Source organism: Ricinus communis, chromosome 2 (genome assembly GCF_019578655.1).
Source record: "Ricinus communis isolate WT05 ecotype wild-type chromosome 2, ASM1957865v1, whole genome shotgun sequence".
Lineage (NCBI taxonomy): Eukaryota > Viridiplantae > Streptophyta > Magnoliopsida > Malpighiales > Euphorbiaceae > Ricinus > Ricinus communis.
Window position 1 is genome coordinate 32,666,110 of NC_063257.1, and position 144,179 is coordinate 32,810,288.

Consider the following 144,179-nt stretch of genomic DNA (forward strand, 5'->3'; position numbering starts at 1 on the left):
ACTCCTTTGACGTCCCGTCCTGCTCCTAGTAGTGTACCACTAGTAATTGTTTGTGGCCATCTCCTCAATCAAGCTTTGGGCTTGCTCTGGTGTCTTGCTGCTCAAAGAACCACCTACAGCTGCATCTACCATATGCTTAATAGCCAAATTCAAACCATTACAAAAAGTTTGTACGTATAACCAGATTGGCAATCCATGGTATGGGCAGCATCGTAGTAGGTCCTTGTACCTCTCCTAATGTCGTGCATCGAATCATCGTCAAATTGCATAAAAGAAGATATATCATTTCTAAGTTTAGTAGTTTTAAAGGGAGGAAAGTACTTAAACAAAAATTTCTCTACCAAAGAATCGCAAGTAGTGATAGTGTTTAGAGGTAGTGACTGTAGCTACAGCTTTGCTTTATCCCTCAAAGAAAATGGAAACAAGCGGAGATAAATTGCATCATCTGTTGTCCCATTAATCTTGAAAGTATCACAAATCTCCAAGAAACTGGCTATATGCAAGTTAGGATCCTATTTGGCAAGCCTCTGAACTGAACCGTTTGCTGCACCATCTGAATCACATTAGGATTTATTTCAAAATTATTGGCGGGCAACAACCGGTCTCATAATGCATGTTTGCATCCCCTATAGCGATGGTTTCGCAAAATCATACATTGTTTGGTTATTTTCATTATTGTCGTTGGCGTCTACCATCTCTACTGTAATGTCTTTTGGTTCAATCTTATGTATGGCTTTTCCAACCTGAATCTCTTCCTCCTCTATGTTCAATCGCTTTCTTAACTACCTGAGTGATTGCTCTAGTTCTGGTAGAAGGTCTACTAGATCAGGATTGGACCTCCTGGTCATACACTACCTGAAATAACAAATAACCAACAACACAAATGAATAAAAGAATAAAATCAAACAAAAATAAAGAATAAAGAATAAATGGCTAAATTAACAAGAACACACAGTTCAAAATATTTCTTAAAACAAAGTCCCGAGCAACGGTGCTAAAAACTTAATGGCTGGCTAAACACGACTAGCAATCTACATGCAAGTGTACCTATCGAATGTAATCTAGCTATGGCAAGTATCAATATGGTATGCCATGGAACTAAGAAGCTACTGCTACTATGCTATTCCTAATATCTAACTAATAAAAAGGAGGTAAAGATCATTAACAAGAAATAAATGAGAATGCAAATGAAAACTAAATTTTAATAAAGAGAATGAAAGTTTGGCAAAGACAATGAGAAGAGTTAACCCAATTGGGGATCCTTTTAGCTAGCCGGCTTAAAAACCATAAGTTATGAATTGATTGATTAAGAATTGTGATATGTGGATAATTTCTTAAATGAATTGGCCTCTCTCTCAAGTTAACCAATTCCTAATCCTAAAGATCTAAAGTTGGAATCTTTTCCTAACAATTGACTTTAGAATAACATTAATTTCTAAATTACTACTAATAAGAATGTGTAGTTCTTATTCTAGTAAGTTATTAAACTTATCTTTAAGATACCAATCACTTAATCACACAAGCAGTTGTCCAAACTCAATTGAATTTCTCAATTACAAAGTAGTTCTCAAATTGATTCAACAATAAAGAAGAAACAATAGATTTTATTATACTTGAATAAAAACTATTATATTAATTCAACAATCCAATCAGTTAAGCACAAAACAAGCCTAGCTGGCTAAAGACCACCCTCGAATGGGTTTAATAGAATTAGTTACACATGTTCATGATTAAATTACTATAATAATCGAATACAAAGTCAACAAGAATTGAAAAGAACATGAACACCCTTTTCTCAAATGGTGAGATGTTATTCCCTCTTAAATAACTCTGGATCCAATCTCTACTGTCACAACCAAATTTATTTATTTATTTTTATTAATAATTAATATTCATTAGTATGTCATTAAATATGTCATTTGCATCATGATTATGTATGATCTATTTTATTATATAATGTGGTAGATAAATAAATTATTTAGTTACATATTGATTTAATTGAAAAGTAATGAGTTTGGACTAAATTGGAAAGTTAGAAAGAAAGAGGATGAAATTGTAAAATTGCCTATTTTTACACCAATTTACCACCTCTTCATTTCTTCATTTCTACACCTGCACTTCCTATTTCCTCTTCTTCTTTGTCTCTCTCATTCTTCTCCTTTTCCTCTTCAAACCTTGATTTTCTATTTAAACTCTACAAACTTTTATTAAGTGAGAATCTAATTCTTCTTTTAAGTTTGAAAGATTTGGGCTTTCTTAATCAAGGGAAACAAAGGTGAGTAATTTTAATTTCTTGGTTTTGCTGTAATTTAGGATTAATGATATGAAATTGTTGATGATTATGTGTTTTGGAATTGTTTAATCAAGAGTGAACATGCTATTACTTGTGATCTTGAACTTGTGATCTTGAAGCTGAAATTTTTGGGCAAAATTTTTCACCTCTGATTTCGTGACCTTAGAGGCTTAATATCGAAAATTTTCAAACATGAAAGTTGTAGGTATATGTTTCAGGAATATCTCTGTAAAATGGTTTTGCAGATCGTTGAGTGTGTATGAACTTATAAGGTTCGATTTGCTGCTGCTCTGTTTGTGGTTCAGCAGGTGACCTGGTTTTTGTGCTAACATTTTGAGGCATTTAGAGGCTGAACCAAGCAAAGAGTTAAACATGAAAGTTGTTCATTTATATATCTAGTATATGTCTGCAAAGGTTCATAATTTTTGATTGAGTATAACGTGAGATATATTGAACTTAATATGGCCTACTCGAAACTGTTTTAAGCAGAAATCGGACTTAGGATTCAGAAATTTGTTGCTAATTGTGTGTTTCACAAATTGAGCTAGAGAAGTCAAAATTGAGTAAAATTAGTGTCTATAGAAACTTTAGAATGTTAACTTTAGATCTGCAGAGTTTCATCAGAAAATTTATTCTTTTGACTGGTCATTTAATAGAAAACCTTTTGCTGTTCTGTTTAGATGGAAATTAGAGCAGCTGTATAGAAAATGCCATAACTATTTCTATACCAATGATTTTGAAGTGATTCTTTCTGCTATGATTTCTATAAAAATGAAAGTGTAATTCTGAAAAAGATGAGATTTTTATTAATTGTATATAAGTTTTAGTGTAATTTCTAAGTCATTACCTACAAGCTGCTTCATCAACAAATATGTTGATTTGTTGTCATTCATCTCATGCATCATATTAATATCTAGAATATATGTTATTTTGTTGAAATGTGATGTTTTATGGATAGTAAAGATATGTATATTTATGCCTTGTGATTGAATTGTATTTGTATTGAATATGTGAATAGGTTCATCCAAAGGCAAGGAAGTGGTAAGAGAAAAAGAATAGGATTACTTTCTTATCCTATAAATTTTGGTAAGTATTTAATAGACTAAACTTTGTGTATATTGAGTAGAAACTGCTGTTTGATTACTTGATAATTTCTTGGTTGACTGAGTTGATATTGGTTATGTTTTTGGCTTGTTGTAAAGTGAATTGATTGTGATGTGTTGTGAAGTGAATTGATTGTGATTAAGGATTGATAACTCTTGAATGGATATTATGTGATCGGGAAAGCTGAACCGGGTGGATAGCTACCCGAGTATGTGAGATGGCAAGACTGAGCCGGGCGGATAGTCTTGTCAAGTGGTTACTGAAATTTGAAAATGTGAGAAAATGTGAGGATGAGTCATCTGATCCTAATTTGATAGAAATAATGTGGAATTGAATTATTTGACTTGGTTGAGTTTGAGATTATTTGCATTATGTGAGATGAAATTATTTGTTTATGAGAATAATTGAAATGGTTGATTTTGTGATTGTTAGTTAAGTGTTGGTATAATTTTCTGTATTGACAAAGACTTGATAATTCTAGCCTAATATACTATAGTTTAGTAAATTAAATGCTTATTGAGTCGCTAGCTCATTCCTTAGCAATTTTTTTCAGGTTAGTGCAGTTTTAGATAGCCTTAGCTGCGCATTGCTCTCTTTGCATCAATCAATATTATCAGGTGGGCCAGAGGAATTATCTCAAGCATTGGAGCATTTTGGGTACTTGTATGAATTAAAATAATGTATAAATATTCCTTATATATCTTAAGTATGTCATGCCACTTAAATTGTATGAATGTATATTGTAACTAAGTAGTAAATTATGTTTATAAAGTTAATTATATATGTATTGCTATACAATTGGATGTTTGAGTTTGGGTGCTACATCTACAGCTCAAGGTCTCCTTCTTCTTTCCTTTGAATCTTCAATCCAATCTTTAAGAGCAACTATCTAGATGATGTTGAAGTGGAATTCGTCTCTATTTTTCTCTTCTTGATCATCTGGAAGATTGCTCTCAAAGTCTGTCTTGAATACACCAAAGTTCTCTCTATTTCTCTCTCTCTCTGCGTTCCGATCTCTTTCTTTTCCTTTTCTTTTATTTAGGTTTCGGGATCTAACACGCCCTGGATCCATGCCGTGTTGATCTAAAAGTGTATATTTTGGTCTTCTTCAACACATCTTGAATTTGGGTCGTGCTGCTCAGCATGGGCATGCTCTTAGGCCTTGTCACTTTCAAAAACCATGTTGCAAATTGCTTCTTCTCACTATAGGTGGGGCATTTCAGCACGCCCTCTGACCCTGACCTTGCTCCTCAGCACGAGCGTGTTGGCAAGACGTGTTGAACAGTCTAACGTGCTCGATTTGACCGTTTTTTATTTTTTTCTATCTTTGATGATGTACCTAGAAAAATACTTAAGACACAAAGGAAACTAAAACATGGTGATTCTAATACAAAAACACATAATTTGCTATAAAAATAACTCAAAACCAAGCATGCAAACATGTGCAATATCAAGGATAGCAAAAAGAGAGAAAAGAAGGCAATTGAGGAGGAAAAGTAAGCATAACATTAATTTAAACTTGAGACAAATGTAGAATTGCAAGAGAAATGGGATCTAAGATCAAAAGCAGCAAAAAAAAAAACAAAAAAGATTAAAAACATGAATACAAGTGAGATGAATGATGAATGGCTTCTAAAGATCCTTTGACCTACTTGATTCCTCTTCATTCTCATCCTCGTCCTCAGTAGACTCATCATCAGATAAATCCAAGAATCCGGATGATAAGAAGGGATCCCATGGTGCTTTTGCATCTCAATGAGATCTTCATGGACATGTTTGAGAAGCCTATAAAATTTCTCAATCGTTTTAGCTTGCCTAGTCATGAATATCATCATTTTTTCCCTTAGGGTAATCCTTACTTGAGGGACACCTATCTCATGTTCAGCCTTTTCCTCTTCACTCTTGGTCTTCTCTACATCTTTTTCTTCTTCCTCTTCACCCTCTTCCAAACGTAACCTAGCCATCTTCTTTTCCTTAGCTTGTTCCATATAGGAAAAAGCAGTTGCACCCAATATCATTTCCAAGGAATCATCGCCCTTTTTCTTGAGAACTTTAGATTGAAGAAAGTATTGGATGGTGATACAGTCTGTGCTCATGGGTAAAAGGTGTATTAAGAAGGCAAGGTTAGTTGGGGTCAGAAGTTTAAATTAGTTTGCAATCATAGAGACATAAGATGAAACTATGACACAACCACGAGAGGATTTTGAGAGATGCACAAGATGGTCAATGGGGAAGTAGGTGAGTTGGATTGGCTTATTGTGAACCATGTAATAAAGAATGCATAGGTCATTTTAGGTGATCTTCTCATTACCATCATACTTTCATGAATGGTTAGTATGATGATCCTGTGAAGAGTCCAATAAAGAAGGGATTTAAGGTTTTTGGCATTAGAGGTCTTTTCTAGTTTAGTTTCTATTGAGATTTCTTTCCAAAAAGTAACTAGACTTATTTGAAGGTCTCCTAGAGCAATGATGCCATGCTCTTAGAAGTTGAAGATTCTCCAAGTTCACTCCTTGTGAGTGAGAACTTTGCCCAAAAAGATTGAATATGATGCCAAAATACCAAGGTCTCCTCCTTACCTCTTATTAACTTCTAAGGAACTCATAAACTCCAAGGTGAGTTCCTTGTACCCATCTACGCTTGGATATACTATCTTCTCCATTTTCACTTTGATGATGTGCTTTAAGATATCTTCATAGATACCAAGCTTTATCAAATCCATGTTGAGAGGGGCCCTTGATGCTTCAAACTTCTTTTTTGCAAGGATCTTATACTTGTTCCTTGCTTCTTGGCTTGTTCCTTTCATCTTGGTTGGAATGTCTAGTGAAGAGGCAAGAACATCCTCGTCTAGGGCCTTAACTTTGCCTTTGTTGCCTTGAGAGATGATCTTCTTAGGAGCCATTGAGTGAGGATGAGAGAATGAGGATGTATGTAATGAGATTTTGAAAAATCTTTAAGAGAATACTTAAAAGAAGAGAAGATTGCACTTAAAAAGGAATAGAGTGAATAAAGTGTGTGTAAAAATGTTAGTAAGGTATTTATATACAAGTAACAGTAAAAAAATGGTAAAAATGCATTGAAGAGGTGTAACTCCTCGAAAATTATCTAAAAATAATGGTAAATTTTTTTGCAGAAATCATGCAATTTGTGATCGTGATCTTGGAGTGCGATCGTAATTTCAAATTTCTGTCAAAACGACTAGTTTGACTAGATTCACAATCGCGATTACTAGGATTGCGACTGCAAAGATGGGCAGAAATGTCACAAAAGCAAGGCTTCAATTTTCTCCCAATTTCACGATCGAGCCCATGCACCATGACCGTGATTTTTAAAATTTTAAAAAACTTGAAATATTTTATTATTTAATATTAAAATATTATTAATATTAATATTTTTATTTATTTGTCAATAGTTATTTAATTATTTATTTAATTTTTAATAAACTAATATTTAATTATTATAAAACACAAGTATTTTCATCTTAGTCCCATATCATATGCAATTTATATTTATATATGAATGGATGAATTAACAATAAAATCATCATATTGATCCATGTTCTAATCCATTCAACAAATTTTAAAATCAAACACAACATAATCAATCAAGACAATTTCCATCAAACATACCTAGTTCTCTTTCGATGAAATTTAATCTATCTTCACTAAGAGGTTTGGTGAATATGTCAGCAAGTTGATTACTTGTATTAATGAATTTTAACACTACATAACCATTTTGGACATAATCTTTCAAAAAGTGATGTCTAATATCTGTGTGCTCACTCCTAGAATGTTAAATGAGATTCTTAGAGAACTTTATAGAACTAGTATTATCACAGTTTATTAGAATGTGACTAAGCACTTGGCCATAATACTTGAGTTGTTACTTTATCCATAGAATTTGGGAAAGGCAACCGAGACTTACTTCTTACTAAACCAAGGTATTAAACATTCACCTAAGAAATGACAAGTTCTGGAATTGCTCTTTTTATCTAAAAGACTACCCTCATAGTCGGCATCAGAGAAGCCAACTATATCAAATGAAGGATCCTTGGGATACCAAATATCTAAATGCATGGTTCCTTGCAATTATTTTAGAATTATCTTTAAAATATGCAAATGAGACTCTTTAGTACTAGATTGAAAGCGAGCATATAAACAAACACTAAACATAATATCGGGTCTAAAATTTGGAAATAGAGTAGAGATCTGATCATACATCTGTATTTCTTCTTATCAGTAGGCTTACCCTTCTCATCTTTATCCAATTTTGTTGATGTACTCATTGGTGTCTTGGCAATCTTGCATCCCACCAGTCCAAATTTCTTAAGAAGTTCCCTTGTATATTTTGATTGATTGATGAAGATACCATCCTCGCAATGCTTGATTTGCAATCCTAGGAAGAACTTGAGTTCGCCCATCAATGCTCATCTCAAATTCCCTAGTCAGGCACTTAGAAAAATCCTCACACAAGGATTCGTTAGCAGCACCAAATATTATATCATCAATATAAATTTGAACAACTAAAATGTCATGCTTATATGTTTTTATAAAGAGTGTTATGTCAACCTTCCTTTTCGTAGAACCATTTTGCAATAATAAAGAACTAAGCCTTTCATACCAAGCTCTAAGAGCTTATTTTAATCCATATAATGCCTTAGCTAATTTGAGTACATGGTTTGGAAACTCATAATGCTCAAAACCAATAGGTTGTTCAACATACACTTCTGCTTTTATAAAACCATTTAAAAATGCACTTTTAACATCCATTTGAAAGATTAAATACTTCATGTGACATGCATACACTAGCAATATTCTAATGACTTCTAATCTTGCTATGGAAGCAAAGGTTTCATCTTCGTCAATGAATTCCTCTTGGTTATAGGATGATTTTTGGGTATAGGGACAAGTTTCTAAACTTGATTTCTCTCAAATTAGTTGAGTTCCTCTTGTATGGCAATCACCCAACACTCATCATTAAGAGCCTCACTAATGATTTTTGGCTCAATTTGAGAGACAAAAGCAAGATTATTATCTAAATTTTTAAATTGAGATCTAGTACTTATACCTTTGGTTACAACACCTATGATGAGTTCTTTTGGATGTCCCTTTGGTTCCCTCCATTCTCTAGGCAACTCTTGTTGAGCTTCCTCTTGAGGAGATAGAGAGGGTTCATCTAGATGAGGTTGAGATTGAAAATACTCTTCTTCATTCACATCATCATTGATCTCAAGCTTCTCAAAGTCACCTATAAAATTATTAAAAGAATCTTTCACAAGATCAAGTGTACTAGACTTATCAAAAACAACATTCATAGACTCCTCAACTACCATAAACTTTTGATTGAATACCATATAGGCTTTGCTAGAGTTGGAATACCCTAAAAATATACCTTCATCCATTTTGGATGAGAATTTCCTAAGATTTTTATTGGTATTTAAAATTTACCATTTGCATCCAAATACTCTTAAATATGAAATTTTGGGCTTTCTTCAATTCCATAGCTTATAAGATGTTTTACTTAAAACAAGTTTTTTGAAAACTCTATTTATTAAATAGCATGATATGTTGATGCCTTTGGCCTAAAAGTAAGTAGGTAAAATATACTCATTGAGCATTGTTTTAGGGGATGAGAAGTCATGAAAAATGTCATTTTCATTACAAAATAATTCAAATAAAATTCTATCAAATTCCTGTCCATGATCACTTCTTATTTTAGAAATACAAAAATATGTTTCGTTTTGAACTCTTTTTGAAAAACTTTTAAAAGGTTCAAAAGCATCATCCTTATGAGCTAAGAAACTAATCCATTTGAATCTGGAGTAGTCATCAATAATAGCATATACATAATGTTTTCCTCCTAAGCTAGCAACTCTAGTAGGGCCAAATAAATTCATGTGGATTAATTGAAGAGGTCTAGAAGTACTTACTACATTCTTCTCTTTGAAGGAAACTTTATGTTGTTATCCTATTTGGCAAGGTCCACATGTCTTGTCATTTGAGAATTTCACCTTGGGCAACCCAAGTACTAGCTCATCCTTTTTTAGGCTATGAAGGAGCTCCATGCTTCTATGTCCAAGCCTTTTATGCCAAAGTCAAGAATCTTCACTAATAGACACAAGACATTCAAAAGATTCATTAGCACTTTTGTGTAAGTTGATTATAGGTATTGCCAAACCTTTCTCCTTTAAAGATTTCCTTGTCATTCTGTAAGGAAGTGACTTGGTAATCCTTAGAGTCAAAAGGTGACCTTGTTACCCTTGTCACATAATTGACTTACACTCATTATCAATCCATCAACAAGAAGAACATCATCAATTAGAGGAGAATCTTTCTTACCAATTGATCCAATGCCTACAGTTTTACCTTTGTCATTGTTCCTAAAAGTTACCTTCCCTCCATCAATCTTTTTCAAGTGAGAGAAGAGGTTGGCATTCCCCATCACATGCCTAGAGCAACCATTATCCACATGCCAATCTCCTTCTTTGAAAGTTGACTTAAAGTATACCTACAAATGAAATTAAGTTTTCTTTCTTTTAGGTATCCGAACCATTTCGGCTCCTTTGGGGTTAGCCAAGAAGGTTTCTCCTAATTAGAGTTGTGCCTTCCTAGTGTAGCAAAAGACATTTATGTGCCTATTCCTCATGCAATAATGACACTTGACATTTGAATTAAATCTTCTCTTGTTCAAATGTCTTTTTGCTTGAGGCTTGGGTCCTTTATCCTTTTTAAAATTGCCATGCATACAAGAGCAAGTTTTAGATGTATGATTCTTATCCTTGTTCCTATACATGTATGCATGATTGGTTCCTTTAGGCTTAGCCTTTAGAACTTTTATAGCTTTTTCCTTCCTTCTAGGTGTAGTCTTTGTGTGTGTGTTGGCCTTTGTACCAACACCCTCGATGGAAGAGGTTTGTGGTGTTGAGGCCTTGATGAATTTAGAAGTAGAAGGAGATAAGGTAGATGATGATAATGCACCATTAAAGCCTAATCCATATTTATTAAAGGAGGTCTTTGAGATACAATTAGAGTGCCCAAAGCTTCCTTTCTCCTATGATACTTTGAGATGGAGCTTCTCAATTCTTCAAACCTCCACCCCTAAGGAATCAATCTCCTTTGAAAGAGCTTTTAGGGAGGTATTTTGAGATGAGAGCTCATTCAAGGATTTCTTAAGGTCATCATTTGAAAGAGTTAAAGGTAGAAATATTCTTTTGAATATCATTTAAATCTTGCTCCAATTTGGAGCATTTTTCTTTATAAACCTTCATCTTCAAACTATATTTTTTACATTTTAAATTCGGGACTTCAAGTAAGTCATCATCATCCATGCAATACAAATCATTTTCACACTCATGGTCATCACAAGAATGAGATGTAGAACATACCTTATTTGGTTCATCTTCTTGTGTCATAAAGCATAGGTTAACCACTTCCTCATCTTCATCTTCACTTGATGAAGTATCATCCTAAGTGGCTTTGAAGGCTTTTCTCTTCTCCTTTTCCTTCTTAAACTTCTTCTTATTTTTTCTCTTGAAAGCAATCAGCCTTGATATGCCCTTACTTCCCACATTCGTAGCAAGTGACATCACTCTTCTTCTTCTTGCTTTCTTTGAAGTTTGAGTTATTGTTGGAGCTTGAGAATGATTTCTTGAAGGGCCTCTTTTATTTTCTTCTATTCCTCATGATCTCTTTGACCCTTCTAAAAAGCATTGCAATCTCTTCATGCTCATCTTCAATTGATTCGGATCTGTTAGAGCTCTCACTCCCTTGAGGTTTTGGTGGAGCTTTTGAGAACCAAGGGTTTTCTTCTTATCTCCCTCTCTTTTTCTTACTTTTCCTCCTTCCTAAGAGTCATCTAATGAGTGAGAAGCTTTCTAATAAGTTCATCCTAGACACATTTCCTAAGTCCTCATTGGCTTCTTTTACACTTGCCACTCTAGAACTGTAGTCCTTAAGTGGAAGAGCTTTGAGGATCTTATTGTTGATGTCAACAAGCTCATAATGCTTGCCCAACTTTTAAAGATTGTTGATGATGGTGAGAAGCCGGTTTGTCATGTCGGTGATGCTTTCATTTGGTTTCATTTTGAAGAGTTCATACTCTGTCACAAGTAGTTGGGTTTCCTTGGATTTTACTTTTCTTGTTACCCTCATGGTAGTTTTCCAAGGTCTTCCATATCTTGTAGGGGTTGGAAGATGTTGAACCTTTCACATTCTTCTCTTGAGAGTGAGCTAAGGAGGAAGATCATAGCTTTTTTATTCTTCCCATTTGTCTTTCTATGAGCATCCACCCGCTCATCTCTATCAAGAGGGATGTCTATGCCATCTTTTTGTTTGGTTAGGGTTTCCACTCCTTCCTTACACATCCACCGTATCGCTATCCATGTAGATTTCCATCTTATACTTCCAATGGGTATAATTGGACTCATCAAAATATGGTCGAAGATGGTGGATACCTTCATTAGCCATCTTGATCCTTGACTCTTGCACTTAAGCTCGATGAAGAGTACCTTGCTTTGATGCCACTTGTTTGCCCTTATGAACCAAAGGGGGGGAGGGGTTGAATTGGTGAGTGGAGAAGGATGGAAAATTAAATTTGGTTTGAGGAAAGGTTGAAAGAGTATAAAGAAAGAGACATAAGAAGTTATAGTAATTTAGTTGTTAACAAACCCTACGTCCACTCACTATACTATCAATCTTTACAAAGTGGAGTTTTTCAAGCTCACTCCCAACTTGGTGTTTTATGGCTCACACTAAACCTTACACATTGTGTTTAGTGGCTAAAACACAACCATTACAAGAATAGCTCTTACAACAACCAAGAATTAAGAAATATGTTGTAAGAATGAGAAATTTTGAATGCACAATAGTACAGACTTATGGAGGTCTGTGATCAACCATAAATGACCATTTGATGTGGTTTTTATAACCTAAAAACTCTAAAGAGCTGTTACACATATATCCTAAAAGATTCACCATACTTTGCTTTAAAATAGTACACTAAATGCATTTGTCATAATGCAAAATCGTGATCGTGGTTATTGCTTCGCAGTTACAAATCTTCAACTACTACCAATGGCTATCTGATGTGGCGGTATAGCATTGGCAGCTTTCAAATGTTACCGTTGTCGGTTCCTAATGGTTACTTTGAACTTCAAGTTTCGCAATCACGCCCACTTGAGGTGCGGTCGCAAATTTGAGCTTCCAAGCCATTTCCTTCTGCCTTTTAACTTTTGCTTTTTGTGGTCGCGCCCATCTTGGTGCAGTCACGATTTTAAGATTTTGTAGACTCGAAGTTTCTGCTATGACAATATTGCTTTTCACAGTCACGCCCTCTTGCTGCGGCCGTAGTTTTGAGACAACCTTTCTTGAACTTAGCTACAACATCAACACTTGAAGAATCATTAGATCAACACTTCAATTTATTATTAAGATCAAAATAAGGGATGACAAGGTACTTAAGCTAACACATATCGAGTATCAATAAATGGATGCTAATTATTGAGGAATCTAAGCATATTATATCTTATGAATGTAACCATGATGTAATAAGAAAATGTAAAATTACATATTTAGATGAGAAGGGAACAAAAAATAGTAACGAGGAAGCAAATTTTGAAAAAAAGAAAGTAAAAGAAAAATGATTTTTACAATGATGAGGAGTCATCTGACGATGAAAAGGAAAAATCTAATATAGGTTTTGCAGATATCTCTATAAAATAGACTTTGGGTCTCCTTAAAGATTGGAGAAATCATAGAGACTATCTGGGTGACAACATATTAGACAGTCAATCACATAGAAGAATGACAAGAGCATAATACAAATGATTACATTAAAATGTGGCTTTCATCTCACAAATAGAACTAAAGTCCTAACAACCACCTGGTTTTGAAAACTATGAGATGCCTAATCATGTTTTTAAGCTTACTAAAGCATGGTATAGCTTAAAACAAGCCCTAAGGGCATGGTACAGAAGATTAAGTAAATTATTACTGGATAAAGGCTTTTCTAGAGTAAAAATAGACACCACTTGTCAGCACCCCTTTTCTGGATCCAGATATTGAGGGAAAAATGCAAAACTCTATGATGAGAGTTACTACTTTCTTGGGTCTCAGGAGGCAAAGGACAGGTGAATTCGAGGCTGGGGTTGAGGTTAATACAATTGGAATTAGCTTTTTGAAATCGATTTGGACCTAATTGTCAGAAAAAATTAAGTTTGAGGTCAAAATAGAAATTCTTATAAAATCAGGGACTAAACTACAAATCTTAAAAAATTCCTTGATAGAGCCAATTGGCTCCATATAGTGCGAATCAGCTCTATGGTAAAGTCAATTGGTTCTTTATAGAACCAATTGGATTTTGACTCCCAGACATCGTATTTTCGGATGATTTTACGTCCAGATACAAATTCAAGAAGGTTTCCTTGATGATAATCACTGTTTTTATCGATAATTATTTGAATTTTAAAAATAAAATATGATATTTATTGATATATTCCTAAGATCTATCCTTTTCTCTATGATTTTCTTTGAAACCCTAGCTTTATAAATAGTAAGAGGTGCTTAGGGTTTCAGGGGGGGGGGAGGCAAGAATTGAGATTTGATCGTAAGTAATATTAAAAGAGAAGAAAAACTGAAAAAGAAAGAAAAAAGAGAAAATCAAAAGAAAATAAAAGAAACTGCACTAACGATCATATAATCAGTATTCAAAGATTCAAGCCATTGAAGAAAGAGGATTTTAGAAAACTAGCCACTTAGGAAAGAGCACTTTTGGAAACTATTTTTAATTGACAGAAGATTTCCCAAAGTCAAATCCAGCTCTGGATTCCTACTTGGTTTTTGATTCAACTACTTCCCCATTGCCCAAGACTCGTAGATCGAATATACACAGTGACAACCTGAGGGTTTCTTCCAGCATATAACTACATTCATCATAAAACTGGTTCTTTCATTCCTTTTTTTGTCATTTATTATTTTTATTATTTGCTCTTAGAAACATGATTAGGATTTTTATCTTTGATAAACATGTTTAGATTAGGTTTTCATGACTATGCATGTCATTAGGATTTCGAACTTGATAATATGAACTAGGTTTTCTTAGATATGATATTTTGCCAATTAAGGTATTAGATTTAATTAAAAATATGTTATAGGGTTAACATTTAGGTCTTTTGTCAATATAATTTAGTGATTAAATCTAAATAAAATATGACTTTTTTGCTTTGGTAATCTACTATCAATTTATATAGGGTTTTTAGTGAATTAGGTTGTTTTAGCTTATGTAAATTTATTTTGTTATTTTTTATCTGTTTTATCTAATTCTAATTATCTTTTTAACACCTGTGCATGTGAAAATCTGCTTTGAAGTGTGAGATTAAATTAGTGAACAAAGGAGAAATTAATGGAATCTGCCCTTGGATTCTAGACCCGATCGACTCAATATAGAGCTAATTGGCTTTACATTTAACCGATCGGCTCTTCATGCTGGACCCCTTTATTTTTTGCTTTTTTAGCATTTTTTAATGTACTCTTGGCCCCTGTTCAGTTTTAGGCCTTTCCGGTTTTGTATTCATAGTTGTAGGCGTGTTGTAATAGCTAGAATTTTCTTTTCTAGTTTATTTTCTTTATTATTTTTATTGTTTATTGCATGTTAAACCAATACATGATTACATGACTGACTAATAAAAATGGCCATATAGACTTAGGGCTAACAAAAAACAGATCCAACATGAATTTGGTAATCTAAATAGTCTAATCCACCTTAATTCGGCATAAACTCTAAAATTCATTTAGACTAGTGGGCTTTGGCATGTTTAGTTAGAGCTTGAACTTAGTTAGGATTGAGATCACAACAAATGGGCCTTCTCATAACAAGTCTTCCAATAGGCTTAAAGGCTAAAATCCAAAGAGCATAACATGTAATTAGGTTAGAATAGGTAGGTCTTATACATAATTAGTTAGTAAGTTAGATTAATAACCTAAATATGGGTTGGGCTTGAATAAAATAGGCTAGACTTAAGTGTATTTTATGATGTTTTGGCATGCCTGTGTATAAAATACTTACATTTATAGGGAATATTTTGTTAAACAATAAATCTAAAAAGTAATATACACAAATAAGGAAGTTGGCTTCTAGATCCATCTCTAGACTCTCTGGCTTAAGCTTCCTTATGGAATTTGAGAAAAGCCACTCATTAGTAAAAGTGTCCTGATGATTACCTGTTGGCGACTCCCATCTCCACGTTAGTCTCAATGACTAGTTAGTGTGTTCCTGATTAGGTTGAAAAGCCTTACAATATCGTAGTCGCTAAAGACACTTGGGCGTGCGCCCGGAACCGCCGCCCATAGTGGCGACTCTATTGGAGATAAGAGAAGCTGATTCCAGTATATGTTTGTCTTTAAATTTATTATTTAACAGATTATTCTTGCATCACTACACTTTCACACATTGTACATATTGGTCCCTATAGCCTCGATGGCGTCGGCTTGTAGTTCTTTTGTTCCACTCGAATCCTAGAATTGCGACACTGGCTACTATTACTCACAAGTATTGAGTGTATTTCCTTCATCGCATGGACCCTTGAGTGGGGAGACGAGCCAAGGAAGAACATTTTTTGCTTGTGGGAGCCTTTCATCCTTACCCAAGATTCAGCTCATGGTAATGAGCGTAGTAATCTCTCCTAGGTACCCCGTTGCTTGCTATATGAGATGTTATTCCTTGTAAGTGTTCCAAGCCTAAATATTAAAAGGCCTTGGCCCAAATGTGGAACCAGGCTCTAGGCCCAAATATGCAGGTTTTTATGCTTACATTGAGAAACATCGCTTTGTTTGTTTAAATCTGCTTTGAGAGCTTATGGCATGCTCGTCGGGCCTACTATCCCTTATCGATAGAAAGCCCAAACCCAAAATCCTAGGGAAGAAAGATTCATCATAAACCATGTGCAGGAGTAATAAGTTTGGAAGGATGCTTTGTATAGTAGTATGTGTGCTAACCCTTTTTCTTTATCCTTATGCATACTATGCATTTCATGCATCATACTAACTCTTTATTTTGAAGCCTTTTTAGGTTATCGTCCTTAGTTTGGATAAAATAAGAAGGGTGTCAAGAAGACCTATTTCACCAGCAATCAAGGCAATACTAGACAAAAGTCTAAGAAGTCCACAACTTTTAAAGATGGACCATGCACAAGACATTAATGCTATCAAGACTGCAATCATGGCTGACCTAAGGATTATGATCCGAGAGGAACTCCAACAAGCTTTGGCTAAGATTTTTGGGAAATAGACTATCTAAAAGACTGCTACTTCCCCTGCAACTACTATTGTTGCTACTCATGATGTGGAAGCACATGGTGAGCACATTTGGAATCTAGATGACTACATGCTAGAACAAGCTAAGAAAGAGTTGACTCTTACTGCAAAAGCTGTTATGGAATCCGAGATTTTGTAGAGTCTAACTAAAAGGCTTGACAAGATGCAAGATATGCTGAAAGATCAAGGTTTAGATTCAACCTTTGATTTTGATGAACTGATGTTTACTGCAGAGGACAAGTTGCCTCCCAAATTTCATATGCCTGAAATGCAGAAGTTCAATAGAACTAGAGATCCAAAGGTGCACCTGAAGCCATATGCTACTATCATGAATACTACTCATTTGGCTAAGACCCAAATCATCAAGTTGTTTGTACTCTCATTAGAAGGGCTAGCTGTGAATTGGTACCATGGACTAAGAAGGCCCATCAAGTCTAATTAGAAAAAGCTTTACAATGTTGTTGTGCAATAATATGACTACAATGCTCATCTAGAAGTCTCTATAAGGGATTTGGAATCGATAAAGCAAAAGCTCAATGAGTCCTTTTCTGACTTCTTGACTGGATGGAGGAACAAAGCAGTTTTAATGAAGAACAAGCCTTCTGAAAAGGATCAAGCTCGAATGGTAATTCGAAATGTTCTTCCATCTTGGATGGAAAAGCTGCAAATGATGAATCCCAAGATCTTCACAGGCTTATAGGATAATGGCTTACAAGTAGAAGAAATTGAAAATGCTAAAGCTGGTTGGAGCATGAAAACTTTGAAGCTACAGAGATCGAAGACCTACCATCTAAAGATAATGAAGCTTCACAAGATTTAGCACTTGATTTGTTTTAATATAAAAACATGATTATGCTTTTAGGATCAGTGATATAACTCTGGTTTTGCATGTTTTATAATGTTTATCCTGATGGTATTTTGTATTACAATGATTATTACATGAGCATGTTTGACATTAATTCCATTTGAATTGATTTATTTAACTTAGGCACAAATGAAAATTCTAGGTACATTTCTATCACATATAATATAACTCTTGAAGAGAGAAAGGTGAGAGAATAAAAGAAAAAGAAAAAGGAAAGAGAAAGGAGATAGTATTTGATACAATATGGTTAAATTCAAGGTAGCAAAACACTAGGGGCAAAGCAAGAAGGCCGAGTTCATTCTTCATTACATTAATTACAACCTTGAAAAGAACAAAGACCTCCGAAGATAGAAGTGATTAAAGATTGGTGCTCTATACATGCAAGATCGATAACATCTGCTCTAAAAACAAATTTAGATCAAGCTAGAAACTTCCATATCAAAAAAGAAAAGAGATAAGAAAATTATTATGCTCGAAGATGCTAAAAGGAGTTCAAACCTCGGGGGCAATAAGTTCACAAGTTAATCTGTATTGTTTTAGATACTATCTTTTGGAAAAAAAAAGGAAAAGATAAGATCCTGGTGACTAGATGATGGGCTACTGATGCAACTACACCTAAGGCAATGAACTTATCGATATAATCTAGCACTAATGGTGAGTATCAAGGTCGTATCCCCTAGGGAACGGGTGAACCTAAAGCTACTACTGTACTAAGTCTTATCTAACCTTAAGCAAATGGTGAAAGGTCAACTAAACTGTAAACTAGAAATGATGAAATGCAAAAGTAAAATGCCAAACAAACTGAAAAGATAATGAAGCAAACACAGTAAGAAAGCAAACCCAAAGAGGACCTATTTGCAATGGAATTACTAAAGGTGATTATCTTGATTACCAAATTGATTACCCATGCTTGAATCCTAGAATGAATTCGGATCCTCTCTCGAGCTCACCGAGTTCCTAACTCTGGAAACTAAATGCTGGAATCTCTGCTTAACAATTAATCTCAGAACAGCATTAAGATTTGATTCAAGTCTATTAAGAGTTGTTAGTCCTTAATCCGGCTAGCCAATTAACCTTATCTCTAAGTGTTATTAACCAGTTCTTGCTTAATCAAGTTCCAATTGTTTAACGAATTTCTCAATATCAATTAAATAATCCAAGCAACATCCAACTCAATGTCTCAAGTAAAATGAAGCAAACTTGTATTATTGGAAAGCAAGAAGGATTAAAAATTGGTAATCTAATAATCAAAAAAAATAAAAAACAATCCATCAACAATAGGAACCCCAATGGGTTCATCAGCTCTAGCTGCTCATACACATAAAAAACATAACTAGAAGAGAAGAAAAATAGAAATGAAGTTGGAACATGTACACCCTTCTCTCGAATCAAAGTGGACAGAGCCAAAATTAGATTGAATGCTTCAGAATCGGTCTCCTCGATCTCTCAAACATGCTTGAATCTCCTCAAATCCGTCCTTCAATATGTGAAAATGGTCTCCTAAGGTCAGTCAAGAAGTTTGGAAAGTGGAAGGTCGCACGCCCGTAGAAGTCTCTGAATCAGAATGCCAAACCCTTTTCTCGAAAACTGAACTCATATATATGGTCTCGAAAATGGGCCGCGCCATGGGTCGTGCAAGTTGCAGGGGCCGTGCACCACCCCAGATCGTGCCATGGGTCGTGCCACCAGGTTGTGCACTGGCTTCAAAAAATGCAGTACTCTTGGAGCAGTGACTATGTTACCCTCGCTTGAGCATGGGCCGTGCCATGGGCCATGCTGAAGCCCTCAAATCCACTCGAAAGTCCTGTTTAGGCCTTGAAGTCCTTCGGCTTTTCTCTAGAAATGATGTTGAGAGTCCAAATAACCTAAAAACATAAATAGATACCTAATGTGGTGAATCTAGCATAAAAATGACTCCAATACATGCATAAACATGAATAAATGAAGCACAAAAACATGTATAGAATGCAACACATCACTAGAGAACATGTATAGGCTAGTCAGGCAAAAGTTAAGGAAATAAGAGGTGAGAGAAAAATATTTGACTAGAAAACCTAAATAGACTAGTTGATAATAAGAGTAGTATTATGTGAAATAGAAAATGTACCCGTTTGTGCCTAGATTAACTGAACAAAATTTAATTAGAATTTGTCTAACTTGCACATCAATTTTCATTGCTTATGCACTCCCAAAAGGATAAAACACAATAAGAAGCAAAATATATGAGATTTGAATAAAAGCAAGATCAATTTCTTTAACTTTCCTATAAAAGAAACCCAAGAATTGGCAACACTCAAGTCTCCATTAGTCTTGACATCATGCACAACGAATCAGCAGAGTCAGAGCCTTTCAACATACATTTAAAGAAGTCTAGTCTCAGGGGAAGTCCTGAAAATCAATGGAATCATCTACAAGCTTGACAAAAGAGACTGTAAGTACTTGAGCAACCAAATCTGAAAAAAGAGAAAAAAAGAAAAAAAGAAAAAATAAAGAAAGGATAAGAAAAGAATATGCTAAGTTGAAAATCTGAAAAGGCGGCTAGGTAAGAATAAAGTCTGCTAAGTTGAAAACCCGAAAGGACAACTTAGGCAAAAGTTAAGACATTAGCCTGCAAAGTTGAAAACCTGAAAGGGCGGCTTAGGCAAAAATTATAACGTAAAAGTAAGAAAAGAAAAGAGATTTGGTTGCTATTTGCATGAGATTGTCATGAAGCCAACTGTCATTGCACAAGTATTAGTACAGCCCTAAGGCAAAATGATTCAATCCTCGCATGCTTGAGTTATCTCTAGATCTGCACTTCCTGTCGTCACCATGACTTTCATATTTCTAATATGCATCATTGTATTAATCATTTTCTATTAACCATTAGGTTGCATGCCATGTGCCGAAGAGCAAGCGATTGAACTCTCGAAGTGTTCATATTGATGGGCACTAGAATGCCTCTGTCTAAACTAAAGGATGATTTATTAGGAATATATTACATGTCATACATAACATGCATATCATGCATTACTTTTTGCTTCATGTAATCTTTGCATACTTGTGTATATATCACTAACTTGTAACAGAAAAATAAAAAGAAGGAGTTTGTCGGTTTACTTCCTGAAGCGGAGATTATCAAGCTTACATTTTGAAGTTGAAGATCATAAATTTATATCTCGAAGTGGAATAATTATCATCCCAGAGTAGAACATAGTCAGGGGAAGATCATCAATTTACTTTTCGAAGTGAAAGCTTATTAGCCTATTTTCTAAAAGTAGAAAATCAGTTTAAGTTCTAAAGAATTCACACACATTTCAAAGTGAAAGTTACTCAAGAGAATAAAGCAAATATCAGATCATACATCCTGACGTAGAAATTACAACATAATTGCATCCCTAACTGGAAAGTAATCAAGAAGACAAATGGAAGTATTTACAAGTGCAAATCATCGGGTGTGGTTCCCAAATCATTGGTCATGTCTCCCAAATCAGACGGGCATGGTTCCCAAAATCAGGGGACGTGGCTCCCAGATCAGACAGGCGTGGTTCCTAAATCAACGGGCGTGGTTCCCAAATCATCGGGCACAGTTCCAATTCCATGGGCGTGGTTCCCAGTTCGAGCGGGCTAGTTCCCCGAAAAGCAGGCGAAGTCCTCCATCCAAGCAGGCAAAGTCCTCAAACACAAGCATATGAACTCCTCAATCTAAGTAGGCAAAGTCCTCAATCCAAACAGGCCAAGTCCTCAAACTCAAGCAGGTAAAGTCCTTAAATTAAAGCAAACGAAGTCCTCAAATCCCCAATGGAGTGAAATTGATAATTCCCCGTGGAGCGAAGTCCTAAACAGGCGAAGTCCTTAACCCAAGCGGGCGTGGCCCCATAGTGAATCATCAATCGAAGTTTAAGCTTATGAAGCATGGCTTATATAGCTCAAATATTCTTGTTTTTCGTATCCTTGGTGTCAAATATTTGTCTCAATTTATTTAACACATTTATGTGTTCATAAATATTGATAAATCGGGAGCAGCTGTCAGCACCCTTTTTCCGGATCCAGATATTAAAGGAAAAATAGAAAACTTTATGATGGGAGTTATTACTTTCTCAGGTCTCGGTAGGCGAAGGACAGGTGAATTGGAGACTGGGGTCGAGATTAATCAAGCTGCAATTCGCCTTTTGAAATCAATTTGGACCTAATTACTAGAAAAAATTAAATTTGAGGGTCAAAATGGCAATTTTTACAAAATTAGAGACTAAACTGTAAATTTTTAAAATTTCCTGTATAGAGCCAATCGGCTCTATGATAAAGCCAATCAGTTCTTTATAGAATCGATTAGATTTTGACTCATCGACATCATTTTCTCATATGATTTTATGTCCAGATACAAATTCTAGAAGGTTTCCTAGATGATAATCACTGTTTTTATGGATAATTATTTGAATTTTAATAATGAAATATGATATTTATCGATATACTAAAATCTCTCTTTCTCTAGAGTTTCCTTTGAAACCCTACTTATATAAATAGTAAGAGGTGTTTAGGATTTTAGAGGGGAGGCAATTAAAATTTGATCGCGAGTAATACTATGAGAGAAGGAACATTGAGAAAGAAAGAAAAAATAGAAAATCAAAAGAAAATATAAGAAGTTGCACTAACGATCATAATCAATATTCAAAGATTCAAGCCACTGAAGAAAGAGGATTTTAGGAAACTAGCCACTTAGGAAAGAGAACGTTTGTAAACTTATTTTAATGAACAGAAGATTTCCTAAAGTCAAATCTAGCTCTAGATTCTTACTTGATTTTTGATTCAACTGCTTCCTCATTGCCCGAGACTCGTAGATCCAACATACACGGTGACAACCTGAGGGTTTCTTCCACCATACATCTACATTCATCATAAAATTGGTTCTTTCATTCCTTTTCTTTTATTTTTTTTATTTGCTCTTAGAAACATGATTAGGACTTTTATCTTTGAAAAACATGATTAATTTAGGTTTTCATGAATATGCATTTTAACAAGGTTTTGAACTTGATAATATGAACTAGGTTTTTTTAGATCTGATATTTTTCCAATTAGGGTTTTAGATTTAATTAAAAACATGTTATAGGGTTAACATTTTACGTCTTTTGTTGGTATGATTTAGTGATTAAATCTAAATAAAACATGATTTTTTTTGCTTTGGTAATCTATTGTCACTTTATAGGAGTTTAGGGTTTTTACTGATTTAGGCTTTTTTAGCTTTTGCAACTTTATTTTGTTATTTTTATCTATTTTATCTAATTCTAATTAATTTCTTAACACCTGTGCATGTGAAAATCGGCTCTGGAGTGTGAGATTAAATTGGTGAACAAAGGAGAAATCAAAGCCCATCGGTGCAATATAGAGCCAATTAGCTCTATACTGAGCCAATCAGCTCTCCATGCATAGCTGATCGGCTCTTCATGCTGGACCCCTTTATTTTTTTTTTGCTTTTTTAGAATTTTAAATGTACTCTTGGCCCCTATTCAGTTTTAGGCATTTCTGATTTTTTAATCATAGTTGTAGGTGGGTTGTAATACCTAGGGTTTTCTTTGCTGCTTTATTTCCTCTATTATTTTTGTTGTTTATTGCATGTTAACCTAATACATGATTACATGACAAATAAAAATGGGCATATAGACTTAGGGCTAAAAAAATTATATCCAACATGAATTTGGTAGTCTAAATAGGCTAATCCACTTTAATTGGGCCTAAACCCTAAAGTTCAATTAGACTAGTGGGCTTTGACACGTTTAGTTAGGGTCACTTAGTTAGCGTTGAGATCACTCACAAGTAATGAGTGTATTTCCTTCGTCGCATGGACTCTTGAATGGGGAGACGAGCCAAGGAAGAACACTTTTTGCTTGTGGGAGCCTTTTATCCTTACCCAAGACTTAGCTCATGGTAATAAGCGTAGTAATCTCCCTTAGGTACCCTGTTGCTTGCTATATGAGATTTTCTTCCCTGTAAGTGTTCCAAGCCCAAGTATTGAAAGGCCTTGGCCCAAATATGGAACCATGTGCAGCCTCTAATTTTTGAATAGAAGGTCTTCGGTGACGAAGCAATGAAGTTCAAGGAATGGTTCGGGTTTTAAGGCTGGGTTCCATTCATACAAACTAAAGAGAAATTCTATGAGGATCTCACCTTAGAGTTGTACAGCTTGATCACAGAAGTGACAAATGAATTGGTACGGGTAAGCATAAATGGCGAACCAAAGGAAATTAGTCTAACCTTGCTGGGTAAAGTTCTTTACTTGCTAGTGGATGGAGCAAAAATTACTGAACATGCTTTTAGCGAAAGCATCCCTAGGTATGAAAAAAAAGATTTATTCAAGAGCTAAAAGCAAATCAACCAACTCAAAAGTATGGAATTTTTCACTGATTATGGCCTTCATGGTAGAATGCTTCACAAATTCATAGCCAGTATTTCAGCCCAAGAATGGGTAGTTTGGATTATGTCACTGAACTGGACTTGAGAATCATGTGGCATATAGCTAAGAAGCAAAAACCTAAATCTCCTTACTTTTTGTTAAATGTGATGACTAATCTGAATCCCACCAGTGGTATGCCATATAGCATGTATCTCACCCTACTATTTAAGCATTTTGGTGTCCCTCTCAAAGATGGACAAAATTTAAGTCTAGTGCTGTTTTTGGAAAGTTTACCATCAACAATAATAAGTATCGAGCTAATGATGAAGTTGAGTTGCTTGAAATAAAGTGGGAAACACTTGGGGAATTAGGAGAGGTAAGGAAGATGAAGACTAGGGAAAAAAGACATCTGAGTACGGTAGATGAAGAATCTGACAACAATAACAATAAGGAAAACAAGGAATCATATAAGGGAAAGCTCACAAGCAAGGAAGAGAAATCTGAAGAAAAGACTGAGGAATCTGAAGAAAATAGAAATGAAGAGATGATTGAACTAGATGAGGAATTTTTGGTCAAACTAGAGTGATGGGACTTGATTGGAAAAGAAATGCTAAAAAGAGTTAAAGAGGAGACTGTTAAGCAATTATCGAATGTCCAATCGGAATATAAAGAAAACAGAAGTCAGACGTCTAGTATTAATAAAAAATATGACAATGAGGAAGAGAAATCAGATGACTAAGAAAGGAGCAATGACCTTACTTAAAAAGAGAGAGAAGAAATAGAAAGGAAGAGCAAAGCTAAAGCAGACATCTATGCTGCAAATCCAAGTACCTAGAACTTAGTTGGCAATCTAATGAACATGCTCAATGATGCTTTCACTAGTCATCTGACTGCATTGTCAAACCAACAATACTGCATGGATCTCGATCCTAGCTCAGATGCCTATCTCTGACTGAAGGATATTCAAAAGAAGCAAAGTGAGTTGGAAAAGACTATTAGTACCTTTGAGAAAAACCTAAAAGAGGATTTTCAATAGTTTAAGTTTGTGGTAGCTAAAGGGTTCAAGATGAGTATGGAAAGTCAAACATCAATATGAAAGGATGAGTATGGATAGTTCAAGATGAGTGTGGAAAGTCAAGCATCAATAATTAAAGAACTTAGGCGTCTCTCATCTCAAACTAGGAAGATGTCTACTGAGGAAGCCAGTACTGTCGGAAAGAAGAAAAAAGAGAAAGCGTCTGAAAGCGAGCATCTAGTCAGCTCAATTGAGGAAGAGAAACAAGGGACGAAGATTAAGCTTGAGATGGTCAAGCTTGGAGAGGAACAGGTGGAAGAGAAGGGTGCAGGAGCACTAAGGTCTCAAAAACCACTAAATAGGGAAAGAAAGCCTAAATTTGTATAATCCTATCCTCCAAAGTCAACTTCCTCTTCTTTTCTTCTTCATATTTTTTAAAACAAAAATATCCTTTGAAAATTTGAACAGTTTATGTTTATGAATTCTAAGTATCCTTCTTTTTATTGATGACAAAAAGGGGAAGAAAAATGTGTATGGCATTAAATAAGCTCGGAGGGAGTTATCCAAATTTTCTTATATGTAGGAACCATTATAGGCATCTTCTAAGGAGGAGCATGCCTTAGAACAATTTGAACAAATTTATTTTGGTTAATTTATTGCCAACAGGATGCTAACTGTTATATGCGAATAGGCTTTCTATCATTTATGGTTATCTTGCATATTTATTGTGAATGAGATTAAATATCATTTATATACATCCTTGTTTAGGTATCTAACTTGCAGGATAAGAAGTACAACATCTAACTGAGTAGTTAGACGTTTATATGTGTAAAATCTAATTATGCTGTTATACTTCTATAATATACTCAATTTCAAATTGGGCGTTTTGTCATCATCAAAAGAGGGAGATTTTAGCCTCAAACTAATATCTGAATTTTGATGATAACAAAATTATATACTGTATGTACAGATGTCTAACAGTGCAGGTTGAATTGGATCAAATTATTGGCAAAGTAGAAGAGCATCAGACATCAATCTTAGCTAAGGAAAATCGGCAACGCGCTCTAAAAAGAATTCTATATAACAAGTAATCTCTATTATGGAATGTGTGTCTTAAATATCTTGTTAAATGGACCAGGTTGCCTTTCCAAAATAAAATTTGCACACCGTAAAATTCCAAATATACTTTCTGATCATGAAAAGATAAACTTGGATTTTCTCAAAGTAATTCAGAAAATAAAAATACTTATTTCTTTAATAAAACACATTTTTGAGAATTCTGTTTTAGATCAGATATTTATTTGATATCTTTAAGGAATCTACCTATCATCTAGTTTGACTCATTATCTTTCACACACTCATTCCTCTCACATGAGTCTAAACGACTAATTTAGATTGGGTGAAGTGAAGGCAATTTAGATCTATCAACTTTAGTTGTCTTTCACAGTGGCAAAATTTTTCTGACAACTTTCTACTGGTTGCTGACAGTGAGGTACAAAAGCTGCCAGATGTCCAAATCAGCAGCTGTAAAGAGTTTTAAAGCAAAAATTGAAAACATTTTTGTATACATCTTTAAGCATTAGATCTAACAACTAATTTTTTTTGGATTTCTCTATAAATAGGAGATTAGCTCTAAGTCAGCAGCTAGTTTTAAAGCATTTACTCTTCAGAATCCTTAACAGCCAAAAGTTGCATTTATCACTCCTCATCTACTTCATCTTTCATTCTCGAGTGTTTACATTTATTGCTTTCCAAAATCAGTTTTCCTTACATTAATCTTGCACTCGATCCATATAGAAATTCTTTATGATTTTATTTATTTGCTTTCTAAAGAGAAAGTCTCTTGTTAAGTTTATCAAGCACTTTGTATTAAAACTTGTGATTTGTAGGGTGACAAAGCCTCCCTTTCAAAGTATGTGAGAGATTCATTTTCACCTATTGAAGCAAGTGAGAGGTTGAAGGAAGCCTAAAAACTTCTATGGGATAGTTAAAGAGGGGATATCTCAGACTATATCAAGTGTCTTAGTGATAGACATTGTAAGACTTGACTCCAACCATTAATAGAGTCAAATAATGGAGATAATCTTGAGGTACCATCCTTAAGGATTGGATGTAGGTCTTTGTACTGATCCAGGATAAATACTTGTGTTGATTTTCATTTAAAATTTTGTAAGATGTCTATCTCTAAACATTGATTAGTTGTTTGTTTGATGTTAAGTTCAATATTTGTTGATTCAGACATCTAACAGTCTTTAAATAAACGTTCGACATCATTTCCATCTAATCTCTCTCACTTATTCAAAAGGACAAAGCATATAGGCTACTACAGTTGAGGTATGTTGAAGTAGCTGGTTTACTGTTATAGGTATTTAATAGTCAGCTTCCAAGCTTAGTTAGATATATGTGCAGTGAGCATCATGCTCACATTAGAACTCTTACAAAGTTTTATCATACAAGTAACATATCATTTAATTTAGATTTTGAGTCATAAATTTTTGAGAAGTCCAATTCACCCCCCACTTAGACGTCTATTTTGCACTTTCAGTATCAATCGAGGGTATGTATGGAATGCACAATTTTAAACCTTCGATGAATGAGTGAACATATGCATGGGGTTGCCTAGCTTTATAGTTAGAAATAGCAGTTGACAATATGCGCGAGGATGCCTAGCTTCACATTTGATGATTGGGTGAGCGTATGCCTAAGGGCTATCCAACTTTATAGCTCGAGATAGCAGTTGAGGGTGTGGGAGGATGCCCAACTTCTTGCTTTGATGATTGGGTGAGTGTATGCCTAAAGGCTATCCAGCTTCATAGCTCGAGATAACAATTGAGACTTAATGGGTGCACCTTTCATGGAAAGTCATAAAGAATTTATGATGCAATCCCGAGAGGGACCATAAGTTTACATGGAAAGGTATTGGACCGTTGCTACGCGTCTTGGTATTCCTTAGAAAGCATAAAGAGCGTCACATGGTGATTGATATTCTATCGTTATAAAAGGACTTGGTAGGTGCACCTCCCATGCAAGATCCTAGAGAATTATAGTGCAACCTCTTCGAAAAAGGTCCATGACTCTACATGCAATACATGCAAGGCATTGGATTGTAATTCCCTGTCTCAATCTTTCTTAAAAGGCTTAGTGGGTGTACCTCCCATAGTAGAATTCCAGGTCTATGAGTAAGGGTGTTGGATCTTTTCTATATATCTCATCTACCTCAAAAGGTGTGAAGAGACCCTTGGCGACATAGTGGCACCTATAGAGGACTTGGAGAAATTGTAGGTATTCCTATTACAAGAACTTCAAGATAGATTATTTAGTTAATTAATTGAGCAAATTAGGTCATTTATTAATTAATTTTATTAAGAATAAAAATAGTAGTAATTTATTACATATAAGTTTAACTCTAAAAGTCCAACTATATTAGGATTTAAATATTTTAAAGATTTATATCTAGATACTAAAATAGACTGTCAACAAACTATTACAATTTCTCAGGTGAAACACATAGTTGGCTCACACTCATATTTGCTAGCTTTGGATGTTAACAAGTTAATACCTTAGTTCCATCTTTGCTCTCTACATTGGAATTCAAGAGATACCAATATAATAGCACATGCATTAGCATCTTTATGTTATGACTCACCTAATTTTATTGCCTACCATGCGAGGGAGATAGGCATGCGAAACCTCTATAGGCGAGTAACATAATTGATGGCAAAATTACGGCCAATTAGAGTAGCTTTGGCGAGTGAGCAGGCCTGTAGAGCAAGCCAGCTAGCCTGTGGGATTGGCAGATCTGCCTAGGCGAGTTCTCCAATAGGATTGGCTTTTCTAGGCCAAGTGACTGGCTAGCCTAACCTCAACTTGGTGAGAATTCTGGCCAAGGCTGCTAGGCTTGTCCAGAATGTTCCCTTGCCTTATGCAAGTGGGCTGGCAGCCTTGGAAGCTTTTAAAGGACTTCATTAGCTACATCCCCTAGATTATCTAGAAATCTCTATACTACTCAGATAATTGATTATTAACCACATGTTGAGGATTAATATCAACCACACATTTGGGAAGGCTAATGATTATAAATAGATAGCCCCTTTATTTGTAAATCATTAAGGAAAATATTATATACTTGTAAAGCTCTCTTGTACACACTTGCTTATAGTAGACTCCCCATTCACTCAAACTACTTCGTGTCCTTTTTGCTCCTAACTAAAACTTCTATTTCTAAAGGCTTACTTAGCATCTTCTAAGGTAAAGATTGTTTAAGTGCCACACGGATTATTCGCTGCGAACTCTAAACTCATGATAGGTGGTCAGAGCAAAGGCATTATCCTAGATACTCATATGACCCTTCTTAGCTACAAGCATAACAACTGAAGAAGTTTTTGCCAATGTTAAGGTGCAAGAGCAAGCATGTGGGCGAGAGGAATAATGTTTCCAAACTAGGCGGGGAAAATCCAAGGTTGCGATCGGAGACTCCTTTGATCCTCTTGTTGAAGGCTTGGAGCAATGCGTGTGTAATGTCAAAGCAGCTATTGGAGACCTTGGCAACCAATTTGATGACTTGGAGGAGGAAAATGCCAAGATCACCAAGGCTACCAAAACAATGTTTGAGGAACTTGGCAGCACCTTTAAAAAGGAGCTTTCAAATCTACGAGGATTTGTTGAACGAGAGTTTTGGGGGCTTTGTTCAGAAATTGATGAAATCCGCTCAGCGTGGGAATCATATCGCTACACTAGTAGCGCTACTTTTGCTAGAATAACAACTGCGACATCGAAGCTCATAGTTCCTAAGCCTACCATGTACAACGGCTCGCACAGTGCTATTACCGTAGAAAATTTCCTATTTAGCCCTGAGTAATATTTGAGGCCATGGGAGTAAATTATGACTTTGCAAGGGTTAACAATGCCCCCACCTTTCTCCATTGCCTAACTATGGTGGCATAAGAAGCACGACGAAAGAGAGAAGGGTCTTTGTTGTATCAATACTTGAGAGCAAATTAAGGCTGAGTTGCAAAAGCACTTTCTGCCCCATAATGCTAATAGTGAATCAAGTACAAAGCTATAATGCCTAAAGTAAATAGGTAGTATCTCCATTATATCAAGGATTTCACTATCCTCATGCTGGAAATCAAGAATCTGTCTTATCAAGACTCCTTCTTCTACTTTAAAGACGGGTTGTAGGATTGGGCGAAGGTGGAGCTAGAAAGGCGCAGAGTGAAAATTTTAGACGATGTTATCTCAATCATCGAGTCACTCAACTACTGTTCTACTCATTCCAAAGGAAAAAAGCCTAATTCAGGTAAGAGTGGGCAAAACAAGGATTAAAGCCACAAAAATGGAGGACAACAAAAACCATCTAGCAATAGCTCCAAGCATAATGCTCCAAAGCTACCTAAGCCCTACTTTATTTACGATGGAGCGCATTGGGTAAGGGACTATCCTAATATGAAGACCATCAATGTTATGATTATAGAGTCTCATAAGGATAAACTATAAGAGGAGAATTCAGCTAATTTGGGCGCGATCCAATAACTATATACGTTGCATGAGTCCACCTCTCTAAATAGCCTTAATAAAAATGGCTTGTTATTTATTGATGGTATCATCAGTGGGAAATCGATAAACATGATATTGGATACAGGGGCAACGTATAAATTTATTGACACTCAAGAAGCCAAACTACTCAGCCTTAAGGTTGTCAAGAAGATGGCACCATCAAGGTTGTCAACTCTAAAGCTCAATGATAAGAAGGTTTATGTGAAACGGAAAGACGAAAAAGAACTGTAACCCTAGCGTCTTAGGGAAATTGCCTAAGAAAATATTAATGATAAAGTAATAAGCGTTAAAATGAGCAAAAATGCCAATAAAGGCAATGAGGAGGGGTTTGAAAGGTTGTACTCACACAGGATCGGCATAAGCACGCGCGAGGCTGTCCAGGCAGCGCCACGTGTGCCCAGAAGAAAGCAAGCGTGCACTGGGTTGAACTCGTGCGAATCTAGCTTATACGTGCACTAGTCGAGTAGTTGACTTGGGGGCATGAACACCGCATTTGAACTCACACACATTCTTCCTTGAGCTCGCATGTGTTCACTCTGTGCTCGCGCATGTCCTCATGACCGCGCGCGAGCTCAGTCTAGATAGCGGTCAACCCTAGGCTGATATGTGGCTCATACATTGGCAGGAAAAACTTTGTGTCAAGGGTTGGAATTTTTGGGATTTGCAAGTGTGTGTCAAAATTTAAAACTTTTTAAAGGAAAACGGTTTTTTTCTTTTAGCTTTTAAACTTTTTGATTGTGGTATAAAGTTCTTTTTGGAAAACATAAAAACAAGTTAATTTCTTTTCTTGGGCAATCTCCTTCTATATAAGGTTGCATTTTCTTTTCAATTTCTCGGAAGATCTATTTGTTTTCAACAACCAAGGTAGCCGCTTGAGGGCAAAATACTACTCTTAATTCTGTTTTCTTTGTACATTTTTAACATTCATCACATCTAAATTTTCCATCTTTTATTGCATTCAACATGTTTATTTTTCATCACATTGCCCTTGATTTAATCTTTGTTCGTGTATGTTTTTATTATTATTTTATTTATTTAACCATGTTTTCAGATTTCTCCTATTTCTAGGATTCTGCCATTTTAAGGGTAGGCTGAACTCTTGCGAGTTTAACCTGTGCTCGCGCAAGGTAAGCTCCTTTCCTACAAATTACTGTCTATTCATATATTGTGCTTTTCTATTAGATTAAAGCAATGTCATTTAACGGCCATAGGGTTCTGAACCACTAAGTTTGTACGAGGTCATCCTTAGCGCACACGGGGTCATCCTCAGCGCACACGAGGTTAGGGAGCCCAAGGCTTTAACCGACATTGTTTAGCCTCTTTGAGTTCTGTTTGGCATGTTCCAGGGATTGAACTCTAAATGCGCATGAGGTCACCTCTGCTCCCAAGAGTCCAGTGACCATTTGAACCCAAATAGAAGCTTTCGGGGTTAACGACATCATTTTTTATTAATTAAGAGTTTTCAGTTTGACCTCATGCGAGTTTGACCTGTACTCGCATGATTTCAGTCTCTCTCCTTTTTAAATAGACTGGTTAGCTTTAAAACGACACTGTGAGCATGTTCTGTGTCTTAAGGGACTAACCTCGCGTGAGCTCAACTTGTACTCATGTGAGGGTAGTTTCTGTGATGAGATAGAAAATGTTTATTTATTATTTCAGTCTATTGCTCTTGTTTTTATTTTATTCTATTTTTGCCTAGTTAATTAATTTTCTTGTTCATTTAATTTGCTTATTGTATTTTTACTATGCTTTAATGCTAACCCTAAAGTCTAGAGTAATTAGCCTATGGAGGTCCACCCCCCAAGGAGGACCAAGAGTCCACTTGCTTACCTTTTTATCTAATTTGTGATTTGTACTAAGGCCACTAGGGCCATGTTTATGTGTAGTATTTCCCTTCACTACTCCCCCATTTTCCCTAATCCCTTTTTGGCTCTATTCTTCTTCCTCCCTTTCTATGTATGTTTAAATTCATGCTTAGAATCACCTCAAATGTAAATACAGGATAAATTTGGACTTAGTAAATAATGTGATCACCCCACATGCAAAGATAATAAAATGGAAGCTTACCAAAGTAAGCCCCTCCCATCTTGCATGTTCTCACCTCAAATGCTAAGGCTAAAATGAATTCCTTACTTAGATTAGGATACTAAAATGTAAGTAATATTGATACCATGGCATGCCAAGATAAAATCTAAGACACCACTCCCGATTAGGACTAGTATAAGATACCAATCTGCCTCCCGTCTAGGATTTGTTGAGGTACCAAAGTACCCCCTACCTTAGGCTAGACTCCTGGTTGCTCACCTCAAATGCTAAAAAAGATAAAGAAGGTTGATGAATGAAATGAATATAGGGTACACTTGGGCTAAGATAATTTTATTAGGATAGGTAAAGGCTCGTCTACTCTAGTGGAGGCTAGGCTTCACCGCCTAAACAGAAAGGGGTGCTTTTATAAACCTTCCTTATTCGTACCAAAATTTCTAAACCTAGAATCTCTAATTTTAGGGAGGGAAAAAGTTAGGCTCTCTGTGAGGGGTACAAAGCCATCATTCTCAATTCTGATCTATCCCAATCTCATCGGGTGGTGACTCCTTCTCCGAATGGTCTTAAGGCTATTTCATAATCCCTTAGGGCCCTCAACTAAAGGCTGATTTCGATATAGGACTAGTACAAAGAGTGGACCCCAGAGATAGCAGTGGAAGATCTATTTTGAAAGAAAAGAAAGTCGACCGCTCATAGGGGCGACTCCATTGGGGACTCGAGAAGTTGACTCTAAGGAGTGGATGAGCTTTTTCCTTTCCTAACATTATTTACTTAGCCCTGCATTGCATTTGCATTAGAATTAAGAAAGGCCTTGTATTCCTAGTGGCTTCGGTGTGAGGGATATCCATGTTCCACTCGAATAGGAGACGATTTACATTGATGATGATTACCACCCTTGGCTCGTACTAAAAAGGTTACGAACTTATCGTGTTGAGTAGTGGTAACACAACTCCTTTCTAAATTGAAAAAGGGATAAGTTCCTCTGAAGTATAAAAAGGATACTCCTTGCCAAGGGAAACTTAGCCTTGATATCCCAGCCAAAGCTCATATAGTGAAATCTAGTTTCTTCCCTAGAACCCACATGCTAGTAGCTTGAGTAATGGTCGGAATAATTGAAGAAGGATTCGTAATTAACCAAAGTACTCACTCATTTAAACCGAGAATCTCTGCTTCCAGTATAACCCTAAATCGACTCTTCGATGAGTAGACCCGATGAGAATTATCGTAAAATGGGTGAGCATGAGGCTAATCCCTTAACCCTCTTCAAGTATCCTAAATGTCTCGATGCCTAGACCCGAGATTCTTTCAAAATATTCTACTCGCTTCTAGGTAGCCAGTATAAGGCAAACTTATTGGATACCACGAAATCTGATCGACTAATTTCCAAGAAATTCGTGACTATGTGCGGGAAGACAAAAGAGCGAACGTGGTTACCCCCTGTTAGCAATCACGTGAAAACCTAAAAGCCTAAGGTAGATTAAGACCAAGCCATGTATGATGAAGGGAAGTGAAAGTTGCATAAAAGTTTGTAAGAATCTCTGCTATGTGTTCATATGACACTCTATGATTATTGTAAATGCTCCTAACTTCTTTTGTCTTTTTTTTCGACTTGACATGCATGAACATGCATACGTACATATACGCATACACATTTCACATGCATACACGCATATAACCCTCTTTATTTACAAGCTTTTATCTTCTTGATGCTAATAGATGCCTAGGAATTTTGAGATCTGGATGGAGTTCACCAGCCTCAAGGATAGGGTCAGCATCCTCAAGTCGTAGGTAGGGCCTTATTTCATTCCTATGCGGATGTGACAAAAGAGCTCTTTGTGGTGACCAACACCCTGAGAGAGAGAGTAGGGAGGCCGCAGCTAGAGCCGTAGAGAAAAAGGCTGAGAAGAAGAAGCGAAAGGCCCAACAGTGGAGACTAAAAAGCGGAGCCCAAACCCAGCGCTTCGAGCAATAAGAAGAACAAATATGCCTAACCTTTGGTATCTTGCTCCAACATTCTCTACAACCTCCAAGACAAAGGACTATTGCCCACCCGACCTGTCCCTACCAAGAGGGTGCTTGTTTATGGCGACTGCGGGGACGCTGAGTACTGCATGTACCATTCCACCTTCGGTCATGCAACGGATGACTACATCTGCCTAAAGATGGACATCCAATCTCTCTTGGACTGGAAGCAGATCATTAAGGACTCGATTTACGACAGAGAGGCCCTAGAGTACTCTAATTAGGGAGCCTCACAGGCAATGTTGTTTAGTGCCAATGTATCAGCGTAGTGCTTCGATTGGGTTTTGTAATAGAGAACTGTGAAATCTCTTAATTTATGAAAGATGTTGGCAACAAACGTTTTTATCTTAATAAAGAAAGTATCTTTTTTCTTGTCAATTGCTCCTTGTAATCTAATAGGTCAAGAAGATAGCATACGTGCATACATGCATTTAAAACATCACGCTTATAAAATTCTAACCCATTTTGGTAAATGCAACAATTTCATTGCTTGGTGTAGGCGGGAATGCAGATTAGTCAAAGAAGTAGTAGACACAGAGGAATAACAATCTAAGGTACAGGCCCTACAAGAGGTTAGAACCATGAAGAGTTAAGTGCAAGTCCTCATGGAAACTGTCAAGCAGTAGACTGAGCTATAAAGTTGTTACTCCCTACATTGAACATTGAGAATGCCATAAGCAGCGAAATAGCACCTGGGAATGGTGCCAGCACACCACCAACTCCCCTTGTCACTTTGGACTTCATTGCTCTAGCAGCAATAAAAGGAAAAGCCACCTGTCAATAATTCGTATGAGTTTGTGGATTCCAACGACGAGTGATAGATCATAAATAGTTATACTTATTGTGTTTAATTCCCTTACATTTTGATTGAATAATGTACTTAATTATGAAAACTGTGTTTATTCTGACCTAGGTGGTGAAATATCAAGGATTAAGTGTCAGCCTAAAGATATGTTGTAAGGCATCACTTGTCAGAAACCAAGTCTTTTGGAGGAAGAGCAAAAATTTATGCAGAAGGTCATTTTCAATAAGGCGTGACCACGCCTTACAATTCGTGAACTGCTGGAATCTACAAAAGAGAATTTTAAATTTTTAAGATAAATTTGTGGTGGACCCACTTTTATGTAATTTTCTTTATTTTGGAAGTGTTGGGTAAAGAAAAACTGACTCCCATGTTATTTAGGATTTTAATTTGTTTAGATTACCCTTTATCTTATCCTTCCTTATAGGGATAAGATCATATAGGAAGATTATTTCTTTTTGGATAATGATTATCTTGTTAAGTTTTAGGTTTGACTTCCTATATAAGGAGGCTACTTCTACAAAGTAAGGACCGCTGAAGAGTGCTTTGATTATTTATTATTTTTCTTCTTCTATTCCCTACAATTCTTTTCTTGTAAATTTTTACTCCACCAGTGTGGCTAAGTTTTTAGTTTCTGATTCAAGAGTGAATAAATTCCAATTGTGATTTTGTGAGGCTTTGTGCTTAATAGAATTCTTCTTTAATTCAAGTATTCTTTATTTCTTGTTTTTATTATTTATGAATTTTTGATATTGGTTGAACTGATGACTTAACTTTGATATTGATTTTTTTACTGCTAAACTTTGAGTTTGTGATCTGTAATTGTCATGAATGATTGACACAAGTAGCAAGGAGCTGGCTCATATGTGTGTGATTGCGGCCTTTTCGAATTACATAGCTTGCATGATAGGCTCTAGGGAAATAAAGGAACAAGGTTAATTCAATTGCAGCTATTTCGATTAATTAATGTTGATTTAGTCATTCTCATTATTCTTAATGCTATCATTAAGTTGATATGGAAGGTTATCGTGCCCAGTTGACTAATGGTAAATTTTGATTTGGATGCTGGGTTTGCATCAATTATATTAGGAGTATTTACACTTGTTGTGGCTTTTCCAAATAAGTAGACTAAGTACTTGAATAGAAAAATTGATATTTAATCCTATGATCATGATTACAATTGGATGGAGTCAACACTCTTGAATTTTGGAAATTTGTTAAGATTGATTTTTATTTACTTTAATATTCAGCCTTCATTATTTTCTGTTTATTTATAATTTTGATTCAAACATTCAAAATCTCCCCATTTTGATTTAACTTTGAGAAGCTATCCATATTGGTTCCCTTGGGATTCGACCTGGTTTCACTATTTCTACAAGTTAGTTTAGGAAAATCAGTAATTTATTTTAAAGGGCTTCAACAACCCGTTCAAATTTGGTGCCGTTTTCGGGGAGCCTATTTTAGTTTCTTATTGTTTAATTTATTTGTTTATGGCTTGTTCTTCTCAAGATATTGATTTGCAGTATAATCCTGAAATTGAGAAGACAGCGCGTCGATTAAGAAAGGAGACTAGGCAAAGAAAAAGTTATCTCATAAAGGAATGGAAGATAGATTTGGCTATTAGTGACGCATCTATTTGTCAAGAAGTTGTAGAAAATATGGCGAATAAAACTCTTAAAGAGCTAGCCACGCCGGATTTGAATCAAGAACCTTTATGCATTATATTTCCTAATATTGCAGTTGATTTTGAATTAAAATCTGGCTTAATTCACTTACTACCTTTTTTTCATAGATGTGCAGGTGAAGATCCTCATAAACACTTGAAAGAATTCCATATTGTACGCCCCATAATGAAGCCACATGGTGTGACCGAAGAGCAAATAAATCTTAGAGCTTTTCTCTTTTATTTAAAGGATAAAGCAAAAGATTGGCTCTATTATCTACCCTCTAGTTCAATAACAACATGGAATGAGATGAAAAGATTGTTCTTAGATAAGTTTTTCCCTGCAACAAGAGCTACCAACATCAGAAAAGAAATTTGTGGCGTAACACAGTTCATTGGAGAAACATTATATGAGTATTATGAGAGGTTCAAGCAACTCTGTGCTAGTTGCCCCCATCACCAAATTTCTCAGCAACTCTTAATCCAATACTTCTATGAAGGATTATTGCCAATGGATACGACTATGATTGATGCAGCAAGTGGTAGAGCTTTGGTTGACAAGAAACCTAAAGAAGCCAAGCAATTACTTTCAAATGCGGCTGAAAATTCTCAGTAATTTGGTACAAGAGTTAATGGAGCTACTAGGCGAGTTAATGAGGTAAGCATTAAAAATCTTGAAAATCAAATTTTTGATTTAACTGCTTTGGTTCGTCAAATAGCTGTAAGACAATTGTAAATGGCAAAAGTTTGTGGAATATGCCCAGTTCAAGGACATCCCACTGATATGTGACCAACATTGCAACAAGACTTGATGCAAGAAACTAATGCTTTAGGTGGGTTTACTAGTCAACCTCAAAGGATGTATGATCCCTTTTCCAATCAATATAATCCTGGATGGAGAGATCACCCGAATTTGAGCTATGGTAACCAAGGAGGACAACAAAAGTATCCTTCTCAGAATTTCATTAGACCACCTCAAGTTCTCCAAAAACCTCAAGCTTCAAATTCAGGTATGTCTTTGGTTCAAATTCAGGAAGATATTGTTAAAAGTCTTGCTTCAACAGGAAACAAGGTCCAGCATTCAGAATTTAGGCAACCAAATTACTCAATTGGCTACATTGGTTAGTAAATTGGAGGCTCAAAATTTTGGAAAACTACCTTCACAACAGGAGATAAATCTAAAGGAGAATGTTAGTGCAATTTTTCTAAGAAGTGGAAAGGAGATTCCTTCAGGGTCGATTCCACTTAAGAAAAGTGAACCGAGCAAGGAAAAGGAAGAAGAAGCTTCCTCTAAAGCATCACGTAGGGTAAAATTCGATCCTCCTCTAACTCTTTCATCTCACACTCCATTACCTCCTTTTCCTAGCAGATTAGCTAAGCCAAAAGAAGATGAGCAAGAAAAGGAGATCTTGGATACATTTAGGAAGGTGGAGATAAATATCCCATTATTGGATGCTATCAAGCAAATTCCTAATATGCAAAGATCTTGAAGGAATTATGCACAAACAAAAGAAGGATGAAGGAAAAGGAGAAAGTGGTGGTAAGTAAGAATGTGTCGGCTATCTTGCAAAAGAATATGCTAGAAAAATGCAAGGATCCAAGTATGTTTTCATTACCTTGTGTTATTGTTAATACGGAAATTGAGCGTGCCATGTTAGATTTAGGAGCTTCTATTAATGTCATGTCATTTTCTATTTATCAAGAGTTGAAACTAAATAACTTGCAATAGACTGGTGTAGTGATTCAATTAGCTGATCATTCTTATATTCATCCCCTTGGAGTTGTCAAAGATGTTTTGGTGCAGGTTAATAAGCTTATATTTCCTGTCGACTTTTACATTTTGGAAATGGATGATAATTCCTCATCAAGATCAGCTTCGATTTTATTAGGACGACCATTCATGAAAACTACTAAGACAAAGATTAATGTAGATGAGGGTACTCCCTCCATAGAGTTTGATGGAGAGATTGTTAAATTTAATATTTTCGATGCAATGAAATATCCTAATAATATACATTCTCTTTGCCATATTGATGTAATTGTTCCAATTGTGCAGGAAGTATTTGCAAAAGAAAGTATTGGTGATGAGCAAGTATTAGATGCACAATCTAATTTAGAAGGAATTAATTATGAGATTGGTCAAAAAGTATTATTATATAATTCTCGATTGAAGCTTATACCTTATAAGTTTCATTCTCGATGGATCGGTCCATTTGTTGTTACTAATGTGTTTCCTATGGTGCAGTGGAAATTAAAAGCTTGGATTCGGATAAAATTTTCAAAGTGAATGGTCATAGATTGAAGATCTTCCATGAGGGTGAAATTACTCCATGTCTCATTAGTTTTCCTTTGGATCACCCCACTTATTTGGATGACTCAAATATTTCATCATTCCGTCGAGCATAACATCGTTAAATAATTGCGCTATTGGGAGGCAACCCAAATGCTTTCTTTATTTTTATTTATACTTTTTATTTTCTTTCACTTAGTTTATTTTATTTTTAGTTTTTTTTAACGAAGAAGTTCAATTTTTTTTGGCAGAAGACTAATTTCAATAAGGCGTGACCACGCCTTTTTACAGCTCTGCAAGATGCATCAACTAAATTTTTTCGAGAAACTCGTTTCTTATAAGGCGTGACCACGCCTTATCTCAAAACATCTTCTGCTTTGTTTTGACTTCTTTACTTTATCTTCTAGAAACTCGTTTCTTATAAGGCATGACCATGCCTTATCTCAAAACACCTTCTGCTTTGTTTTGACTTCTTTACTTTATTTTTCAGAAGCTCGTTTCTTATAAGGCGTGACCACGCCTTATCTCAAACCCACTTCTGATTTGTTTTGACTTCTCTACTTTATTTTCTTTACAGCCATCACGAAAACTTTCTATTTTCACTGAGGGGTTATACCTCCTTGCCCACCATCACCATAAACTACTCAGTCTGAGTTGCTCGCAAATCAAGGGAGTTTCATATTTCTTTTCATTTCTTTTGTGAGCCATTTTCTTTTTGATACATTGAGGACAATGTATAGTTTAGGTGTGGGGGAGGAATATGACAATTATATGATTTCCTTTTCTTTTTGAAAATATTTTTTTTATGCTTAGAATTAGGTATGCTTTAATTCATATGTGCTAATTTTTCTTTTACAACCTTGAGTTTTGTTTTGATAACCTAGAATAACATGAAAGTTAGAGATATATTTTTGGTTTGAGTTTTAATGCATGAAAGGGATAAGCATGATTAGTGTTTCTCTAAAATTATTTGATGGTATCTCATTAGTTTATTGATTGAAAAATGCACAAGACTTTATACAAATTTGAACATTCAAGTGAGCTTTTGAGCCAAAGAGCAATTCATTATATTTTGCTCTAATTGTTTTTGTTGAGTGTTATCAAACTTAGTATGTTTATTCTAGAACTTGCTTGTAAATGCATGTTGAGATCACATTTTTAGATTGATGCTTTAATATGATAAGGGCAATTAGGATTAACCAATTCTTAGACTCTTAAAGACATACCTTGTTGATTTTTCTTTTAGTTAGCCACTTTGAGCGTATTTTCTATTTTTTTTCTTGTTTTTAACACATATTGTCTAGCCCGAGACCTTTTGTTTGTTTCCCCTATTTTTCTACCCTTGTCAAAACAAGAGGGAAAGTGTTGCATGGTATAAAAAGATACAGAAAAATATGAGAAAAAGAGGAAAAACAAGGGAAGAAAATCTTCAAAAAAAAAGAAAAAAAAAGGAAAGAAAATGTTGAAAAAAAAAGTTGATATTTATTCCTTTCATGAAAGAGGATAATTGGAGAAGTATTCATCACATATATTGAATTGTTACATATTGTTCCTCCAAATTTTTAGTGCTCATATAAGATGTGGGAATAAATTTTAAGGTTTTCAAAGTGTGTTTTGTGGTTATATGGCATAGTTATCATGCAGGAATCTAACCTTTTTATCTTGATTATGAAACACTTTAATTTTTCCTTTTATCATACCCTTTCCTAAGCCCCATTACAACTCTTGTGAAGTCCTTTTGATTTTTGCATCTAATGGTGGAGACTTGATTCATTAGCAAGCTTATGGTAATAACATGCTATGATTTGGTTCTGAGAGTAAATGCACCCTAAACACTTTGAGAGTATTGAGTGAAACCATGTTAGGGTGTTAAATCTTGTTGCTTTGATTTTGATGAATTAGTGAGATACTTGTTCTTTTTACAAAATTTATCCTATGAGTGCTACTATCTTGATTGTCATTATGATTCAACTAATTGATGTATGTTTAACTTATTTGATATTTATGAAAATTAAAAGAGATGAAAAGGAAGTAGAGAGGAGAATTGGTATGTTGAATTGAGGTATGCTTGAGGACAAGCATAAATTAGGTGTGGGGGAATTTGATAGATCATAAATAGTTATACTTATTATGTTTAATTCCCTTACATTTTGATTGAATAATGTACTTAATTATGAAAACTGTGTTTATTCTGACCTAGGTGGTGAAATATCAAGGATTAAGTGTCAGCCTAAAGATATGTTGTAAGGCATCACTTGTCAGAAACCAAGTCTTTTGGAGGAAGAGCAAAAATTTATGCAGAAGGTCATTTTCAATAAGGCGTGACCACGCCTTACAATTCGTGAACTGCTGGAATCTACAAAAGAGAATTTTAAATTTTTAAGATAAATTTGTGGTGGACCCACTTTTATGTAATTTTCTTTATTTTGGAAGTGTTGGGTAAAGAAAAACTGACTCCCATGTTATTTAGGATTTTAATTTGTTTAGATTACCCTTTATCTTATCCTTCCTTATAGGGATAAGATCATATAGGAAGATTATTTCTTTTTGGATAATGATTATCTTTTTAAGTTTTAGGTTTGACTTCCTATATAAGGAGGCTACTTCTACAAAGTAAGGACCGCTGAAGAGTGCTTTGATTATTTATTATTTTTCTTCTTCTATTCCCTATAATTCTTTTCTTGTAAATTTTTACTCCACCAGTGTGGCTAAGTTTTTAGTTTCTGATTCAAGAGTGAATAAATTCCAATTGTGATTTTGTGAGGCTTTGTGCTTAATAGAATTCTTCTTTAATTCAAGTATTCTTTATTTCTTGTTTTTATTATTTATGAATTTTTGATATTGGTTGAACTGATGACTTAACTTTGATATTGATTTTTTTACTGCTAAACTTTGAGTTTGTGATCCGTAATTGTCATGAATGATTGACACAAGTAGCAAGGAGCTGGCTCATATGTGTGTGATTGCGGCCTTTTCGAATTACATAGCTTGCATGATAGGCTCTAGGGAAATAAAGGAACAAGGTTAATTCAATTGCAGCTATTTCGATTAATTAATGTTGATTTAGTCATTCTCATTATTCTTAATGCTATCATTAAGTTGATATGGAAGGTTATCGTGCCCAGTTGACTAATGGTAAATTTTGATTTGGATGCTGGGTTTGCGTCAATTATATTAGGAGTATTTACACTTGTTGCGGCTTTTCCAAATAAGTAGACTAAGTACTTGAATAGAAAAATTGATATTTGAGCCTATGATCATGATTACAATTAGATGGAATTAGCACCCTTAAATTAGGAATTGTTAAGATTGATTTTTATTTACTTTAATATTCAACCTTCATTATTTTTTGTTTATTTATAATTTTGATTCAAACATTCAAAATCCCCCCATTTTTATTTAACTTTGAGAAGCTATCCATATTGGTTCTCTTGGGATTCGACCTGGTTTCACTATTTCTACAAGTTAGTTTAAGAAAATCAGTAATTTATTTTAAAGGGCTTCGAAAACCCGTTCAACAAGATCCTAACAAGACCAAGCAGTTCAGCTCTGACCTCATCTCCAGCATCTATGGCCCCTAATTTTGCTGAGATGACAAGACAATTGGAAATGAGGCAGAATATGCTAAAGTTGCAAGGTTAGGAAACGATAGAGGACATCGATGAACCAGTCGAAGTAACTTCGAAGGGGAAGGTAAATCAGCCAGACCTACAAAAATTTGATGGAGGAAGGAGTTGAACACGCCATGTACTATATAAGCAAGAAGTTGTTCCCCTACAAAAGTAAGTGTAATGCGGTGGAAAAGACGTGTTTAGCAGTGGCATGGTCGGCAAAGAAGTTGCGGCACTACTTTCAATCCTATCATGTGCAAGCAGTATTATGGCATGATCCCTTGATGAATTTGCATGGGACGCCTTCTCTAGTCGGAAAATTAGGCAAATGGTTGATCATGTTAATAAAGTTTGACATAGAAAACCTCACGAAGAAGGCAATGAAGGACCGAGCAATGTTAGAATTCCTAGCGCATAACCTAATCACGGAGGATGAGCCTTGCGACTTTAAATTCTCAGATGAAGGATTGGGAGGAATTTCAGTGGTCAGTTGGAGACTATATTTTGACAGGGCTGTTAATCGAAAAGGGGCAGGAATCAGGATAGTGCTGACAACTCTAATAGGCAAAGTAATTCTGATGGCTAAGAAATTAAAATTCTATGTAACAAACAACATGGTAGAGTATGAAGCATGTGCATTTGGTCTGAAAACCTTTCTCGCCATGGGGATTCGTGAGGTAGAAGTGCTCGAAGACTCCATGTTGGTAGTATCGTAGGTCATTAGGGACTGAGAGTTAAAAGAGGAAAAATTAAGGCCATACCATGAACATGTGTAGAAAACGGCTAAAAGTTTCAAGAGATGCCAGTATGTGCATATTAGGAAAGATTAGAATCAAATAGCAAATGCCCTGGCAGGGCTAGCTTCGATTTAGGAAAACCCGGGGAGGTCTAGATTCGAGCCACTTATCATCGTGCAATCACATGGGCCATGGTAGGCCGTGGTACTTTGATATCTAGAGATACATGGAAGAAGGGATATATTGAGAAGAGGCTATAGGAAGAGACAAGGCAGCCCTTCACAAACTGGCCCTACACTTCCTCAGCCATCAGGGCATGCTTTATAAAAGGGGGTCGAATGGAATACACTTAAGGTGCATTAACAAGCAGGAAGCGTAGAAAGTAATAGAGGAACTCCATCTCGGAATATGCAAGACCCATATGAATAGCCCTTACTTAGCTAAGAAAATCTTTAGACAAGGCTTCTTCTGGCTCACCATGTAGAGCGATTACATTCAATTTACTAGAAAGTGTCATCAATGCGAGATCCATGCTAACCAGATCCATTTATCGCTCTCCGAACTGCATGCTATATTCTCCCCATGGCTGTTCTCAGCTTGAGGAATAGACATCATCGGAGAGATAAGGCATGCGGCCAGCAATGGGCATTAGTACATAGTGGTCATCATTGATTACTTCTCAAAATGGATCGAGGTTGAATCTTTCACGCGCATTAGTGTCAAGCAGATGGCTAAGTTACAGATAATGGGGTGCAATTTCAAGCAAGATTTAGGACCCTGATGGCAAAGTACAAGATTGAGCATCATTAGTATTCGCCCTACAGTCCACAAGCTAATGGCGCAGTAGAGACGGCTAATAAGATTTGGAAGAAGATATTGGCTAAAACGGTGCAGACCTATAAGGACTAGGCTAAACAGCTCCCATATGCTCTTTGGGGTTACAAAATGATAGGGGTGATACCATATTCATTGGTTTACAATACAAAGTCAGTATTGCCTATGGAAGTAGAACTCCAGTCATTGAGAACTGTGGTGGAGACCTAGATGCCAAATGCAGAGTGGGCCCAAAGCAGATACGAGCAGCTCACCTTATTCGATGAGAAAAGAATGAAAGCCATGTATCACTTACAGTTGTATCAAAAAAGAGTCGCCCGAGTATTCAACAAAGGGGTCAAGGATAGGCCACTAAAAGAGGGGGATTGGGTGCTAAAATAAGTTAACGCAACCGCCTCCGATGCTAGGGGAAAGTTTAGACCAAACTGGAAAGGGCCATACATGGTAACCAAGCTATTCTCCAAGGGAGCAGTCAAGATCTCTGACTTGGATGGAAATGAATTTACTCAGCCCATCAATCGTGACAGGCTAAAGCTATACTATGTCTAAAATGAAGAAAAATGAAAAGAATAAAGGATAAAAACAAATGAAAATGGCCCTTCAGGCTGAAAACCCGAAATAGGCGGTTTGTGCAAAACTTAGGGCGACCCCCTAGTCGAAAAACTCGAAAATGTCCGTCTAGGTAAAAGTAAGGGTCTTAAGGAGAGAAAATGGCAACTTGGAAAACCCAAAATGGACGACTCGCAACAGGAGTCAAGTCCTGAGCCTCAGGGAGAATCAACTAGGCCTAAAACCAAGGTCGATGACATTTTATAGAAATAATAACGAGTGTGCATAATGATTATCAAACTGCATAATTACCTAAAGACAGAATGGGAATGCAGTAAGTTTGAATTATTTATTCAATGCCTTCTTGTTGCTAATCACTTATCTTATTACATTAAGAAACCATAATAGGATGCTTAAAGACATTGGTTAGTAACCCATTGGCGATACTCCTCATCTATAGAAAAGTCACCCTCAAAATCAATGTCTCAAATGATAAGGCGACGGGGCCAGGCAGAAGTTATCTTCTCCAACAACCAGGCAAACATAGGGCCATGACCAAACTCAATCAAAATCTGAGGAACTCTCTGAGACATGCCATATTGGCCAGTCAACCGTGCGAGGTAGCAGAAAGAATAGAGGGGAAGCCCCAATAAGACTATGCAGGGGGTATACGTTTGCACAGTTATATAGGACAACTGCTACTATAAGCAAACCTAGTGTATTTCAGTGTCTTGAAGAAGCCTCAGAAGCTCTCGCCATTCAGTATAAGAGTTCGCATGCTTGGAAGGGGCTCTGCTCAAGAGGACCATACTGCCATGGCGGAACACTCGGCGCAGCTAATAGCCTCAATCTGTCTTGTAGCGATATCTTTGCAAAAGAAATAGTAAAAATAGAAATAAGAATCAAAAAAAGGAAAGAAGACCTGCTAAATTAATTACCCCAAAAAAGGGCAATTTAGGCAAAAATTAAGGTCAGCCTGCTAGGTCGAAACCTCTAATGAGGCGGCTTAGGCAATACTAAAGGAAAAATTCACTCGCTAGGTTGAAAACCCAAAAAGGTGGCCCTAGCAAAAATTAGAGCAATAAAATAAAGGAAAAGGAAGGTATGGTCATTGACCTGTAAGACAGTCAGGCTGCCATTGAACTAGGCACTCTCACCCCTTTTAACATGATCTAACCCGGTCAGCGTATCCGCCAACACAAGCAGAGGAATGGTTGATGAAGTGCTCATTTGGGTAAGAACGGAAATTAGTTTTAAGTCTCCGAGACCGTCTTCTCGGGCAAATAGGAACTGAGCCATTAGACATAATTGCAAGACGCGGAGCCATTATGCGAGAATTTAGGTTAAGTTGAAGGTCCCTTTCCTATACTACAATGTGTAAGAACTGTTGCCTACTATGTAGAGCTTCCTCTAAGGCTCAAGATTCATCCAGTTCTTAATGTTAGTCTTTTAAAGCCCTTTCATGAGGACAAGAAGAACCCGAGTAGAGGAGAGTCAAGGCAAGCACCCATTATAGTCATCACCAAGTATGATAAGAAAGTGGAGTCCATTCTTGCGGAAAAAAATTGAAAAAGGAGCATTCCTAACTACACCGAATACTTGGTGAAGTGGAAAGACCTCCCCAAGTGTAAGGCTAGTCAGGAATGCAAGGATCTTCTTTGGAAACTCCTTGACCATATTTGACAGTACAAAGAAGGCGCGATGAGAGCGTCACACAATTGAGTCGGGAAGAGTGTTACGACCCCCCTAGTCTGTTACCTTTCATGCGAGGGAGATAGGCATGCAGAACTTACATAGGCGAGTAACACAATTGATGGAAAAACAGCGAGCCAATTAGAGCAGCCCGTGTGACTAGCAAATTTGCCTGGGCAAATTCTCCAGCCTAACCTTAGCCTGGTGAGAATTTTGGCCAAGGCTGTTAGGCTTGTTTAGAATGTTCCCTTGCTTTATGCCAGTGGGCTGGCAGCCTTGGAAGCTTCTAGAGGACTTATTAGTTGCATCCTCTAGATTATCTAGACTTTTTAATTATCTAGAAATCTCTATACTACTCAAATAATTGATTATTAACCACATATTGAGCATTAATATCAATCACACATTTGGGGAGGCCAATGACTATAAATAGGCAGCCCCTTATTTGTAGATCATTAAGGAAAAGCTTATATACTTGTAAAGTTTTCTTATACACACTTGCTTATAATATAATCTCCATTCACTCAAACTACTTCATGTCCTTTTTTCTCCTAATTAAATTTTTTATTTCTAAAGGCTTACTTAGCATCTAGGAAGGTAAAATTGTCTAAGTGTCGCATGGGTTATCCGCTGCAAACTCTAAACGTTTGATATTTAGCTTTTAATGATGTTTTTAAATTCTTTTTATTTTCAAAAAGTTTCTCCTGCTATTGCTTATTTGGTTTAACAACTGATTTATATGGTTTCTTGTGATTAAAATATTTTCTATTTTTTTTAAAAGTAGGATTTTGTTTGGAATTCAATTTCAATTAGACTTTTACATAAAGTTTAATTGGAATTTACATTACATTTGGAGTTCAAAAAAGACTATGGAATTGCTTTTGCTAACGTATTATCTTATTATAATAATAAATGTGGATCTATATTCTATAATAAAATATATTATCTTAATATAATAACAACAATAATAATAACAATTATAGATTTACTTATAATAGAATTAATAGTATTAGTGTTTTAATAAAAAAATTAGAAACTTTTATAGCTAGCAATAAATTTAATATATTATCAAAAAATCAAAATTCATATATATATTATAAAAGTATATTAATTTAATGGAAAGAATATTTATTTTAGTTTAATAAGATAAAATATAACAAATACTTTCTCATATGAACATATTTTTTGATTTCATCCCTATTTTTAATTTTAATTAATATTCTCATCTTTTAGTTTAAAAATAAAAAAATGTCGTAACTATTAAATACATGTATTTATACATATATAATTTTTCATGTTATGTTTTAGTTTTTTTATTTTTATTAAACTAAAATTTTAAATAATCATATTTTAGTATTGTTTTAAATAAAAACCATGTTTTAGTATTATTTAAAAATAATATCAAGCAAAACAAACGCAATAACAATTAAGATATACATGCATAATCATATGTCAATCCTATAATCAATTACCATTTAAGCAATTTTAATTTAAATTTTGTTGGAATATGAAAGTAATATCAAATTAGATTATTATGTAATTATAATTTCATATAAACTAATAAAAAATTAGAATATGAGATTAATATCAAATTAGATTATTGTATAATGATAATTTCATTTAAATTAATAGAAAAATATAAATGCTATATATTGGGTAATGACCATATTTAGAAAATTATAAAACTTACCACAAACGTTTAATCTATTTAAGAATTTGCATCAAACTCTAAAATAGTTTTTTCTGAATGCTTAACAGAAAAAATAAAAAAAATTGAGTAAATTTATAATGTATTATTGGTCAAATATTTATAATGAAGCTGATACGAACTCGAACCGGATACGTTCAAACACCAAGATGAGCAATGGTGAGAAACTCAAACTGATAAATGCTCTCCCAATTTATGAGGAAGCACCCTTACCAATAAGTTCGAATTGTCGCCCTAAAATCTAACTTGAAAGTTTGCAATTGATTATGAAACTAACAAACTTAGCAATAGAACTACTAGGCCCTTTAGTTATAAATAGATGAAAAATGTTCAAACAACCCAAGAAACTAATAAAAAGTTAATTGATTGATCAAACATGTAGATGTGAAACTAAATCAAACAAGTTAATTTAATCTCAAGAAATTCAATAAGGAGCACCTTAAGGAATAACAGTTAACAACTCAAATAAAACTTCATTCAGAAATATATATTGATCTTATTGTTTTAGCCGAAATACATAACTCTATTTATAGAGTTTTGAAATGATTCTAAACCCTAAAAGAACTAAGAGATAAGGAATCAAAATCAAATCCTAAAAGACTCCTAATATGTGGCTAATCTTATCCCTATAAGGAAGGATAAGATAAAAAGTAATCTAACCCTAATTAAAATCCTAAATTCATGGGAGGAAGTTCTCTTTATCCAATACTTCCAAAAATAGAGGAAATTAACTAAAAACGGGTCCATTACGAATGTTTTCTTGAAAAATTCAAAGCTCTTTTTGTAGGCAGCTTATATACTGTAAGGCGTGGTCACGCCTTATGGAAGTTGAGCTTCTGCCCCCTTTCTACGCAGCTCACAGGTTGTAAGGCGTGGTCACGCCTTATGGAAGTTGAGCTTCTGCCCCCTTTGCTCATTAATAGCAATTAATGTCACTATCTTCAAGGCATTGTTATCATCACTAAAAGCATCAAAAGCACCATCATTAGCCATCTTCAAAACATGCTCCAAGTAAGAATTTAAGGCTTGCTTGAACTTCTTACTCCTTGCTCGTGTCATTGGTCCTCCATAGGCTAGTGGATCAATGCTAGTTGACTTAGATGCATCCTTGGTTGCTTCAGAGGCTCTTTATTATAACGTTAAATAGAAATATTATTTGATGTAAACATGAAATAATCAATTTTCATGATTAGAGCTCTAGAAATAATTAGCAGTAATCTAAAAACTATGACAAACTTATTTATTATTAACCCTAAAAAGAAAAAATATTTTATTAATAATAAAAAAATCTTCAAATTTATAAAAATAATATAAATTTAAATAAATATATTATAATTTGAAGAAGATTTCACCTTTTAAAATTAAAAATGCTTATAATTATGAATTTGATAAATTTTTATCTTAATCAAATCTAATAATTTAATTAATAGATTTATAAATATAATACATGAGTCAATTTATTTAAAAGAAATTAAAATTAAGATTAATATTATAGTCTAAAAGCTATATATACTTTTTTATAATCTTAAATCTTATCAATAGTTACATTAAGGAATAAAAATTTCAATTACTATATATATATATATATATATATATATATATATTTATATATATATATAATTAGTATTTTCTTAGTTAAAATTTTATATAATTTTGGTAAATTTACTACTAAAATATTTTTTTTTAAATGAATATAAGTCCTTTAAAGTAGAATTTCAGTTATATAAAAAAATATGAAATATATTTATTATTTCAGTTGGATCTTAAACTAAAATAAAAATAACACTTATATTAGGATTAGAATAATATAAGAGTACACTAAGGAGTTCAATTATTAATATTCACGTTCATTGCACATGTGTGATAAATTATTCATTTATTTGTTCAATTTCATAATGATAAATAGCAAAACATAATATTTAGAAAGCAAAAGAAAATCACAATCAAAATTTATTTATTCAATAGTACCATAAGCAATAATGAATTATTAACTCATCAATAAGCTTCAACAATAATTTCAAAGGTTTTCTAAGAATTTTATAATAATTTGAATTCTTTTTTTACATTTTAAAAATTCTTCAAAAATAAATTATCAAGCTTCAATTTAATTATATTTATCCTATACAATGATACTTACTAAAATATATTTTAGATATCTTAATTTAAATATAATATTAGAATTAAAAGATTTAATTTATAACTTTTAAAATAAAAAAATAATAGTTTATACTAGAAAGTATTTGCTAAATATGATTATTGTATATTGTATAATTATTTAATTATATTAATATGTTCTTACAATATATGTGAATCTTGATTTTTCTTACAAATATATTAGATTTATTTATTTATAGCTATACAAATAATTAAAATAAATTTTATAAGTCATTAATAGGTTCATTTAAAGATGAGTTACTATAGAAAATAAATTATTTTAATTATCTTAACACTAGAAATATTTATTGATAATAAATTTAAAAATATATATTATTATATTTTTAACTTATAACGAGTAGAGTAATTAATATTCACGTGCAATACATGTGAGTAAAAAAATAGTATATATACAAACACACAAAGATGGAAAACAAGTGGGTCGACTCTGGTACGTGTAAGATTATTTCAGGTTTTAGATTATTTCAGGTTCGAATGATGTTAGGTTTGCTAGTTTCAGGTTCGAGTTGGGTCAAATTTTGGTTGATTCGGATTCGGGTCTTTCTAGCTCTACTTCTTTTCGAATTCGGATAATTATTGATTCGATTCGAGTAAAGCTCAAAAGAAATCTTGTTTGGGTTGCCTCTATTTTCGGGTTGGATTTCATATTAACTTATCGGGTTTAGGTTAAATTTTATAATTAATTATCTGATTTTATTTTTTAATCTCATGAATTTTATCTAGTAAAATTCTATATTTAACTTCTTTAAGATTTTCTAGTTGAAAGTCCATAGTTTAAATTTCTATATTTTCTGTATTATGGTAAACCATCTTCGACCTTATATTTGCATGGCCCCTTTTTGTTGAACTATCATTTTTGTTTACCTTGAAATTTTCTTCAAAAAAAAAAAAAAAAATCAAAGTTTTTATTAATTTAAAAATAATTAACTTAATTATTTAATTTACTTACAAAAATATTGTAAATTAAAAAGAAATTAAATTTAAAATGATGTTAACATCAAAATTTTATTTAGTTAATTTTTCATGAGCAATTAATTTTCTTGACTTTTATAAAAAGAAACATTTATAATTATTAATTTAATCTTTTACTCAACGTATACTTTTATTTTCAATCTTAAAAATAGTTTTTATACAAGTATAACATAAAATAATTACACATTTTTATTTTAAAAAATTAAATAGAAATTAAAATGAATTACAAGATTTTTAACTTCATTACAAGAAATTCATTTTTTGATATTATATATATATAATTAAGCTAGTTATTTTATTTAATAATTAACAATTTAAAAAGTAATATTTTTAAGAGATTAAAAATTTAGAGATCATATTACAAAAAATATTTCTTAAAATTTTAATTGAAAATACAAAATATCAAAATAATTAGTATCAAAATTAGTTATATATGATAATTAAATGTCACCAAAATGCTAGTTTATTTGAATAAAAAATTATATTTAGGGCCATTTTAGATTTTGAATCCGATTGTGTCGGTTATAAATGTGTGCATTATCGGGTCTCATATCGTGTTTGTCTTGGGTTCGGATCATTTTAGATTCGAGTTATTTTCGATTTTTTAACTGTTTCGATCTCGGATCACTCGGATTTCAAATCACTTCGGTCTCGAGTTGCTTCAAGTCTAAGTCATTTCGGGTTCTGGCGGTTCCAGTTTCAAGTCATTTTGAGTTCTGGTCTTTAATTTTATATTATAGCTACTATGGTTTCATTGAAAAGCTTGGTCTGCTCACGCATAGCTTTAAACACTGTCGTAGGAGGCCCTCACCTCCTCTTGCATCTTGGGTGGTGCCTCATTAAAGGCTGTAAGGATAATGATAACTTGGTCAAAAGAGGTAAACTATCAATAAGATTTTTAAGTCTGACTCGAGCTCCGGAGTACCTAAAATAATAATTAGAAAGCATTGGATCATTAAAGGCTGTAAGGATAATGATAACTTGGTCAAAAGAGGTAAGCTATCAACAAGATTTTTAAGTCTAACTCGAGCTCCGGAGTACCTAAAATAATAGTTAGAAAGCATTAGATGGGGTTGTCCGACCACTCACTCCGATGGCTAAGTCAGTAATGATATTATGAAGGTAAGTATGTATTAACTATAGAAGAATGAACGTACCTGTCATAGTGTATGTCATTTCCTTATATAGGGACTAAAGATATCATAGTCCTGCAAGGAGGACTTTATGAACATAAAATCTTCTAATCTCATTAGGATTAGTCTTCCTGGTCATATAATAGAGTCCTAGGTCCGATCAGATTACTCAGATAGAGTATGACCATGACTTGGCTTTCAAGACTCCTAACTGTGCTTGAATTTGGAGTTGGTCAACCCTGCATTTTTCAGCTATGACAACATGACATATGATGCTGGGTTATCATTAGTCCCCCCTCTTGCCTAAAAGTATTTATGCTCAGTATATTATGCTTGTTTATGCTCGACCATTTTAGCTATAGAACGAGCTTGGTACTTCTCAGCAAGTGGTATCAAGGGACACTCTTTGAAGCTTGGTCGAGTCATGAGGTACATGTATGCTCAGTCGTATAATCTTCATTTCAAACATATATTAAGTGAGACATATGACATGCCTCTTGTTGTTTTGTACTGCGTGCCCATCATAGTTAGTGATGTCTCATATTTATGCTTTATCAATTTACCTTGTCATCTCTTAGTTCCAGAATATTGTTTTGCAAACTTGAAAGATGTTTTGGTCATCTTCAGGGGGTTATTAATTTTCATTTGCCTTCCCTTCTAATATCTTACAATCTCTTTTACTTGCTTTTATCCTTTTTCCGTTCTTTCTGCTTTTGCTTGTTCTCCGTTTGTGCTTCATTTCTTTCTCTTTGACCTCGCCAGACTTAGTTTTATCACTAATAAGTACCTTTAATCTCTTCCTACTCATTTATGCTCTTATTATCTCTCTTCTTTTCCTCTTTTTTAATATGGTATTTTCTACTATGGAGTCTGTCCAAAACCCTTCGCTTGAGTATATCAATCCTGAGTCTGTTAATAGAGAGGAGCCTAGTCAGATTCATTCTCAAAATCTTAGTATCCAGTTTGTGAGTAGAGAGGGGTCCTCCTCTAATTAGAAGGAGGTTGAAACCCTCGATTCTTCTCCTGTGAATGGTGAGAATGATCACAACACCACCTATTTCCTTCTAAAATTAATCTTTCTCACCTAAAATTATCTCCAAGCTCGGTATAAAATACCGTCTGATTCGTCCTTAAAGAGTGTCCAGAGCATTTATTCAGTAACAACACTCTTGAAGAGGATCATATTATTCTATATGAATAACATTTGAAAATCGATCTCAGATTACCTTTAGATAGCTTCATAAAAGTTGTAATTTTAAATACCAATATATCCATTGCTCAACTTCACCCTAACTCCATTTGTCTTCTTGTTTCTTTCAAGCAACTCTGTAAATTTTTTAACATTGTCCCTACTCCGTATTTCTTTTCTACTTTTTATGTGGTTGCTCGGGTAACTGAGTATGCATTTATTTATCTTAAGGCATGCTCTGGCCATAATATTTTAGACGACCTTGTTTTCTTCGTTCATAATTGGTATGAATGATATTTCTTAGTTTCCCATCCTTCTGATTTTAATAACCTCCGGAGGTGGCATGTTCCCCTTGCAAGGAAACCGATGAGGCTTAATTCAAGGGAGGATGTTTTAAATAAACAGACCTTGATGAGTGTTAGGAAAAAGAGGACTCCTCTTCCAGTCTCTCTAGTAATTTATCAGTACTTAGCTGAGCTTGTAGCGCCTAAACAAGCAGCTGAGCTAGGTGTCGACTCTTCAAGTATACCTACTCAGTACTTCTTGTTCGATGCGCTTTACCTTCCAATCTTTAATACATGATCTAATTTTCTATACTATCCTTTAAAATGATTGATTTGAAGTAACTGAAATGGACCAAAGCCAACAAAGGTAAGAAAGTTGCTAACTCGTCCTCTGCTCCCCCTGCTTCGTAATCTGCTCATTCTGAGCATGAAGCTCCTCAAGATAATTCAGTTCTAGCATTTTGACTTCATTGGTCTCAACTCATCAGATTATTGATCCATCTCTTGCGCTAAGCTCTCCATCTTCTGCCATAAACTTTTCCAGCCGTCCTCGGTTGGTAGATGAGGATGACTGCATTGAAGTAGAGATCCCTTAATCCTTCACTAAATGTCTTGATCCTTGGCCTTTCCTTGAAATGAAGTACATGATGACGCCTACTGTGTAGACGCCGCCTTTAGTTGAGGAGCTTGCTGGTTTGATAAACTTCAAGCATGAGTCCATCATAATGATCTTCATTCTCATCAGATATCTCTCATTCTTCAAGTATACAGTTCTTCTTGACTTTTTAATATTTCTTCTTTTTCTTTGAGTTAACTCTTTCTTTCTATAGACTATAACCATTGGTAATGCTAAAGCATTACGCAAGACAACTAAGTGAGTAGGCCTCTCATAATTGGACCCGTGATGAGACTACTGAGTTTGTGCTCTAGAAGCAAATTGAAGACTTCTCTGCCAAAGAGAAAAAGCTAGAGGGTAATCTCTATAAAGCTCAACTTTAGACCGAGAGTTCATCTGCTCAGCTCAGCAAAGCTTTATCTAAGAAGAAGACCGCTGATCAAAGGATCGTTTATCTGGAGTTAGAGTGCACCTCCTTAACCTTAAAACTTGGTGATCGTACCTTGGCTACGAGAAACTTAAATTGTAAAAAGAGATTTTATTCTATGATGTCCTTTCTCCTCACTAGTTACAAAAAGATAGTGAAAGAAGTTATCAAATGCAAATTCAATAATGTCAATTTGAGCTTCCTTGATGAATCAGACATTGAGGAGATTGGCAATCAAGCTATGGAGAAATTTGATCGGGAGGTTCAGGGTGGTAAGAGAGCAAAGGATGCAAATGATGGGGTAGCTTTAGGTGCTTCTATAAATCCTCCTATGAGAGATGATCTGAATGTCGAGGGCAACCTTGTTGAGGCTCGGGACATTATAAATAGTGAGTCTCGAGCTTAGATGAATTGTAATTTTTCTTTCTATCAATAAAATATCTTTTTTTTTATCTAATCTTCTTTGATTACTTTCTTACTTTTTATCTAAGTGTTGAAACTCGTCTTCTTGTCTTTTTCTTTCTTTCGTATAAAATTTGCTAAGTATAATAATTTAGTAGTATATAAAACTGGACGAGCTTCCATATTTATACATTTCCTTTGTTATTTCCTCATGCCTGAGTGTAGCAACTTGGTAATCTTTAAACTTAGTACACTAAAATCCATGTCTTTGTGTGATGCATTGATATTGTGCTCGGTGCACTTAGATCGGCGTCTTTTGTGCATTGATAATGTGCTTAGCACTTTATGTTGAGCTCGATGTGCCTAGATTGGCATCTTAAATGCACTAATAATGTGCTTAAGTGGTCTAAGTTGAGCTTTGTATGCCTAGATTAGTGTCCTTCAAAGAATTTACTGATAATGTGCCTTGAAAGAGTTACTTTATTTGATAAAGTAGACAAAATAATGAGATAAAAGTGAAAAAAAAAAAAGATGTTTACAATTTGACATGCTTCCATCCAAGCTTTTTCTGATTTTCTATTGATAATACTTTTTTTAAGTACCTGAAAGTTCTATGCCCAAGGAAGCTCTTTTCCTGGCATATTGACTATTCTATATGCACCTCCTTTCAGCATTTTTACGACCTTGTAAGGGCCTTTCTAGTTGGATTGCAATTTTCTAACACTAGCTCCTATTTTGCTGATGTCAGCTCTTTCATTACGAGCTAGCCTTCTACAAATGACCTAGGTCTGACTTTTCAAACATGGTACCTTGCCATTCTATACTTGTAAGCTTTATTCCTTATGTTGGCTTCGGCCCCTTCTTTCTCCTAACAAGTCCAGGCATAGCCTCATGTAATCCTCATTCTTCTTTTTGTCAAAGCATTATATGCGTAAGGTTTACATTTCCATCTCAATTAGGATTACTATTTCTGCTCTACAAGCCAATTTAAAAGGTGTTTCACCAATTGCCATTCTTGGTGTTGTTTTGTATGATCAAAGAACAATGTGGAGCTCTTCCACCCATATTATTTGTCTTTCATCTAGCCTTCTTTTAGGCCCTTGGAGGATTGTTTGGTTTATGATCTTTGTTAGTCCATTAAATTGTGGATGAGCAACAGAGGTAGACCTTAGGTTGATCTTCGTTTTAGTATAGAAACCTTTGAAGTCCTTATTACCAAATTGCTTTTCATTATCAGTTACAATAGTGTGAGGGATGCCATTTTTGCACATTTCTTCTGGCCCACTATAGGTGGGAAAGGTTTAAGGATGTCCATTCCTCAAGCTGCAGAAGGTTATGGACTGATGATCAGGCACTGAAGTGCAACAGGTGGATGAGTAACATTTTAATGCTCTTGGCACTTTGTGTAAGTCTGTTGATAAGTGCTAAAGACATTTACTTTTGACCTATATTTTTTATTGATTTTACCTCTAATTGAGTTTAATTTCTTTATTTAGAGCTTGGTCTTCAGTTCTTTTAGAGATTTGGAAGATATTACATGGAAAGAGGTCTTTGGAATTAAAAAGCATGAGAATTAGGCTTAAAGAATGCATTTAATAAAATATTGAAGTCATCATGCGGGAATGACAAAGGAAGAACATGCCCATGTGGCTTCCCAACGCGCATCAAGAAAAATGGTTGACTGTGGTAAAGCTTGACATGGAAGATGGCATGCCTGTGTGCTTTCTTGTGTCACCGAGTCAAAAGGGATAGAATATGCATTGAACTCACACAAGTAGGTCACATGCCCGGTGACCCTCCTGTATGACCTAGGCAATGAAGATTTAACAGCAAATTAATTTAGGACGTCACATGCACGTGTCGTCCTCGTGTGGTTCATTAAAATACACTATTTAAAGGAACTCTAAAGGTTGTTTTGAGAGGAGTTTTGTTATTATTTCATCTCTCGATAGAGAAACACTTAGAAAATTTGTTTTACTTCCATTTCTTAGGGTTTTATTGGTTATTTTAAAGGAAAGACATCATTTCCAAGATTGAAGATCCAAGATTGAAGATTTTCATCTCTACTCATCAATGAATAGTTTGAGATCTTTATTTCTTAATCTTTGTTTCTTAATTTCAATGTGTAGGAAATAATCTTCTTGCTATTTGGATTTTGATGAATCCTAATTTGTATTGTATGGATTGATTCAAAGTTAATGCAATTAAATCATTTCTATTAGTTATTTTATTCCTTTGATTGCTTAATTATCTATTTCAATTGATAAGTCGACGTATTTATTGGGATTTATTTTCATAAACTGATTAGAGATAAATATTTATGAATTGATCACAGCTTAGGGATTGAGGATTTATTTGGATACTAGAGATATATCTATAAGATCATTTGGTTTAATAGTTCCTTAAACTTAGTGCATAACCTAAGTGAGTGGTTTTGAAAAGAGATTATTTTCCCTCCTCTTAGGAATTAGGGGTTTAATCAGTTAAGAAATGTTTTTACCTAATTTTGTGGAATGCCAACTCAAATCTTGGTTTTGATTTAATTTTATTTGTTTCATGAAGTATTCAACCTATTAGGGGGATTCTTTACCTGAATAGGCTTTATCCTTGATTAATATACCAATTGTTTTAATTCTCGTTTTTAATAATTAATTTACTTTTAAACATTACTAGAACCAACCTATATTTGATTGCTAAATATTACTATATAACTAAAAATAGTATTCATAATTAAGTCCCTAGTGGAATGATACTCTGTTTATCACTTTATTACTTGATATGATCGGTGCACTTTTGTCGTGTGCGGATAGTGCACATCAAGTTTTCGGTGCCGTTGCCAGGGGACATTTTTATTGTGATATTATTAGTAATTTAAAAGCTAATGATTCAGTATTTTATTTTTTATTTGACTATTCTTGTTCTATTTATGCTTTCTTTAGGTACTTGAATCTGTACATGACCTGAGCTAATTTGACAAAACTATTTGCTTATGAACCAGTGTTGGAGACAACTTTGAGGAAGCAGTAAAGAGAAGCAAGAGAACAAGCTTTAGTCAAAAATTTTATGGAGTTATAGAATCAGAATCAAGAGGATCGGGAGGAACCAAACCAATAAGAGGAATAGTTAAGAATGGCAGCTCCACCAAGGGAGAGGACCATGCAAGAGTATGCATACTCGACTTTAAATGTGGCTAAATCGAGTATTGTTAGACCGAATGTTGCGGCAAACAATTTCGAGATCAAGCTCAATATTATTCAGATGGTCCAAAACAATTGCATATTTGATGTTTTGCTAAATGAGGATCCAAACACTTATTTGGATGATTTTCTTGAGATCTGTAATACCCTTAAGATTAATGGGGTATCAGATGATGCTATCAGATTGAGGCCATTCCCATTCTCGTTGAGGGATAAGCTGAAGAAATGGTTGAAGTCATTTCTAGATAGGACATTTACAACTTGGAATCAGCTGGCTTGGAGAGATACTTTGCACCTTCTAAGACGGCCAAATTGAGGAATGACATAGTAGGGTTTCTTTAGTAAGAGAATGAAACTTTATATGATTGTTGGGAACAAATAAAGGATTTGCTGAGGATTTTTTCACATCATGGTTTACCTTTATGGCTGCAAATTCAAACATTCTTTAATGTACTGAATTACGCAAGTAAACAATCTAGTAATGTTGCAGCAAGTGGATCATTGAATAATAAGACTCTAGAGCAAGTTATGGCTCTTATTGAAGACATAATAGTCATGAACTATCAGTGGCAGAATCCAAGAGAGCAGATTGGAGTCAAAGGTGTTGGGATCCATATAATAGACCCCATTGTAGTTGTAAATGCACAGTTAGAGGCTATGAGCAAGAAGATGGATACTTTAACTTTATCTTCATTTGGAAGACAAGTACAAGTTATAACTTGTGATTGGTTTGGGAGTGATCATCAATGTCAAGATTTCCAAAATGAGAATACTTTTGCTAAGCCGGAGCAAGTTGATTATGTAGGAAATACTCCTAGGCAGTAGAACAACCCTACATCAATAGTTATAATCCGAGATGGAGAAATCATTCTAATTTCTCTTAGGAAAATCAAAATCAACAGAGACCTCCATCACCAGGATTTCAGCAGCAAAATCAACAACATGCTCCTCCTAAAAAGAGCAACCTAGAGGAGATGATGGAGAAGTTCATCTCAGCTTTTGAAACTTGATTTCAATCTACAGTAACCACTCTTAGGGACCAGCAAGCTTCAACTCATAATTTAGAGAATCAAGTGGGGTGGATTACAAAATTATTAAGGCCTCAAGGAAGTTTGCCAGGTAACACAAAAGCTAATCCTAAGGAGTAACTTAAAGTTATTATATTGAGGAGTGGTAAGGAATTGGGAACTAAAGCAAAAGAAGTAGATGAGAATTCAACTATAGTTGATAAGCAAAAGGATGAAGAGGCTAAAGAGGAAGATAAAGTAAAAGTGACACTTAAAGCCTGCTCCTTTTGTGAAGTAGTATCAACTGAGGATGCCTTTTCCAACTTGTCTTTAAAAAGATAAAATGGATACATAATTTGGTAAGTTTCTTGAAATTTTTAAGCAACTGCACATCAATATATCTTTCATGGAAGCTTTATTGCAGATGCCCAAGTATGCTAAGTTCTTAAAGGAACTCTTTTCTAATAAGAGAAAACTTGAGGAAGTATCAATGTTACAACTGTCATAAAAGAGCTCAACAATCATCCATAGGTGATTACCGAAGAAGCTAAAAGATCAGGGAGTTTTACTATTTTCTATTTTATTGACAATTTAAATATTGATAATGCATTGGCTGATTGAGGAGCTAACATTAGTGTTATGCCTTATAGATTTTTTAAGCAACTAAAACTTGGAGAACCTAAGCAAACACTCATAAGTATTCAATTAGCTAATAAATATGTTGTATATCCTAGGGTATCATTGTGTTAATTAAGGTTCAAGAATTTATATTTTCTGTGGATTTTGTAATTATGGATATGGATGAAACTGTCAATGTTTCTCTTATTTTAGGAAGACCCTTTCTTATTACCACTAGGGCCATCATTGATGTGCATGATGGTAAGCTTATTCTTAGGGTAGAGAAAGAGCAAGTGACTTTTCAAATTCCCAATGCTGTGAAACATCCACTTGTACTTGATGACCTAGACTTTAGTGATGATACGATTGAATATGAAACTGTTAATTTGGTTTCATCTATTATTGCTAAAGACCCCCGTGAGTTATGTTTGGTACAAGAACAGGAAAAACGTGAGATGGAAGACGCCTTAGAGCAACTTGCTTATCTTAAGGCAGTAAAACCAATGAGAAAGAAGGATGAAACCATCCTATGAGGACCCACCTACCTTGGAGCATAAGTAGCTCCCACTCATCTAGAATATGCATTCTTGATGGAGGGATCCAAACTACCATTAATAGTTAGTGATGAATTACTAGATGACTAAAAAGTTAAGCTATTGGAAGTGTTGAGGAGGCAAAAAAGGGCAATAGCCTAAAAGATTGTAGATATTAAAGGAATAAGCCCTTTATTTTGCATACACAATATCATAATGGAGAAGAATTCAAGACTGTAGTATGGCCCTAAAGGCATCTCAACCCTAATATGAAAGAGGTAGTGAAGAAGGAGGTGATAAAGCTTCTTGATGCATGGATAATTTATTCCATTTCAGACAGTTTTTAGGTAAGCACAGTACAAATGGTGCCTAAGAAAGAAGGCATGACGGTTGTGGTAAATGAAAACAATGAGCTTATACCAAGAACAGTAATAGGTTGGAGAGTGTGCATCGACTATACAAAGTTGAGTGATGCCACTAGAAAATATCACTTCTCATTATCCTTTATTGATCAGATGCTAGCAAGATTCTCAAGGCATAAATATTACTACTTATTAGATGGTATGTCAAGGTATTTCATATTCTAATAGCTCCTCAAGATCAAGAGAAGACAACCTTCACATGCCCATATGGAACCTTTGCCTATAGAAGAATGCCATTTAGTTTGTGTAATGCACCAGCTACATTTCAAAGGTGCATAATGGCTATTTTTGATGATTTAGTAGAGTATATGATGAAAGTCTTCATGGATGATTTTTTTATTCATGGGAATTCATTTGAATAATGTTTAGAGCATTTGGAGAAGGTTCTGAGGAGACCGACTTGGTTTTAAATTGGGAGAAATGCCATTTCATGGTATAAGAAGGTTTTATTTTTAGGACATAAAATCTCAAGTAAGGGAATTGAGGTGGATCAAGCAAATATTGAGACTATTGAGAAACTACCACCTCCGTCATCTATGAAAGCTATTAGGAGTTTTCTTGGACATGCGGGTTTTTACAGTAGATTCATTCAACACTTCTCTAAACTAGTTAGATCCTTTACTAGGCCTTTGGAAAAAGATATTGATTTTGTATGTGATGAAGATTGTATGGCAGTTTTCTCCTCTTTAAAAGCTAAGCTTGTCAATGCCCCAATAATGGTAGCACCATACTAGAGTTTACCATTTGAGCTAATATGTGATGTGAGTGATTTCGTCATTGGAGCCGTTGTTGGTCAGAAGAGATAAAAGCATTTTTAGCCTATCTATTGCGCAAGTAAAACAATGGTTGAAGCGCAAGCAAACTACACTACTACTCAAAAGGAATTAATTGCTTGCAGTTATCTTTACTTTTGACAAGTTTCGATCATACCTGATACTGTCAAAAGTGATTGTATACACTGATCACTCGGCATTGAGGTATTTGTTCTCTAAGACTGATGCAAAATCGAGATTAATAAGATGAGTTACTTTTGTAGGAATTTGACTTGGAGATACAAGATAATAGAGGAGCAGAAAACTTGGCGACCGACCATTTATCACTCCTCAAGAACTCTCATTTGGAAGAGTTACATGAAAAGGATATTAATGATCATTTTCCAGATGAGCGATTATATGCTATGGTAAGTTTGTTATGTAATTCTGATTTTTCTATTCCATGGTATGTTGATTTTACAAATTATCTTATTATGAGAGAACTTCCACAAGATTTCTCTTATTAATAAAAGAAGAAATTCTTGACTGATTTGAAATATTACTTTTGGGCAGACTCGTTTCTGTTTAAAATATGTGCTAACAGGATAATAAGGAGGTGTGTGGCATGGCTGAAATCCATGAGCATTCTTGGTCATTGCCATAATGGAGCAGCTGGAGAACATTATGGGGCAAGTAAAAAATAGCTCAAAAAGTATTGGAAGCAGGGTTTTATTGGTCAACTCTATTCAAGGATAGTAAATCATTCATGCAAGAATGTGATTGTTGCCGACATAAAGGTAACATTTCATCTCATGATGAGATGCCTCGACAAGGTATGCTCAAATGTGAAATTTTTGATGTATGGGGCATTGACTTTATGGGACCATTTCCTAATTCCTTTAGTAATAAATATATTTTGGTAGCTATTGACTATGTTTCTAAATGGGTTGACGCACAAGCTTTGCCCCGCAATGATGCACAATAGTAGTAAAATTCTTAAAAAATATTTTCTATAGGTTTGGCATCCCTAAGGCCATTATTAGTGATAAGGGTACACACTTTTGTAATGCTCAGCTAGAGAAAGTGTTAAGAAGCGTCGATTTCATGCATAAATTTATCACCCCCTATCACCCTCAAACTAGTCGACAAGTGGAAAACATAAATAGAGAGCATAAGAGAATTCTTAAGAAAACTATTGAGCGGTCTAGGAAGGATTGGTCTATGAAACTTGATGATGTCATTTGGGCTTACAGAACTGCTTTTAAAACAGCCCTAAGCACGACTCATTATAGATTAGTGTAATGAAAATCTTTCCATCTATCTGTTAAGGTTGAGCATAAAGCTTTTTGGGCTATAAAACAGGTTAACCTCGATCTAGCTAGTGCAGGTTTGAAAAGGAAATTGCAGCTTACTAAGTTGGTTGAATGGCTGCTTCATGCTTTTGAGATTGACCATATAGCAAAAGTACGCACACATAGGTGGTATGATTCTCAAATCAAGCCAAGAAGAGAATTTCAAGTTGGAGATAGGGTACTTCTATTCAATTCTTGACTTTGGCTTTTTCCAAGTAAATTAAAATCACATTAGGTTAAAGTCACGTTGGTCAGTTTCGTTTATAGTTAAACAAGTTTTTCCATATGGAGCAGCTGAGTTAACACATCCTGACAAGGATGAATTTAAAGTTAATGGCCATAGATTGAAATTGTATTTGGAGGAGAGTTTGACTCGGAAAAAGAAGTTTTCCAACTTCTTGAGTCAGCATGAGAAAATATCTAGATGTCTAGCTAAAATGACATTAAAGAAGTGCTTGGTAGGAGACAACCTACTATTTATTTTTATTTATTTAGTTTATTTTTATTATTTGGTTATGTTTAGATTATGCCATTTTTAGTTTTTATTGTTTAAGGAATAGTGGGCTCAACATATCCCATTTATTTAGGCCTTAGTTTAATTTTCATAAGTTGAGTCCATTTCATTTTTAATTAAGATCCAATACAGGATATTAGTGTTTTATTTAAATTAGGAATAATCTAGTAGTTATATTTCAATTGTTCCTTTCTTTTCCTTTTCTGTAGGGGTTAGGAGTTTAGCTTTATTAGGATATCTAGAATCCTAGTTTTGTTATAATAAGTATTCCAATTTCAACAAGGATTACAACTCTTGAGATTAGCTCTATAAATAGAATCTTTTCTACTTCCTCTAGATTTTACATTCTTTTCGCCATAAGCCATGAATTCTAGGATAATGATGTGTATGACATTCCTTTATCACCATCTCCATCACCATCACCATCTAGAGCTAGGAATAGGTTGAAATCACCCACACCACATCCAACTAATTTTGGGAGGAGAAATTTTCCCATACCTCATTCATTATCTCTTAGGAGTTGGGTACTATACTATAGGAAGAGGAATTCATGGGATCCAAGGCTTGAAGAATTTACTGCTATATTAGCTTACCAAAGAGCATATCCTAAACCCAATAAGTATGTTTACTCTTTTAATGAAATAGTGGAGAATGAACGTCTTGAAAGGGCCTATCAAGAGAGATACCTTTTTAAAGACAACACTCAGGAGGAAGCCCCAAAAATTGATAATAGTATAAAGAGTGATCCTAGTTAGCCTGGTGATTGGGAAGGAAGGGAAGTCACTCCTCTGGGAAGGAGGGGAAGTCACCCCTCCTACTCCAAGACTGCGAGGATGCCCTAGGAAGCACACTCATGCTATTTCAACACCAAAAAGCAGGCAAGAAAGCCCAAGGAAGGTTGAGCAACCTTCTACAGTTAAGAGAGGGAGAGGTCATACAAAGAAGTCATTATGAAGTCTTGAGATAGGAGAATTGGAATAAAAATTTGGTTTAGTAATCTTAGTGTCTTCTTTAGTTTAGGGGATGAGTCCAAAAGTCCTTAGTTTTTGTGGTCTTTTTTATTTATTAATGAAGTCTTGTTTACTTTAAGTCAATTTTATTCATCATTTGATTGTGTTTTTATTATTATTTTGATTATTATTTTGATTATTATTTGTGTTTTGATTATAATAAGGCATGGAAATAGTGATTGCATCATTAGGGTTAAGAAAATTCAAGCAAATTTTTGGAAAGACTGGGTCACATGGGTAACCACATGGTTGTGTCATCACGCTTTGTGGACTATACAGAACACATTGAAACTTATTACTTTCACACATGGAGGTGACATGGTCGTGTTTCTCCTATGTGAGTTACATAAAACCCACTGAAGGCCAATCTGTTTCATATAAGGGCATGTCACCTAGCTGTGTGACCTAAACCACTCCACCCAAAGCTAAATCATTTTACACGAGGAGGCGACATGCTTATGTCCCTCTTATATGTATTAAAAATATGAAACGCGCTTTAGATAAAGACGTCACACGGGCAGCATACGGGCGTGTCTCTTCCCATATAATACTATATTTTCGTCTTATAAATAGGTGGCGTTGCATTTCTTCTTTACAAACCCTAGCTACCTTTCTCTTTTTCTCTTTTGTCTCATTTCTTATTCATATTTTCTTCTTCTTTTCTTTCTCCTTTGCCCTCCCAACACCATTTTACTCTATAAAAGCCATCTTCTTCATTCTCTTTTCTTATTTTTCTTCATTTCTTTGATTCCTTACTCCTCTTCTTAATAATGGTTCCAAACAAAAGTAGTTCAAGGAAGAGAACTCCTTCTTAAGTCCCTAAAAAACGTCCAAGAAATGGAACTCTTCATCTCAAGCCCCTCCTTTGGTTTTCTTCAACTGAAGTCATCCTTTGGTCTAGTTCAGTGACAACGTGTCAAGGGTACGATTTGAAAATCTAGCCAATAAAAGGTTTTTGCCCCACTCATCATTTTGATTGGGACTTCATGTGTTCCATCGATTTTGAAGAGCAACTAAGGGGATGGGTCAACCAACCAGCTACGAAGAAGTTCTTTAAAATCTCGGAGCCCGTTTATAGAGAATCATGTTTTTTTATGCACCCTCCGTTTTAAAGTTAGCTCAAGGGTTGATCGTATGGGAAAAACAATCAAGTTTCATTTGGGAAGAAAATATTACAACATGTCAGTAAATGAGTTTGCTATCGCTATGGGTATATATACGGAGGAAGAGGTAGCATCTGATGATTACATGCATGCGCCCTTCAAATTCTTTATGAATCGTACTCCGATGGGTGTTTGGGCAAAATTGGCGCCTAATGTGCCTAGGTATGTGACCTCTAAAATCAAAGCTTCCGCTTTTGATTCTTTTCCCTCGTGATTTATGCACTTTCTATTAACTACTACAATTACGGTTCGACATGAGAGTGGTAGGCATTGAACCTAATAAGATTTATTTTATTTGATGTGCTTGGAAGAGGGTATTTGGTGTAATATTGCTTTGTGTCTTTTAGCATACTTACTTGAGCAGGCTAAGAAATTAGACAAAGGTTACTTATGTGCGGTATGTACATCACAAGGCTTACAAAGAATTTGGGTATTTTTTAAGGATTATTGGTGATGACATTAGATGGACTATTGAAGTTGATGGGCTTAGAGACTTTGCAATGAATGCTTAATATACCTCCTTCAAAACATGACTTAATTTGCCACTGACCCACCACCATTCAAAGCAGCTACCTTAGGTATGTCGATTAATCCTCCAACGAATCGACCTTCTCCTTCCTCCTTCCGTCCTCTGCCTAATAGAGGTGAGCCATATAAGGAGTGAATGGCTTATAATTTTGTGCGGAAGAAAAAGGATAGGAAGCCACAAAGTTTGAGCAACAAGTTTGCAAGTTGGAAATGCAAATGCATGGGCTTTAATATCAAGATAATAAGTTGTTCCATAATCAAGCTCAAATGATGGGTATGCTTCAGAATCAACAAAAGATGATGTGTCGTCAATAAATGAGTATGGATTTGCTCCAGAACTCTATGATACATTATTAGCATTCGCAAGGCTACACCCCGCCGAGACCTCCACTGAGTTACTATCAAGCACATCAAGTTTAGCCAAATGATGGAGCCAGGGTCCATGATGTTGATTTTGTAAGGAGAAAGACAATGCCGATGATGATGACAGTGGGTTGGAGGGCTAAACCTCATTTCTTTTCTATTAATCTATCGATCATTTGAAAAAATTGACTTATTTTGATTAGAGTTGTTTTTATTTTTTTTGTTTTATTTCTGAATTGGAATGATTTTAATTTATGCATACTTTATTTCTTGTTAGATACATTTCTTTTGGTTTTAATTAAGTCTTTTATTTTTCTTAATTTGGTGTATTCTTATGATCGCAGGACCATCTATTACTCTTACTTTTGCCATATTTTCAATTTATGCTAATTAGAAAGGTGTGCTATGAATTAGATTTGGACTCTAAATTATGCAACTTATTTGATTCCAGAAAAGGCCTTCTCTTCTTTTGTTTTCATAAGATATACAGACATATTGAGGACAATGTGTTCAATAAGTGTAGGGAAATGATGTAAGTTGTGTTTTATTTTGTCTATTAGCAACTTATTTTTCTTTTAAGCTTATTGAATTTTATTAAAATATTGTGATGATTTATTCTCTCTTGAATGCATAGGTTGAAGATAATTTGGGTAATCATTCATTTAAATTGCATTTAAGTTGATTTGGCCTTGATTTGAGAATTGAATTTTACTCCTTTCGTAGGATTTTTAATTGATAGTTATTGCATGATTATTTTATATCTTGAAACTTTAGTTATGTTTATGAGCCTTATTTTTTAAATTCTCATGATTTTGTTGAAGTAGACACACTTATTACCCCTTTGAACTTTCTCATTCTTTTGTGTTGTCATAAAGTTTATAAAATAAAAAAAAAATTAATCAAGTGGTTTGCACTCTATTCCGTTTCTCCCAAAAAGAGTCCAATGTATATAAACAAAGAGAAGTACAAATCAAAAGGAAAACCCGAGAATATAAATAGTACTTTGGAATTGTGACTCTAATTGAATAATTTGGAGGTTGGCATCACAAATGTCCACACTCACGTCAAAAGGCTAGAATGAGTATTTTAAATATGCTCAGATTTAATCTTATCTAAATAAATAGTAATAAGTACTTGAGAAACATAAGGGATCTGGTTTGGTACTGAAAGGGAAAGTTTGTAATTCTATCTCTTCAGAGTTTTGAGTGGTTTGGAAAGAATACTCATTTCCCTAACTTTAGACCTCAAGTCTTTAATTTTTCTCGCTCCTATTAAGAGAATACCCTAGTTTTTGGTTTATAATTCAAGGACCGATTCTTGGCTAATGATTCTAGGATATTTTCATAAAAGATTAACCTTTAAAATTATTTGATATCTATTTGTTAAAGAGATAGTTTGTCATTTCTTTATTTTTGATTCTATTCGATTTGCTTAAGGATAAGCAATTGCTCAAATGTAGAGGGATTTGATAAGTCCTAAAGGCATTTACATTTGACCTATATTTTGTATTGATTTTACCTCCAATTGAGTATAATTTGTTTATTTAGAGCTTAGTTTTTAGTTCTTTTAGAAATTTGGAAGACATTACATGGCAAAGAGGTTTTTGGAATCCAAAAGCACGAGAATCGGGCTTAAAGAATACATTTCATAAAGGGTTGAAATCATCGCACGGGAATGACACGGGAAGCACAAGCCCGTGTGGCTTCCTCGTATGGATCAAGAAAAATGGCAGATTGTGGTAAAGCTTGACACGGGAAGATGGCACGTGCATGTGCCTTCTCGTGTCACCTAGTCAAAAGGGGTAGAATATGCATTGAGCTCACACGGGTAAGTCACATGCCCGTGTGACCCAAACAATGAAGATTTAACAACGAATGAATTTGGGACGTCACATGCCCATGTGGTCTCCATGTGGTTCCTTAAAATATAGTATTTAAAGGAACTTTTAGGGCTGTTTTGAGGGAAGTTCTGTCCTTATTTCCTTTCTAGAGAGAGAAACACCTAGAAAACTTATTTTATTTTCATTTCTTAATGTTTTATCAATTATTTTCAAGGAATAATATCATTTCCATCATTGTTTCCCAAGATTGAAGATTTTCATCTTTACTCATCCATAAATAGTTTGAGTTCGTCTTTTTCTAAACTTTGTTTCTTAATTTTATTGGAAAAACACATATAGAAGTGCAGCGGAAGCTCTAAACATTTCACATCTCATGGAAATTAAGGTTACAAGTTGTAATTGAGGATTTAAGTTAAAAAAGGAAATAACTTTTATTTTATGAACGTGAAGAACACAAAGAAAAAAACTACAACCTTTGAAGAGCAGAATTCATTTCTTGATTGTTGATGATATTTGTTAGAGAATCAATTAAAGATTCGCAATTACAAATCCTCTAGATTATCTCACACAGCCAATCTCAAGCAAAGCTATTCAATCCTTGAAGATGAAGAACTCCTTCTCCTCTCTCAAGTTTGCTACTATGATAATCTTGTTATTAGAGTAAGTATATCGAATTATCACTCTTATGATAATATGAGTAAGATTCTTATACAGTGTTAAGAATTCATAATCCTTAATACAGTTGTATAAACATAAGTCATTACAAAACTGTTTTATGATGACATGTGTCAAGCAGTATTAACACGTCATCATAAAACTCGTTTGTGATGACATGTGTCTAGCTCTATTAACACATATCATTATGAAACTCTTTTGTGATGAAACGTGTCAAGTTATACTGACACCACATGTCAAGCTGCTTTCTTAACACATGTCATCATAAAACCCTTTTGGTGATGACACCTGTCAAGCTGCTTTCCTAACACATGTCACATAAAATCCTTTTTATGATGAAAAGTGTCCAGATGCTTTCTCCACACATGTCATCATAAACCCTTTTATGATGACACGTTTCAAGCTACTTTCTTAACACATGTCATCATAAGACCTTTTTATGATAACACATATCATTACAAACTCTTTTATGATGACATGTGTCAAGCTCCTTCAATATATAACACTTATATATTATATATTATCATTAGTTAGACATTTACGGACTTCAACTTTAGAAGATGCTAGTGTTCCTACTCAAGGTACAAGTCAAGTACACCGCCATGCTCGAATTGATCTTAACGTGTGTGACTTTCTAGGTTCATTATTAATTGGCAATGGGAATTTCATATTAAACTCTTTGATATTAATTAACACACTTTAACCAACTAAGGAAAAAATTAGTCAATTGTTCCTTAATCATTCCCATAAATTATAAGTGACGTCTAGCAACATTATAATTACCCAATTAATACTAAAGGTATTGATTATCCATGAACCTTTTATTTATGATTACCGTGTAATTAAATCTTTCAGCTGAACAATATTCCGATCAAGTGAGGATCATGGAACAGTCAAATCCACTAATTTGATTCTATGACCAAATCCAGGATACATCTCGACTAAATATGATTAATGCGAAACCCCTTTTTTATTAACATAATTACCTCGACCAAAGATTTTCTAGTCAAGATGTTATCGGATCACATAGGATATTTCCCTTGTTTACTCAATGTAATGGATTCCTTGTTGATGAACACTTGCCTCCATGCATATGCAACTGGAGCCACTATCTGCAAGTACCCATTCTAGGTATGAACGGATACCTAAAGCAAAGCAAGTTTCAATTACATATTCATGAGACAACTCTGTCCCCTCAAGTCTGGGAATTAGTTACACCATCATAACTTAATAATGAATCAATGACTTAAGTAAATCATCGATGTGATTCGTTATTTCTTCAAGTCATGTTCAATCCACTTGTCTCACAAGTGACCTATAATGATTAACTTAGTAACTCATACTAAATGGCATGAGACTCACCATCCTATATATATTAGTATCTCATACTAATCATAGGGTTAAGCACATTATGTTGGTCTTCTAGATTAAAGATGTCCAATACTTAATCCTACAACCAAGAACTATTTTATAATATTTATTCTAAACATCATTCATCACTCATATTCCCAACTCTTGAGAATGGAGCCTTTAATAAATATTATTGGAATAATTCAATAATTATATTACTATAAAAATGAATGAGAAACAACTGCCATAAATAAAAAGATATTCATTACATAATAATATTACAATGTATGAACCAAAAAGCAAAAATTCTAATTGGCCTTTAAGACATACATCTAATAATCTCCCACTTGTACTAAAGCCAATCCGGACAGTATCTGAAACCCATCCTCTTAAGATGGCGATCCAATTGTATCTGCATAATAGCTTTGATAAAGGGATTAGCTACATTATGTTTTAATTATGTTCTTTGCATGGCTATCGCCTCTACCAACCATTTCACGTATAATATGAAAGCGTCTTTCAATATGTTTGGATTTCTAATGAGACCTAGGTTCCTTGGCTTGTGCAATAGCCCCATTGTTGTCACATAAATGAGTTACTGCTGACTTGATGGTTGAAACCACTCCAAGTTTTGTCACAAACTTTTTCATCCAAACTACTTCCTTTGCTGCATCAGATGCAACAATATACTCGGCCTTTGTAGTGGAGTTGGCAGTAGTATTTTGTTTGGAATTTTCCAACTTACTGCTGGATATACTTTCTATCATCCACATCTTATTTAAAATTAGAATCTGTATAACCATGTAAACTTAATTTTCCTCCACTATATGTCAAGAATATATCTTTAGTTATTCGCAAGTACTTAAAGATATTCTTGACCGCCACCTAGTGCTCCTGTCCTAGATTAGATTGAAACATGCTAGTCACACTAACAGTATAGGCAATGTCTAGCCTAGTACCCAACATAGCATACATTAAATTTCCAATTGTTGAAGCATATGGAATCCTGGCCATCTGTTCATTTTCACCAAATTTCTTTAGAGACATGTTCTTTCAAAGATAAATACCATGCCTAAAAGGTAACAATCCTCTCTTAGAATCAAGCATGTTGCATTTCTTCAACACCTTGTCTAAGTAAAGACCATGGGAAAGGCCTATAGTCCTTTTCAATCTATCTCTATAGATACGAATTCCCAGAATATAGGTTGCTACACCTAAGTCTTTCATGGAGAAAATCTTTGACAACCATACTTTTGTGGAAGTCAACATGCCTAAATCATTTCTGAACAACAATATATCATTTATATAAAGTATAAGAAAAGTGATAGCACTCCTACTAACCTTCTTCTACACACATGTTTCATCCGCATTTTTATGAAACCAAACGATTTGATTGCATCATCAAAATGGATGTTCCAACTCCTTGAAGCTTGCTTAAGACCCTAAATGGATCTCTTAAGATTGCATACTTGATTATGAGTGCCCTTGGATTCAAAGCCCTTAGGTTGGTCCATATAGATGTCCTCCTCAATATATCCATTAAGGAAGGTTGTTTTGACATCCATCTACCAAATCTCATAATCATAGTGTACAACAATGGCTAATAAAATCCTAATGGATTTAAACATGGCTATATGCGAGAAAGTTCCCTCATAGTCAATTCCTTGCCTTTAGCGATACCCTTTAGCCACTAACCTAGCTTTGAAGGTTTCAGCCCTCCCATCAGAACCAGTCTTTCTCTTATAAACCCATTTATTCCCTGTAGGTACAATAACTTCATGAGGATCTATAAGATCCCAGACTTTGTTCTTATACATGCAATCCATTTTTTATCTCATTGCCTCATGCCATTTACTAGAAACAATATCTGAGATTGCTTCTTCATAACTAGTAGGATTATCTATATGGTATGCACCTCTATAAATGAATAGCTCTTTTACATTCCCATGGAGTATGCCATATCTCTCTAGTGGATGAGACATTCTACTAGACCTTCGAGGTAATATAGTGGGGTTGATAGGTGATGGTTTATTGATTAGTTCTTGACTGATTTGCTGTTCATATGACACTTTATTAAATTCTATCTTCATTTGGCTCCCACTTTCTTGAATAAACTATTTTTCAAGAAACAAAGCATCCCTATTGATAACAATAGTCATATCAGCAAGAAGATAGAAATTATACCAGAAATAATAACCCTTTGTTTCTTTAGGATATCCAACAACTCTACCTTTAATAGATGGGGGCTTCCAATTTGTCCACTTTTAGCTTTTTCACAAAAGCTGGACGACCCCAAATCTTAACATGTTTTAGACTGGCTCCCTATCATTCCATATCTCATATGGAGTTTTAGGAACAGACTTGAAAGGCACTCTGTTTAAAAGGTATAACACTGTAAGGAGGGCATATCCCTATAAGGAAGTGGGTAAATCAGTAAAGCTCATCATTGATCGTACCATATCTAACAAGGTATGCTTCCGCCTTTCAGATACACCATTCAATTATGGTGTTTTAGGGGAAGTTAAGTTGTGAAACAATGCCATGTTCTTTTAGGAACTTATCAAACTCATTGTTTAAATATTCACCAGCTCGATCAAATCAAAGGACTTTAATACTTAGGTCTCTTTGATTCTCTACTTCAGCCATGAACTCTTTGAACTCTACAAAAGATTTTAACTCGTACTTTATAAGGTACAAATACCCATGCCGTGATAAATTATCAATATAGGTAATCAAGTAACTATAACCACCACGAGCCATAATGTTAAAAGGTCCACATACATCACTATGTATCAGTCCTAAAACATTTGAGGCTCATTCCCCTTATCCTATAAAGGGCGGTCCTATTATTTTGCCTTGAAGACAATATTCAAATGTTGGATATATCTCAGAGATAATGGAATTTACTAATCCCATTTTAGCTAACTTAATGATTCTTTCTTCTGCAGTATGACCTACTCTAAGATGCCATAGTATCTCAGATTTAATTCTTTCGTTGCTTTGGCATTTATATTCACATTATGTGTTCCGATCTTATCTACTTATAAATTTAAATAATAAAGAGCATTAATTAAAGTACCATATGCCATACATTGATTTTTAAAATGAACTTGACAAATATCATTTGCAAACCTGAATTCATAATTCTCAACTACTAAAGTAGGAAGTGAAATGATGTTTTTGTATGTATTAGGTACATATAAGTAATCCTCTAATACTAATTTACATCTAGTAAACAAAATAACAGAAATAGTTCCTATGGGAATTGTAGCAACACCTTGCACCAGTCCCAATTTTTAAAACTATCTCATCCTTCTCAAGGATCCTACTTTTTGCCATATCCTTTACCTTCTTTGGCCCTCAAGGAATTCATATACTCAGCTTAATTGTGTTAAGAACTGAGAACTATTCTCAATATCTTGTGCCAGTCAATGAAATTTGGTCCAGTCAACCGGTTAGCATTAAGTATGCTTGTAAGTGGATTAAAGGGGGCTATTTTTAAATATACAAAGAATAGTAGATTAGTAGTGACTTGTTATGTAATTTCATTTTAATTTTGGTCTTTAAATCAAAATGATGCCTCCCACTAACTTGGCGAATCTCAAACTTGCCCGTGAGAAATCGAAATCCTCGTTGGTGGATTTCTAGCAAGTGATTGGTTTCTTACCAAATTTTAGTATCCATCACATTTCATCGATTATTAGGTTACTAACATTTTATAAGTAAATATCTCATATTTTATGCATCTCATGCATGATCCAATCATTTACACTTCTCTTAGTACTTTGAACCTCACATTTAGTCGATTATTGATCCATTGTACATAATTAAGTGAAGCCCACTATCTAATAAATATAATTGCAATATTAGAACCTTATCATGAGTTAACATATTGGCCACTAATAGCAATTATATTTATAACATCAAATGCTTAATAAAATCCAACAGATTTATCACATGATCTTTCATAACCCTCATAGTTTGTCCATGATCGATTACTAAGACTGTAAAAGTCATTGAATTTTACATAGTAGAGAGCCATGATATCAATTTCCAAATCATACCATTTATCAACTTAAAATTAATTGGAAGATTTTAGTCTTTATTAGGTCTCACCAGCATACATCCATTTTAAACATACATCTAATGCATATCAAAGCGGATAAATAAACCCATATGATTAAGGGTTATCTCTTCTAATTTAATTCCAGAGCCACGAAATAAATTTAGGCACCTAGGATTATAATAAATTATAAGAAAACCAAAAGCCTAAATCAAATCTTGACGATCCGGTTTTCTTGCATTTTAGATGATCTGGTTCCCTTATGATTCTTGAATCTTCAAATTTCTTCACTTGTAACACTTTACAATTTATAAACCTTGGCATACCAAGGTGAAATAAGAATACAAAATCAAAGGGTAACAAAATAATTAATTACAACCTTAATGTAAATAATTAAATTTATAAACTATAAGAATAGATCAAAGAAACACATATCAAATGGATTCCTCATCCTACATGCAATCAAATTAAATTTTTCTATCCAATTCTCATTAAATTATTAAAAATCCTCAATTATCAACAGGTTGGCTCTAATACCACTGTTGGAAAACATATACAAAGGCACAACGGAAGCTCTAAACATTTTACATCTTATAGAAATTAAGGTTACAAGTTATAATTAAGGATTTAAGTCGAAAAAGGAAATAACTTTTCTTTTATGAACGTGAAGAACACTAAGAAAAAGACTACAACCTTTGAAGAGCATAATTCAATTCTTGATTGTTGATGATATTTTTTCTAGAGCATCAAATAGAGATTCGCAATTACAAATCCTTAAGATTATCTCACATAACCAATCTCAAGCAAAGCTATTCAATCCTTAAAGATGAAGAACTCCTTTTCCTCTCTCAAGTTTGCTACTATGATAACTTTTCTTTTATGAACGTGAAGAACACTAAGAAAAAGACTACAACCTTTGAAGAGCATAATTCAATTCTTGATTGTTGATGATATTTTTTCTAGAGCATCAAACAATTACAAATCCTTGAGATTATCTCACATAACCAATCTCAAGCAAAGCTATTCAATCCTTAAAGATGAAGAACTCCTTTTCCTCTCTTAAGTTTGCTGCTATGATAACCTTGTTATTATAGTTAGTATGTTGAATTATCACTCTTATGATAATAGGAGTAAGAAACTCTCTTATATAGTATTAAGGATTCATAATCCTTAACACAGTTCTACAAATACATATCATTACAAAACTCTTTTATGATGACATGTGTCAAGCAGCATTAAAACATGTTATCATAAAACTCTTTTATGATGACATGTGTCCAACTCTATTGACACATGTCATCATAAAACTCTTTTGTGATAACACGTGTCAAGTTATATTGATACCATGTGTCAAGCTGCTTTCTTAACATATGTCATCATAAAACCCTTTTGGTGATGACACCTGTCAAGCTGTTTTCCTAACACATGTCACATAAAACCTGTTTATGATGAAAAGTGTCCAGATGCTTTCCCCACACATGTCATCATAAACCCTTTTATGATGACATGTGTCAAGCTACTTTCTTAACACATTTCATCATAAAACCCTTTTGTGATGACACATGTCAAGCTGCAATATAAACACATGTCATTACAAACTCTTTGTTGATGACATGTGTCAAGCTCCTTCAATATATAACATTTACATATTATATATTATTATTAGTTAGACATTTACAAACTTTAACTTCAAAAGATGCTAGTATTTCTACTCGAGGTACAAATTAAGCCCATCACCATGCTCGCATTGATCTTAACGTGTGTGACTTTCTAGGTCCATTATTAATTGACAATAGGAAATATTAAACTCTTTCATATTATTTAAAACACTTTAATCAACTAAGAGAATAATTAATCAATTGTCCCTTAATCATTCCCATAAATTATAAGTGATGTCTAGCAACATATTATAATTACCCAATTAATAATAAAGGTATTGATTATCCATGAACCCTTTATTTATGGTTACCATGTAATTAATTCTTTCATTGAACAATATCCCTATCAAGTGAGAATCATGGAACAGCCAAATCCACTAATTTGATTCTATGGCCAAATTCAAGATACATCTCGACTAAATATGATTAATGCGAAAACCCCTTTTCCATTAATCATAATTACCTCGACCAAGGATTTTCTAGTCAAGATGTTAGCGGATCACATAGGATATTCCCCTTGTTTACTCAAGGCAATGGATTTCTTGTTGATGAACATTTGCCTCTATGCAACTGGAGCCACTATCTGTAAGTACCCATTCTAGGTATGGACGAATACCTAAAGCATAAGCAAATTCCAATTACATATTCATGAGTTAACTCCATTACCTCAGGTCTAAGGATTAGTTACACCATCATAACTCAATAATAAATCAGTGACTTAAGTAAATCATCCATATGATTCATTATTTCTTCAAGTCATATTCAGTCCACTTGTCTCACAAGTGACCCATAATGATTAACTTAGTAACTCATACTAAATGGCATGAGACTCACTGTCCTATATGTATTAGTATCTCATACTGATCATAGGTTAAACACGTTATGTTGGTCTTCTGGATAAAATGTCTAATATTTAATCATATGACCAAGAACTATTTTGTAATATTTATTCTAAAGATCATATGTCACTCATATTTAACTCTTAAGAATGGAGTCTTTAATAAATATTATTTGACTCATTCAATAATTATATTACTACAAAAATGAATGAAAGAAACTGCCATAAATAAAAAGGTTACATAATATTATCACATTGTATGAACCAAAAAGTAAAAAGTTCAATTGGCTTTTAGAACATACATATAACAAATTTCAATATGTAGGAACTAATCTTCTTGCTATTTGAGTTTTGATGAACCTTAATTTGTATTGTATGGATTGATTTAAAGTTAATGCAATTAAATCTTCTCTATGAGTTTTTCTACTCCTTTGATTGCTTAATCATCTATTTCAATTGATATGTCGACATATTGAATCGAATTTGTTTTTATAAATTGATTATAGATAACTATTTATGTATTGATCAAAGATTAGGGATTGAGGATTGATTGGAATACTAAAGATAGATCTACAGGATTCTTTGGTTTAATAATTCCTTAATCTTAGTGGATTACCTAAGTGAGTGGGTTTAAGAAGAGATTTTTTCCCTCTTCTTAGGAATTAAGAGTTTAATCACTTGAGAAAGGTTTTTACCTAATTTTGTGGAAGAGACTTTTTTACCTAATTAAGAGTTTAATCATTTAAGAAGAGATTTTTTCCCTCCTCTTAGCTATTTGTTTCATGAAGTATTCAACTTATTAGGGGAATTTATTATTTGAACAGCCTTTATCCTTGATTAATATACCAATTGATTTAATTCTCGTTTTTAATAATGAATTTACTTTTGAACATTACTATAACCAATCTATATTCAACTGCTAAACATTAGTATATGATTGAAAATAGTATTCACAATTAAGTCCCTAGTGGAACAATACTCTACTTATCACTTTATTACTTGATACGATCGGTGCACTTTGCCATATGTGGATAGCGTGCATCATCTGTACGAGCTTTCTGGCATATTTAGACATGGTCAGTTAAAAATATCCTTGGAGGATTACCTTTCTCGTTATGGTGTTTTTTGCTTCATGAGCTCCATAAATTCCTTCATGAATTTCTCTGAGGACATATTCATCTATTTCTTTTGTGATACACCTAGACCAAGAATGAGATAAAGACTTTCTATATAGTATGTCCTCCTAAAAGAGTACATGGCTGAGGTCTTTACTATCTTAGTTGTAGCGTTCTTGTCTTCTAGGAGTTTCCCCTCTTCAAGGATCTCTTACATCCATGGATCATACTTTTCAATGATCAACACCTCTTCTCTTGTAATATTGGGTTCTTCAAGCATGTAGAATGACAATATTATTACTTGGCTCACCTATGAGGCTAGCTTAGCTTGGCAATCTGCTTCTTTATTTTTGTCTCGTGGGACTTGGATGATATTCCATTGGCCTCCATTTATATTCAATTCCTTTTAACATAGCTTTTGCCTGATCTATATACTTGGTGAGGTTAGGGTCTTTCACCTCAAAGATGCCCATCACTTGGTTGACTACTAGTTTTAAATCCCTAATAATACTCAAATGCTTAGCTCAGACTGTCAGTTCCATCCTTAATCGAACGAGCAATGCTTCATATTTGGTTACATTGTTAGAAGCTTTGAATTTTATTTTTACTGGGCATTTGAGATTGACGTTGTTCGGTCCTTCAAGGAGTATCCCTGCTCCTGCTCCTACTCCTTCAATATTGGGTGCTCCATAAATGTGCAAACTCCACTTTATTAAAGCTTCATCAACTTTATCGACACTTTCGGGCATGCTCATATATAAGATCAGCCAATACTTGTGCTTTTATAGCTTTTCTCAGCTCATACCGATTATTAAAAGCTCGCACCTAGACCAACCAATGGACAAGTTGTCCAGATGTTTCTGGCCTCTACAGTGCTTTCCTCAAAGGCTGATTTATTCTGACTATAATTGTATGCGCTTGATAATATTGTATAAGCTTAGTGATGGTAATGATGATACCCTGAGCTAGTTTCTTTATCATTGGATACCCAGTTTCTGCCCCTTTTAATACTTTGCTTATATAAATAAATAGCTTTTGTTGTCCATCGTCCTATTTAATGAAGATTGATGCAATTGTCTTTTTTGTCACTACTAGGTATAGATATAAACTTTTCCCGCTTAAAGGTTTTCTAAGTAGGGGTGGCGAGCTTAAAACCTTCTTTAGCTTTTAAAAGGCTTTCTGGCAATTTTTTTTCCATTCAAAGTTCTTAACATTCTTTAAATTCTAAAGAAAGGTAAGAATCTTCTTACCAAGCAAGGGATGAACTGACCAAGAGCAATAACTGTACCATTCAACTTTGGAACCTCGTTAATGCTAATTGGTGGCCTCATCTCTTTGAGTACCTTGACTGTCTCTAGAGTCGCCTCTATCCCTCTTTGGGAGATCATGAATTCTAAGAATTTCCCAGCTTTAACACCAAATCCACACTTGTCATGATTAACTTAGTAACTCTTAGGTCTCTAGCATAATCCTCAGTTTTTGCCGACTTAATGATCATATCATCCATATATACCTCCACAATTTTGTCGATATGATTTTTTAACATGGTGTTAACCAATCTTTGGTATGTTTCTCATGCATTCTTTCAACCAAAAGGCATTACTGTATAGTAGAAAGTGTCTACGTTAGTAAAAAAAGATGTCTTCTCCTCATCAAACTTGAACATCTTGATATGATGATATCCTTAGGTAGCATCAAGAAATCTATGTACTTTGTAACCGCTTGTTGAATCCACCAGTTGATCAAAGTTGGAAAGAGGATAGCTATCTTTTGGGCATGCTTTATTTATATCAATAAAATCCACACATATTCTCCACTTCTCATTTGGCTTTTTAACTAAAATCACATTGTCTACCTAATCAGGATACAGAACCGGTTTGATAAACCTAGTTTTAAGTACCTTGTTGACTTCTTCAACAATGGCAGTTTGCCTTTCAAGAGTAAAGCTCCTCTTCTTCTGCTTGATCGGCTCAAAGCCTAGATTGACATTCAATTGGTGTGAGATTATGGTTGGATTGACACCTACTATCTCTTGTGGCATACTAGCAAACATGTGTTTTTTCTCAATTAGAACATTTCCCATGCTCTGAATTATTTGATCGGACAACTTAGTGCCGACTTGCACTGCCTTCTCCGGCTTTCCACCTCAAGAGAGTTTTCTTATCTCCCATTGGCTCTACTTTTGTTGGACCTTCCAAAGTTGGATGCATCAAAGTCTTTATAGGTAGCGCTTGGCATGTTCCTTTAAGTGCAGTGAGATAACATTCTCTTGCCATCTTTTGATTTTTAAGAATTATTATGACCCCTCTAGAAGTTGGTATTTTTATCTTCAGATAATTAATGCTCATGACTGCTTTAGTCTCCATAAGCATAGGTTGTCCGAAGACTGCATTGACCATAAAGGAAGTTTGCCACCTCTTGGTCGGGTCCTTAATTCTATATGCTTTCCTAGTTTCTTCCTCGAGCTCTACAATTAGCTCAAGTATCCTAAGAGGTTGGACTGGTTGGTTGCCTAAGCTGAGTAATGGAGTTGTGCGAGGTTTTATATTTATCACTCCCCCACCTATGGCTTTATAGCACTGTAGAGTCATGATATTAACCACACTTCCATGATCAATAATAATCTTCTTACCTAGTAATTCTTAATAAATCTCGAGATTACTAGGGAGTCCTGATGAGGCATCTCGGTTCCCTCTTCATCTTTTTCTAAAGAAACTATGTCCGAAAGTTTCTCATGCTCAGCCATCATAACTCGGCCTCTCTTTCTCTTGGAGCTTTTAGCGACAAACGTAGCCCCTCCGAAGATTACATACACATCTCCTTTCTCAAAGTTTTTCTTTTCTAGTGACTTTTAGTGATCTCTACCTCTTGAACTCTTTAAGCTCCTGGCGCTTCTATCTCTATCTGACCAATCATCTTTTTTATCAATAAACCTTTTTATATGACCTCTTTCAATCAACCTGTCAATCTTTCTATTCAGATGAATGCAGTATTATGTGTCATGCCTATGACTATTATGGAACTTACAAAACTTATTTTTTATTCTCGATATCTGCAATTTGCTCTCTCATCGGGTTGAGATATCTAATAACTCATTTTTTCTAAACCCACATCAAGATATTAGTCCTTGATGTGTTCAAAGTAACAAAGTGTTTATCATTACTCCTGGAAGAACTTTCCTTCTATTATTCTTGCACCCTTTCTTAGGCTAATCAGATATCCCCTTCGATCGATCATCATGGTCGATCTGCTTCCAACTCAGTAATCCTCATCTAACCTGATGATGTTGTGAGCTCGGTCTATAAGCTCGGCATACGACTCTAGTGGATCTATTATTAGTGAGTCTTTGAATTTGTTCATGCAGGTGTTATTAGTCATTGCATCTATTATTGTATCTTGATTGAGTTTCTCAACCTCAAGTACTTTTTTATTGAATCTTTTGACGAAGTCCTTCAAACTCTCATCTCTCCTATGGATACACTTCTTTAGACCACTATATCTCTTTTTATGAGGAATGTTAGTGAGGAACCGAGCTTTGAAAAGTTCAGCGAGTGTTGGGAAGTCATATATTGAGCATCTGCTAAGCTCTAATACCACTTTGAGCAATCTCCTTTAGAGTTATTAGGAAGATCCTGCACTTGATCAGATCTTATACATTATATAACCCTATCTTGATGTTGAGATTATTGACGCGACTGAAAGGATCTCTTAGGCCATCATAGGAGTCTAAAAGGAAACAACCTTAGCTTTTAGGGAAGTGCTCTACTAGGATGCTCGGGCATAAGGGATTGCCTTTAGAGACAACCTCATCTCTCATTATTCTTCCAATTTAGTATTTCTTTAAGGCGTTTGTTATCCTTTTATTGATGGTGTCTTTAATCCATGTTGAATCATGAGTTAAAGAACTAGAGCTCTCATCTTTGGTATCTCTAGCTTGGTTATTTCTCTTTCGAAACCAGTTATCTTTTGTTTGAGTTTTTGCTAATCTCGGTATTTATATTGTTGGTGGTGGAACAATATCAACGGTCTAGGTTGTAGCAAGAGCTCAATTGGTACTAACATGTATGGCTAGCCTTGCAAGTTCTAAGCCAATATGCTCTCATGATATTTTTTCATCTCTTTTGCTTACCAAATTATACATAATGACAACGTCTTTTGGTGTTGGCTGCTGAAGAATTTTTGAGGAGGTCCTGTAGGTCGGCTTTATGGTGCGGTTGGTGTAAGATAGAATGGGGTTTGAGGCAAAAACGCTAGAAGTCTTTGTCCCATCTTTCTTTACTATGCAACCGAAAGGTCTTCAACAGGAGGTGGACTGCTCCAAGTGAAATTTTTACTAAAGATATGCTCTAGTGTGAAAATGTTGGGAAACAAATTTCTTCTTTAGGGCTAAGGTGATAATAGTATGATTAGTGCTGGAGGATCAACCCGTGGTGGATTGATCGGAGGAAGGTGAATTCAAGGTGGAATTAGGGAATCAATTCAAGGTGGATCAGTAGTTCTGGTTCCAGTCCCTAGAGGAGGAACAACTTCATTTTGATTTTGATTGGATGCTAATTATCTTAGCTTGATGAGGTAGGAAAACAAAGTTTTTTTGCTCAGATTTTCCCACAAACAGCTCCAACTGATAACTTGGTCATAAGATGTAAGCTATCAGCAAGATCTTCAAGTTTGATCCAAGCTCCGAAGCACCTAAAACAGTGGTAGAAAGCATCGAGCGGAGTTGTCCAGCCACTCACTCTGACGGCTAAGTCAATAATTATATTATGAAAGTAAGTACGTATTGATTGTAGAAGAATGAATGCACTTGTCATGTTGTATGTCAATTCCTTATATGGGAATTAAAGGTATTCTAGTTCTGCAAGGAGTAGGGCTTTATGAACATAAAATCTAATTTCATTAGAATTATTCTTTCTAGTCAAATAAAATTCTAGATCGGGTTGGTTTATTCAGATAGAGCCTAACCATGACTTGCCTTTCAAGACTTCTAGTTGTGCTTGGATTTGTACTTGTTCAATCTAACATTTTTCGGCTATGATAACTTGACATACGATGCTCAATTATCAAATAGTATTGAGGATAGGAGGCATATCTAATCCATTAGTAGCGTTATCTAAGATTAGTGATGGATAGAGTTCACGTGATTCTCCCATTTGTGACTGTTGAGCATGTGAACTCCCAGGTTATAAGCAAGTTTTCTAATGGTAGACAATAGGTAGGCATCATCCTTTTTCAATGAAGTCGTCAACATAAATGTCTAGCGTTTATTTAATAGTTTTGATTGAGTAGGGTGAGGGCTAGTATATTTAGCTTGTGCCTTTACTAGATAGGATAGATTGAAATAGATTAAAATTAACACGTGAGAGGAAAAAAGAAGGGTGTCTGAAGATAGATGTATACATGCAACAACCCTTAAAGGGATTGTCCAAGTGACATGCGATTAGTGAGGATTGATGGCAGTGTGTAGTTAGTTGAGGGATAAAAGTCAGAATAAAGTATAGCTTAGAGAGAGAAAGGTAAAAAAAATAAAAAAATAAAAAAAAAGAAGCTTTCAATTCTTTAATAATATTGTCAAAAACCAACCGAAGTCTCTGAAAAGAGAAGCATTCATATTAATATTGTTTGAATAAGAGTTAATGTTCTACGAATCAGGTGACTTCATCTCATAAAAGAATATTTATATGGATTTTGGGTTTTATTAAATATTCTCAAGCTTGTTAAACTAATCTCTCTATAATATCCCATCGGATAATAGTAAATCCTATCAACAACCTAAATCAGATTTTGAAATAATTTTAATTTAATTTATTTAAATATTAAAATCACAACATCATTAAACCATCTATACATAGTATTATTTATCGCAAAATATTCAATTTCTCATACTGAATGTTATGCACACTGTTTTGCTTTTTCACAATCATAATTCTGATGCACTCCTATCCATATTAAGTATTTGTCTATTAATTTTTAATTTGCCACACAAAATATAGGAAAATTTCCTCTCCATCCCTTCTCCTTCTAAAATAATTTCATCTCTCCTCTTCCCATTTTGTTGTCATGCGTTGAATTGGCTCTTGTTTAAAGAATAAAACTACCATATTTCGTTAGAATATTACGCTCTCCGTTCTACTTGAATAGACCACTTTTCTTTCACCAAAAAAAAAAAAAAATAGACCACTTTCCATTTATAAACAAATGAAAGTAAAATTACCATTGTTACACTTCATAAAAATTGCAATATCAAAATTAAGAAAGTGAATATTTAATATAGATTATACTACCCATGTCAATTAATAAGAGGTATTTTTGACAATTAACTATTAAATTAACACATTAAAGGAATATTGAACTATGAAAATAGAATGGAAAGAATAGTTTTTATTGAAATCTCATTTTGATCTTTCAAGTAAATCCAAGATTGAAGGTTTTTCAAGCAAACTAACCTGACAAAATGGATGCTCAATCAATATTTTAGGTCGAAGGACAATCATCCACACCATTGATTTTATTGTCAAGTTTTAAATTGCAGAGGATTGTAAACACATGTAATGGCTGCCTTCGAAATGAACATTGCTTTTCCATCCATAACCAATGACAAATCCATCTCACTTTAACTCACTTTCCTGCAGTAAAAGTTAATATATACCTTCCCCTATCAAAGGATGCCTCAGTTCTCTAATTGTGTAAAGAGAGAACTTGTCCACAAATACCTCAACAGGACAACAGTATGCAACCTGAACCACAGCCAACCAGAGATATGAAGCTGCATAATGGATGCTCGGGAGACCAGAACATGAGGGTGACTGTTGTCTTCAACCATCTTTGGACCAAATTGCAGCCAACAGATGCCAAGGCGCCTCTATGGTTAATGGGTTTCGGACTCGATACTTATATTGAGATCTGAAAAACATGAACTGCAGGGACTGCCATGGATATGCACACATCACCAACTACCTACCATTGGTGGACCGGATATTTAATTTGGAAAAGCATGAATCCTAACATAAGGGGCGAGGGGCGAGGTTCGACTGCTAAATTTGCACCAAAATCCTACCTAAGACATGGGACAATATATAGATGAATTATAAAAGTACAAGTACTTCATGCTGGTCTAGAACTAACCACCCAAAACTAGAAAGTCGTTGGAACTTCTATGCCAGAATCTTTTCATCTAAATAGATCTAGGCGCAACAAAGCCAAATTGTATTGATCAATTAAGGTTTCATTATGAGATCGTTAACAAGCTCAACTTACAAGAGCAAAGACCATGTTATTTAATTAACACAAAATAAACGGCAATTTCTATTTGGTAAAACCATCACAGCTCTTTGTCTTTAAAAGAATAAAAGGAAAAGGAAAAGAAAAAAGCAAAATTTAAACATGAACATAAGAAGGACCAAATTTCAACACAAGTATTGAATTATAACACAAAATGAAATTAGTATTTATGTGCTTCCTATATTATTAGTTTCTAATAGTGCTTTATCAAACATACAAATCACACTGATAATCTGGGTCAGAGATTGGATATAATCTGTTACTAAGCATATTACAAAAATCAATCAATAAACAAAGTAACATACCAGCCCGCTGGCTCAATGTTATTCATTCCTCAGTCTTCATCATCAGAACTCGCATATGCTAACCCTAACAAGCTTTTTACAGGTTTTACCTGCCCAGGCTTATTACTAACTACATTCTCCGTATTAGCCTCACCGGCTTTGCCTACAGTTGATTTCTCCTGGTCAGCCATAGATTTAGAATTTCCTGATGGATGATCCACTGAAGTGGACATGGAATGGCTTCCACTGGAATGGTTCGAGACTCGTGGCCGTTTGGGCTTCACTTCCACCACCTTCTTTAGTAGATCCTGCTGCCTACATTCCAGATAATTCTAGATTAGAACAAAGACTAGTTGAATCAGAATGCAGTGAATTTATGTCAATGAAATACCTAATCCCACTTTTTGGCTTCGGTTCAACACGAAGTGGCAAGGGAACTGATGCAGGTGAAGAGTCTGCTAAAGTCGCAGCTTTGTGCTCATTGGTCAAGGAAATAAATACAAAATGACTACCAGTCACTAACACTAGGATCTAGCAAAGCTGGGATACTTATTTCTTCATAAGCGACTCCCAATAATAGACTGTAGAGTTTTTCAAAGCAGATATTTTGAATTTACAAAACATATGTACACCTCATGCACTGTGCTTGTCAGTGATGGCCTGCAGGATACTGGGTTGGGAGAAAGCTTCAAAAGTTTCTGATAGCTCTTCCCATCCCTACCCCTGCCACCCCTAGAATTTATTACAATCAGAGAAAAATAATGAAGAAAGACTCAAGGAAAGAAATAAGAAGAATAAGAAAACAGAAATAGGAAGGAGAAGGGGCTTCTTCTGGCTCGAACACTAACTACCATCATGATACGATGCAATTGCAAGTGAAAAACAATTACAGTAAAATAGCACGTTATCTAACAACCAGAAGATCATGTACTATCAGGGTGCCTTCTACAGTAACTTCGTTTCTAAATCATGAAAGGAAATAAATGATCTAATAATCTGATTGCAAATTGACAATCAAGAGATAGTGGAGCAGAAACAAGTTTAGCTTGCCCAGTCCCTTCCCCTCTGACCTCTGACTTTCCCATAATTTTAGCAAATATGGTTTACATGATTTTGACTGTTAAATATGTGAAACTTGTATTATTGTTTGAGCATCTACAGTTTATTGCCGAATATTTTCTTTTACCAATGTGATAACTTATAGAAAGATCAAATACAAATAATAAAAAAAGTTTCTAAAATTTAATATAAGTGTATATTACCTTCATGATCAATCATAAAATGTAATATAAATTCATATAATAATACTATTAGAATGGGGAAAAGCACCTCAATCCTGACTCATTGCAAATTCCATTCCCTGAAGATCAGCAACAAGTTTACACACACAAACACATACTTATATATATACATGAACAGTGTCAAACCAAACCAACATGAGATTGCTCATAAACAATAAATCATAATGCAGAATAAAGGATATTTTAAATGCAGCGAATGCTCGTTTTTCTGTGCGGCGAAGGAGGCGTTCTGCATCCTCTTCAGCCTCCATCTGCTCCTTGAGATAAAGTAAGTCATCACTGTCCAAGGCTGCATAAAAACAAAAATCTCAAGAAACTATGAATAAAAAATGTGATACAAACATGTGTATATCTTCAGGCACAGATAGAAAAAAAAGGAGAGATTGAAGATGGTACCGCCCCGTCCATGAAGGTAGCCTCCACGTTCTCCAGCAACCTCTTGCATCTGCTTGCATCAACCACCCAATAGGAAAAGCCAAGATCCCTGTCAGGGCATGTTATCAGAAAACTCCCAGTATTTTAATTAACAAAGTAAAGTGGGAACCATTGAGGAACCGTAGATATCACTAAGTAATGTCCAATCTGAAATTTGATAACTATGCAGGTAAATTACCACCAGAATTATCTATTAGTAACACCTCTTAACAATATCATGTGCAATCTGGGATGCATGGCTTTGATCAGAATATTTAGTAATTCTTGTCGATAGCATATGAAATCTAAATCTCAAAATTGGAAATCCCACTTTTGCTTCTCGCATCCAATGACCCCACTTGCAACCATTTTGCATCATTTTGTAAGATGCCTTACAAGAGGAAGAGAGAGAGAAAAATATGCTTAGTTCAAAAGAGAAGCTAGAGAGGAAACAAGACAAGAGAAAGGTAATTCTATCTTTCCTTGCTGATTGGCTCAACTAAATTGCATCAACCTTGGTTTTGTTAACCCTGATCTCTAATTACACCATCAAGTTATGTTTCCCAAGTGCCATTGAAATTAACAACAATAATTTTTTAACATCATGAAGTATCGAAGCTTTCAGTTTCACTTATTGATGCTGTCAGGGCAAACATTATTGATAATGTTAAGGATAGGGGTGTATGAACAAATGTTTCTGTTATTCAAAATAACACCAATTTGAACAGAAAAAGATTAATTTCATTTCATCAACTACTTCAATTAAATTAAGAAATTACACTTGGGCTAAAAAAAAAAAAAAAATTTAAATATACATCCCCACTCAAATCTTATTCTGCTGTTGCACTTTAGAAACAAGCATAGGAGTTATTTTGATTTAATTCTTCGTTATACAAAATCAATCCTTTTCTTGTAAACTTATCTATTGAGGATTATGTGTGTATTTCTATTTAATTACTTCTTATCTGAAAAACATATAATTTCATTAGGAAAATTATTACTTATGTGCTTCTAATTTAGTGTCTAGAAGAAACTCTTTCTCATGTTTAAACTAGATAAAGTAATTCCTATTTTCTATTAATCAAGCAAAGGAAATATGCAGTTGCAACCAAATTCCCTTCTTCTCAACCTAATTAGCTTAATTTTCAACTGCTCAATCTCAAAGTTTCAACCCCACTCCTTATTCAGACCCTAGAATTCATCAAATACTTGAAAATTGGTCTACCATAAGAGGCAATTCAGCACTTATAATGGACTAGGTCCCTATTAAGGCAAGGAAACTTGGAAACAAAATAGAAATCAAAAATCACAATGTAATTAAAATAATACTTTAAACTAATGAAAGGAATGAGGAGAGAACCTTAGCAACCATTCGCTGGAAAGTAATGTCTTCATCGTCTATTTTATCTTTTCCTTTTCCCCATTTCTTATCTGCCAATCAATACCCGTCACTATATTTCATCAGCATAACTATCTTTACTGGAATTCCTTCCAAAAGAAAAATAAATTAGATGTAAAGATCATCATAAGCAGCAGCAGCAGCATCACCTTTAGGATCCGTTAGATTAGTGTATTCCCTCACTTCCCTTCCGGCCATGGCAATTTTAATTTTGTTTCTGGAATCTCTACCGAGATGAAGCAAACGTACTTACTAACTGGAGTTTAGGGCTTCTGCAGCTCGCCTGGGCTCGCCACGGCACCGCCTTCCACCAATGGGCTTGCGGCCACAATGGGCTTGGGCTTCTGTCCCGCTAATGAAAGGGAAAATTACGGAAATAATAAAAAGATAAAAAATATCTTGAGGAAATTACATAATAATATCCTTTTTACACCTGTGTTTTCATTTGTTACATTTTTACCTTTCCTTCTTTTATTTATACGTTGTTTGTCTCTTACTCCTGTATTTTTATTTTAGTCACACACAAATGTTTTGTCAAACCATGATCACACAGCAGTACTTGCTTTTTCTTTTTTACATAAATATCTTTTCTTTAGACACAAAAAATATTTTTCTGAAATATATATTTACAAAAATACACTCAAATCAAATATACTAAGAAACAAATAAACATCAACCATACCAAAAATTTATATTAATAGACTTCTTTTCACTTTATGCTTACTTTCACTTCATTATAGAATTTTTTTTTTTCTATCAACTTTAAGATTGGAATTTTTTTTTTTTTTTAAAGAGGATAAACATTCTTAACATAGAATTAAAACTCATATATTCCAATACAAGCATAACTTTTCAATAAAATAAATAAATTTTTAATATATATTTAGAACTTATTCGACAGGTAAATAACAACTCAAGTAAAAAAATTGAAAACAAAACTTTATAGATATGAAAATCAACAAAACCTCAACTATAATAATTTAACCTAAAAAGTAAAAAGCTTCAAACCATAATAATTTTTTTGCATAAATTTTTTTTTTAAAATAGAATAAGATCTAACAAATTTGAAGAAAAATTCAAAATGATTTCTTTATATAAAAAAAAGCTAAAATGATAGAGATGAGAGAGAAAAAGAAAAAAAAATTAATAGTTCAAGAAAGATGATTGAAGACAATTCTTCATAAATCTAAAAATCAGTCAAACATCAACCATACCAATTATAAAATTAATCATATATCAACTAAACATGACCATAAATCAAAAAATTCACTTATTTAAATTATGTAAGTTTAACAATGATATTATTTTTAATTGTGTAACTTTTCATATATAATTAAATTAAACAATATTGTTATTAAAAAATTATTTTAAATATAGTTAGTATTAAGTTAGGATAATAGTTTTTGTAATTAATCTATTTGGATTTATTTGATCAAGTTAACGTAGTAACTATATTAAATTAATATTTGAAATATAATTGAACTTAATAATGACAATCTGATAATTGAGGGGTTATTATGCAAAAACAATAATTTTGTAATTAATTAGATGGAACAGGTAGTCTAGTAATTTTAATATTAAAAGTAAAGCTAAAAATGGTAAATTTATATTTTAATATTAAAATCAATCAAACATCAAACTTACATCAACCAAATATCAAGGATTATAAACGAACCAATCCTCTCATGAACTAATTGGAGCTCGACTTGGTAAAAGATCGTTAAGCTTGTTAACAGAGGCTCATTAGTGTCAATAAATCAAATTTATGTTTGTCAATAATCAGTTCGTTAGCTCGCAAGCTGGCTTGTTTATAGGCTTGGGAGTCTATTCATGGGCTAACTCATTAATGGACTTAATAAGCTTGTAAGAAATATAAATATTTTTTAATCATAACTAATTTATTCTATATTTATATATAATTAACAATTTATATAAAATATTTAAAATTAATCAATTCAATAGATGAAATAATTATATTAATAACTAAATCAGTAGAATTACAAAAATTCAAGTAAAGTTTGATAATTCTTTATCTCTATTTATTTGAGATTTTTCCACATATATTAAATTTATTTATTTATTTTCACCATTACTATATTTTTATTTTTTTAGTTACAATCTTACTATATTCCGTTCTAATTATTCCAACATATAAAACATGTGTACATAAAGTTTTTTTTTTTTAAAAAAAGCATTAATGATTTTTTAAAAAAATATAACATTAATTAGATTATAACATACCAGAGGATGTAAAGAATAACTATACTTTATGGCTATTTTTTGATCCATCAAACCTTAGTAGTATCATTAATATCAGCAGTAAGCAAAAGATACAAAGTCTGGGAGGATTGCAAGCCCAATTAGAGAAGACATTGCCCTTCAACATATTACGGGTAAGCCAATCAGAAGGTCTATTTCTAGACCTGGGAATAAAATAAATGTTTGCATTTATAACAAAAGGATGGGCATTGTGAACAATTTCCTCTATATCCTAAGGACAAAAAGAAGGATCAATTGCTTTTTTAAGGACCAGACAATCAGTTTCGAAATCATAAGTAGAGATTTCCATTTGGCTAGCCAAGGTCACTGGTTCAGAAAACGCCAACGCTTCCCCTTGAATTGCAAACATTGCTGGGACTCTTTTGGCCACCCCTTAAATCAAGATGCCTGCACTATTTCTGCAAACAACTGCTACACTTGCTTCTCGGGAGTATGCAGAAAATGGCAGGAAGCAGTAAGCTGAATTTTTTTTAACTAAATGCATGCCTCTGATGAAAATCAAGTTTGATTGTCATCGCCCTTCTTTCGCACATATCAGCACCCGCCCCACCTATAACCAACCGCCATTTCCGCAACCAATAACCACCAAACAACGGCAACGATGAAAGCAAAGAAAAAAAAAGCGACAGCAACTCCTAAGGCACCCATTTGGTGTTTTCTTTTCAAGCAAAAGAAAAGTCCCGAATGCTTCCCTACCCACCATTAAAACATCTTTTTCCATCAGCACCACCTTCATAATCATGGAAAAGCACTTAGTAAATCCATCCAAAAAATCACAAAATAATTCCTAAACAAACAAATTAAATCTAAGAAAAGAAAAATAGAACAAAAAAATATCCGCTTTCAGCACCAACTTGCAACTCTTTTCAGTAGCTCCGCCTTGTAACCCTCGCCAGCAATGCTACCTTTTCCAAGCCCTCGCCTTTGATGCCAACGACAGTAATGAGCAACACGCTAGCCATTCCAGCCACCCTCATCGCCCCTGCCTTACATTATTGGTTTTAAAGTGATAAGGAATATGGGTAGTTGATAGATGGTTGGGATGACATTGTTAGAATATGACTTAAAGACAAAGAGTTATCAGATGATCTGTGTTAATTTATATATCATAAGTGATGGCATACAATTATACTAAAAGTATTGTTCGACTCTAATGGTATGAGTAGTCAGGTATTATTAAGGAATAATCCAAACCATTAGAGATGAACATCATGGAATGTAAATACAAATGTAAGGGAAATTATAAAGCGAGTCTATAATGATGAGGTTCTTATTACATATATTCATAAACTTTGTTCATAGTCAATACTTGATCAGGAATTAGATATTGGTCGTTGGATATTTGATCGTTAGATATTTGATCAAACGCTCGAGACTATCATAATGTGTTATCACTTACTTGTGAAAATAAGCAATCTGTCTCATAAGATTGAGGAATAGGGATTCCGAGATAAGTATATGGGTGCTTGTTACAAGAATAAGTTCATTAAACACGATCCTACTGAGTAGTCCATATGAATTTACCCCAAGTGTTTATGGATAATACTCTTGTGACAATCATGTAAGACATGATCCTTAGAGTTGAAATAACAGTATATTATCTTATATACTAAATACTATACTTTGATATTATCTTATGTTCTCCTATCTATGGAGCGCACAAGGAATAGTCATTGGGTATACTAAGAGCCATATGGAGATAACAAGTTATCAATAAAGAATTCATTGCCCAAGGTAATATGTCATGGGACCTTATCCTAATGATTCTTGATATGCTTTAACATGGAAATCATTGGCCAAGGTTGTTTGAATGAAGATTATAAAAAGTGTTTCATAGATCTTATTTAAGATGTTATATGCAATTACTAAAAACAAATATGATTAATTTAATTATAGAGTTGACACTTGTATCTATGCTCTATGAATCAATTGGGATAAAAGTACAATGAAATGATTGAATTACATCGTGATATTGTTCACTGCAAATATTGATTAAAGCACTTTAATTCTTCCTCACATTTGGGTGGTCATGATGCATTGCTAGATGCTAATCTTGATCTATGAATTAAGTTAATTAGAGAATTAACATTAAATTAAAAGGGATTAATTCATAATTCATTGCTAACATGTTAGGAACCTTTTGGGTTCACACACAAATGGGCTTAAAGTTGAGATTAAAATGAGGCTTAAGATTGGGCTTAAGCTTATATACATTAGGTCTAATTAAAAGTTAATTAGTTTAATACATATTGGGATATGATATTCGGCTATAAGGGCCCTATAATTATGCTTGTGTATTAATTAAGTTAACTTAGTCTAAACAAGCCTAATTAAGGCCCAACTTAAAAGTAAGTAAGGTATTTCTTATTATAAGACTAGGTTAAATATATATGGAGTATGATGGTAGCTAGGGGTGTATATGTTTGTGAAGGAGAATGATGCCATCAACAATTAATTAATTAGATTAATTAGATCCAACCTAGCTTGGAACTAACATTCACTCATCATCATCTCCATTCTCTCTTGTGAAGAATTGTTCATAGGAGATTCCAACTTTGAAGCTTGTGTGGATTACCATTAGAGGCTGGTGATTTAAGTAGCTTTAAAGTGCATCAATCATCCTTAATGAATCAAGAATCAACAAAGCAAGAAGCACTCCTTAGAATAGGTGGCACACACCTTTTGTAAGCCTTCTCCATCTTTTGCTATTTTTTGTTTATTATGACTATCTAAATCAATAAGATCCTTGGTAGGAATTAAGAAAAATTTTAAATTGCTTCCGTTGTGCCTTTTTTTATATTTTAATTTCAATTTCCAACAGTGGTATCAGAGCCTCCATTGATTACTTTAGTCATAATTGTTGCATAGTTATTAATTGATTATAAGCATGCAAATCTGAGATTTCTGAGTTGTTTTAGAGTTTTTGTTGGTTTCCATAGCTATACTTCGAATTTTTGAATGATTGTTATTGCATATAAACCATAAGGGATAAAACTTTTGATGTGGAGATTCTTAGAATTTTTAGATCTTATTTGATTAGGGTTTGGGCATTCGAAATCTGTGTGATCTGCATAGACACCTTTTGATGTGATCAATAACATCCAATCTCTAATCAAATTTGGATGGGCAAATTAATTGAAATAATTTCATGTTTAATTGTTACAACAAATTTTCTTAAAAATTAGATGTTCAAAATTCGTTCAAAATAATTTAGAATTGGATTCTAGATGATCAAAGAAAAATTATGCACATACTACACATCCTAAGGGTTTAACATGTGCATATGTGTATAGGTTTTGATTTTAGACTGTAATGAATATGATTTAGAAGATGAATAATGAACCTTTAGATTTCTAAAAATTTAAGGTTTGATCTTCATGAACACCATATATGCATACAACATACAAATCAAGTGTTGATCTGATGAGTTATACATATAGTATGGAATACTTATTGGAATTCAGCACATGTGTGGTTCTTGATCTAATGGCAAGCCTTTTGAGGAAGAACATCAAATGTAGATCATGAATAAGATGAGTTCTTGAAGCAATCTTGAAGGTTGATTTAAATCTCGATCATGCTATTTGCATAGTTGCTTTGTTTCTTGATGATTGTCATGTGAATCTTGATTTTCTTGATGATGGATCTTGGTGAATCTTGATGAATTCAATTAATTCTAGAATTAATGTGATTAATTAGCCTTGTTAGATTTTTAAATCTGGTTAAATAAGGAGTGTCCTTGTTTGTAGGGATTTCTAGATAAAGTATCCTAGTTGGCACGAGACTCCTTGTCTTAAGACATATCCTAGTTATCTTAGGATTATAATTACTTGTCCTAATATGATTAGGAGATTAATTAAAAAAAATTTAATTAAACAAGTACTATAAATCTTTTAGGATAAGAACTTATAATTTTAGAATCATAGTTGGACTAGGAAGTTGTCTAGATTAAGACAAGAGTTTGATTTTTATTCTAAAATTCAGATATGGCCAAAAATTTAAGGAATTTAAGGAAAATTTTCTTTTAAAATTTTATTTAATTAAATAAAATTTCTCATTAATTTTTGTTAACCTAGAACTTATATCTTAGTGTCCTAACATGACTAGGTTGTTTGTCTTAATTAAGACATAAGTTTGACTTTATGTCTTAATGTTTGACTTGTATCCTAAAAGAAAATAAAATTAAAATTAAGGATATTTAAAAAAAAATTAGTTATTAATTAAATTAAATTAAATTAATTTTAATTCCTTTTTAAATATCCTTAAACTAAGATTAAATCTTGGTATCCTAGTATGATTAGGATTAGTAAAGTTTGTTTAGTCAAATGTTGATTTATATTCTTTTTTTTTCCTTTGGCCGAAAATTACACTAAATATAGAGAATTTTTATTTTTGAATATGATTTAATTATTTTAGTTTTTCATACTCCATTTAATCCTAATTGCATGCAATGATCAAATAACTTGAATTATGCTATCTTGATTTTTTTATATACTTTATATAATATGATTGTGTTTGGCATGATGGATGGTTATGGACTATAAAGACCAATGTGATTGTGTTGAATAGTTGAATGTTTTGATTTGGTATTTTAGAAATAAGGACTGTGTTCCTTGCCTTTCTCTAAATTTCTCTAGGTTGTAAAATTCTTTTCTCATCTAACTCCCCTTGAATGCAACTCAAGGTTTCTCCAAATCTTATGTAAATGTTATATATAATTTTAGATTAGTTAGATAGAATTTTATTTTGTAATCCGGATGAAGATATAGCACCAAATGGAGATGAAGAGGATATTACTTTAAGACTTGGAGATTATGAAGGCAATACCTAGGTTTGACCATCTAATTATCTTCGATGGCTCGAAATAACTAGTTTAGAAAGTCCATAATGATCCATAGTAGTTTGGATGTTTAGCTTGTATTATAGATGTGATATATAATATACGCATGATCATGCCAAAGCATGAAACCCTTACATTTTGATATTTGTATGTTCATGCCAAAGCATGAGACCTTAATCATCGATTTTTAACAAATTCCTCGTTCAATATTAAGTCACATGTTAAGAACACGATTAAGTTGTGTTCCATAATTAAAATAGGAACAAGAGCCTTGTCCAAAGGCCAATTTGTTGAGCAAACTCAAGGTTGGCTATTACCTAGGTATATTCTCTATTTTAATTTATGGGTCTCATTTAACTATCTTATATAATTCGGATACGCAAAGCCTTGATTATATGAAGATAGAAGCATGAATTAGATGAAAGATATATAATGTTTATAACATCATAATATATGTTTATACAAACGTTGTTGTCGCCTAATTAATCTAGAAATTGTACAAAGATACAATTGACAAATAGTTGTCTACCTAATTTATTTTAATATGGTTTATTGAGCAAACTTAAGATCATATTAAAATAGGTGGGATTCTAGCCCATTAGGATAGCTAAATTGTTAGCATCCCGAATTGATAGTGAGGGCTATTAATTTGTATCTAAAAATAATGGGATTTAAGTAACATATTGAGAGTACTAGTTACTTGTATAAATTAACTTATATTCGTTTATCTTTATATTGAAAGGTTGTAAGAAAAGATGAGTGGCAATCTATCTTTACATAGTATCCTTGAGACCAACAAGCTTACTAGGCCGAATTTTTTTTTATTAGCATCGCAATGTGAGAATTATTCTTAAATAAGAAAGAAGCTTTATGTGCTAGACACACCTTCGTTATGTCTCCCTGCCAAAGATGCTGTCACGACCCGATCTGTGGACTCGTGACCGGCACATAGGGAATGGGTAGGCTTAAGACCACCGAATCCCCTAGTAAGCCTTACCTATTAAAAATTCAAATAAAAGCTAATAAAATACCATAATTCATAACTAACATGCCATAATTAAATCTCTCTGATCTTAAAACATCCTACGTTCATTATAGACCAAAAGAGTCACCACAATTTGAAAGTAATCTACTGCGGAAGGTCTAGAGTATATAATAACAAAAATATGGAAGTACAGGTTATTTACAAAAAGTCCAAAGGAGGAGAAGTCGAACTGTCACAATGCAGGACGGTGAAGAACTCTAACTGTCACCTGAAAAATAAAACTGAGACTATCAGTCTCGGGAGTGAGTTAAAATCAAATAATCTTGTGACTATAGCAGTCTTCTCAGAAAATAATTATTATTATAATCAGTATAACATTTCATGTACATCAAATACGAGTCATACTATAATCATACCATAATCTTAAAAATAAAATATATTTTAGCATTTGTGGGACGAGTGGCTCAATAGAACCCTAACCCCAATTACTAGCAGCCTTTAGGCTCTCTTAATTCCAACAGGTTTGGCGCCCAGAGAACGAAGCCCGACCAAGGTCCTTACATCCAGCCTGAACACTTGATTCCCAACTAAGTCGGTACCCAGAGAGCATTGCTCGACCAGGGACCTTTCTCCGGCAGTCAAATTTCCCAGAGAGTTATACTCGACCAGGGCAAAAATCTATAATAACCTTGTTACCTGTCTTTAATCATTATCGGTGCACACGCGGTCCTGATGTAACCCATCAGATGGCATGTTCTACTAAAGCCTCATCCCAATATCACAATCAACACATATAATAACAATCATAGTCTAACAAAATCATTCAACACATATCGAAATAAAGATTTAGAAATTCGGGGAAAGTAAAAATGTAATTTGTGTGTGGAAATAATAATAATGATTGTATTAATATAACATTAACTATCAAAATAACGATATAATATTACTACTAATAATATTAAAATTATTCTCAGTAATTAATAATTAATGAAATTATTTATATTGCGATACTAATAATCATGTTAAACATAATTTCTAAAGTAGCATATTAAATTTTGACTTGACAATAGTGCAGAGATTATGTGACTTTAACTCATAGTTCTAACGCGTTCCGCAGTCCACTCCTACACCTCCGGTGGAGTTGGCGGGAAGGCTGGATTATCGAGTCAAAATTGTAATATTTCGTGCGTCCAAAAAACACCAGGGTTCGAAAGCCGGTCCTACCAATAGTGTCGGAATTCGAATCTAGAAGCGCCTACGTGAAGCTCGAGTTGCAGGGAGTCCGGAAGTACAAGAATTTCAGCCGGAAAGTGGCTGGAAGGCACCAGATCGGGGCCGAAAAGAGGCTGCACCAGTGACGCTCCCCGAGGCTGCAGGCGGGGGTTTTCCGGCGGTAGAGAGTCATTTCTCAGGTTTTTGGGGGTAGGGAGTCCGTTTCCGGTGTTGGATTTCTGAAAACACGCCAGCAGGAAGCCAAACCGACAATGGGAGCCTCCTCACCCTTCTTGATGCCGGCGGAAAGGAAGGAAAGAGAAGGGGGAGCTGCTGAGCAGCGGGAAGGGAGGAGAGCGTTGGTGGCGGCACGCAGGCGGTGGGGAAGGTGGGGCTGCCGGCAAGAAGGAGAAGAAAAGGGGAGAGAAAGAGAGGAAGAGGGAGGAAGGAAAAGAAAGAGGAGGAGAGGGAAAAGGGAGAGAGGGGAGGGAAAAGGAAGGAAGAAAATAATCTTTATTATTATTATTATTATTATTATTTTTATTATTATTTTTTTTTTTTTGATAAAAATAGGTATTACATATGCACTTGAGGAGGTAGTCAAAGAGTATAAAAAGCGTCAAGAAGATGATGGCGAAGTTGTTTTTGTGATGTTAGGAAGTATGACTTCCGAACTACAAAGACAACATGAAAATATGAATGCTCAAACTATCATCTTACATTTAAAGGCAATATTTGATGCGCAGTCAAGGACTGAAAGGTATAAGACTTCAAGGGAATTATTCTGATGCAAGATGGCCGAAGGTGCATTTGTGAATGCATATGGATTATAGATGCTTGGATATATTGAACATCTAGGGTATTTTGGTTCTGTGATGGACCATGAATTAAGTATAGACTTAATTTTGTAATCTCTACCTAACAGTTATTCACAGTTTATTATGAGCTCTCATATGAATAAGTTAGATACTATAATACCCGAACTTATTAATATGTTAAAGACCACGGAAGGTACCATAAAGAAGCAAAATGGAGTAGTTCTAATGGTAGAACATTCTAAGGCTGCTAAGAGTAAGTCTAATAAGAGAAAGAGAAAGAAAGTCTATAAGCCTAAGAAAGCCTTACAGGCTATTGAAGGTGTCAACAATGATAAAATAAAGTGTCACCATTGTGTGAAGGAATGATATTGGAGAAAGAACTACAAAGCTTATCTCGTTGCTTTGAAAGATAAGAATCAAGAACAAGCTTATAATTCTGAAAAGAAGGAACAAACTAGCTTGAAGGCAATTGTTGCCATTTAGTTTAATTACTAGTTTTATTTTTCTTATTTAGAATTTAATAATTGTTATTAATTCTTTTTCTAGAATAATTATTGATTGTTATTTTATTTAATAATATTTGGCAATTGTCGCCTTATTTAGTTAAATAATTTATGTTTTTAAAATATCATATAAAAGGTTGTATGAAAGTAAGAAAAATAAAACTCTATTGCGAGAGAACTAAAACAATCCGAAATAGGCATAAGGATTATATTATTGATATTAAGAAAAAGAAATAACATAACTAAGTTATGTAACTTATAAATCTTATGAAATCAATATTATAATAAAGTTGTCTTTGAGAAATACACATATGCTGAATTTTTAAGTGATATATAGGATGTATGCTTGTTTTAGGAAGATGATAAAATATCATATCAAGATTAGATCATATGATATGGAATACTTGGATCATCATTAGAATGTCTATAATTTGCAATTATCTAAATTGATAAAGTTTCATAAGATGATGAAACATAATTTTGTGAGATATAGTTATTTCAATAAAGAGTGTTGCAAGCCTTCTCATAGGATATATACTTATAACCATTAACTCCAATATATTATATTTATGATATATCATAATAAAGTCTATATAGAATATAGGCTAGTATGTGATGTTTAAGAGAAACATACACAATTAGACAAAGTTGAAAGGTATGATCTAATAAATATAAGTTTATGAGATATCCAAAAAGGATTTTAGGATATCAACACTGTCATACTCTTGAAACAAAGGTGTTTATGTTGGAATATGTTTTCTTTCAAGAAAAGAAGTTTTCTGAAAGAAGCAGTGGGAGTTCGATAGATCTTGATAGAGATTAAGATAAATAAACTAGCATTAAAATGGAATATAGCTTGAAGGTGTTTAGCATAAGATGCACAAACTTAAACTATTCATATACATAACTTTTGGTATGTAGTAGGATACAACATATTGATAAATGAAGCTCTCTTATGGAGTATGTAATTATATCTCTACTACACTAAGAATTAATATTTTACATTAACTCTTAAAGTTGGCATCAAGATATAAGATTCTATTATGAATATCATATTGTCTAACCAAGTGAAGACTGTGGTGGACCCATCTAAATATATTAGATCCATCAAGATGCAAGTGAGTTTTTTGAGAAAAACTAATATGGAAGTCTTTGCACAAAAGTTGAGTAAAGAAAACTTAATAAGTTACATATTTAATCAAACTGATTAATAATATAATTATAAGTATCAATCCAAATAGAATAAACAAGTATATGAAGGGGTTAATGGGAGTATAATAATATTTCCTAATATTGTATGTTGTAGACATATAAATTAAGGGAAAAGTGACATTTATCATGAGTCTACCAAGGCTTATAAATCCATAAAGAGTTAGAACATGCTATTTACTTTCTAGGATTGAGATCTACAGAGATAGATACTTCAAACTGCACAAATGTTCTAAATTTCGAGTATATAGACATATGTGTTAAAGGAGTTTAACATGAAAGAATCAGAGAAAGATTTTTGGCGATGTCTCATGACATATCTTTTTTCAAAGATATGTGCCATAAACACTCATTTAGAAAGAGGTTATTAATAGAATGATTTATATGAAAGTATAATATTTATTATGTATATATGTTATATTATGTACTAGACTTTATGGTTATTCTAGATGTGGATTGTGAATCACATAGAATAAACTCACAAGATATATTCAATTCATTTTTATGAGGAAAGCATGAATTTTGGAAAGAGTTCCAAAAGGATCATTCTTACGACTTGAGCTCAATACATCTTATTATATTTGAGGAAATATATGAGAGATATTTGGATCTTAATATTTTTTTTTCAAGAATAAGGTGTTGTTCTTAAGTCTTATTAATCTAAAGAGTTAGATAGACAATAAAGCTATTTTCAAAGAACCAAGGTCTCATCTATGATCCAAAATATTGTATTGAAGTATTACTAATAAATGACTTATTACTGGAATATAAAGATACCAATTGAGGATAACAAACTTAATCCTTCAACAAAGCCGTTTGACCTAGCAAGAATATGATTATCATAAGAAAGAGTTCGGTATTGGATACCATGATGATTGGCTTTGATTGTGCTTTAGTAAAAGTGGAAGATTGTTAGAGCATATGCCCTAAAGACAAAGAGTTGTCAGATGATCTGTGTTAATTTATACATCATAATTGATGGCATACACTTATACTAAAGGCATCGTTCGACTCTAATGGCATGAGTAGTCGAATATTATTAAGAATAATCCAAAACGTTAGAGATGAACACCATGGAATGTGAACACAAATTTAAGAGAAAGTATAAAACGAGTTTATAATGATGAGGTTCTCATTACATACGTTCCTAAAATTTATTCATAATCTATGTTTGATTAAGAATTGGATATTGATCAAACGCTCGAGACTACCATAATGTGTTTTCACTTACTTGTGAAGTAAGCAATCTGTCTCATAAGGTTGAGGAATAGGGATTCCGAGGTAAGCATATGGGTGTTTGTTACAAAAATAAGTTCATTGAACACGATCCTACTAAGTAGTCTATATGGAATTTACCCCAAGTGTCTATGGATAATACTCTTGTGACAATCATGTAAGACATATTCCTTAGAGTTGAGATAACAGTATATTATCTTATATGAGAATTACTATGCTTTGATACTATCTTATGTTGTCCTATCCATAAAGCACTCAAGGGATAGTCATTAGGTATACTAAAAGTCATATAAAGAGAATAAGTTATCAATAAAGAATTCATTGTCCAAATGGGACCATATCCTAATAATTCTTGATATGCTTTAACATAGAAATCCTTGGTCAAGGTTGTTTGAATGAAGATTATAAAAAATGTTTTATAGATCTTGTTCAAGATGTTATATACAATTATCAAGAACAAATATGATTGATTCAATTATAGAGTTGACACTTGCATCCATGCTCTATGAATTAATTGGGATAAAAGTACAATAAAAGGATTAAATTATATTGTGAAATTATTCATTGTAAAGTTAAAGCACTTTAATCCTTTCTCACATGTGGGTGGTTATGATGCATTGCTAGATGCCAATCTTGATCTATGAAATACAAATTAAATTAATTGGAGAATTAATATTGAATTAAAAAGGTTTAATTCATAATTCATTGCCAATATGTTAGGAACCTTTTTGAGTTACAAAAATGAGCTTAAAGTTGAGATTAAAATGAGGCTTAAGATTGGGCTTAAGTGTATATATATTGGGTCTAATTAAAAGTTAATTAGTTTAATACATATTGGGCTATGATATTCGTCTATAAGGGCCATATACTTATGCTTATGTATTAATTAAGTTAACTTAGTCTAAACAAGCTCAATTAAGGCCCAACTTAAGAGTAAGTAAGGTCTTACTTGTATAAGACTAGGTTAAATCTCATATATATATATATATATATATATATATATATATATATATAGTATGATGAGCGGCTAGGATTATATATGTGTGAAGGAGAATGATGTCATAAATACTTAATTAATTAGATTAATTAAGATTCAAACCTAACTTAGAACTAGCATTCACTTCTCATCATCTCCACTCTCTCTTTTATGAAGGATTGTTCATAGGAGATTCTAAGTTTGAAACTTATGTGGATTACCATTAGAGGTTGATCATTTGAGTAGTTTTAAAGTATATCAATCATCCTTAAAGAATCAAGGATCAACAAAGCAATAAGCATTCCTTGGAATCAACGACACACACCCTTTGTAAGCCTTCTCCATCTTTTGTTTATTTTTGTGTGTGTTATGACTATCTAAATCAACGAGATCCTTGATGGGAATTAAAAAAAAATTTAAATTACTTTCATTGAGCCTTCCTTATGTTTTAATTTCAATTCCCAACAGACTTGATGATAGTTTTATAGGTATGTAGCTTTTGGGTAGTGATGAAAATTAGTAAGTATTTGGTTGAGATTTGCAGGTGTTTGGTGGTGAGGAATCAAAAAGAGCATAAACGTAAGTAAAAAGAGTAAAAATGCAAGGAATTAAAATTATAAATATTTTTATAATTAATTTCCTCGTTTCTTTACTAATTACATTGGGCTACACTTGTTTCTTTTTTTTTTCTCTTTATTATTATCTGCATAACATTAATTACAATAATGAAATGCAAAAAAAATAGTATGAAATAAAAGGCACATCTATATATATATATATATTAATATTAATCCCGAATTTTAAATTTTTTAAATTTTTATTAATTCTTTCAAGATTTTTAATTTTATTTTAAAATTATGATAGTTGTTTCAATTTTAGCATTCCGGCGAAATTAATTCTAAAATTTGATTAATTTTATTGCACTAGCAAATTAAATAATCAATTTTAAAAATAAAAACTATAGAGTCAACATAATTTTGCTGACTCATCCAAGAACTTATTAGAAAAAAAAAAAGAAAAAAGAAATAAATCAAATGAAATGGAGCATTTTAAGCTTTCGTCTTCCTTGACATCATCCCACCCACCACCACTGCCAAAACAAATCCCCGTCATCTGAGCACCGTCCTTCCCTCCACTACCACCGCAAGAAGAAACCTTAGGACAACTTCTCCAACCAGTCCAATCTAGGATCCCAGTCGCTCTTTATATACAAAGGCCTACCATTGTTATAACCAACAAAGTCCTTCTAGCCGCTTGCAGAGATTAACCCATCTCTCTTTCTGTTCTTTTGGACACTCGATCTATATTTTCTCAGTAGTTGCTTTCTACATTGCCCAAAGTACATCTAACCCACTCAACTGATTTGTTAGTACTTATCTTTCCTTTTGGTTTGTTTCTTCCTGTTTTTACAATTTTTGCTGCTGCTTTTAATTAATGGAAGAATAGCGGTGGAGAGATGGTCGAGAATTGACTGAGACGCCAAGGAAATCGGTAGGTTATTTGTGAATTAAAGAACAATAAAGTCTATGTGGAACATGGGCCACACCGACATTGTTTTTTCCTAATATTTCTTCAAGATGTGGTGGGTACTGTTTGTTTGTTGTGAATAATCCATAGCATGGATATTCATTCAAAGTATGGTACTGTGTGTTCTTTGTTATTTTGTTTCTTACTTTTGTGAAGAAGAAGCATAATTCCTTCAATTATCATTTTTGGTCGATGGATGTTAGAACCCTAGGTTGTCGTTCTTAATTACTTCAATTGGAGAAGGAGAATTGATAAAAGAAAAAGAAATAGAAAAAACAGGATGCAACGCATTGTTTAGTTGTGTCAGCATTACCAAAAGCTGACTCAACATTTTTTTATAAGATTTTAGCGACTAAGCAATCCAACCTCAGCATAAGCAAGTTTCACCTGAAAAATTCGACATAAATTATTTTTTAAAAAATATAAATTCTTTATATATATTTAAAAATTTTGGAAGATTGGTCAGAAATAAAAAAAAAGAAGTTAAAAATAGGTTTAAATAGGCCATTAAACCTATATATATATATATATATATATATATATATATATATATATATATATATATATATATCTAAAAGGTAGATTAGATTTTTCTGTATGGTTTCACTTGATAAAATTTTATAAAATCACATCATGTAAAATTTTAATAAAAAATAGTTTTGATATGATTATATAATTTATTATGACATTAAATATTAATAAAATAAAATAATTATATTGAATATATTCTAATATTAAATGCTAACTAAATAAAATGATGTAGTTAACTATTTATTAAAATTTAATGATAGCTAAATATAATTAAAATATTAGTGATTATATAATGCCACTAATTCATTACATTTTTATTATATTTTTATAATTTTTATTATATTTTTATAATTTTTTATTATTCTTTATGACTATTAGATTTTAAAATTACTAAAATTAAATGATAAGATTAAATATTTATTAAAATAAAATAGAGTTAAATACAATTATTTTCTAATAATATAATAATTGTGCCGATCCACAATTATACCTAATGATTTTTGAATTTTTAAATATACCTTTAAAAGAGGACTTTCTCCTTGCAAGTGTCTTGCAAATTAAGGTACTTGTACAATAGAGATTCTTGGACTCCGGTATCTATACAAACACTTAAGTTGAAGTGAAATTCATAATCATCAATTTCCTTTTTCAAAATTGAAAATGATTCTATCTCTTTTGAAATATCATAATTATCTCAATTATAATCAATAATTTGGACTGTAAAATGAATCGAGTTGAACTTTGACGAGTTCGAACTCGGTTTGGTTTAATCTGGCAAAAGCTCAAGCTCTATTCGAATTCTTATATTCAAGCCCTAGCTTGGCTCGCTTTAAAATTATTAAGTTCGTTTGAGCTCAATTCGTGAATAACTCATTTATTATACTAAATGAGCTACACTTGAGTTTGACTCATTATATAATTGTATAATGAAAAAAACTAGAGTTCATTAAGAATTTGTACAATTATTATTATTATTATTATTATATACAAATTTATGTATATTATATAGGTAAATATAAATAAATATAAATATTATATTATATATATAAAATTTTAAAATTAATAATAAAATTAATTTGAACTCGAGCTCGAGTGATTGAATGAGCCTATTCATGAGCTTGTTCACGAACTTCCTAAACAAACCGAGCTTAAGCTCGAGCTTCAGAGCAGGCTCGCGAGCTAACGAACCAAACTCTGTCAAGGCTGAGCACGATTTGATAAAGTTATCGAGCTAGAAACTAAGATCAAGCTCTACTCCATTAACTTAAAGAATAATCTTGAATGAGTTTTTTATCGAGCTGAATTTCGAGTAGCTCACGAGACGTTTGGTACGTTTAAAGCTCTAGTCATAACATCTTATTCATGGGTGATAGACTAATATTTACCATTGAAAAAAGTGATTTTCTTAAAAAGTTGTAAAGTTTGTGGAATAGTCTAAACCTCTATTATTTTTCTTCTTTTTTTTTCTCTCTTTCTCTTTCTCCTAGACACACATTACTAAAACTTGGATAGTTGTAGCTTCACAATATTTTCATTTTGAAATCTTTTAAGAACTTGTTGGGTAAAAAGTTTAGCTTCTCTTTAAACTTTATGTAACAAAAAAATTATATATATATATATATATATTTATTTATTTATTTATATATGATCAGTAAGCTTTTATCTTGAGGATGAATATTAATGGGATTCGATTCTTCTAAATGGAATTTCACTCCTAATGGATATAATTCAACTTATTGATTCCAAATAGGAATAGGTACAATTCAGAACATTATCAAATAGAATGAGTAAGTTTACTAACTCTATATAAGGAGTGACTTCGCAAGTGAGTAGGTCATTCAATATACTCTAGTAAACTGTTAAAATTTTCATGCCTCCTTGAGATCTCAATTAACTTGATCATCAGAGTGAATATTGGACATAAGAACCAATATTCACTTTAACTTTGTTTATTATCAACAGGAAACTTTGTTTATTATCAACAGGAAGCATGAGAGATTCAACTTGATCACATTAATTTCTTTAGAACAGTGTCTCTGGAAAAAATTTTCAAAGTTTTTTATAAATAAATTATGTTGATTACTTTTCTAAAAGAAATAATATCTCATCTAGAAAACACCCACACTTCAAAACCACCACCGCTAGGAACGATTTCACCCATCCGCGATCAACAACCTCGAGCACAATAAAAAACATCATTCTAACAAATAACTCTATAACTATACATGTATGGTCCATATCGGTAATCCTATCCTTACTCATATATCACCGCCCTAAACTACACACAACATCCACCCTCAAGTAATTTAGGACCAATACCATAAACAACACACATAATGCCTCAAGTGGGACCATTGTTTCGCCAAACATCAATCCCCCAGCTATGTTGCCACCGCAATATCAAGATTTAATTAATGCAGAAGTTAATTTCCGATTGATGCAATTCAAAAATTGGTTAACACAAATAAGCAAACACAAGCTTAGTACTTGAAATTAACACCAAGACTCCTTCGATGGAACAGGCGACCCTACGGCTCATGTGTCAAAATTCAAAACCATGATGTAGTTATTAGACGTAATAAATACAATTTTATACAGAGTATTCCCAACAACTTTGAAGGATTTAACACAAGCTTAGTACTTGAAATTAACACCAAGATCAACTCATAATTTCTAAGAGCTAGCAAAGGCGTTAATGCTTAAATTTGTAACCAATATCCTGCCAAAGGAAAGCTCCAATGCCTTATACGCCTACAAACAGCAGAAGGGAGACACTATAAGAAAATCCCTAGAGAGATTTAATAAAGAAGCAATCCATACTGAAACGCTAAATGTGGAAACAACAATAGAAGCATTAAAAAAAGCACCAGACTAGGAAAATTAATTAACAAAATGCATACTAGAAAAGTGAAAACATTCAAGAAATAATGGCATTGACATAGATGTACATGAATTTGGATGAGGGAAGGAGAACCATAAAGAAACAAGAGTTAGCATAGCAAGGAAGCACCAAAAAGGAATAAAAAAAAGAAGGGCTACAAAAGAGAAAAGAACAAAAATTCCAGAAGGAAAAAGGAAGATATAAGTGCACACACTATTGATAAAATCTCGCTTTAAGACTCTAATATGGGTAAAAGAGAATAAAAAAAGACTTATTCTGGCCTCAAAAGTTAAACCCAGCTAGGAAGGATCAGAGGGATAAAAATAAATATTGTGCTTTCTATGAAGACCATGGGCATACAATGAAAGAATGTCATCATCTCTAGATGGAAATATAAAGGCTTGTCCAGGCTGTAGGACTCTGTAGATTCATTGAGGGAAAGAATTAGGATTGGCAATAGAGTGAGTTGGGATGGGTTTAGCCTTCCTCATCTCCGCTCCATTAAGGACCGGGGTAGGCACAAGGTAGAAAATATTCTTTTAAGCGGGGTCGGGTTCGAGTAATACCTATTATATTTATTTTATATATTTTTTATACTAGAAATATATTTTTATTATATATATATATATATTTAATATTTTAACTATAATTGAAGGAATAAAGTCTAGATTTAAATAATATTTAATTTATTTTTTAAGAATTACATTTATTTACTTATATTTTATAAATAACATATATAAAACATATATATAAATGTTTGGGTATAGTTCGGGTCAGGATATGGGGCGGAATGGTCTAAACTCGTCCTGCCTTGTCACTAGTAGTGGGGTGGGTATTTCTCGCCCCATTTAGATCAGGTTACGAGTTTACCCATAGGTATAAGGCAAATTGCCATCACTAGAAAGAATGAAGAATGAGATAGAAACATAGAGAAGATATTGACGGATAATTGAAGACATGAAGACAAAATGGATGAACTAGAGAAAAGAAAAAGAAATATCCTAGAAATAGTCAGAATCATTAAAGGGAGAGAACAACCGAGAAGAAAGAAAGCAAGAAAGGGTGTCTTATCCATTAGAAAAAATGGAGTCAATCTGCGGTCAATAATGTTCAATGACAGAGATGGTCGATATGTTAAAGGACCACATAATGATGCACTATTGGTAGAGAGCTACATAAAGAAATTTTTGGTCAAAAGACACCTGATTGATGAGGGTAGTGTGGTGAACCTCATCAATGTGGATGCTTAAAAAAAGATAAGAGGAACAGTGGTTAAGTTGAAACCAGCCATGGTACCCTTAGTAGGATTTAAAGGAACCACAGTTCATCTAGTGAACGTCACTAAGCTGTAGAATTTGATGGAGATGGAAGAACCGTAACATTAAAAATGCATTTTAATATTATCGATCTCAAGTTGAACTACAATGTGATCTTAGCAAGACTATTCCTATACGAGTCAAACGTTATGACAAGTATACGAAAATTAACCATGAAAATATAGTAAGAGGAGGAATGAAAATAGTTCAAGGAGATAAAAAAGCGGTTGAAAAGTGTAACAACATTAAAGTGGAGGACCATACAGAGACACTGCTCTAGGTAGTGGTTTTAAGCGCACACTTAATCGTCCTAACGACTATCACACTATAAGGCTTTTTAACCTATTTGGGGGTATGCTAACTAGTCACAGAGACTAGCGCAGAGAAAGAGAGTTACCACCTGAGTAAATCACCAGGACACTTTTACTTCTTACGTGGCATACCTAGATTCCATAAGGAAGCTTCACCATATCCAGCTATGGATCCGAAGACAAACTTTCTTATTAGTGTATTCCTACCTTTAATTTTATTAATTAATAATCTATTCTCTATAAATGCAACCAAATATCTTTACACATAGTCAATACAACATAGCATGGGTCCAACTAGTTCTAGCTCAATTTTATTTAAGCCAAGCCCAACTCTTACTTGTTATTTACTCTAATTAGCTACTCAATTGCATGAATCAAGACCCATTTATTCTAACCCAATTTTATTATGAGTTTACCAACTTTTAACCCTAAATGGGCTGCTCTTTTGCATATGTAGCCCGTTTTAATTCTTTAAGTCTAAATATATCAACTTATTAATAAAACATGGTATAGCCCACCTAAGTCTATTTGGATTTATAATTAGGCCAAATTACCATCTTATTAACCTAACGGAGTATAAGTTTCATGCCAAAATCTAAATTTTAGGCCTAAGTCTATATGGATTCGTTTTAGTTAGGGATCCCCCATCAATCAAATACTTGTTCACTAATTATTATAGAGTACAAAAATAAAAGAAAAGAAAAGCAAAAAAAGTAACAAAATAATAAAATTACATCCCTCTTACAATTACTTGACTTAAGTAAATAAAAATTAGCAAAAGCAGGGGAAATACGATAATTCCAGGAGCTTAACACACAATTGATAGGCTCTACACACAGCCAATCAGCTGTAGAGCTTAGCCGGTCGACTCTATGGCATTTCGGGTGGTAGATTTTGACAGTCTTCCAATTTTCAGCATTTTTAAGCTCCAAAAACTCCCAGAAATGTAATTATGCATAACAAATAAAAACAGTTAGAAGAATGTTAAAATCAAATAAAATAAAGCAAGAAATAATCAAAATAGAAGGATTAAACCCTAGCATGTGAGAACATATCAGTAACAAGGCAAATAGATTGCAATTTAAGCCAAATTGAAACAAAGATGAAGTCTAACCATTTATCATGCCAAATTAATTAATATTCATAATAATAGTAAGGAAACTAACAGCTAAAATAGGTAAGCTTATCACATGGCAAATACAAATAAGGAAAGGATCCTAAACATAGTAGAACGATAATTTCATAAAAAAAAAAGCAGATATGAATATCGATAGATCTCAATCATGGCAATACTAAGAACCCTAAACATGAAAATCTAATTAATTCTCATGAAAACTAATAGATCTAAACCCTAGAGAATCATATTAATTTAATTGAATTAACATGGCAAACATAGATTTAAACCCCCATGTCCATAAAGAAATCCTAACATGCAAATCTATTAAAAGTTATCAGATTCATACAAACATAAGATCTAAATCTAATATTAGAATCATATTAATAAGTCCTAAACATGCCACTAAAAACACAAAAGTAATCATGAAAATAGAAAAAGAAGAGATGATGTGATGATTAAGTTTTTAGAAACCCTTAGGCTGTCACCGTATTTTGCAGATCCTCGAGTCTTAAGAGTAGAGGAGGATGTTGATTTAAAAATATGATAGAGATCCATAGTGTTTTAGGATTTGTGTTTGCTTTTTGAAATCTCAGTATATTCGTCAAAAACTTACCAGTCATTCTCTACTAAGAATTGTCAACCACTTGGCCTAGGGTTTCCTTTTCTAATTATAGAGAAAGAAAGAGGAAACCTTATATGCCAAGATAAACATTCTCTTAACAATTGAAAAGAATTATTAATAATTAAAGGACTTATCAAAACTTTTGAACAACAAAACCAATATTTGGAATAATTATTGATAAAAATTGATGTAATCATAAAAAAATATTTAAAATCCACATCATTATTGATAAAAATCTTCTAAAAATCGTATTTTAACAGTTATTGATGTTTGAAACAAAGCAATATCGAAAAAATGGCATTAAACGCCGAGATTTGGCCAATCGGAACAATGAACTATGTATAGTTGATTGGCTACAGGTTGGCAATTTTTGAGGACCTTTTAAACCTTAGTCCTTAAACCTTACAATTTATTCTATTTTGTCCCTAAAACTTAATTTTTTTTCTATTGATTTAGTCCAATTTGATTTCAAAAAGTAGTATTTGGCTTAATTACTCATAACCCTTACTGGAATTTCACCATCCTCAACCCCACGACACCCAAGAGTAATAGTAACTTTCATTATCGAGTTTTCCATAAGTCTCTCTATATCTAGATTCGGAAAATGGGTGCTTACAGTTTACTCTCGATTTGTTGATAGTTATAAACATATTCATGGTTAAATAAATTGAGATAAATCATAAAATATTAAGAATACGAAAAAAGGATATACGAGCTATAGAAGCTATACTTCGGGAGCTCGTGACATCTTTAAGACCACCTTCCGAGGTAGATGTATGCAAAAACTTCCTTCTGACTCTGATTTAGGGACAATGCCCGTCACATCTTGAAGTCTATCCCTCAAGAGAGAAACACATATGTCGGCCACATCTTGAAGACCAACCCCCAAATAAATGTATACTTTGATTTAGGGAGCACGTCGATATGATTTAGGGACCACAACCATCTGACTTAGAGATCACGCCCCTCTGATTTAGAGACCACGTTCGTCTGATTTTAGGGACCATGCCTGTTTGATTTAGGGACCACACTCATCATATCTAGAAGATCCCTGTCAGCACCCATCAAGAACACGCTAACTAATCACAGAGACTAACATGGAGAAAGGGAGTCGCCACCCGAATAATTCTCTAAGACACTTTTGCTAATTGAGTAGCATTTCTAGATTCCATAAGGAAGCTTCGCCATGTCCAAATATGGATCCGAAAGCCACTTTCTTATTTGTGTATCCCTGTTTTTTATTTTATTACTTAATGGGTTATTCCTTATAAATGTAGCATAAATATTTCTATATATCAAGCACTACAGCATGTGAGGTCCACCTAGGTCTAACCCATTTTATTAATCCCGACTCCAATTTAATTAACCTATTTAATTAATTATGTACAAGGCCTTTCCTAGTCTAACCCAATTTATAAGTTATACTTTAATTCCAAGCCTTTAAGCCTATATAAACTACTTTTTATGCAAAGGCCCAATTACGTGATCTTAGACTTAACATTCTAATATCCAATATTTTTTTTAAATAATAATAATATATAAAAAAGAGAAATTTTATTTTTTCTTCTTCTTTTTCTTTTCCTTCCCCTTTCCCTCTCTCTTCTCTCTTTCCTTTCCCCCTCAACCTCCTCCTTTCCTTTTTCTCTTCCTTCCCCTTCCTTCACCGATTGTCTCTCCTTCTTTGCCGCTTGCGCCATTCGAGCCGTCGTCGCCCCAGCCAGCTCCCTTTTCCCTTCCGCTGCTGACCGAAGAGTAAGGGGCTGTCATCGTTGTTCGGCCCCTTGCCGGCATCTTTTCAGCAAATCAACACTGGAAACGGACTCCCCACCCCTGAAAACCCTGGCAACGACTCTCCCCTGTCGGAAAATCCTCGCTGATAGCCTCGGGAAGTGTCGCAGGAGCAACACTTTTTTCAGCCCGGATCCGGCGCCTTCCAGCCACTTTTCGGCTGAAATTCTTGTACTTCCGGACTCCCTGCAACTCAAGCTTCACATAGGCGCTTCCAGATCCGAATTTCGACACCGTTGGCAAGACCGGCTTTCAGACTCTGGTGTTTTCCAGATGCGCGAAATATTGCGAATTCGACTCGATATAATTTTATTTAGATTCTGAAAGTTATGTTATAATATTAGAAAATTATTGTGGTTATTAATTGCTTGTGATGGCTAGTTTAGAAATAAATTGAATTTAATTAATTGTGTTATGGTGTTGTGGAGTCGGGAAAATAATAATGAAGTTCTTGTGGCCCAGCTCTTGTTATTTAATTCCAGCACATTTGATGTGTCTTTGGCAGGTTCTGGACCCGTTTTAGGCAGTCTACTCTAGGAGTCTAGATCTAGAAATAATTTAAGAATGTCTATTAATTGAATATTTTTCGTGACTAGATAATCCAGCCTTCTCGCCAGCTCCACCCGAGGCGTAGGAGCGGATTGCGGAACACGTTAGAACTGTGAGCTCTGCACTATTGTCAAGTCTAATTAATATGCTACTTTAGAACTTATGTTTAAAATGATTATTAGTATTGCAATATAAATAATTTCATTTAATTATTAATTATTGAGAACAATTTCAATATTATTATTAGTAATATTATATCGTTATTTTGATAGTTAATGTTATATTAATACAATCATTATTATTATTTCCACACACAAATTTCATGTTGCTTTCTCCGAATTTGTAAATCTTTATTTCGATATGTGTTGAATGATTTTGTTAGATTATGATTATTATTATATGTGTTGATTGTGATATTGGGATGAGGCTTCAGTAGAACATGTCACTTGATGGGTTACATCAGGACCGCGTGCGCACCGGTAATGATTAAAGACAGGTAACAAGGTTATTATGGATTTTTGCTCTGGTCGAGTATAACTCTCTAGGCTGTGAAAGTTGACTGCCGGAGAAAGGTCCCTGGTCGAGCAATGCTCTTTGGGCGCTGGCTTAGTTGGGAATTAAGTGTTCAGGCTGGATGTAAGGACCCTGGTCTAGCTTCGCTCTCTAGGCACCAGACCTGTTGGAATTAAGAGAACCTAAAGGCTGCTAGTAATTGGGGTTAGAGTTCTACTGAGCGACTAGTCCCACAAATGTAAAAATGTACTTTATTTTTAAGATTATGGTATGATTATAGTATGACTCGTATTTGATGTACATGGTCTGTTATACTGATTGTAATAATTACTATTTTCTGAGAAGACTGCTATAGTCACAAGATTATTTGATTTTAACTCACTCCCGAGACTGACAGTCTCAGTTTTATTTTTTAGGTGACAGTTAGAGTTCTTCGCCGTCCTGCATTGTGACAGTCAGACTTTTCCTCCTTCGGACTTTTTGTAAATAACCTGTACTTTCAATTTTTTTTGTATTATATACTCTAGACCATCCGCAGTAGAGTACTTTCAAATTGTTGTGACTTTTCTAGTCTATGATGAACGTGGGATGTTTTAAGATCAAAGAGATTTAATTATGGCATGTCAGTTATGAATTATGGTATCTTATTAGCTTTTATTTGAATTGTTGATCGGTAAAGCTTACTACGGGATTCGATGGCCTTAAGCCTACCCATTCCCTAGGTTCCGGTCACGGGCCCACAGATTGGGTCGTGACAAACATGATCTAATTAATTATAATTAGAGCATGGCAAAGCCCACTAGGTCTATATTAATTTTAAGTTAAGCCCAATTATCATCTAATTAACTTAATAGACTACAATTTTCATGCTGGGTTCAATTTTTAACCTAAGGTTTGTATATTCAAATTTTAATTGAGTAATCACTTTACAGTTATTTGGTATACATCAGACATAAAGCAAAATAAAAGAACATAGAGCAAAATAAAAGTGGAGAAAATAAAACCTAGCTATTATAATATTTTCTACAGCTAAAAATAAAGGGAAAACACCTAAATACTAAGTACAATATTTAAAATCACCAAAAATACATCAAAACTTGAAATTTTGGCCCAAAATTGCGCATAGCTAATTGGACAGGGACATAGAGCAAATTAGGTCAATGCTGAGCCGAATCGGCTATGCACTAAGCTGATCGGCTCAAGGAGGCTTGGATGGTCTTTTTACGAGTTTCTACAACCTTTCACGCCTAGAAGCCGATTTTTATATGCACAAAAAGTAGAAAATTTGATTAAAACATATAAAATTGAATAATTAACATAAAAAATGGAACCAAACAGTTAAAAGCCCAAAAAACATGCAAACCTTAGAAATCAAAACTGATAGTAAGTGAAACTAACATTCTATAAAAAATTCCCAATTCTAATCATGCAATCCTAGAAATCTAATCTAAATAAGCACAAAAAAATTAATTATGTTTTCTTCATCATTAAACTAATTAGATTTAAGACCAAATAAATTCATTCAATCAGATTCAAAATCCTATATGTTCTTGTCATCATATTCAAAGCCAAATGAATCATGGCATATTAATTCATAAAAAGAACCTATTCTAATCACATAGATCATGTGAAATAATAATCAAACACCCTAGCATGTTTCTAGATTCATAAATAAATCATAAACAATTAATAGGGCAAGAAGTGTTGCTGATGTGGATGATGGGGAACCTTCAGGTTGTCACCGTTGGTTGTCATTCTGCGAGTCTCAGGAGATGAGGAGGCAGTTAAATCGAAGATCGGTTGAGAATCCAGTGCAACTTGAGATTTAGAAAAGATTCTATTATTCTAAAATGGTCTCCTAATTCTAGGGTTCTTTCTTAGTGACTTTAAAAAAAAAATTATTTGCAAGGTTTTCTCTTAAAAAGTTTCTCATGATGAAAATTGCTAAAAATCTCTCTAATGATGGATGAGTATAGCTTAAAGAATCCAGCTAACCCTAGACATATGGTATATTATTCTATTTATAAAGCTAGGGTTAGAAAATCCTAAAAATTAGAATGATATGCTTTAAAGACTTTCTCTTTATCTTTCAATAATATCCATTAAAAGTATTTAAAACTCTTAATAATTATCATAAAAAATTTTAGAAACTTATTTTTATATTTTTAGTCATTTAAATATAAAAAATACATGTAAAACAATGTCGAATTACGATTGTGTAGAGCTAATTGGCTCTGCATAGAGCTGATTCGGCTATCTGCTAAGCTGATCGGCTCTGTGTAGAGCGATTCGGCTATACGAAGAGCCTATTGGTTCTAAGGGCTAAAAAGTTTGGCAAATTGTGGCAATTTGGTACCTCAAAGTGGTTGTTTTACTCCTCAATGTTAATTTTTTCTGAAAATTAAATCCAATTTGATTCTAGAAGAGTGATTTTAGTTTAATTATTCTTAGTCCTAACTTGGATTCGCTCGTCCTCAGTCTTCCAGAACTCGAGAAAGGCAGTAACTTTTATTATAGAGTTTCTCGTAATTCCTTAGATATCTAAATCCGAAAACTGGGTACTGACATACGACCATGACTTTGTAACAAGAATTGATAGATGTTTTAGTGATAAATACAATAGAACTTGAAGGTATTTTTAATTAAATTATATTTTTTAAGAATTTGTTATAATAAAAGAATATTATAATTTACTGTTATAAAAGTAATCGTGAGAACACATTTCCAACAGTATAGGAATCCCGAAAAAAAAAGACATACTAAAATGTTATCAACTAATATTTTAGGGGAAAGTAGCTGTAGCATTACAAAAACAAGTTATTTTTTAATTTATTACTAAAGTAATAAATGTATACATATATACAGTTATATTTCTTGTTGAATTTATGTATATTTATAAATTTATTAGGATTTTATCGTAACAAATCTGATCTAGGCATCCCCAACAACCAATGTCAACATTACGGTGCCTTATACTGGTTGCCTGAGCATATTGGGCATTCATCTTACTCTAGACATAAAACTTACACACTTTGCTGCAAAAACAGAAAAATAACTCCCTAAGTTACCCAAAACTCTTGCTTTTAAATAAACTTTTAGATTATAGTGGTGGTCTAGTCTCATTAAAATTTATGGAAAACATACTATTATTACTTAACTTTTGCTCATCCATTATATAAACCTGATAACGAGAATAGGATAAGTGTAGTAAAGTGAGCTTTGAGGAAAGAAAGAAAAGGCTCTTAAAGAAACTAATGACGTCCGTAAGTCTCAAATGGATTGATAAAACTTTGAAATCGAGACTGTGAAATCTTGGAAACCTTGACGAAAACTCAAAACCCTGATCGAAACCTTAGAGACCCTAATTGAAGCCTAAAACCCCAACTGAGACCCTAAAACCCCTAAAGCCTTCAACTGAGACGTGTAGAACTTTAGAACCCTAGAAGAGCCTCACTAAGCCATGTGGATTAAGGCCTAGACCACGTGGCCTAAGCTTTAAGCTAAGCTCATGTGGAGTAAAGCTAAGCCTACATGGGCTTTCGCTTAGCCCACATGGACCAAAGACCTAGAATCCAATCCTTCTAGAAAGGAGAAACCTAGGAGGCATATTCCCTCATAGGGACGCGTGCCATCATCTTCCCTACTCCCAAAAATATAAAACTAAATCCTTGACCCTTAAAATACTAAACCAATCAAAGCTAAACACAAACCCTCCTCCCCCCCCCCCAAAAAAAAAAAAAAAACCTAATACCCTCATATATGATAATCCTTATCTCAAACCTTAAAAAGCCTAGCCACAATATAGAAAAGAAGAGCTTAAATCAAGAAGAAAATCGTTTTCCTTTCATTGAGGAGCCTCTACACCTTCCTTTTCATTTTTACATACCCATACACCAGAAACCCCCTAACCCTTAATCACTCATTTTATTAAAAGCCATAAATTCCCTTGTCTACTCCCTCTCAATGATTTCTAGCCCTTTTTTACCCATTTCAAACCTTCTAAACACATTTTTCTTTTTAACCTAAACACTCCACTTATTATCCTATACACTCTTTCTCCATTATCCAAAAACACCGTACACCTCATTCTTCATGGTTTTGTTATTTTGCAGGTTGCCCTTTCCATTCTAGGAACCATTAGAAGTTCTTTTGGCGTCAAAGAAGCTTGCACAATCCTTCTCATTCCTCAACTTATCACTTGTACTTTCATCACTACAATGTATCACCCCAAGGGCTAAAACTCTAGATTAAACCTGTTTTAAGTATATATTTGGTTATGTTTAATCATATTTTATGTCTATATTAAGTTTGAAAATTGTGATTATGAAAAAGGCCCCAATAAACATAAGCTCCAAGCTTTTGGGAGCTTAGCCCATACGGGGTAAGGCTTTGTCCATGTGGGCTAAGGCTTACCTCACGTAGGGTAAACTCACAAAACCTTAATGCTTCCATTTTTTTGGAAGTTTTGGCTAATCTTTGATCTTAAAAGCTTTTATGATTTATGTTAATTACTTAATGAACATGTTTAGTATTTGTTTAGTAAATTATAGTGTTGATTTGATTTGATTTAATATTTTTATTACTTTAAGGGTGAATGCTTGCATTAAATTGGTGAATATGTTTGATTAATTGTTAATGCATGATTAGTAAAAGATTAGGATGAGATAAGTTTAATTATTTTCTGATTTATTAATTGTTTAGGGTTTTACACCACATGCTTAGAGTTGTTAATTTTTAAAAGATAAAATGTGTGATTTAGTATGCTTTAGGATTTAGATGTATTTTGCATGACTAATGGGTTAACAATAGGATTGATAGTATGATTATGTTTATTTAAATGCTTTGTGCTCCATTTATTTTCCTTATGTTAGATTTGGCATGATTAATTTTATTTGAGTGAATATTTTTATGTTTGGTTGCATTGCCTTTGTTATTTTTATTTGTTTCACGAGCACTAGACTAACTCCTTATTTTATAAGCACAGATTTAGTTAGCCAAAAAAGGCATAACCCCCTTTGATAAGGAAAGGTTTAATTTTTTTTGGATATTGTGATCATTTTAATGCCTTTGTTGGTTGGTTTAAGTTTATTTAGGATGTTAATTACTCCCCCTTATATTATTAATTCCTTCCTTTTCATCTTTATATTTGTTTTATTTATTGCTTTGGTATGTTTAAATTTCACCTCACATGCTAAAGGTAAACCCGATTTAGGTTGATTGATTACTTCACATGCTTACTAAAATAAATCAACTCACCAATGTGAGTCCTCCACCTTTCATATTTCATTCACCTAATTGCTTAAAGATAAAATGAACTTGGCACCCACATGCATAATACAACCGATTCTATTTAGTCACTTTGGCATGTTAGATAAAAATCTAAGGTACCAATGTACCTACCTTATGTTTAGTGGCACCAATGTGCCTTCCATGTAGATAGATATATACTAGGTTAGTAATCTTTCTTTCTCACTTTATGCATGATTAAATAAGATAATAATATGTCATTGTAATAAAAATAGGTAATAACCAATGTAGGTTAATACAATTAGGGAAACCAAAAGCCTTAGAGTCTAGTGTAGGTCGGACTGTGTGTCCGGGCCTGTTGGGGTGCCTAACCCCTTCCTAGCACTTACCTAACTTTCTGAACCTAGATCTATGATTCAGGGAGGGAAAAATCTAGGCTCTCCACGAGGAATCCAAGCCGCCACCCTTCGCCCCTTTTTATTTGTCTCGGTTACTTCACTCGAGTGGTAACTCCTAGTCTTCTCTGATAATTCACGATTACCGTGATTGTCGTGATCCCTGGAGAACTCTTCCCAGAAAGCTTACTTTCAAATCGAGCCTAGTACAAATTATACAACCTTCAACACAGTGATGTAGCCACTACCGCTCTAAGCCTAGCTTCTGAAAAAAGCTACACTCACAATGGTAACTCCACTAGGGACATAATGAGAAGTTTATTCTAATTGACTCCGAGGCTTTTCATTTTCCTAATTTTATTAATCTAGTTATACATCATTTGCATTAGAATTAAGACATACCAATCTTTTATCCGGTGGCACTGTGTGCAGGATATCCTAATTCCATTCGAATAGGAGATGACACATATTAGTGATGACCTCCACCCTTGTGCACGTATTAGGGGGCAAAAGGCTTATCGTGTCAAGTAGCGATGACACTCCCACCTAGCTATATAAAAGGGATAAGCTTCCTTTAATATAAAAAGTGTTCTTCTTGCCACGGGAAACTAAGCTTGTTTAGCCCAGCCAAAGCTCATATAATGATATAGATCCTTCCCCTAGGTTACCAAATAACATGTGAATGTACGCTTTCCTGGAATAACCATATGAATCCTTTTCATTATTCCTTAAATGCACTCGGGACTACTCAAAGACCAATACTCATCGGGATTGGTACAAAGGTGCAAATACCCACATAAACAGTAAAAGAGTATCACGAATACTTTATGACAAATAATGAGTATGATTCATGACTTTGTTCCACTATTAGTGCTTGAAACTCAGGTTTAGCCTATTCATAATTAGAAATTCCTCCTCATGATGAATGTTCAAGAAACAAGTGATTAAAGGATGACGAACAAGAATCTAAACTCCCTTAGAATGCGAGACTTATAAACATCTAATGGAGAATTCCCAATTATGGGTTAGCTTAAGCCTAAGTCTCATACACTAGAGAGAATCGAGCTTCGACCATCCCCTGTTGATGGCTTAGCTAAACCAAAATACCTAGGAAAGAATCGACTTTGGAAGGGAATGTTGAATGAAAAGTGTACATTGATGTTCTATGTGTTTACATCTATCTGTGCATACATACTTGGTTGTGATTAGGCTGTGAAAAAACTTTATGGTTGCTAACCTCTTCTGTCTTAATGGACATTACATATGAATTTCATGCCACACATATATCTAACCATTTCTTTTCTTGGCCCGAACAATCTGTTAGCTCAAGGAGAGAGCATACACGCATTCATATTCATACACGCATCACGTATTATCTCTAACCTCTATTTCTTTAAAGATCATGATTGATTGGATTAGGTCCAATCGGGGACTCATTAGGCAACAAAGCTTTAGAATGCAAGAAAGCATTGTAACATCTCGAGTCAAAAAACTGGAAATAGTTTGAAATTATATGGCCAATATCAAGACTCAAATGGAAAACTTAATGACCATGATGCAAAAGTAGGCTAAAGTGCTGCAAGCTCTCATTACACAACGCCAAGCAGCTACAATGGCTTCAACTCCAACTATAATACTAGTCAACAATGGGACCACTAGTGAGGTTGATGGTATAAGAACAACTCCCAAGAACTCGATTGTATTAGATAGACAAGCATCAAACAAGGATAACATGGCAGTAACCCATACAAGGTCACCGATGCTAAAAAGGAAGTTGAGGTTAAATAGATTGGTGCTCCTGAAATCCCCCCCTTTAAAAACCCCAAAGTAAAAGGGATGTAGAAACAAATCGAGAAGCTACAGAAAAAGGTAAAATTGAAATGATGGAAAGTAATAGGCGACATTGAAGAGCCTACTGCAGTGACTACCAAAGCTAAGAAAATTAACCTCCCGGATTTATCCAAATTTGATGGTACAAGTGATCTTTATGCCTTTACCAACTCCTACCAAGTATCCCAGCCCACATGTTAGAACCTCACTAAAGAACAGATTGTCAAGTTCTTCGGGCTCTATCTCGAAAGGCAAGCCAATTGTTATTACTGGCAGCTAGATGAGAAGGTTGGTACTGATTGGAAAGACATGGTCAAAAGGTTGTGGGCCAATATGAGTACAACGCAGAAGCAGAGGTCACCGTTAGAGACCTAGAAATGACCAAGCATATGCTAAACGAGGGTATTTCCGATTTCATGTTGCACTTTAGGGTGAAGGCAACTAAGATGGTCTCCAAGCCATCAGAAATATATCAGGTTTGATACATGGCTAAAGGAGCACTTCCCCAAATTTGGGAAAAGTTAACACCTATTCCTCTCAGGACTTTCAAGGACTTCAAGGAGTGTCCCTCGAATATGGAGGAGCTTGAGCATAAAAAGGTTAGCTCTAAGATAGGTTTAATAGGGAGCTCGAGGACCAAGGAGGTTAGTATGTCTCAAGTCGAGCTAAGTTTTGATCCTTAACCCTTGAATTATTCTAAGTTCCTAGTCTCCTTATCTCAAATCCTCGCCAAGCTGCAAGAACTCCAACTGTTGAGTTCACCTTTCATAAGGCTAGGAGTGAATTAAATGGGTAATGATCCGAATGCATATGACAAGTATCACTATATGTTCGGTCATAAAACCAACCTTTGCTATGTGCAGACAGCGGTTTCGGGCGCGCACCTAAGTTTCTTTAGCGACTATGGCACTGTAAGGCTTTTCAACCTAATCGGGGACACGCTAACTAGCAATTGAGACTAGTGTGGAGATGGGAGTCACCATTTGGGTAATTCTCAGGAACACTTTTACTAATGAGTGACATTTCTCAAATTTCATAAGGAAGTTACGCCATAAATCTAGAGATGGATCTGAAAGCCAACTTCCTTATTTGCATATCTTAGTCTTTAATTTTATTTTTTAACAAATTATTCTCTATAAACATAGCAGTTTATTTACAAGCATACCAAATAAGCATATAGTTCACCTAAGTCTAGCCCATTTGATGAAGCCCAACCCATATTAAGGTTGTTAATCTAGCTTGCTAATTAATTATGTACAAGTCCTTCCTAATCTAGTCCAGTTATAAGTTACATTTTACCAAGCTTTTAATTCTAGATGGCTACTTATTATAATAGTATCCATTTGTGTGAATCTAATTTTGATATAGCCAAATCCTAACTAAAACATGGTGAAGCCTACTAAGTCTATTTTTATTTTAGAACTTAAGCCCAATTAATTTGATTAGCCTAATGGACTACAGTCTTCATGTTAGGTCAAATTTTAACCTGAAGTCTATCTGTCCATTTTTTATTAAGCAATCATGTTAAGTTATTTAACATATATTAAACCAAGAAATAAACAAAAATAAAATGCATAATGTAAACCTAACTATTACAACCCGGCCTATAACTAAAAATTTAAAGAGAAGCCTTAAAACTAAGTTACGATATACAAAATTGCTAAAAGTACATCAAGAACTCATAAAAAAACAAAAAGTAGGGCAAAAAGGAACTAAACTGATCAGATATAGGCATAGAGCCGATCGGCTCTAGGGCTTCTTCAGGCTAGTTTCTACGATTTCTTTGCAATTCTCACACTCCAGAGACAATTTTTACATGCACAGAAGGTAAAAAAAATTAGAATACGAAAGAAACAAAATAAAAAAAATCATATTAAGCCAAAAACACTAAAAAGTTATATAAATCCTAAAAATTTGAAAACACAGTGGACAAACATGGCAGATCAACCATATAACCCTAATAAATTAATTTGATTACAAAATTATAAGAAAATGCAAATCTAATCATATAATCCTAATCATGTGACTAATCAGATTCAAAATCCAAAGGCAGAGGTGCTATTAGATTCAGAATCCTAGTGTTCTTATTATCATATTCCAAAATCCAATAAATCAGTAACATAATAATTTATAAGAAACCCTAATATAAGCACATCAATCATGAAAATAAGATAAAAAAGAAATCCTAATCATGTTTCTAAGAAAAAACATAAAGAACAAGAAAATCAGTTTAATGGGAGAGCAATGTTGATAATGATGGATGAATGCTTAGGAACCCTCAGGTTATTACCATTGGTTAATTGTTCTGCAAGTCTCAAGATATGATGAAGTAGTTGAGTCAAAGATCGGTTGGAAATCCAGTATTGGATGAGGTATTGAGAAAGCTTCTATTGTTTCAAAAGAGTTTCCAAATTTGAGTTCTTTCTTAGCGATCTTCCTCCTTCAATTACCAAAGACCTTTTGCTTAATAATGAACATAAGTTTTTTTATCATAGTATTCCAATCGATGTTGTTACCCTCCATTGTTATCATTGTCGTTGTTGTTAGCCTCAAACCCTAGGCTATCACTTTCTATTTATAGAGGTAGGTTTTTAAGAAAACCCTAAAGGAACAGATAGACTTCAATTTTATTTAAAATTATTTTTAAAGAATCAATAAATATCTAATAAATCAAGTCTTTAAATTTAAATAAATATCATCAAAATTCATCAATTATCGTCAAATACCTTCTAAAATTTGTATCTAGATGTAAAAATGTCAAAAGAAACGATATTGAACCAAGAAAACCTAAATCGACACTGTGTAGAGCCGGTCGGTCTATATAGAGCTGATTGGCTCTATGATGAGCCTATCGGTTATATGTAAAGCTGATTGGCTCTAAATAGGGGAAGTTTGTGAAAAGTTTACATTTTAGTCCCTGAACTTTCAAAATTCATCATTTTGACCCTCAAACTTTATTTTCTTGATAATTAACTCTAGATTGATTTCAAAAAGGTAATTTTGGTTGGATCAACCTTAACCCTAGCCTTGGATTCTCCCATCCTTCATCTCTCATGAACCGAGAAGATAGTAACTTTCATCATAGGATTTCCATAATTCCCATGACATCTAGATTCAGAAAATGAATGCTGACACTATGCCTTGAGGAACGAGGTTGAGAAGCTCATTGAGGAGGGGTAGATTGCCGATCCTAAGTGAAGGCCTCTTTACTTTCATTTGCATTATGACTTTGATAAACAATACTTTCAGTTTGTTGCAATGGATAATCAATGTTGTTTGTTTGATTGTGCGAATGTTTTGCTTGATGTTAATTTGCATTTATTGATTATCTTACATGCATATTGAGATTCTATGCCATGTCATTCATTCAATTGAAGTATATCATTCGAAGAGGTCATGTTCATAGCCTACCTAATTCCCGATGAGAGAGTGAAAATAATAAAGATAAAAATAAATAAATAAAAACAAAGAGATAAAATTGCTTTGCTTGATGTCATGAAACATGCCTTGTTTAAGCTCAACCCTAATCCACCCATGCGCCATGAGCAAAAAATAGACTCAAACCAAACAAGCACAAATAAGTAGAAATGAAAACCCAAGTGTGGGCAACGGTTTCGAGCACACACTCAAGTGTCTCTAGTGACTATGGCACTGTAAGGCGTTTCAAGCTAATTGAGAACATGCTAAGTAGTCATAGAGACTAGCGTGAAGATGAGAGTCACCACCTGGGTAACTAGGATATTTTTACTAATGAGTGACGTTTTTTGATTACATAAGGAAGCTTACGTCACAAATCCAAAGATGGATTCGGAAGTCAACTTCCTTATTTGTGTATATTTATCTTTAATTTTATTGTTTAACAGGCTATTCCTTATAAAACATAATATTTCTACATATCAAGCACTATAACATGTGAGGTCCACTTAAATCTAGCCCATTTTATTAGAGCCCAACCCACACATCATAGTTATTAGCCTAACTTACTAATTAATTATATATAATACCCTAGCTAGTCTAGCCCGATTACAGATTATGCTTTAATTTCCAGGCTTTAAAAGCCTAATTGGCCACTTTTAAGAAGAGGCCCAATTTAATGATTCTAAATCTAATATGACCCAATTTAACCTAACTAAAGCATGGCAAAGCCCATTAAGTCTATATGGATTTTAAGTTAAAGCCTAATTACCATCTTAATTAAGCTAATGGACTACAGTTTTCATGCCATGTCTAGTTTTAAGGCCTCAGTTTATTTGATCAGTTTTAATTAGCAATCATATAGCATATATTTGGCATCCATCACAGACAAAAGTAAGAATAAAAGAATAGGAAATAAATCTAGCTATTACTCTTGAAAAAACACATGCAGTGGCGCAATAAGCTCTAAACATCTCACATCTCATGGAAATTAAGATTACAAGTTGTAATTGAGGATTTAATTTGAAAAAAGAAAATAATTTTTCTATTATGAACATGAAGAACACAAAGAAAAAGACTACAACCTTTGAAGAGAAGAATTCAATTCTTGATTGTTGATGATATTTCTGTTAGAGAATCAAATAAAGATTTGCAATTGCAAATCCTCTAGATTATCTCACACAACCAACCTCGAGCAAAGCTATTCAATTCTTGAAGATGAAGAACTCCTTCTCCTCTTTCAAGTTTCCTATTATAATAACCTTGTTAAACTAGTTAGTATGTCAAATTATCTCTCTTATACTTTTTATGATAATAGGAGTACGAAACTCTCTTATATAGTGTTATGGATTAATAATCCTTAATACAGTTGTACAAACATATGTTATTACAAAACTCTTTTGTGATGATATGTGTCAAGCAGTATTGACATATGTCATCATAAAACTCTTTTGTGATGACACGTGTCAAGCTATACTGACGCATGTATCAAGCTGCTTTCTTAACACATGTTATTATAAAACCCTTTTGGTGATCACACGTGTTAAGCTGCTTTCTTAACATATGTAATTATAAAATCCTTATAGTGATGACACGTGTCAAGTTGCTTTCCTAACACATATCATCATAAACTCTTTTATGATGAGACGTGTAAAGCTACTTTTATGGCACGTGTCATCATAGAACCCTTTTTATGATGACACATGTCAAGCTGCTGTAAATACATGTCATTATAAACTCTTTTATGATGACATGTGTCAAGCTCCTTCAATATATAACACTTATATATTATACATTATCATTAATTAGACATTTACGGACTTTAACTTCGGAAGATGCTAGTGTTCCTACTCGAGGTATAAGACAAGTCCATCACCGTGCTTGAGTTGATCTTAACGTGTGTGACTTTCTAGGTTCATTATTTATTGACAATGGGAATTTAATATTAAAATCTTTAATATTAATTAAAACACTTTAATTAACTAAGGAAATAATTAAATAATTATCCCTCAATTGTTCCCATAAATTATAAGTGACGTCTAGCAACATATTATAATTACCCAATTAACAATAAAGGCATTAATCATCCATGAACCTTTCATTTATGATTACTGTGTAATTAAATCCTTCCATTAAACAATATCCTGATTAAGTGAGGATCATGGAATAATCAAATCCATTAACTTGATTCTATAACCATATCTAGGATACATCTCGACTAAATATGATTAATGCGAAAACCTCTTTTTCTATTAATTATAATTACCTCGGCCAAGGATTTCTTAGTCAAGATGTTACTGAATCGCATTGGATATCTTCCTTGTTTACTCAAGGCAATAGATTCCTTGTTGATGAACACCTGCCTCTATGCATATGCAACTGGAGCCACTATCTACAAGTACCCATTCTAGGTGTGAACGGATACCTAAAGCATAAGCAAATTCCAAATACTTATTCATGAGACAACTCTGTCACCTCAGGTCTAAGGATTAATTACACTATCATAACTTAATGATGAATCAGTGGCTTAAGTAAATCATTCATGTGATTTATTATTTCTTCAAGTCATATGTTCAGTCCACTCATCTCACAAGTGACCCATAATGATTAACTTAGTAACTTATACTAAATGGCATGAGACTCACCATCCTATATATATTAGTATCTCATACTAATCATATGGTTAAATGCATTATGTTGGTCTTCCGGATTAAAGATGTACAATATTTAATCCTACAACGAAGAACTGTTTTATAATATTTATTCTAAAGATCATCTGTCACTCATATTCTCAACTCTTGAGAATGGAATCTTTTATAAATATTATTGGACTCATTTAATAATTATATTCCTAAAAAGATGAATGATAGACAACTGTTATTAATAAAATGATATTCATTATATAATAATATCACAATGTATGAACCAAAAAGCAAAAGTCTAATTGGCTTTTAGGACATACATTAACAATTCCCACTTATACTAAAGCCAATTGAGACAGTATCTGAAACCCATCTTCATAAGATGGCATTCCAACTATATTTGCATCAAAGCTTTAGTAAAGGGATCAGCTACATTATGATCTAATTCTATTCTTTGCATGGTAATATCGCCTCTACCAATGATTTCACGTATGAAAAGGAAGCGTCTTTCGATATGTTTGGATTTCTAATAAGACCTAGGTTCCTTGGCTTGTGCAATAGCCCCATTGTTGTCATAAAAGAGAGGTACTACTAACTCGATGGTTGGAACCACTCCAAGTTTTATCACAAACTTTTTAATCCAAACCGCTTCCTTTGCTGCATCAGAGCAGCAACATACTTGGCCTCTATAGTGGAGTCTGTAATAGTATGCTGTTTAGAACTTTTCCAACTTACTGCCCCTCCATTACATATAAATACAAACCCTGAGATAGACTTTCTATCATCCACATCTGATTGAAAATCAGAATCCGTATAATCATGTAAATTCAATTCTCCTCCACCATATGTTAGGAATACATTTTTACTCCTTCGTAAGTACTTAAATATATTCTTGACCACTGCCCAGTGCTCCTCGCCTGGGTTAGACTGAAACCTGCTAGTCATACTAACAACATGGACAATGTTTGGCCTAGTACACAATATAGCATATATTAAACTTCCAATTGCTGAAGCACATGGAATCCTAGCCATCTGTTCTCTTTCACCAGATGTATTTAAAGACATGTTGTTTGAAAGATGAATACTATGCCAAAAAGGTAACAATCCTCTCTTAGAATCAAGCATGATGAATTTCTTCAACACCTTGTCTAAGTATGGACCTTGGGAAAGGCCTATAGTCCTTTTCGATCTATCTCTATAGATACGAATTTCCAGAATATATGCTTCACCTAAGTCTTGCATGGAGAAAATCTTTGACAACCATACTTTTATGGAAGTTAACATGCCCATATAATTTCTGAATAACAATATGTCATATACAAAAAGTACAAGAAAAATGATAGCACTCCCACTAACCTTCTTGTATGCACATGGTTCATCCATATTTTTTATGAAACTAAACGATTTGATTACATCATCAAAATGAATGTTCTAACTCCTCGAAGCTTGTTTAAGACCATAAATGGATCTCTTAAGCTTGCATACTTGATTATGAGTACCCTTAGATTCAAAACCCTTAGGTTGGTCCATATAGATGTCCTCCTTAATGTATCCATTAAGGAAGGTTATCTTGACATCCATCTGCCAAAACTCATAATCATGGTGTGCAGCAATGGTTAATAAAATCCTAATGGATTTAAACATGGCTACAGGTGAGAAAGTTTCCTCATAGTCAAATCCTTGCCTTTGGCGATATCCTTTCGCCACTAGGCTAGCTTTGAAAGTTTCAACCTTCCTATCAAAACTAATCTTTCTCTTATAAACCCATTTATTCCATATAAGTGCAATACCTTCAAAAGGGTCTACAAGATCTCAAACTTTATTCTTATACATGGAATCCATTTCTTATCTCATTACCTCATATGCCATTTACTAGAATCAATATATGATATTGCTTCTTCGTAACTAGTAGGATCATTTATATGATCTACATCTCCATAAATAAATAACTCTTTTACATTCCCATGGAGCATGTCATATCTCTCTGGTGGATAAGAAATTCTACTAGATCTTTGAGGTAATGTAATGACAGAGTTGATAGGCACTGGTTTATTGATTGGTCCTTCACTGATTGGTTGTTCAGATGATACTTTATCAAATTCTATCTTTCTTTTACTCCCACTAGCTTGAATAAACTATTTTTTAAGAAAGTGAGCATCTCTGCTAATAACGATGGTCATATCAACACGAAGATAGATATATTATCCTTTTGTTTCTTTAAGATATCCAAAAAATCTCCCTTTTACAGACCGGGCTTCCAATTTATCCACTTTTAGCTTTTTCACAAAAGCTGGACAACCCTAAATCTTAACATGTTTAAGACTGGGTTCACTGCGATTCCATATCTCATATGGAGTTTTAGAAATAGACTTGAAAGGTACTCTGTTCAAAAGGTATAACATTGTAAGGAGGGCATATCCCCATAAGGAAGTGGGTAAATTAGTAAAGCTCATCATCAATTGTACCATGTCTAACAAAGTTCATATTCCTCCTTTCAGATACACCATTCAATTGTGGTGTTCTAAGGGGAGTAAGTTGTGAAACAATGCCATGTTCCTTTAGGAACTGATCAAATTCACTGCTCATATATTCACTACCTCGATCAGATTGAGAGGTTTAATACTTAGGCTTGTCTGAATCTCCACTTCAGCTTTAAATTCTTTGAACTTCTTAAAGGATTCAGACTTGTATCTCATAAGATACAAATACCTATACCGTGATAAATCATCAGTAAAGGTAATGAAGTAAGTGTAACCACCACGTGCCATAATGTTAAAAGGTCCACATATATCACTATGTATCAGTCCTAAAACATTTGACGCTCGTTCTCCTTGTCTCGTAAAGAGTGATTGCATCATCTATGAGGGTCAATCCCTCGCGGCTATCAATGAAGCCTTTGGTGATCATGAAATCAGGTGTGCCTTATTATCAAAGGGTTCAGATAATGAAAGTTCATATGAGACCAGAAGAGAAGCCATAGTTCTATGATCTAAAGAAGTTTATAGAAAGCAGGAAGTGTCCAGAAGAAGCGAGAACCAAGCAAAGGTATGCGTTGTGGGTTCAAGCCAGAAACTATATTAGCCACGAGGGAGTCATGTATAGGAGAATGGTGACGGGTGCACAGCTTTGATATGTAACTAAAGCAGAAGCATAAGTAGTGATAGAGGAAATAAACAAAGGAGTATGCGAGCCTCATATGAGCAGCATAGTGTTAATGAGGAAGATCATGCGGCAAGGTTATTACTGGTTGACGATGGAGAAAGATTACATATTGTTAGTGATGAAATACTGAGAATGCCAGTTGTACAGTGACTTGAGTCACGTGCCTCTAACATAGCTGAACAACTTAACGTCTCCTTGGCCTTTTGCAGCTTGAGGGATCCACATCATTAGAGAAATAAAGCCTCATTCGAATGGTCATAGGTTCATAGTTGTGTCGATTGACTACTTCTCAAAATGGGTCGAAGTCGAATCATTCATTACCATGGAGGCAAGGCAGATGGTTAGATTTATAGAGGGGAACCTGATCTATAGATATGGGGTCCCGCACCATATCGTAATGGATAATGGGTAGTTCATGGGTGAGACAGTGGACCTGCTAGCGGAATACAAGGTTGAGCATCACAGGTCTTTTCCGTATAGACCTCAAGCAGATGGAATGGTAGAAGCAGACAATAAGAACCTAAAGAAAATACTTTTGAAGATGGTGTGGAATTACAAGGATTGGTTGTTTTGATTACCCTTTGCACCTTGGGGATATTGGACAACCGAGTGAACATCGACTGGGTAAACACCATACTCTATGGTTTATAGGACTGAAGTAGTCTTACTAGTTGAGCTAGAGTTGAAATCTTTAAGAGTTGTATTGGAGGCTGAAATACCAGAATACCAATGGGTTGACCAAAGGTACCAGTAGTTGCCTTTAGTTGATGAGAAAAGGATGAAATCCTTATACCACATGCAGTTGTATCAAAAAAGGATAGCTAGGGCATTCAATAAGAAAGTAAAGCCAAGAAAGATCAGAGCTGGTGATCTATATTGAAGACTACAAGGCCTACTACATTCCACCCGAGAGGAAAGTTGAGGCCGAATTAGGAAGGCCCGTATTTAGTCAAGAAGAATTTTCCCAGAGGTGTTTTTAAGATCTCAAACTCACAGGGGAATAAGTTCACTAAGCCAATCAATATAGATCGTCTCAAGAAATACCATGTATAGAGAAAGATGAGAATAATAGAAAATAGTCTGCTAATAGGAAAACCTAAAAAGGCTGGTCAGGCAAAAGTTAGGGTAAAAGAGAAAAAAATTCAACTAGAAAATTTAAAAAGACTGGCTAATGACAGGAGCTATATTTGTGAGAAATCAGAATGTACCCATCTAGGCTTTTAATATAAATTGTTTAGAATTGTTAATAAACATATGTATATCTGTTTACCATTTTATGCACTGACTAAAAGAAAAATAAAACTAAAAATTTTAACCAAAATAAATGAGATCTGAAAAGAGATATAATTTTTTATTTTTTCATTCGTTCACATCTGCATCTGCATCCTTAGATAGAGCAACTAGTTCTCGAGTCCTCTTAAAATCCAGCAAAGCTAGGGGAAGTCAATATTTGAAGTTTCTCCCATAGCCAAATCTGCAAAAGGAAAAAAGAAACGAAAAGAAGAAAAGAAAAGAAAAGGCTAAGTTGAAAACCTGAAAGGGCGGCTTAGTAAAAAACAAAATCTACTAAGTTGAAAACCCGAAAGAGTGGCTTAGGCAAAAGTCTGCTAAGTTGAAAACCCAAAAGGGCGGCTTAGGCAAAAATAAAGACTGCTAAGTTGAAATCTCGAAAGGGCGGCTTAGTCAAAAGTTAAGACAAAAGCTTGCTAAGCTGAAAACCCAAAAGAGCGGCTTAGGCAAAAGTTAAGGCAAAACAAAAATAATAGAAAAGAGATTTGGTTGTATGGCCTCCTAATGCGATTTCTAACTCGTTTTGGCAAATTTCAGGTGTTTACTTGATTTTCGGTGCATGCAAGCTCATACAAATGCATAAATAAAAATAAATGAACAAAATGGGGGCAATTCAAAGGCCATATTTTATATATCTTCAAAAATAAAAGTCTACACAAGGTCTCAAGTTTTACAAGTAATCATAAGAAAAATACAAAGGAAGGTCAGAAACCGGAGTCCCTCCCAAACTACCAATCTCGTCATCCAATTTAGCATAGGATGCTTGAAAATGGAGCAGCTTCTAGAATGGCAGCACTCTGAGGTACGAGGGTACATGAATGAATCAAATTGCACATCAAAATAGGGCGGGGAATGATTGATAACATATATGTAAAGAGTTGGGACTAATCACATGAGGTGCCTTTTGGTTGTTTGGTTGTGAAGTTGTAGGAACTCCAAAGTTAAACGTGCTTGGTTCAGAGAAAATTCAGGATGAGGGACCTCCTAGGAAGTTCTCGAACCCACCAAAGGGACAAAACCGTGAAGTCAGTGGGGCCAAAGCGGACAATATCTCATGTGATCTGGTTCCGGTTCGTTTACATGAGAAACAAAAGCTTAGGGATACAACAAACTCCATATTGGGGATACTAGGGCTTGGCGAGACGTTCCTAGATATTGTTCTGCTAAACTCTCTTGTTATTCCATGTGAAGGGTGCTCCTCTGAATCATAAATCAATCATTCTAAGATTCCATATGAAATTTACAAAGGGTTGGAACTTTATCCAATTGAAACAATTTCCTCCACTCTTTTCTGATGGACTTACAATGGCATTAAAATCCCCAATTATAATAAGACCAATTAATTTGTTATCCATACATTATTCCTAAATTTGAAGGAGTTGATGTGATCTAATATAAGAAAGCACCTAAATAATAGGTAATGAGAGTGCAAGTCATATTACTAGTTTTAGAAATTATACAATGCTAAAAAGAAACTAGCTTGATGGATTATATTTATCTTGATACCCCTCCAAACTAAGACAAAACCACCTGTAATGCCAACTAGATAGATATTACAGACTCCATAAAGCCACATGAACTAATAATACTAGCCACCTTAATATCGAGAATTTTAGTCTCCATAATGTAGACAACATTGGGAGATAAGGAGGAACAATCCATTTTAGATTATAGATTGTTAGGGATCTCCCAATGCCTTGGCAATTCCAGCTCAATAACTTCATTGATCAGGTTGGAGCCACTCAAGGATGGCTTCCATCACCTGATCTAGAATGATGTCAACAACTATCTCTAGTTACTGTTTCAAATCCAACTTATCCATCCTATTCAAACTCGAGTATTTGTCTACGAGTTTAGGGCTAAAAAATGTCTAGAAGTATAGGGGAGATTTTAAGCTGGGTTAATTTTGCTTTTAGGGATAGTATTTTATTATGGTTAATAGGCTCAGGGTTTAAGGGTATTAAGGCATGTGGCCCAACATGAGTATAATTTAGGTTAGAAATAGAGGATTGAGGAGGAAAAGGCTCAAAGGGAGTGATACCTAAGTGGGCTTTTAGAACTTCAGTAGAGGTTGAGTCTACTAAACTTTCTAAGCCCTTGTAGTTAATAATATATCTTGGGCTATTGGGCTACGTCTTCAGTCCCAATCCATCTTATGATTCATAGGAAAAGGCGGCAAGAAGACTATAGTAAAGTAAGTTTCAAGACTTATAGTGGAACCTTCCTAGGAAGTCATGATAGCATTCTCGTATGATGAGGCTTCTATCACTATCATGTCAGTTGTCATAAGGGTTGACTCTTTTGAAAGCAATCCTTTGCTTTTGTCTTAAAACTTGGTATCATTGCTACAGTCCCTATGCAAAAAGTTAAGCCTCTATGATAATTCTTTTGGGAGCATAGCAGACCTAGGGGATCTGGCAGCCTGACCTAGCAAAGAATGATAGAATCCACCTTTATAGTTTAGCCAAGGAACCACAGGGCGACCAATAACACTTGGTTGCATAGCTTCTTCTTGTTGCTTCAACTTGTGGAAACGAGTACTGTGATCTATTACCTCGCAATAGTAACACACATCATGCATTTTTTTATCATCACCTATTTTAGTACAAAAACCTTTTAACATTGGCTTTTCAACCTTCATATTTACTCTTATTCGCATGAAAGGAAAAGGTGCCTTACCTGAGATACTAAGATTATCAATATCCAATAGACAATAAAAAATACCTCTAATATGTTGTGTACATTTTTTATGTAATTTGGGGGCAAATACTTAACTTGCACCCAAAATGGTGAAAAGGAGAAATTCATATTATTTAAAGACAAATGAGGAGGCCATGACATTATGACGAACAACTTATTCTAAATTAACCATGATCTGCTAGACATAACCTTCTTGAAATCTTCATTATGCTCTATGTGGAATGTGAATATGTCCTTAGAGATACGAGCAATCTTAAAGTCATGTCACAGGTTCCAAGTAGCTTGTAAAGCTTCCTTTATTGCTCAAATGCTTAGGATCTTGATAGAAATTAGCTTTTCTACTAGCATCCTAGGAAGAACATCTTCTAGGGAGATCTTTGTTAAGAGGTCAAGGATCGGCTCTGCGCAGTTGAGCTTTTCAGTTCGATGGATAAGGGTAGAAATAGGGTTATTTTCAATTTGCATATTGGAAAAAATAAGGAGTTTCTTGCATGCACAAGAAAAGGAGTTTTGAGGTTTTGGGTTGATAAAGAGAGGCAGGTGTTTATTAAAACACTGAAAGCGATAAAGAAAGTAGAGTATGAAGTTGGTAAAGAGAATGATTATAGGAGGAAGTCGTGAAATTTTTAAAAGGTGGAGAAGAGGAAGAGTTTGAGGTTTTCAAAAAGTGTTAGTGCTGAAGTAATTTAGGAAACAATGCAAATACACTCTTAACATTTAGTGAGAAGAGTACATAAACCTTTAATCTATTTTTTAGCGCAAAAAATATATTCTTTTGTCTTTCGCTGTAGTATAAACCACTCACTAAACGATTCTATCGTCTCTAACTTAACACCGTTTTCTTCAGCTGATCAGGCAAATATATGGAACCCATCAGTCCTATAGAGCGGAGGGTATTAAGGTGATTTTCTTTTTCCCTACTATTTGAATTAATTCTTCTAGGCTTAAACCATATTCCCTGTTCTGAAATTGCTATTCTTCTTCCTCAACAATCAATAAAGAAACTTAATACCCTTTTTTCCATTTAACCATACTCTTTCTCAAACAATAAATTTCTTAAAAATTTAACAAAAATGAGCTCAACCCAATTTTTTCTCAATCATCCCATCTTTCTTTCTCCTCCTCTAACAACCAATTGGGTACGAGATATTACAAAGCAAGCCGGATTCCTATGTACTTGAACGATTGAGGTGGTGTCTGGGTTTATCTCTTCTTTCTATTAAAAAGTGCACCTTTTTCCAGTTAAAATCATTCCATTTCAAAATTCATACCCATTGCCAATTCAAAACTCCAAGGATCTTTCTCTCTGCAGCTGCTATTGTCATCTCTAAAATTTATATTTTACCGACTTACTGACACTCCCTATCATTCTTCGATGCTGCTCTATAAAGATCGAAGGTCATGCTTCGTTGCTGCTCTGCCGGAGATCGAATATTGGTCTTCACTACTGCTCGAAGATCGCTCTTCCCCGCTTCTTTGACAGAGATCAGAAGTTGTTCTTCACCGCTGCTCTGCCGGAGATCGAAGGTTGCTCTTTGTCGCTGCTCAAAGGTGGTTCTTCTTCGATGCTCTGCCAGAGACCCAAGGTCATTCTTCGTCATTGCATGTCGTTATTTACTTCTTTTTTTACTTTAGTAATTTGTTTAATTTGTCCAACAATCAAAGTTTAATTTGTTTAATTTACTTTTCTTTACCTTAGTAATTTGTTTAATTTGTTGCCGTTCATTCTCTTGATGTTTGCTTTTGAGTGTTCGAGAGATGTAATCAAAAGCCTGTGGATGAAACTAAAGATTGTCGATCAAATTGAATTTGATTGTTCGATTTTTATTTGTTTAGAGCTTGTGGATGAAACTGAAACAACGATTAAGTAATCAATTCATCGATTTTCATTTTTTTATTAATCAAATTCAAATTGAAACTTTGAAAAAATTAAAAGATTGTTGATGGTGGTGGTTGGTGAAAATGGTAGTGTCGGTTGTGTGTATTATTTGTAACAATTAGTTATTTGGAAGTAGTAGTTCAACTCGGCATTGAGTTAATTGCTAAGTTCTTTGACTTAGTTTCTTTTAATCGGACAGAGAGAAGAATGAAATACGTATTACTGTTTCTAGGGTCCCACTCGCATTAAATATTTGCCGTATCAGCCTCTCCAAATGTCTGTGGTGTTCAAATGGATTCAAATGGATTCACCATTTGTTTAGGTGGCACTCTATATCAATTTGATATTAAAATTTTAATTTGAATCAAACTGGTACTAGAAAAACAGAAAAATGTATTAATTTAGTTCAAATATTCAATTTTCGACAACAAATGGTGACGTAGCAAGCTGAGGAGGTATATTCGGGTTATTTTGCCTATTCAATGTGTGCCACATCAATTAACTTTGTCTCCTCAGCTTGCCACGTCACCATCCGTTGTCGGAAATTAGACATTTGGACTAAATTGATATACTTTCCAGCACTTTTGGTACTTTTTTAATTCAAATTAAAGTCTTGGTATCAAATTGATATACAGTCCTAAGGTTTGGCTGGGCAATTTACCCAGCTTAGAATACATCAAAAACATTTTTTTTCTATATATTTTTTGTGCCAAAACATAGATTAAGGGCTTATGTGCTCTCCTCACACCAAACATTAAGAGTGTATTTGCAAATCTTTAAATTAAGGGTGTATTTGCACCTTTTTCAAATAATTAAGCTAGGAAGTAACGACACTGGCAAAATTAGATAGTCTTTGAAGGTTTGGCTTGGAGTGTTGAACACTAATGGATATGGGTTAACAACCGAAATGAGTAAGGAGAAAACTATACCCATTAAGAAACCATCTCTAAAATGCAGAATAAGAATTTAAAGTGTAAAATGAATTAGGTTCTTATAACAATATCCTTTTATAACACAATAACATTTTCACCTTCAAAAAAAATCTTACAAACAACTCCCCTCTCCCGTCACCAACAGCTCCCCTCTCCCTCCTTGCCTGCACCGATCGAGCTGCCGCCATCGTCTAGCCCCTCTCCCTTCCTCTCGCTGGCGCGCCACCCTTCCCTTTCTTCTTTCCTTCCGCAGCGACGTCGACCGAGGGAAGAAGGAGCTGCTGTCGCCATTTCGGCTGACTGCTGACGCCCAATCGGCCATCCGACGCTGGATTCGGGTCCTTCACCACTAAGAACCCCGGAAACAAGCCTCCCCGCTGCTTTCCACCACCAGCAGCCTCGGAGGAGCTTTGCCGGAGCCGAGGCTTTCCAGCCTTGATATGGTCCCTTCCAGCGAGTTTCCGGTCAAAACTCTTGTAATTTTGTTTGGACCTCAAAAATTATGTTATAATTTTAAAAAAATATTGTTGCTATTAATTATCAATTATAGGTAATTTAAATTTAATTGGATTTAGTTAATTGTGATTTGTGGTGTGTTGTGAAGTCAAAAAAAATAATATAGTTTTGGTGGCTTGACTCCCGTTAGTTGATTTTAGAATATTTGAAGTGTTTCTAGTAGGTTCTGAACCAGTTGTACGAGGGGTAAATATGCATAATTTAGAGGAGGTTCTGTCGAATTTTTGACAGAATTCTCGAGTCTGACATATTTTTTTAGGCAGTTTAATATAGGGATCTAGGCCTAGGAAAATTTAAGAATGTCTATTAACTGAGTGTTTTCGTGAACAGATAATTCATCCATCCTGTGAGCTCCATCCAAAGCGTAGGAGCGGATTGCGGTGGGCAACAAAACTGTGAGTTAAAGTCATATAATTATTGTACCATTGGCATGTCTAAATTTAATGCCATGTTTAATGGTTAATATTTAATATGGTTATTATTATCATTATTATAAGTAATTCCATTTAATTGATAATTATCGCGAATAGTATTAGTATTATTATTAGTAAATGTATGTCATTATTTTTAATTAATGTCATTTTAATACTAGTATTATTATCACTACTTATAATTGCATGTTTGCTAATCTCGAGATTTCTAAATTTTTAATTCTCAGTATGTTATTGAATAATTTATGTTGGCCTGTAATTATTCTATTTATGATTTTTATAAATGTTGCAATTGTGACATTGGGATGAGGAGACAGTAGAGCATGCCATTGATAGATTACATCAGGACTGCGTGCGCACCGGTAATAATCAGAGGCAAGTAACAAAGGTTATTTTTGAATTTTACCCTAGTCGAGTATAACTCTCTAGACTGTGAAAGCTGGACTGCCGGAGAAAGGTCCCTAGTCGAGCAACGCTCTCTGGGCGCTGGCTTAATTGGGAATCAACTGTCCAGGCTGGATGTAAGGACCCTCGTTGAGCTTCACTCTCTAGGCGCTAGACCTATTGGAATAAGAGAGCTGAAAGGCTACTAGCATTTGGAGTTAAGGTTCTGCTGAGCCACTCATCCTATAAGTCTTTAAATGTACTTTCTTTCTAAATTATGGCATGACTTATACTTTAATACAAAATGACCCAATAGAAGGGTTTGTAGTCGGTATGACTGGAATGCAGAGGGCCTTAGAGCAGTTGTTGGTTTTTCAGTAGCAATAAGCTGTGGTAGCGGGTCCAGTATCAGGAATCTAGATGAGGTACACATGTCTGACTACACTAAGTTGAGACCCATGGAAATTGATGGGACATCTGGGGAACCTTTAGACTTTCTGGACGAGGTCGAGAAGAGGGCCTCCAACTTACACTGTTCCGATAAGAGGACCATCGAGATGGCTAGATTTTCTTTGAAGGGGATAGCATCACAATGGTTCAGAGACTATATCCGTCCTTTTTGAGATGGATCGTTGTGGAAACATTCAGAGACAGGTTTGAGGAGTACTTCATCCCTTTTATTGTGAGACGGGAGTGGAGTACATAGAGAGATTTAAAAAGCTAATTAAGGGAGACCTGCCAGTGGCAGAATACACTAGATAGATTGTACAGCTGAGTAGGTATACGCCCTATACTGTTGGGACCAAGGAGCAGAAGAACAACAAGTATATTTTAGGACTTGGTCCAGAGTTTGTCTCTTTGGTTCAGTCTAGGAGGAGCAGCTTCTTAGAAGTGACTGACATGGCTAGACAGATGGAGATGACCCTGCGAGGATTTGGCCAGGGGACTGAAGATGGCAGGAAAAAGAAGACCAGGATTGAGGATCAGTCCAGTGCACAACCAGTTGTGCCATACTATGGCAATGGAGGCTACTCTGGAGGTTCTGACTAGCAGGCCGGGCAAAGAGGCTACCATGCTCACAAGAAGGGTAGACACAGCTGGAAGAGTAGCAGATGATTTAGCCAGGACAAGGCTTCAGTGGCAGTAGGCAGAGTTCAGGCTATAGCTGCTCTAGTTCTAGAGCTAGCACCTATCTGATGTGCGGTAGGTCACATCAAGTACCTTGCCTAGCTTCCGGTGGAGCTTGTTTCAGGTGTGGCGAGATGGGTCATATGGCTCGATCATGCCCTTGCTACTTCAGTCAGCCAATTTTTCCTCAAGGCTCGTTTGCTAGTGCGACCCGACCAGCTTTTCCTTCAGCTCCGGGATATTTTTAGGGTGAATCTTAATTTGTCGGCCAGCAGGATCGTGGTTTTAGAGGTAGATCTATAGGAGGCTGATCTAGAAGCAGAGTTCAAAGTCAAGCTTCAGGCTCTCAGCAATCAGGCCGTGGGCAAGCGAGAGTGTTCGCCCTCACTCATCAAGATGCGAGCCTCAAATGCTGTGGTGTCAGGTATTATTCCTATTTGCTATTCTGAACCTAGAGTTTTATTAGACCATGGGGCTACCCATTCCTTTGTACTGCCTAGTTTTGCCTTAAGATTGAATGTCCAGCCAGTTAGACTTCAAGTTCTGATGTCGGTCACTATGCCATTAAGTGATGCCTTAGAGATCGAGGTTGTGTTTCTATCATGTCCGGTGTCAGTTGAGGGTCGAGATTTGGTTGCTAACTGATATTCATCATTTTATACATATTTACATGTCCAATTATTTACATTTTTATGCATAGTTATCTTGTTTTATGCTAGAATTACCTGTGTTTTGGTTCCTTTCACGTTTCAGATCATTATCGAGGGACATTATCAGTAATCGAGGGAAATACAAGCAATTATGGACCAGAATCCATCAAATTAAGTAAGGACTAGCATTCCAAGGTTGAGCACGGCCTGGACTCTAGCCGTGCGGAACCATTAAATAGTTGCCCTTCAAGAGTGCCATTTTGGCACGATTTTCAAAGCCACCACGGCCCGTGGTGGCTCAGCACCGGCTAGGGCATGGCCAATAAGAAGTCGCGAGTTACGGAACATGGAGGTCCAGCATGGCCTGGACTCCGCCTGTGCTGATCAGCACGGGCTTGACCACGCCTATGCTGAAAGAATTATATAGGCAAAAACGATTTGCTAAATTAGGGTTCGATTATCTGACTTGATTTCACATATACAAGCATAAGCCATCTTTTTCCAAACTTCAATACGACCTTAGAAGGCCATTTCATCTATTGAAGGAAGGATTACATTGGTTTCAACATCAATTTGAAGATCAAGAGGAGGTTTGGGAGCATTCAAGAGGATAAGGTTTATCATTCTAAATTGGGAATTTAGGGTTTTTCATCCAACTTGAAGAAGAAGGCTGTACATGCCTTCAATTTACTTTTCTGAATTTGTTCTTTACTTTGTGTTGCTTATTAGTATAAGTAACTAAATTTGTCAAACCCATTGGGGTTCCTATGTTGTTGGGTTGATTCTAATGCCTATGATATTTTGATTATCAATGCTTGTCTCTTCTTGCTTTCATTATTAATGAGAAATCACATTATTCATGAGATGTTGTGAGTTGTGGTATTTAGATCGCTTTATGTAATTGAGAAATTCATTTAGTAATTGGAAATTTGAATAGCAAGAACTTGTTAATAATCACTTAGAGATAAGAGTAATTGACTAGCCGGTTTAAGAATTAACAAAGCTTAATAGAGGCGGGTTAAAGCTTAATGCTAATCGAATAATCGATCGTTAGGAAGAGATTCCAACTTTAGGTTATTAGGTTTAGGAATTCGGTTATCTCGAGAGGGAGACCAAATTCAGTTAAGAATTCGTCCACGGGTAATTGCAATTGGTAATCAATATAATCTCTATCTTCATTAAAATCCAACTAGCTTAGGTCCCATAGGGTTTTCCTTTTTCCTTCAATTGTTTTCCTAAATCCTTTCATATTATTTGACACTTAGATAATTGTTTATTCATATTTAATCATAGCATAATAACTTCATCGATTTTGTTAAGGTTAAATAACATAAGACGCTGCAGTAGGTCTAGGATCACCCTTTCCCGAGAATACGACCTTGATACTCACCATTTGGATAGAAGTGTAAAGTATACTTTGCCATGTTGGACTGCCGGGAGAAACAAGTAATTTTCAAATCCCGGGGGACTCAGAGTTCTATTTTATAGGCAAGCAGGTATCTACTCTATTGAATCCATGTCAGCTATTACAACTAGGCGGATGCTTTACTATGGATGTCAAAGATATTTGGCTTTAGTCAGGGATACCTCAGTAGAAAAATGTAGCATTGAGAACGTTTAGGTGGTTTGCGAGTTTCCTAATGTATTTCTAGAAGAGCTACTAGGATTGCCGCCTAATAGAGAGATAGAATTTTGCATTGACGTGGTACCAGATATGACACCTATTTCTTTGCTGCCCTTGGCACCGGCCGAGTTAAATGAGTTAAAGGAGCAATTATAGGACCTCCTAAATAAGGGTCTTATTAGACCTAGTATGTCTTCGTGGGGTGCTCCTATTCTGTTTGTGAAGAAGAAGGACAGTATTTTGCGCCTCTGTATTAATTACCGACAGCTGAATAAAGCAATGATTCATAACCGGTATCCACTTCCTCGCATCAATGATCTATTCGATCAGCTTTAAGGAGCCGCATGCTTCTCCAAGATTGATTTATGATCGGGATATCACCAGTTGAGGATCCGTGAGGGAGACATTTTGAAGATGATGTGCGTAAAATACACACATCTAAATGGGGTTTTTAAGATTGATTTTATGGACATTTGGATGTGAATTGGTCCCAACACTCACCCTATACGTCTGTTTGTGTGCATTAGGTCCAAAAGAAGTCAAAGAATGATAAAGGGAAGAATTGGAGTATAATTGGATGTCAAAGCTGCCGAAACAAGCTAAGTATGCGCATGAGGAAGCTGAACATGGCCGTGTTCCCAACATGAGCACCAACACGGTCATGTTGGGTGCATCAAACATCAAAGAAAAAGAAGTTTTTAGGGAGCACGGCCACAGAGAGTAACACGGGCATAAACACCAGCCCATGTTGGGAACACAGGCATCAACACGGCCGTGTTGGCGGCGACATGGGGAATTAATTAAAAGAAAGAAGAGAGGAAAGAAAGAAAGGAGAGCAGGGGAGAATGTCCCAAACCCTAATATTTCTCTCTCTAAGGGTTTTCTGAGCTAGAACCAAGGGAAAATGAGACTTGGATCAAGGTTTCAATCGGATTCCCTTCAAAGATTAAGATTGGGCGAGGTTCATTGATTGGTTTTCAAATCGAGCAAGAGGAACAAGAATCGATTCAATTTGAGCAAGAGGAATTAGGGCTGTTTACTCTTATCCAAGGGTGTAATCGGGTTTCTCTACCTTTACTCTTTGTTGTAATTGTATTCTTGTGGATTTTGATAATGAACATGATTAGCTAGATTGATTAAATCCATTAGGATTTCTTTACTATGTTGGCTTAGTATTATATTATTGGATTGTTTGGGTTAGTTTTGTATTCTTTTTGCTTTCAGTATTAATAAGATAATGCATTATTCATGAGACGTTGTGAATTGTGTGTTTAGATTGCTTTGTGTGATTGAGAAGTCCATTTGGCAATTGGAATTTTGAATAGCAAGAACTGGTTAATAGAGATAAGGATAATTAATTAGCTGGATTAAGAATTAACAAAGCTTAATAGAGGCGGATTAAAGCTTAATG

General features: G+C 34.3%; 1 protein-coding gene across 2 annotated transcripts; it reads right to left on the reverse strand.

Moving 5' to 3' along the window:
- Window positions 1–86,069: 86,069 nt before the first annotated feature.
- Window positions 86,070–89,645, reverse strand: LOC8267275. 2 transcript variants are annotated; one of them, XM_015720808.3, is made up of 6 exons: window positions 89,480–89,645; window positions 89,292–89,362; window positions 87,914–87,962; window positions 87,700–87,806; window positions 86,608–86,690; window positions 86,070–86,531 (listed from the first exon to the last, which is right to left on the reverse strand). In XM_015720808.3, exons 1-6 carry the CDS (start codon window positions 89,526–89,528, stop codon window positions 86,267–86,269), a joined length of 624 nt encoding a protein of 207 aa, XP_015576294.1. In that variant the 5' UTR covers window positions 89,529–89,645; the 3' UTR covers window positions 86,070–86,266. The 2 variants fall into 2 exon arrangements, with proteins under 2 accessions (XP_015576294.1, XP_015576295.1); XM_015720809.3 differs by having other exon boundaries at window positions 87,914–88,001; window positions 89,480–89,561.
- Between the last annotated feature and the right edge of the window lie 54,534 nt (window positions 89,646–144,179).

Excerpts from the sequence above, each read along its gene's own strand:
- LOC8267275 (XM_015720808.3), bottom strand. The coding sequence starts at position 89,528 with ATGGCCGGAAGGGAAGTGAGGGAATACACTAATCTAACGGATCCTAAA. Across the intron at positions 86,691-87,699 it reads GAGCATTCGCTGCATTTAAA|AAAGCTGCGACTTTAGCAGA; the intron begins ATATCCTTTATT and ends ACCAATGAGCAC. Across the intron at positions 86,532-86,607 it reads AAGCCAAAAAGTGGGATTAG|GCAGCAGGATCTACTAAAGA; the intron begins GTATTTCATTGA and ends TCTGGAATGTAG.